This window comes from Aulonocara sp. 'chitande type north' Nkhata Bay, linkage group LG18 (genome assembly GCF_057382095.1).
Source record: "Aulonocara sp. 'chitande type north' Nkhata Bay isolate Kocher_YH1m ecotype deep benthic linkage group LG18, A_spYH_male_GT1.1, whole genome shotgun sequence".
NCBI lineage: Eukaryota > Metazoa > Chordata > Actinopteri > Cichliformes > Cichlidae > Aulonocara > Aulonocara sp. 'chitande type north' Nkhata Bay.
In genome coordinates this window covers 19,423,819-19,567,997 of record NC_141361.1, presented here as the reverse complement: position 1 = coordinate 19,567,997, position 144,179 = coordinate 19,423,819, and the positions used below count along the sequence as shown (strand labels likewise).

The window sequence follows — 144,179 nt, the reverse complement described above, 5'->3', positions numbered from 1 at the left end:
AGTGTCCTGAAATACAATGGGTTCACTACAAACAAACTCCTGTAATTACTAAAGGGAAATCAGAGAGCTCAGAGCTCTTTGTGCTTGTCCCCAGAGATACAGCCTGCCCACTTTGCCATTTCAAAAATGCTTCTTTGGCCCTCAGGGACGCCATCACACCATCTCTTTGTCATAAGGGCATATTACATATGTGTAAAAAGAGCTAATTAAAAGTAAAATGAAACCACATTTTCAGCATACTTCGGTTGATTTTAAAAGCGGAAGCCCAGACCGAGATCGAAATATTAATGCATTATAGAGCAGCGTGCTATTCTGAGATTAAGGTGGCCCTGTGGGAAATGAGCTTTTCACTAATGACTAGTACTTATAGTCAGACATGAATACAGCTGTCATTGTAATTAGCAGCAGGAGGTCTGTTTTTAGCTATTTTGGGGATAGAAACGATGGGAAACAGTAGGATTTTGTGGCTTTTATTCAGTAAAATGTTCAACTTATTTAGAAAACTGACAGCCTTCATCACCAAATCATAAAATCTAGATTAGAGCTCCATAAAAGGATCATGAGAAGTTAAGCCCTGGTATAAATGGAGGTTGACTTTGTCCTTCGTTTGTAGTTATACATTTTTAAGGCTTACTCATTACATCAGATGATGCTTATTACAGCTGAAAATGAACCATAAGCATGGCCTCTAGTAAATCATTGATCACAAGAATTTAGATTTGATGTCTTTTTTAAAGGAAACGAGAAGGAAATGTTAAAGAGAGCAATATTTTTTATCACGTGGCTCTTTATAAATCTGGGCTACTTTAATTCACAATGATTCTTTTTCATATTTGTTCGTATAAGGTTTTGTCACTTGTCTTAAGGTCTCTATATAAAAAAGGGTAATTCAACCACCTCCTCTTTATTTGTCAAAGAAAAACAGCATGAATATTGTTTTTATTACTCGATATGTTGACTGTGAGTCACATGTCATTATTCCAGATCACAGGGCGAGACACAAGCAAAAAGAGATGTGGGGTTTTTTTTTTTCTGTTATGTAACCTATAAAGAAAATGTCAATACAGGCCGAGTCATGAATGTGTCTCCAGGCTCCAGCCTTAAGGCAAAATGCTACCCTGTTTCACCTTTATATCCAACAGTTAATTAAGATGTTCACAGGCCTCTATTTACAGTAAAGGGTAATGAGGAGGAGAACGAACTACTGCTGATATCTCCCTAGATGGCGTAAACTCTACCATGAAACACTGACACACAGTGCAAAGCGAGAATTAATCTCATCTCACACACACACACACACACACACACACACACACACACACACACACACACACACACACATAGCTCTCCGACAAACAAAGATGCAGTGCCTGCATTTCGCGAACCCAAGAGCTCAGAAGAACACAGCAGCAAACAAATGAAACTGTTGTTTACAAAAAATGTAATTCTTTGTGCTTTTCATTAACTCAGAGTAAACTCTCAGACGCACGAGTGTTCATAAATATTTGGATGAATGAAATTAAATTCACGAATGTCCGATTCAGTTGTTTGCTTCTTCCGTCTGCAAAATAAAGGAGAACAACAACAGCGCGGGCAAACTTTTGCCAAGGAGGGAGGGATTGGAAATTGTACTTCTTGAAATGGTCTCCCCATCTCTTGAGGCAAAAGGCAATTTCATGCTCCAGCACAACTCAGAGAGACATTGGGACTAAAGGTGACCTCAAGGTTAATAGTGCAAATGTAATAAATTGGAAATCTTGCAGTACAATAACAACTTCTGACTTAACGGGTAAAATGATGTCTGTTTGTTAAGAAAATCGTGACTGTCAAGTCGCCAGAAAAGAATTATCCATAAAAATGAGGTAATAAGCTTAAAGGAAGCAATGGTAGGTTATTTCTTTTTGTCCAGAGGCGTATAGGACACAGCCAGAGGACTATACCTCTATTTCCTGCAGAAAACAAGCAACACATTTCCTAACAACTCTGTCTTTGTGCAGACAGAATGTGAGATTCCAGCCAATCTGAAACCTTCTGTGAGTTTTCGCTATTTGGTGGAAGCATGGCTGATGCTACATAGCTAGATGGATATGAGTCTTCTTAGGCTGAAAAAAAGAGAAACCAGTAACACAAATGTTGTTTAGGGGACAAAATTGTCTGAGAGCTCTGCACTTCATGTTGTGATTGTTTTCACAAATGAAAACAGAATGACACAAACACTTTGTGTTTTCGCCATAAATGAACCAGGATTCTTTTGCTTGTTAGGTGATTGCATAAACCACTACAGTTTGGAGGTACTGGGTGCTGTCGTCTCTAACAGGCACAAAGTCCAAATAGCCATCTTCTAATCTAATAGAGAAAGGCTGAAGTAGAGCATTTTGGTTTTTGTATGAGAAGCAATTTCACGTCATGGCTACAAGCAGACAAACAGTGAACTAATAAAAAGCATTGTGATGATGTACCTGTCATTAAATCTAAAAAGCACAGAACAAAGCCAAACACAATCCAGCAGGACTGAGCAGAAAAGCCATTCCAACAATGTTTCATAAACTGAGCCTTCTTATTATTTTTTCCCATATAGTACCACCTATCCAGGACTGGTTCTTGCTACTGCAGTGCCTTAGGAAACATTTGAACTCAACCTTGGATTAGCTGGTGTGTAACAAATGATTTAACTGCAAAAAGTGTGTGAGTGTGACAGGTCATCTGACTAATGTGTAAAAAATAAATAAATACAGACTGTGTTTTAATTCTATCCGCATTGAGAATATTTAATGATTATTAATAACTCTCTCTGCTGAAACCCTCCTGATGATTCTGCAGCTGTAAGTAACCCCATGAAGCTGCGATTATTGGATGAACTTTAAGGAAAGACTCCAATAAACAGCTGTAAGCAGCAAGCATCGCCTTCAGATTCCCCTGGGTTACATTAAATATTCGTCAAACTTATTAATAACCTGTTAAGACAGTTCTGGCTGTGCACCCGTCTGTGTGTCTAGATCACTGCAGCCTGACAGTAATATTTTGTTCAACTTTTAGATCCTAGTTCCCCGCTACAGCCTCTCTTTTGTAAAACCAACAATCCGACTTCTACAGGCAATCTGAGGAGTCGCCTGCACCCACACTGCAATTTATCACATGTGGCTTCAATTTATAATGCTGCAGGGAACATCTGTATGCGTAGCTTCCTTTTAGATCAGCTGTTTACTGTGACCGGTGTCTTTAACAGTGCTTGGGGCACATTAGTGGCATATTTTTAAGGTTGAACTATAAATTTTACAAAATATTTCTTGCTCTCCTTTGCGTCCCTTGTGCTGTTGAGGCTCCAGGCAGCTGCCTCGTTGAGCTGGCCCTCAACTTATCCATCAAAATCCACAGTGAGAAATTTCTAAATGCTAAAGGCTTGTGTGTGTGTTTGTGTGTTGGGAGGGGGATTAGGGTCATGGTTGGGCCAAACACCCTCTTCATGAACCTCTCAAAAATGGGTCAGACGCTTATGTTTTGTCACTTTCTATAACCCCAACACTGCTGTGGTGCTGTTTGCAGTTTCAGCACCACGGTCAGCACCATGCAACCCATCAGCGGCTCTCTGCAGACAGATATGAAACATATGGAGCAGAAAGTGTTGATTTTTAAGTCAAATCATCATCACGGTCACCTGAAGCACGTCGAGCTTTAATGCTACCATTGCTAGTAGTGGAAGAGATGAATGTTTTTTAAAAAACACTGCAACACAAGCAGAAGCAACATAATAATGGAAGACTGCGGCTGCCACAGAATATAAACCAAGCTTTTGAAAGTTTCTTCAACATCTTTTAAAAGTGAAAGCTTCAGGGAGGCCTGTTGGGGTCTGAATGAGAGTGTTTGAAGAATTACTGTCCAAAATGTGCATAATTGTGGCTTTATGCATGCAAACAACAAAGAAAAAACTCATTTCTTACGTCCTCATCCTCCCGCAGGCATTTTTTGCGGTACTGGACGTGAGGTCTCCCATCGAGGAGTTGCTGAGGGGTCTTCGCTGCGTTTTCCTCGTCTGCAACCTGTCCACCAAGAAGGTGGCTGGCCTCAGGTGGGTGCGGAAAGGAATTGGTGGTATTGATCTTTCCGGTGAATCTCTGGTACAGCGAAGCCATAATACTGGTCCGGTTCAGATAAAAAAAAAAAAAACAACAAAAGCAACTTACAGCATGTCAGAGTCACAAGCAGGTCTCGTCTGATTGTGTGGCTTGGACAGTCTGTTTGGTTTATTTGCGCTTCGAAGAGAACCGATGGCAGGCAGCCAGCTTTCACCTCCGGGATGGAGCAAAAAAAAAAAAAAAAAAGGACGAGGTGAAGACACTTGGCTAGTAAATAAGCATCTGTGGATAGTGTGGATGACTCACGGCGTTGGAGTGTTAGACCAATATAAAGCCGGATCATTCGCAGCCGTGTCCTTTTAGCTTTGCCCAGGCGCACGGCAGACTGGTGGGCTGTAGGTGTCAATAGTTGCTCTCTTCTGTATTCACGACACGTTGTCTCCCCTCTTCAGTTTCCTGATGCCTCCTTTCAGAGAGATGGCAGGCGGATGCGCTGAGTTTCCATCAGATATTCGATCATCCAGATGACTCCGAGTGATTGTCCACCTCCCCCCGTCCAAAAACAAACAAAAACAAACGAGCAACAGATACTGATTCGACTCTTCCGGCTATGTGTATACCGGACTGACCTCACATATGAAAAGTGTGAAGGACGCAGAGAGCCCGACGGTACTCACCGCAGACGCGCTCTGCATGTGAAGTGACCATCGCTGTGAGAGCAGCTTTACTGTAGCACTACTGTCACTGCACTTCTTTGTGCACTGCTTTGCGCGCAGAAATGCGCCAGCGATGCACAGATTCGCTTGTATAGACTTCGATGTGAAAGCGCAGAATAAGAAGCCTCTCTTATTTATGATTTCATGAGCGAGGTTGTAAAATTGCCTCTCATGTGACTGCGTATGGTCCCAGGACGGAGCTCTAGTGCCTCTCTGTGGCGCGCTGGATTAGGACAGGCTGACCAAACGCCTCTTAAGATGTGTACTCCACATGTGACACAACAAAGAGGGAAGTTCTTTCTTTAAAGATAGAAAACAGAAAATACTTTGAAGCACAGCATATATTTGAGTCACACAACTGGATAAAATAAAAGGAATATATATTTAAAATGTGTACAAACGTGGTTAAACGTATCCTTTGCAGCTTCTTAGAGCCTGATGAAAACCTTTCTTGAAAGCCCCTCTACATGCAGTGCCACAAACCATAAAAACGCCCCTTCCCTACTTCAGCCCAATATTTTCATTCAGTTCACAACCACAAGTGTTATTCAGCTCATAACACTGCAGGTGATTTCATGCTTGAAATACTCACAGAGGCCACAGCAATGCAGCTCTGGTAAATGCAGAATATTGGCTTATATGCAACGGAGGGAGGGAAAGGCTCTTGGGTCAAAGTGTTCAAATCTCTGCCATTCCTGTCAAGAATGCCACAGGCCAACACGCCATGGCCTCTCACTCAAACTATCACCCAACTGGTGCTGAGCTGTATTTCTGGGAAATAGGTCATCTTCAGAGGGGTACAACTTCAAAGCAGCACTAAAGCGCAGCTCCAAACAGCTCTGCACACACTCTGCTGAATACCGCCGTTTTGCATCTCTCATTAAGTGAAATCAAGGTGAACTGACTAGAGTAGTAGAAATGAAAAAGGTCTATCTTGAACTCTGAATAAAGAGTGAGTTTCAATTAAATTTCTTTTATAAATGGTGAGTTATCTCGAGTCCTGAAAGAAATGCTGAAGGCTCATTGATTCGTGGCTTGAATTATGAATACAACCCGATTAATAGTAAATCTATCTGGAATACAGAATTTTCATTTCAAATGTTTGGCCATTTACAAAACAAAACAAAATAAGGATAGTGGACGTTACTCCCCATTCTCCCCTTCCTCGTGAGTTTGACTCATTTTTTCCTTTGACTCCAAGTATGATTCAAAAAGTAATGAACTTTGTTTGATGCTTTGTCTACCTCGTAATTGGAGTTTCAGCAGAAACTTGTGCTTTGGACTGAACATCTCTGGGCTTCCAGCAATCTCTCGCCTTCCACAGTGGCTTGCCTCGGTCCTTGTCATTTGTTTCCCTAGTTCATAAATGCCTTTTCCTGGGTCTGCGCACCCCTTGGGAAATAGGCCTGAGTCACTTGACATCAATCCCAGCCTCTCTGATAGATGTCTTCCAATCTCCCTCACCTTGTTGGGGAGCTATTGTGAACTGCCTCACTGCTTTAAAGCTCCCCTCAGGACAGTGCCGGGGAGCCCGGGCTCAGCTTGACTCCCCTATCGCCTCCACACAGACACAGCAGATGACTGGAGCTACGCCTTTCCCTGCTCCCACAAACACCACTGCAGTCAAGCTCTGCATTACAGGTGGTAAAAATTTGAAGAAGCATATAATAACCAGGTATAATGACAATGATAGCTGCAGTAAAACCTCTGTGGGTAGCTAATGGTACTGTTGGAGACAGTGCAAGCTAAAGCTTACCTCCCTTGTGATATGGAACATCGTAATTATATTTCAAACACGTCACAGATGCATTTTATTTCAAATGATACGATGCACTTTGGTGCACTTTATGACGCTGTGAGTGATGGCTTTATGAAGCTCCGCTATGCAGTAAACTCCCTTCAGTGAGTTTATTTTTTAATTCCAGTGAGGGACTGACACACCAACTTTGCCAGAAATTTTACTAACTGAATGCACAGATGTTATTTTATTATATGAGGACCAGAGGGAAGTCATTATTTTTCTCCTCCTAGAATGAAATGAAACAACGCCAAAAACTGGTGATCATGTTCTCCGCAGAGAGGCGGAAAACTCTGAGGCAGCCTGGAGGTAAAAAAAAAATCCCACAATAGCATTAAACATTATTAGCAAGAAAGACTAGAGGGAAACCAAGAAATCTGAGAGAGAAAAAGGAAAGTAAATCTTTTTATAATTGCACACACACACAAAAAATCATTTTAATGTTTGCTCTTTTCTGTTTTAGATCTCCTGGCTTGGAAATTTTTAAGAATTAAGTGTTTTTGATCTTATTTTCTTAAAGTTTGACATCTTTAAAAATATGTACAACAAAGGTAAGCTGGATATTAAGCTGCACAGCAACACTATCACGCATACTGTTATTTCTATTACCATAAACAGGATACCATACAGTACATACTGTAGTGTGGTGCCTATATAAATTTAGTTAATCACTCACAATGGCAATATTAATGTATTTGTATGAAGTGAAATGCCACTGCAGCCCAACATCTTTCCATCAGCATTCCACACAGCACAACAAAATGACACAAATTAATTGGATGGAAGAGGAGACCGATCAATCAATCGATGTTTTGCGGGTGTGCAGTAATATCTAATTTCCTCTGAACATCACTCAGCTGAACAAGGAAATTGCTGAACCCCTTTACATGCATGTAAGAGAGAACAGATTCAGTTACAGCCCATCATAATCACATTTTTCCACCATTCTCCATTCGGCATTAGCTGGACACTAGTGATTTCTCTCGATGCTGTGCTGGGACAACCATGACAACAAGTTTCTTTATCACCCCGCTGCCGGTGTCGGATTACATGCCCCGTTTCACTGTGGCCTGGGCACATACATTTTATCTTGAAGCTCTTCTCGAGACAGTCCATTACCGAGCTGTAAATAGCTTGCTCTCACATCGATTAAAAATCATCACAAATACACTTGTGTACATCAAATTTGTCCAATTATCAGAAGCAGTCTTCAAGAAGGAATTGCACGCCGTAACTCATTAAAATGCCTCCAGATCAAATGTTTTCAGGCTGCAAGACACGTCTCCTCGGGGGAGCACAGAACAGAGGGAATAGATGTCGGTGAAGATACTGCATGAGGTGAAAGGGGCAGATTTGTGGCATCACTGTAACAACAACAGCAGGTCAGCCACAGTTTGGTGCGCACTTAGCAGCATTGTCAACAGTTAGGACAGAACATCCACACAGCAATATATCGTATAAAAGCATTAACTCACATCGTATATATAAACTCTGGCCTCAAACGTGCATGTTTTTATTAAAACACCTTAAACACATTTCCTTCACAGCATGGATTACCCCAGTCACGTGACTTCCAGAGGCAAAGCTTATCAAATGAATGAAGGAAAAGCAGATGCCTGTTCACTCACTTGCAATGTAATTCACAGATGAAAAAATAGTGGGAAAAGAAATCAGAGAGCTAATTAATCAAACGGACGTATTGGAACGATTATTATAATACACACACTGATGCTGCGATGCACTGCACATATTGGTATTTGTTTACACAGGGATCATGATTTTTGTAGCTTATTGTCATGCAAAGTGTGAAGTCTTACAGCATTTCTGTATTGTGATACCACAAGAGACAGACAGACAGATAGATCGATAGATCGATCGATAGATGGATAGATCGATCAGCCATTACTCACAGGGTAGAAACATCTTTCTCCATCAGTGTTTATCAAAATTGAATTGTGTGTCACTGAAAGCCAAAGTCTGTGAGACTGCAGAGTCTCACAGTCCTTATCATTGAATTACACCCTAAGACTACGTTACAACACTTGGCTCATTTCGGGCCATGTAACAATGGTCACTTCAATTACTCTTGGCTGCAAGTACTGCATTCATTACACTTCTGGTCCGCTGCACAGAAGATAGAAGCTGCTACAAATCACTGACACATATTTAGTCTCATATAGGTAACACTTTATGTGTGAATCATTTGATGACCTTCCTACTGTAAATTCACATAAATGGAAATATTGTCATTTCTAACCTGTTCTAAGCCCTTATTTGCCTGCATAAAATCCATTCTCTGAGTGAAACTAGTTGAGGATGTGTCCCATTGGAAGGGGAATATTATTTTTTATGGAGAGCTGACTCTCCCAGTGTATTACAAGTGAAGGGAAGCTATGCACTGAGCCCAAATTGAAATGGCAGCAGATAAGTCACTGAGGAAATGGAGTTTAATGCTGGCTGATGCTGTAGAATAGACTGTGGTTTGAGGGGGAGCAGCAGACTACAGCTGTGGATTGTGGCGGCGGCAGATGATGGGGAGAAGAAAGAGGAAGGAATCGAAGGGGGAGATAGGAAACAGAGAAACCAAACTAGAGCATGTCACTATAAATTTACTGTCAAATGTGTGTTTGGGTGCGGATAGAAAGATAGTGTGCACAGCAAAACGAGAGCTGAAAATGGATTATGACAAATGAATTGAAGGAGTTTATGGTATGAGACATGCAAGGCTTAATGCAAACTGCCCTGCACAAGTTATTGATTGGTATGACCCTTCTGGTCATTTATTATTCCACGTGGCACAAAATGTAAGTGTATTTGTGATCTGGAGTGCTGCACAAATCTAAACGCTGCTCTGCAGGAGAGAGTTTTAGAGCTACGGGCGTTCCTTTCTCTAACTTCCAGAAAGCTACAATTTACATAATTTTAATTGCTCAAGAACACCAAAGTCGCACAGCAACTTCTGCTCGTCATCAATCTCCCTTGTAGCCCATTTGCATGCAAACATGAGAGCAGTAAACTGTCAGCATTTAATCTAATGAGTTGACCTCAAAGTCAAGTCTGGAGGATTTTCACATAAGCAAAGATTAAGCAAAGAAAATGCAATGCAAAGCAGTCGTTTTAAAACATCTAATATGGCACTGCAATCATACTTTCATACCTAACTTTTCCTCATAGTGAGCAGCTGAACTGAAGTCATTATGTGGTAACATCACAAAGATTAACAATGAGGCGCAAGGTATTCTCCACAGCGTATGCAGCCAGCCATTCATTAGAAGTCGCCTCTTGAAAGAAAATTAAAAGTGGTAAGCATTTGTCCATCAAGATCCTGGCAGAGGGGAGATGAGGACCCGCCGCTCTCTTCCTGCCTGTCCAGTTGTTATCAAAAACAGCCAGCAGCCTGTTCTGTCAGTAGCAGGAGGCTCACCCACAAACACAGACATTCCCCCACAGCGTGTCATGCATGCTAAAAGGGCCTCTTACCCTTCTGGAAGGAGTGCTGGTGTCTATCTTCAGCTGGGTGGCTATGAGGACAGACATGGTGAGAAGTGCCACTTGCCTTCCCCTCTCGCTGTGCTCACACCTTTGTGCTGTGAAGTTGGGGCTGCTGGAGGTGTCTGAGAATTCCTCCCCCCCACCCCGCCAACCTCCTCCCCTTCCCCTCCCTTCCCCTACAGCTAAGAGAAAGGATGACCTGGGGGTCCGGGAGCCCAGCGAGAACGCCTCCCTCTCTACTCGCCGGGTGATTCAATCACAGACACTGGCATCGTTTCCAAAGAGGGGGGCGGAGGGGGGGGGGGGGGGCGGGAGAGGTGGTGGTACAGGCTCCTCCAAACGTTACTTATCTCTGCCGCCCTTACTCCCTCCCTCCCTGGCTCGCTCGCTGCCTCAACTCCTGCACACAAATATGCTTAAACTCTCTCGACAAGACCTTACTCAGCAAAGGTGGAGTTGAATAGTGTAAGTAAATCTCTCTCTCTCTCACACACACACACACACACACACACACACACACACACACACACACACACACACACACACACACACACACACACACACACACTCAGCATTGCAGCTGGGTTGTGATTAAGCACAAGTAATATTTATGCTTCCTGTCTTCTCTATCATAAAATACAACTCCGCCCACCTGCCCAAACACACATGCACACACACACACCCATCAAGCTACACTGACAGGACAGAATCCTGGCACAGGCAACACTACTGCAGATTTATTTATGTAGCATTTGTACCTCCCGTAATGAATCCCAGGGCTGAGACTGAGTAACCAGCTTATTTAACCGAACCGTAGCACTAAGCCACAAGACAGTAGCGACGAAATGGCTTTTATAAAACTAGAAGAGGTGATATTTCTAAGTGAAAAGCCAAACTGCCCTCTCCTTCTGCATCTAGCCCGGCTGAATATGACAAAAGCCAGAGGCAAGACGCCCTAAGAGGACCGTCACGGACAGCATGAATGGCAAAGTGTTCATAACTCATTCATTTAAAATGGCACACAGCAGGATCCAAGCGTAGTAAATCACAAGGCCACTTCTCACACCCAGGCTTGATATGGACTCAGGGTTTGAATTATATCCTTGTGTCGATGCTGTCCAGCATTTTGCTTGTGTGTGAACTCAGGATGCTGAAGTTGTGTGAACATCAAAATTGTAAACAGCGCAACGTCACTAAAGCGCTAACGCTGCCCTAACTTTTACACTTCACAGATGAAAGAACATGTTAACTAATTCGACGTTCGTGAGCAGAAGGTGACCTTGACAGTTTGTCAGTGGGCAAGTGACTAAAATAAAGTTTCATGGATGGTGGCATGTATTACACCCTGTGGTAAGCCCTGGTTTGAGGTTTCACGGTGGTTCATAAATACTTGCATTAAAAGTCAGCTACATTTCTTTTTGACCGTGACTCATGAGCCTGTTTGAAGCTTCCCCCGCAGCTGCAGCAGTTTATCTCTAATGGCCGCCGGGTTTCGGCTCATACTTTACATGTTTGATTTGCACACAGATAACAACTCCGCAGCAGCAGCTGATGAATTGCAGCGCTTATTTAAATGTAGGCAGCATAATCACTGCACGCAAGACGATCAACGTTTAAATTAAACCACAACAACAGAAAAGAAGAACAGCTGCACTTGTTTAGGCTTTTTTTCTTCTTCATGTTAACAGGACCCGCATTTAAGGCCACTCTACACTGAGGATAAAGATGAACTGTAGTTCACACGCGCCACAGGAGATGAGGTTTCATCAAAGAGAGTAATTGCTCTGGTGACTTTACCAAAGGATAATAAAGTCTTTCAAGTTCATAGAAGAAATGGCGGTTGTAGTTATAGCTGTTTCTGTTAACAAGCTCATTTTATGCCGTGACATTTCCCCAGGGTCCTTTAAACAAGCCCCTGATTGGTCATCTTCTGCGTTCATTTTTCTTACATTTACAGCTATGACATACACTCCTATGATTATCAATAATGCTGGCTCACAATAAGTCACTGTAATTGCAATTAGTATAAAAGGTCAACGTGGTTATTGCTGTAGAGCACAGAGGTGACGTAGTGTTTTATCACACCGACAGAGCATTAACCACGCACAGCTTGAAAACTTATAGCACTGCTTATATTTACTTACAGAGTCCGTCCATTTGTCAGCGTCTGCTGATTTCACAGAACATGAGCAACCATCAACATATTTTAAGAGCCGATGTCAAAACACAATCATTAATAACGTCTACAATTGATAGCACGCAATAATATTCAGGAGACATTAGTTTATTGCGTATAAATCGCAATGACAGTTTGCATTTCGGTGTTTTTAAATCACATATATCAGCATGGTGAAGGGACTTCTGTGATACACATATGGGCCTCCAGATTCAGTGAGAAAACAAGATTTAGCATTCAGCCCAGTGGAGATAATGAAATCATCAGTTTATGTTTTGGTTTGTGTGGAAGTGTCTGCTGCAATGGTGTATCCAGCTTCTTAATTGAATTTTTATACCATAATTTGTCTGGTAATACCGAAACAGCTCCACAGTTGTGGTCAGAAGGACATAACAGCTTGATGATGTCATCAGACACAGTTACAGAGGGGAGGACACATACAGAGGCAAATATGCATGCTCATACAAACCTTATCATACCTGAGTGTTTTAGCATTGCACACAGAATTTTCTGGTAATTGTTTGATTTATTTATTTTTTTTAATCTCTGCAGCAGTGTTGAAAATGTTTCTCCTTTCAACCCACGTACAGTTGTGGTCAGAAGTTTAGATATAGACATCATGGCCATGAATGTCATTGAAATTTGGTGCTTTTAACAAATTCTTTGGGCTGTTATTTTTACAGGATGGAAAGTTTCTACTTCTCAGCATAAAAAGGATTTTTTACAGCATTCATTGGACTGACCAATACTCTCCAAATAAGAGAGTTGTAGATTTCCACAAGTGAAGAAAGTATCCTGGAGCCATTTCTAGTTAACTCCAGATTACAAGATCAGGTCAAACAATTGTACATAAGTTGAAGTTATTTGGATGGTTAACAATGATCTGGAAGAAGATCCAATTCCCTCTCACTCAAATGAGAGGGAATTGGTTTGCAGTTTTATGATAAACAAAGGAACAACCAACAATGAAGCCTGCCATGAACTGGAAACTGCTGGAACATTAGTGTCACTGTCCACAATAAAAGAAGTTTCACCTGACCGTGGACTGAGAGGGTGCCGAAGCTGGAATTTCCAGTTGTCAACACAGACAAGCCAAATTCATCTGGAGAAAGGTTTTGTGGTCAGACAAGACAAAGATTAATCTATTTGGCTACAATGTGGCTGTCAAGCATGGTGGTGGTAGCATAATGCTCCGAGGCTGTATTGCTGCCAGTGGTGGTGCTGGTACACTGCACAAAGTGGAAGAAATAATGAAGGAGGACTACCTCAAATCTTTAACTTCACTTCAAGTCAACAGCTAGATGTTTGAAACTTGGACATGTTTGGGTGTTCCAACAGGACAATGATCCCAAACAAATATCAAAACTGGATTTAGAATGGGTAAAACAGGCGAACATTACATTTCCGGAACAGCCTTCCCTTCTTGTTTTTTAAAGTCATTGAAGATGTTTGCTGTTCAATCATTCCACCCTAAAAGAGGAACACTTCAAAGAAATCCTTAAAAGCCCCAATATTAAAAGGACATTCATGCCCATGATAGGATATGTAAACTTCTGACCACAACTGTACATGGACTGAAAGAAGTAATGTTTTCAACACAGCTGCAGAGATAGTATTTCACAACTACAGGATAAAATACGTGTCCTTCACTTCACAACTTGGTGTCTGATAACAGCATCAAGTGCAGTGCAGCTCTAATTTTGACCTTCAGCCAGACCACGGCACCTATCCCTGACACTCCTCCCTGTGGATTCTAAAGATTCATGCTGCTGTCCTTGGTATGCACTTCGTACACGCTTCAGTTTGAGTTCAGGCTACAACACCAGTGCAAAGATATGAATAGAGAAAACATCATTATTCGTCAGAATAGGAATGAATCTGGGAATATCTGTGTGTCACGCTATGATGTGTCTTTATCAGCAAGTGGCTTCACTACAGGCAGAGTACTATCAGGTCATCTGTCACAGGTGACAGGAACAGATGAACCCTGCGCCCCAGGGAGCAATGCAAGTGCAAGATTGTGTCCAGGATGAAGAGCTTTAGGTGCTCAAAGGTGGCCGGGAGCTGCAAAACCTGGACAGCTTTTATAAACATGGTTCTCATCTACAGCAAGCCTTCCCTGGGGAGCCTAATCGCAGCATAGCAGTTAGTGGTGAAAAATGACTGCTGCTGAATGGTGTCTGTTGCTTCTGGGCATCCCTGGTTGTTTCTGTCTCCGAATTTCATTTCATTGAACAATGTGCTATTGTTTGCAACAGCATTATCACTTTCAAAGCGGTCATTGGATAAAATAAACAGATGGTATCAAAATGTGCACAGAAAATGTGTGCGTGTGAGCGCATCAGGAAAATGAAAGTCATTTTATAATGGTTACTACTGGCTGCGGGCAGCAATACAAACATTTTAAGCAGGCGATTCAAAGTGCAATGGTTCAATGCAGAAATACTGAGGGCTCACTAGATGAATACAGAATGCTTTTGAAAGGCATTTCATCCTTATTCCTGCTGCATACAAATCATTTCAGTGAAAGTTTGTCTGTACAATTTTACTCCAGGGAACCTTAACATTCAGCTCAGGGTGCCAGTGTATCCTTGACACACACACACTTTCAAACAGCGCTGATACAAGCTCACTCAAAACTAACACGATCAAACAGATGAAAGGTACAATCGTGTTGCTTACTAACACACAAAACTACACTTGAGTGGTAACATGCTGTATGACCCCCGCAGACAAATTTATAATGCCGTCTTACAAACTCTTTTAAACTCTCTGCTAAACCTCAGAGGGAAACAACAGAAATTTTATCTGGGAAAGAGAAAGCAATGCCAGCTGACTGTCTGACTGCCTCTCTTAGTTAATGCAAATAAAGGAAGTCTAGACTCAGGGGAAAGCCACTGGCCTCAAAAACGTCAGTCAGCGAGCAGCACCAGAGGCAGACGGCACCACAGATGAGACAAGATACGGTGAGGCAAAAAAAGAAATATATTTTCTGCTCTGTGGTGTAAAGTAAAAAAAAAAAACCAATGATTCAACTGGGGGCATGTCTAAGCATAAATACATGATGCTGAGTAACCATTCCATCAGATGTAAATGATTCAAAAATGATGAATGAAAAGGTTTTCGCTCCAAATTTGCGACAGAGCAACGATATGTGCGACAAGATTAGAGTCCTAAAATAATTCAGGAAATTTAAATTAAGCAGGTTCGTGTGACAGCCTTGTTTCCACAATGCTCTGTGGGATTTGTGCATCCTCGTGGGGGAATGTTTCATTATGAAGCCAGTAATGGATGTGATCTCTACAAGTAACAAACATCAACAGCAGCTGAAGCAGCATTCAGACTGACAACAAACACTGCAGAAGCTTAATATAGTCATGAATATAAGTATAGAACTCCCTAATGTGGTGACACTTTGTGACCTTTTATTGGACACAAAATTAGAGAATCCTGGAGGAGAATGATGCATTTTGGTAATACCAACAAATCGAAGCCTTGTATGTGTGTGTGTGTGTGTGTGTGTGTGTGTGTGTGTGTGTGTGTGTGTGTGTGTGTGTGTGTGTCAGAGTCCATTTCAGACCAACAACTACAGCTTCTTTCTTATATAAACAGCAAAATCTCTTCTTAATATTTTACCTTAAACAAAATCATAGCCAACTGCACCTCAGTTATTTTGAATGTAATTCATTTTCAATAGGGATTTTGAAAGATAGCGTAACATTAGTCTTTTATATTTGAATTGTGTCATAGATACAGTATTGCACAAAAGGTTTGAGCCACCCCAATTCTCTTGATATTTTGCTACAATAATGGGAAGTAGGAGAAGCGATTTGTTGAAGCTTGTGTAAACATAAAGGAAAACACAGAATTTGAGGTTAAATCAGAGTTTATACTATTCTGAAAAACTTGAAAGTCAGTATTTCTTATGACCACTTTTATTGTTCAGCATAAACTCTCTTAGGCAAACTTTCCCTTCACTTCTTTAAGTAGTCTTTAGGAATAATTCCAAGCTCTTCTTTGTTCTGTTCTCTGTCAAGATGACACTGTTTCTACAATGCTGAGCTCCACTCTCTGGGGAGGCCAATCCATGACTTATAGAAAACCACACAATGGAACACTATCCAGTATGCTTTTACTACACTGGGTTTGGGGTCATTTTAATGTTGAAATATGAAGCTGCTACTAATTACATGCTGTCCATATGGTGTTGTGTGGTTGATCAAAATCTGATGATACTTTTACGCATTAATAATTCAATTAATTCTGACAAGATCGTCAACACCACCATGGCTCATTATGGTGCAAATACATCCCAAAGCCATGACAGAATCGCCACCTTGTTTCATGGCATGTCTCCTTCACTGATGATGATTTGACAGCTTTCAAATTTGGATTCATCACTTCTTCAGAGCTTTTACCATTGATTTTCAGCCCAGTTCTGGGGTAATCTGGCATACCTCAGCCTTTTCTCCCTGTTTTGCTTCCTTAAGAATGACTTCTTGACAGCCAACCTTCCACTGAGACCACCTCTGATGAGTTATGTTTTGGCATTTCCTATAGATTCAGCTAAAAACATGGGAACTGGGTTTGTTTTTGCAACAAGCTCCTAGTAACAAAGAGTCTAGAGATACAATTTAAAATTGGCTCCCAGAGTTAGGGTGGGTTTTCCGTGCTTGAATAATTTATATATCAGTGTTAAGTGACTTAAAAATCAAGCAAATGAAAAAAAGAGTTGTCTGAAAATGATCAGGTGCAAGGACTGAAAAAGGTTGAAAAAGCAGCCAGTGCCCAAATAAAAATGTTTAAAGACCTTCAGAAAAGCAGGCGCACTATTGCTCAAGACCACTTAAAAAAATGACAACAAAGGTCTCCTCGAGACAAGACTCCTCGGTAGCAAAATATTAAAAAATTAGGAGTAGATCAAGACTTTTTCACAGTAGTGTTTTAAAACCACAATAATCATGTAGAGTAACATTTCATATTGTTACAGTCCTCATGCTTCCTGATTGGATGGGAGTGTAAGGTTTAAATACAGTAGCAGAAGACCTTTGACTCTGACACTAACATAATTGCATTAGTTGAATGTTTTATTATATTTTTATTAGGTTCATAAATACCCTTAAAAAGCTAGTTAGTAATTAATACCATTATGAAATAAAAGGAGGAGGAGGAAAGGGAAAAGAAGATGAGAGCAAAAAGGGAAATGAGAATAAGAATGTAGATTCTGACAGTAAGTCACTGTTAATATGAGCTCTCTTATTCTCAGGCCAGAATCACACCAACCAAATCAGGTTTAATGAATTTTAGTGCAGACATGTCTGCATTTTCTCAAAATTATTCTGTCCTCAGAGAAGGGTAGGCGGCTTGGATTGCCAAGGCCGGACTTAATGATTTCCCTTTCTATGCAAATTGTCCACAGATTATGGTAGAATTTAATAGGTTGTGTCTGGGAATCCTTAATAAGTAAAATACTGGTCACAGAAGCTTCAAGGCTTTGGGGCTTTCACGGCACTGAGCTGTAAGCGGAGCTGTCAGCAGAAATATGAGAAATATGGAGTGTACAAAAGGTATAGCCTCTCTTCACAGTGGAGAAATTTGTTTAAGTAAAAGTGACTGGAGTCCAGCAAAGCCTGAGTAATGAGAGAAAAGTCTGTCAACATGCCAGCAGGCTGCTGAAGCTTGGCAGAGAAGCCTCATGTTGACTGAGTATGTGCTTCCAGCAGGTGGCAGACTAACTCCAGCGTGAACCAACGTGAGCACAAGGGAACGATATCAAGACTCGGTCTAATCTATGACTAAAAGATGAGTGAATCCACACAGAAACTGGGAAATAATCCAGATTTATTAGGATTAAATTACACACTATTGTATCAAAGAAAACATGCACAGCAATGCAGCACAAATGTGATTAAATTAATGACAGAGAGCCGATTAGGCAACGACACCACCAAGCTTTCCACAAACAACACACATGAACAATCCTTAATCTGAAACTTAAAAGAGCATTTTTAAACGAGTGTACTTTGCTTGTAGCACTGTGGGTAACATTCATCTATAAATAGTCTACTACAGCCTGTGATCTTTAAACCTTTTTGGGGATGACATGCCCCCTAGAGACAGACAAATTTGTCACAATTTAAATATTTCACAGCTCCTCTACAGAGAATCACAGGACAGGGAAACGCATTTTGTCCTCACTGAAACCACAATCAATGCACCCCGAGGTGTAATGCAAGTTAACTTTGGCTCCAATATGCGGCTGCTGCTCGGAAGTGATGTTAGGCAAGTGCTGTTGCTGGGGAATTACAGGACAGGACAAGTCAGAAGAGATGTATTTTTATTGTCTGTTGATTTCATGTGTTTCCTTGTTTGAACTCTGAGGGTGTAAGCCACTGAGCTATAAAGGAAGATGGAGTAAAAACATTTGAAATTAGAGTTGAATATAAAATCATAAACAGTCTTCTCATGGAGAAGCTGTGGATGGATTTGCAGACATTTTATCAGATTATTTGGCATCTTTAATCTTAACTTCTAAAGTGAGGCAACATTTTGTGAGCGTCTTTGGCTCCCTACAATCAGATGCACATTCTTTATGACACCTACTGTTTCCAGAACAATCCTCGTGAGCTGAGTGATTCTATACTTAAATAAACAGGTGGAAAACTACCGAAAGGGAATCAAGATACTGCACCCAGAAGACAGCTACACCTCTGCATCTCAACAACATGTAATAGGAACCCGATCGTCTTCTTTTACAGTTCGGTCCACAGGACTTAAAGAGGGGGAGGGGGTCACCTCTTTACGCATCGGTGGGCTTTAAAAAAAAGTGCTCAAACAATTCTGCACAATCTGGTAGATTTTAATAGTTAAGGAAAGTAATGTTACTTAAAATACGGAGATTTAAAATATAAGTTACCTTGTTTGCCTTGATGGAGCCTCTGCGATAGTTTCCTGCACCTGCAGATGAGTTCATGGTCCCATAAATAGAGATAGTCTGCAATACAAAATATTCACCTGAAGTCGCCTGAACAACCAACTTTCATCTCTCTCTCTCTCTCTCTCTCTCTCTCTCTCTCAGCTGGTAATCACGAGGATCTCCGCGCTTGTTGTCTAAAATCGTAGAGCCAAAGGTGCCCAATGTACCTTTTCGCCGATAAGTGCATGCGTCTCAGCTACAGCTGTTCCAACAATGTGCTCCAGATTAAGCGTCACCCACCTGTAGTAAGGCTATTTAAAAGTGTTGTCCAATGGTAAATCAAAGCTCTTTGTGCGCAGCCTCGCTTCGGAGATAGTGAATCCCCTCGGGGGTGTACAGTGTGCGCTTCTCTCCTGAACGACACAGATGAGTCGCAGAAAAGCAGGAAGTTTCTAAAGGATGACGATTCACAAAGGTTTCCAGTCAGTAAATGGAGTTTCTTTGATAGATTTGTACAGTTCCTGCAGAATAAACTGAGTTCGTTTATAATAGGTTGTGCATTTACAAACGGGGCGATCGTGGCTCAAGAGTTGGGAGTTCGGCTTGTAATCGGAAGGTTGCCGGTTCGAGCCCCGGCTCTGACAGTCTCGGTCGTTGTGTCCTTGGGCAAGACACTTCACCCGTTGCCTACTGGTGGTGGTCAGAGAGCCCGGTGGCGCCAGTGTCCGGCAGCCTCGCCTCTGTCAGTGCGCCCCAGGGTGGCTGTGGCTACAATGTAGCTTGCTATCACCAGTGTGTGAATGGGTGGATGACTGGATATGTAAAGCGCTTTGGGGTCCTTAGGGGCTAGAAAAGCGCTATACAAATACAGGCCATTTACCATTACAAAGATGTAAAGCAGACTGTTTATCGGCAAACTGCACATGCGGGTTTTTTGTTGGCCATCTTATCTACGCTTTTCTGAAAGTTACGCCCCACGTAAGCGAGCATTTCAAGGATGGGTCGTTTCTGAGAGCTAATTTCACAGCAGTATCTAGCTCATGACTACACTGGGAGCTTTAGACTTAGCTCTCACAACCTTTTTATGAGTTGCCGGGCGCGTCTGACGCGGTTATTAGTTGGACAAAGGTGCGTAATTTGACCTCCGCCGGTAAACTTCCGCATCGAGCTGCAATTAGAAGCTTTTAGCCGTCAGAGTTGATCAAAGGCGAAGCTGTGTCGCCCTCCAGCCACTCGGAGTTTAATTTTTTTTTTAAATTCAGCGGGCCTAATGAGGAGGGGGATGCAAAAGAGTTCATTACAGAAAGTAAAGTGTGAATTTAGTAAAACCACGGGGAGCTAAGTGGCGGCGCACTCTGCAAATACTAATGATGCTGGGCTGGGGAGTCTGCTGCAGCTAATTAGACGAACGTAGGACAGACCTTTCTTTTTGTGAGAAGAAAAATGTTGATATTTATTTAAATAATTGTGTTTAAATTCTGTAAAGGCACTGCTTTGTTGCACTAGTTTCTTCGGTAAACAGTTGGTAAGTAGCTGTAATATGAGTGGACAACCTTTACTGCAAATAACGGAGTTGTAGAAAAGTAACATGTTACACCTAAAGGTGCACAGTTTAGGTATGACAGTTCACAGGTGGGAAATTGCAAAATAGTTGCAAAGTTACTACTTGATATAACCTGCTATTTACAAAAAGTCAGAAGAATTTCATTTCACTTCAAATTTGACATAAAATATTTGTTTTGCAGGGTGACCTTTCCATTGTCTGACTCTCATTCAAGACATTTCCAGAAAAAATGTCCATATATTCCAGAAAAAAAATGTGTATAAAAAACACCCAGCACGCCCCTGCGGGCGGTTTATCCTTCAAGCTCGGGTCCTCTACCAGAGGCCTGGGAGCTTGAGGGTCCTGCGCAGTATCTTAGCTGTTCCCAGGACTGCGCTCTTCTGGACAGAGATCTCCGATGTTGTTCCCGGGATCTGCTGGAGCCACTCGCCTAGCTTGGGAGTCACCGCACCTAGTGCTCCGATTACCACGGGGACCACCATTACCTTCACCCTCCACATCCTCTCGAGCTCTTCTCTGAGCCCTTGGTATTTCTCCAGCTTCTCGTGTTCCTTCTTCCTGATATTGCTGTCATTCGGAACCGCTACATCGATCACTACGGCCGTCTTCTTCTGTTTGTCTACCACCACTATGTCCGGTTGGTTAGCCACCACCATTTTGTCCGTCTGTATCTGGAAGTCCCACAGGATCTTAGCTCGGTCATTCTCCACCACCCTTGGGGGCATCTCCCATTTTGACCTCGGGACTTCCAGGTTATACTCGGCACAGATGTTCCTGTACACTATGCCGGCCACTTGGTTATGGCGTTCCATGTATGCCTTGCCTGCTAGCATCTTGCACCCTGCTGTTATGTGCTGGATTGTCTCTGGGGCATCTTTACACAGCCTGCACCTGGGGTCTCGCCTGGTGTGATAGACCCCAGCCTCTATGGATCTTGTACTCAGAGCTTGTTCTTGTGCTGCCATGATTAGTGCCTCTGTGCTGTCTTTCAGTCCAGCTTTGTCCAGCCACTGGTAGGATTTCTGGATATCAGCCACCTCCTCTATCTGCCGGTGGTACATACCGTGCAGGGGCCTGTCCTTCCATGATGGTTCCTCGTTTCCCTCCTCTTTCTTGGGTTTCTGCTGCCTGAGGTATTCACTGAGCACTCGGTCAGTTGGGGCCATCTTCCCAATGTATTCTTGGATGTTCCTTGTCTCATCCTGGACTGTGGTGCTGACACTCACCAGTCCCCGGCCCCCTTCCTTCCGCTTAGCGTACAGCCTCAGGGTGCTGGACTTGGGGTGAAACCCTCCATGCATGGTAAGGAGCTTTCTTGTCTTTATGTCAGTGGCTTCTATCTCCTCCTTTGGCCAGCCTATTACCCCAGCAGGGTACCTGATCACGGGCAGGGCGTACGTGTTGATGGCCCGGATCTTGTTCTTACCATTCAGCTGACTCCTCAGGACTTGCCTGACCCTCTGCAGGTACTTGGTGGTTGCAGCCTTTCTAGCGGCCTCTTCATGGTTCCCATTTGCCTGCGGGATCCCCAGGTACTTGTAACTGTCCTCTATGTCTGCAATGTTGCCTTCTGGTAGTTCAATCCCCTCAGTTCTGACTACCTTCCCTCTCTTTGATACCATCCGACTACACTTCTCCAGTTCGAACGACATTCCAATGTCATTGCTGTATAGCCTGGTAGTGTGGATCAGTGAATCGATGTCTCGTTCACTCTTGGCATACAGCTTGATGTCATCCATGTACAGGAGGTGGCTGACAACTGCTCCGTTCCGTAGTCGGTATCCGTAGCCAGTCTTGTTAAGTATATATATATATATATATATATATATATATATATATATATATATATATATATATATATATATATATATATATATATATATATATATCTGCACCATGGACGGCAGCCAGGCAGCTCTGTGGTGGTGTTAATGGAAGAACAGGCAAGGGGGCTCTAAAGCCACAGGAGACCAATTACAGTTGTTATGCTGTTGTGGAAATGCTGAAGTGGAGTAGAGGTTTCAGACCAGGAGCTGAGTTACACTGAACCCAAATAAATTGGAAATCAGCGAGATGGAATCGAGTGGGTGGAGGCTGAAGCAAATCTGCATAACAAACATGCTTTATGGTGCTTCTTCCTTTTTTGTCTTTTTCTCCATTTTTATGACCCAGCTTTGTAGTTTTATCACCAGCTGACAGACAGGCTAAAGTTTGAATGAAACACTGCAAAGAGCTTCCAGAGGTCATTCTCCAAGCCTGTTATCACCGTAGTAATCTTCAGTTGTGGTAAATAGCCACACTTTTGGTCTAAGGTTTGCACAAAGTTAATCTATTGTGTATTAAGTTATGCATTTTGTACTGATCATTGATTCTCTGGACATAACAATGAGAGCTTTACTGTTTTATAGCTTATTCCTACAGTTTCAGTAAAAAAGTAGGAAACTGAGGGCCATAGCTGTGTAGATAATAATGATAATTATCAATGCATCTCCAGTGATGACTTAATTTATAATAGCTGTATTGTCCTCTGTTCCCCAGTGTATCATGTCAGTTGATTGTTTTTAGCAAGAAATCAGCTGACTATTACAAAGTATCACTGTTCCCGAGAGCCTGTCATCATGAAACCATTTCCTGTCAGATGGTATATGAGAGCAGTGTAAATCCCATGCTGCATTTTCAGATCTTGTTTCAGACCCTTTGGTCTATAAGCACTTTATTTAGATGAGGCTAAAAATGCTGCAGACATTTATCAAAACAGACATTAGGCAGGACAGGATAAAGGTCAGACAAAGGATCCTGATTTGGTTTTAATCTGCAGAAAAATAAACCAAATCAAAGAAATGAAAAGAAAAGAAAAGAAAATCTTTGAGGAGATTTTAACATTTCTACAGTTTTGATAAGGATAAGACAGAGCCACAGATATCTTCTAAGGTGAATTAATTTCCAAGTTGACTTTATGGGTTTTGCATATAGCTTACCTATTCTGTCCCATCTTCTGAAACTGCAATCTACACGGAGAATAAGTCATTGAATTCTGCCTGAAAATCCAATTTTTCTCCTAGCTGGCCTTCCCTGTTTCTTATTAGAATATCAACAAATTTCACCACATGAGCTCTGAGGCAAAAAATAAAAAATAAAATAATTCCCTGTTTTTTTTTTAACATCACTGATTTAATGGACCTGAGGGATCTCTGGGGTTGGTGGTGTACATGTGGGCAACACTGGCAGCATGTGGAGAGCCAAACCCTGGAGTGATAACAACCTGAAAGAACAGAGGAAGCAGTGCTATCAGCTTAAAAACCTCCTCCACTTAATTATGTGTGGGCTACTGAAGGTCTGACATGAATGCCATATGACCGAATACAGTTAGCAGCAATACTGCAGCGCTTAACTTGCCTTTTCACTGTACCACTTCTCCTGGAATTACTTAGCAGAGCTACCTGCAGGAACATTGGTCATACAGTGGTTATAAAATCCATTCTTGGTGGCTAACTTGGCGAGGGGCACTTTAGAGGTTGACTCACTTCCAAAATAATCCACTTGAACAGAGGAGTAGAACAACTACAATTGATCCATAAAGTACCTCTGTTAAAGTTTACAACCGTTCAAATTCAAATATGTTTTCGTTTCCAGTCTAGCTTTCCAAACTTTGCCATCTCCTTGTCTAAATCACCAGACTCTATTTTTCCTACTGAAGTTACAAATTTAAGAGAATGACAGAGAGTGATAAGTATATACATTCATGAAAAGACTATTTAAAGGAGCCTATTTGGGGCATGAAAGAGTATTTACAGCAAAAGGGTATTTTTATTAGGTACACCAATTCAACTGCTTGTAAGCCCAAATATCAAATCTGTGCTTCCAGTTGATAGAAAGGAAACAGTAACTCAAAAAACACTTATTACAACCAAGGTATGTAGAAGAGGATCTACAGTGGCTTGCAAAAGTATTCGGCCTCCTTGAACTTTTCCACATTTTGTCACATTACAGCCACAAACATGAATCAATTTTATTGGAATTTCACATGAAAGACCAATACAAAGTGGTGTACACGTGAGAAGTGGAACGAAAATCATACATGATTCCAAACATTTTTTTATAAATAAATAACTGCAAAATGGGGTGCGCGTAATTATTCAGCCCCCTGAGTCAATACTTTGTAGAACCACCTTTTGCTGCAATTACAGCTACCAGTCTTTTAGGGTATGTCTCTACCAGCTTTGCACGACTGAAATTCTTGCCCATTCTTCTTTGCAAAACAGCTCCAGCTCAGTCAGGTTAGATGGACAGCGTTTGTGAACAGCAGTTTTCAGATCAAATGCACACAGTTTCCAGGAATGTCCAAAAATGACTAAATCGACTAGTATTTTAATCAATAACCAAAATATTTCACAGACATAATGCATTCCCTCACCCTCCACGCTGGCTTAAAATATCACAGCTCGCTTTTGCACTGCACTTAACCTAAACCTAATTTTACATTTTATCCTTAAATAGTTCTCTGAAAGCTTTATAACACGCACACACAGACACACACACACCTTGCATCAGCTTTCAGGGCCAGGTCTCAGACTTCTCAACCACTTTATCTCAGGCTGTGGTCAAAAGACACATGTAAACTTCCTGTGGTATTGCCTTTCAGCAGTGAAGTTCTACATAGCTTCTGTTTACCAGTTCACCGACTTCCATTACAGAGCTCCTGTTTACCAGCCTCCTGATCTGCATATATTAATTAACTGACCCCCAAAAGGCAACACTCTTAGAATTTATATAAAAATCATGCACACAGACTGCTACTCCACATCCGTATATTGAAATTGAATTGTGCATCTTCATCTTTCTCTGGTGCCCGGGGGATAGCGAAACCTCCTCTCCTAAGCGCTTTGTTGCAGAAAAGATGAGAATATGTGTGTTTGGGGAGATACAAAATGGGGCTGTCTGTATTAAAATAAACACTTCTCTGTATTAGAGGCAGCCAGAATTAGAGAAGCATAAAAAGGCACCTCACACAAATAAATGTGGTTTATATCGTGGAAATCCTTCTGAGCAAGTGAAGATGCTCAACTGTATAACAATAGAATTGTTTGAGCCACTCAAATTTGCTTATGAGATTTTGTCATTGCTTTCATGCGTCAGTGCCCTGTACGGTACACATTCATCACCTAGAGTGTAGTATGACAATTTTACATCAGTGTTAGGAATTCCCAACCCAGAGTTAGCGCTTCATTGTGTTCAAGGGATAAATCATGCCATTAGTGGCTATGCTGTTTCACAACACCACAAGGTATATGCTGGCCCAGATTAATCATCAAAATGAGGCAACAGTTCAATAACCTCCACACAGTCGGTGTGCAAACTGTCATATTTTATTATGGAATTTGTCAACGCACGGATGAGAGGAGACACAAAATAAGCCAGCAAGAGATTTGATTTGAGCTGATTTGTGTGGGCTCACAACATTGTGTTTTGTAGCAAAGAACTAAGCAAACAACATTATGTGCACACACTCTGAGTAAGTGGCTGTCACGTAAGGTACACGTAGCATAGCTAAATCTCCCCCTTTTCTCATCTAAAGCTGCAATCCCAGCAATTTACTATAGCTGCAACTCTTTTAAATGCTCTCAATTACAGCCATCAAGAGGCCAAAGTGTCATCTACACTCCAAGCAGATCTGCACATAAAGGTAGCTGTGGTGCTGTTACGCCATCACATTATTCTGCAGACACCCACCTTCATGCATTACATGGGTAGCACATTATGTGTACTTTATGAAGCAATATTATAAAGAGAAAAGTGAACCAAATATCTCACATTGACAGAAATGCTCAGCGCACACAAAGGTCTACATATTCCAAGTCAGAAACAATTACTCATCATCATAGCCTTTTGTCTCCATGCGCTTTGTTGTTTTGACAAAGAGAGGGGGACCATTCATCACTGTGAATGGATGGACACGCCACAAATGTACACTGTAGCGTACTTCAGCGTGTTCAGCCATAGTCAGTGCAGCTGGATCTTTGGATTTGAGACAGTGGGGGTTTGTGGTTTATGATTTATGATTCTCTGGGAGAGGAAAACAAACCTGTCCTGCATGTGTAAATGTTTTAACTGTGGGAAAGAGCAGTTCTGTTCAGTTAGTTAGTGGAACACATAAGCAGCACCACTGCATTGCGTGAGCGCATCTCACATTTGGTGAACAAGTGTAAAAGGGATTTATAAACTCAGGGGTTATGAAAAGTTGAAAAAAGGAATAGAAAATATATTGCTGCTGCACAAATTTTAGACTTTTCCATCCAGTTATCATGTATATGAAATTTTAATGATTCAGAAACTGAGAGTGAATAAACTGGAGAGCAAGTAAGGCACACAGAGCAATGTGAACAGCATCCAAACTGAGGAAAAAAAACCTTTCCCATCGTGTATTTCAAGGTATCCTTTGGAAAAGTACTTTGTTTAATTGGATATATAAAGAGGGATGGGATGGTGATGTAGTGGATATCACTGTTGCTTCACTTTGCTGGTCATCTGAGGCCTGCCTGTAAGGTTACTTCAGCTCCCAGAGCTGGGAAATGAAGCAATTAATGCACAAGTGACAACAACACTTCAACAACATGTCCACTAGTGGCAATTTGAGGCTGGCTCCAAAAATAAGCATAGTTTTCCTCTCCAAAACAACTCTAGTGAATTTTACCTGGATTGGGGGTGTAGTCACTTTGATTGACAAGTGTCCTGACACAGCTTAGTTTATGCAGTTGGGATCTGCTAGGCCTGATCTCTAGTTTAGGTCACTGAATGGAACTTCTCAATCGTGTTAGTGCTTTTTGGGGCATTTTGAAGTATTATCTGACTAATATTATGATTCGTGACTATTTTAGTATTCCATCCACCAATTTCCTGACAGCTTATTCTTAGCTGTCATAGGGCGAGAGGCAGGGTAGACCTTGAGCAGGGCACCAGTCTGTCACAGAGCTAATACAGTTCTGTGGTCAGACAACCATTCATGCTCACATTCACAACTTTGGTCAATTTACAGCCATCAATTAACCCATGGATGTTAATTGGTGCGTGTGTGTTTTCGGACTGTAGGAGGAAGCCAGAGAACATGCAAACTCCACACAGCAAAGCTGAATCCAAACTCGGGACTTTCTGGGTGCTAGTGCTAACCAGAGCACCACTGTGCCATCCTGCTAATTAGCAGATATTTGTGTCTGTGCGTTACACTCATCTGGACCTAGCTTAACAACAAAGTTAGCTAACGTTAGCTAAATCAGTAATTTACCAACTCATCCAAATAAAGTCACTTAAATTTCAAGATATGTCGTAGCATCATGATCTAGGGCTATTTTGCTGCCAGTGGTACTGCTACATTGTACAAGGTGGGTGGAATAACAAAGAAAGAGCTCCAGATTCTTCAACTTCACCACAAATCACCGACTACATGTTTGAAACTTGGATACAACTGAGTGTTCTAACAGGACAATGATCCCAAACACAGATAAAAGAGGTTAAAACCGAATGGAGTGATTTTTTATTTCTGAACTTGTATGTATGCTTTTGACCCTCTGTGCCCCCCCGCCTCCCTCAAAGTTTTAAAAACCCTAAATTACATTCATGATAATTTGGGGCTTGTAAACATTTGACCATAATTGTACACCAACAGAGACAATTTTTCTAAATCATCTCCCTCTTATTGACATAAAAGTTTCAACGATCCTAGAGATCAGTTTTGGTATTCTTCTCAGCCACAGATTGTTTACAACTACCTACTATTTTCTGGGACTGTTTTTGGTCAGGGCACTCTTTTTGTCTAATGATTACAGAAGATCTGGACTGTTTTCTGACTGAGATTATATTTAACATTTTAAAGAGGTTATGATCTCCCAAACAAGGCTCTGTATGAATTTGTTGTTGCTTTGCCTTTTGGGTGAGATACAGGTTTGTTACCTGCCTCATCAAACTTTTACGTGATCCCTTGGTAGACAGCAAAGAGAATTCTGGCAATTCCCTAATGGACTTGGGTACCATGACTTATTTAGCAGCCTTACTTTCAGTTCAGCAGCTGAATTTGGGATAGTTTTCACCCATTTCATGTTGGTTCACTGCATCTTTCCTTGGACTGTCAAATACCATGTTCTAAAATACATGAAAACATAAAGCCATCCACCTTGGTCTTTGAAAGTAACCTTATTTAGATATCTTGTAGTCCTTTCCTAATCAGTTTATTCTATAGTTTCACTTACCTTTGAGGATTTACTTAGATATTAACTTTACACCAAACAACCAGACAGTAGTTACGTAATTTATATCTGGTTCCAAGCAAGAACAATAAGGCACTGTCTATTCCTTTTCATATAGATTTCTGAGTTTTGCTGACCTCAGCATCTTCTCCCTGACAGACTTTGTAGCTTTGGGAAACACAAACCACAAACACTGAAACAACACTGACATCCAAGTATATACTGACTTAGAACTGACTCGATAAATTATTGGACTCTAACTTTGTTTGGGGGGGTTTCAGCTAGATGAGAGTAACATGATGATAGATATTTCAATCCTTGAGTAACATGAATACTTCCTGCAAACCTCATTTCCTAAGAGTAGATACCACATTATTGAAAGATAGACTCTCTTCCCCAGCTGATAGATTTACAGATACATTTGCTGGTTTCAAGAAAACTGGTTTGTTTTGAAAGGGTGGCTTTGTTCCCCTGGGAAACAGGGACCCTTAAATCTGACTGTAAAGGAGAGGCAAAGTTAACAAGATGGAGATGGAAAACATAATCTAACACTCTAACAGTCATTCAACTGTCAACTTGTCAATGAAAGGTCGAGCTAATTAATGTGCTCTGTTCCACAGTCTAGGGGGCACAGCTGTAACCAGACATTTGGCAAGATTGCAGCAGTAATATGAATGAACAAATTTTCCTCATAATTTCCGTCTTATTTTGTGTTTTTTTGCCTCACAAACAGAAAAATGTGATAATTACTTTGACAAAGTCAGAGTTTGTGTGTGTCAGGGTTGAACCAAACAGTCTTTATTTACAACACCCAGTGAGCTATAGACAAATGTGAGGGGAATGGACAGGGATCAACAGGACAGGAAGGGAAAACACTCCACACCCTCTCGTAGATCCACACTCTGTTCATTCCGTGCACTCACTCGCTCCAGTCTCCGACTCGCTCCGCAGCTCAGCCAAACGCTCGTGCTCAGGTATCAGTATATAAGGGAGGCTCAAGGGATGGGTCCAGGAAATCTATTTACACAAAGACGAGAGATCATCTCTAATAGAAAGCCACTAGGAAAACACAAGAAATTGTTCAGCCTTGGCTACACTAACGTGCGTCGTACAACAGTCCAGCGACGAGAAGCACTGAGCCATCATCTTAAGAAGCAGCCAGGGAAAGCAGGATGATGTGATTACTCACAGGTGTGTGGGCCGAAGGCAGGAACCCGCAATGAGCTCCGCCCAGGAAGAGCGAACACAGGAGAGAGAAAGCGAGAGAGCAGAACCCAAAACGAAAACGCATGTAGCCTTTCTGGATCGGCCGGGCAGACACAGGGACCGTGACAGTGTACAGCCAAAATATTTCATTATCCTGGAAAATCTTCTGGTTCTTATTTATTAATTTAATGACTATAGGCCTAAATAATATATGTTGTATATATATGTATATATATTATTATTATTATTATTATTATTATTATTATTATTAATGGTGTTTACACTGTTAACCATTTTAGTTTATGTAAACATGCCAGGAGCTTCCACCAGAATCCTGCTTATTAATAAAGTCATCCTCAGGACTACGAATGTCATCCTGTGGAAAACTAAGCACACTTCATGATTCGACGGTTTGTCGAACCACCTTTAGCAGCAATAGCTTAAAGTAATTGTTTTCTGCTTGACTATCAGTGTCTCACAATGTTGTGGAGAAATTTTGGCCCATTCTTTACAACTCTGTTTCATTTCATTGAGGTGTGCAGGCAATAATTTATGCACAGGTCTTTTATGGCTCTTTTATTTATTTTTTAATGCTACCACAGCATTCAATCAGGTTGAGGTCTGTACTTTGAATGGGCCACTGAAACACCTGGGTTCTTTTCTTTTTCAGTCAGTCTCTGTTGTAGATTTGCTCCTGTGCTTGGAATCGTCCTATTGCATGAATCTATTCCGATCTAGCTTTAGGTGTCGGACACATGGCCTCATGTTTGATTTATATTTTATTGGTATGCAGAACAGTTTTTGGTCCACTCAATGGTTCCCAGGTTCCCAGGTCCTGTGGCTGCAAAACAAGCCTAAATCATCACGCTTCTACTACCATCCTGGATAGTGGGTATAAGGTGTTGGTCCTCATATGCTGTGCTGATCTCTACTTTGGTTTAATCTTTCCAATGGACATTGTTCAAGAAGTCTTGGGATTTCTTCACATGCGACGTTGCAAACACAAATTGTGCTGCAATTTTCTTTTTAGAGAGAAGAGCCTTACTGCTGCCAGCCCTTTAACATGCTAACTGAGGCCTGCAGAGTCTGAGATGTAGCGCTTGGGTTTTATTACAGTTTCTCTGAGCACTGTACAATCTGACCTTGGGGTGAATTTTCTGGGACACCCACTCTTGGGAAGACTGGCAACTGTCTTGAATGTTTTCCAGTTGTAAATAAACTTTCTCTCTGTAGAATGATGGACTTCAAATTGGAAATGGCCTTATAACCCTTCGCAGATTGATTGGCAGAAGCAATTGTTTTTTCTAAGATCACTGCTAAAATCTTTGCTGCTGTGTTAACAGACACCTGAATGCTTCAGAGCAGCAGACTGACAAAAGTCGCTCACACTTGCTGATGATCAGTTAAGTGCATTTCATTAGCAGCATCTAACTTCTACATGCCCTCTTAACTCCAATGGAAGCAGTAAGGCTCCACTTAATTCTTCACTTTCTGTTTCTCTTTAATATAAATGGACTGTCTCTGATTGCCATACATGGCTTTTGTCCATTCCTGACATGGAAGACATGGTGGTTTTTGCAAATCTCTTCTAATAAATACAGGATTTTGCACTGCAGTTGAATCATATTATTGCTGGTTTTATTTATCCAATATGAACAGTGTTACTGCCAACAAACAGTAATGCACGCTCTGCTGAGTTGTGATATTTTACTGGGCTCTTATAATCCAGTGCGAGAATTTACAGAATTATTTTGTTTCTTACTTTTAATGGAAACAAAATAAACTGTGCTTACCAAATCCTGAGGGGAAACCAAAGGTGATCTTTTAAAGGCTAAGAAACTGTGGTACAAGCTCTCAATGGAGATTTGGTTGACTACTAAAAGGGACAGCTTTTGCCTGGCTCTTTAAAGGGCATTTTTGCCCTGTGGTAGACTGGCAACTTGCCCAGGTCAGGGCTTTTACCCAGTGAGTGCTTATTTGGATCCTGAGCAGGCAGATGGATGGCCGCTGAGATCCTCCTGTTGGATTTCACATTCTCCCTGCAAAAATGCCAAACAGATGCATTTCTTCAGTTTTTGCTACACAACACAGTTGAATTTAATTATGTTAACTTTTCATTAAAATTCAAGAAGCATACACGATCATAATTACTCAATTAAGCACAGAAACTCAGGACAGTTTTTTTTTCTCTGCATCACCTTAATATCACAGTTATTAAACGTTCTTATATTATTTCTGAAACTGTGCTCAGTCTGTGACAGTAATGAGAAGAAACCTTTCCCAAACACCACCCACACTTCATCATCGGTCATTCTGGTGTAAACAAACTACATGACAGCTTGATTACACAAAATATGAGCAGCTACATTTCCTGTCCTGCATTCAGCAACACATCTGCAGCAAACCGTGACAGATTTCTCACTTCAGCACAGACTTATTACCAGGAATCATATTTCTGAGGAGAAATATGATATATATATATATATATATATATATATATATATATATATATATATATATATATATATATATATATATACATAGCACAGTGAAGGATGGATTGACAATGGAACAAGTGTGCTCTAATGCTACAGACTTGTTCCAAAAGCATTGACGAGCATTGCTGCAATGAATGCTCAATGAATCTGGACTCGTATTATTCTGGGAAATAGACATTAGACACAGACATATCCAGTTTCCTTTGATGTGTTTGAGTATTTATTAAAATGTCCCAGGTGGTTGTCACAATGGGGAAATACATTACAGAAAGGTTTGACTGACCTTGATGTTCCTCAAAACTTTAAATAAACTACAAAAAAGGGTCTGAAAATGATGAAGTTTGGTCCTAAAGTTTAATATTTAAACTAAATAAATAAATAAAATAAAATAAAAAACCAATAATAAGCGTGTGAAATATATGAGCAATTGTGATCTGTCAGTGCTTCAGCGGTGGAAATCATAGTCAAATACATAAAAGTACTATAATCTGTGTAAATGTAAAAAAAAAAAGAAAATTGAAGCTCCAAGCTCTTCCAAATCCAAGTGTTGAAATCCATCACTATGGATCTTTAGAGATGAGGTGCTTGGGGGAAGGTTCAGCTGGGAGGAGACCCTGGTTGTAGGCCAAGAACACACCGGAGAGATCATGGTGCTCGGTTGGCTAGGGAACACCTCCGAGTCACATCAGAAGAGCTGGAGGAGGTGGATGTCAAGAAGGATGTCTGGGCATTTCTACTTAAACTAATTCCCCCATGACCTCGACCTGGGTAAGTGGCAGAATATGGATAGATGAATGTGAGTCCATAACTATGGCCCGCTCCACCACAACCACCCACACATGCAGGGCCTTGGAGTAGGGGTATGTCACCAGGGTGCAGAGGAGGCTACCCCCCCCCCCCCCCCCCCCTCTGTCCCCTTCTGGCTGCCTCTGCCTCAATTTTATCCCACAACTTAGACATTCACATTACTCACACTCTCATTACACATACATATAGGATCTTGGGGGTGGGCACGATACACGGAGTCCAAAGTACCATCAGGGTGTACACCTCACCCCTGGCGTCGTTGCCCACCTCTCAATTTTAAATGCACGTAGACATTGAGGGCTAGCAGGAGGGACTATGTGCTTGCCTGCTGCTGTCTGGCAGGTAGCTCCATGGCTTCCTGGGTTTTAATTGCACCTTAGAACACACATGCATCAACACTACAATGAGCGGGTGGAGGGAGGTTTGGAGTCTTCTCTCACCCCCATTCTCTGCGGCCTGCTGGAGCGGGGGGGCTAGGAGGAGTTGGCCGTCTGACTGCGGTCTGGAGTGTGGGGCCTCCCTGCTGCTGCAGAGTCGGGGCGGTCTGCCTCCCCCCACCGCAGGGAAAAGGGTAACACCACCTGGGTCTGGGTGCAGTTCCCCCCTCCAGGGTCAAGGGTACCTAGACCCGGTTCGTAGAGTACGCTTGGGGAGTGTGATCGTGTGTACAGCGTCTCTTTATGTCTGTCTCCACGTTGGTTGAGTGTGGAGTAAGTGCATATGAGAGCATGAGGGTGGGAATGGATGTTTGTGTCTGTGTGTGCCTGTATGTCTGTGTCTATATGTCAGGTTGGGTATAAGACGCCACCTGTCTGGGGACATCTCAGGCCCTCCAAGGTTTGGAGGCCTATCTCCACCCACCACCACTTCCCCTGCCAGTGGCGGACTCCCTCAGGTGTCGGTGCGTTGGTGGTTCTTTGTGTCTGGGGGTGGGCGTCCGGGTACACACCGGCTCACTCCTTGGCGGCCGCTTATCGGGGCCTGGAGCCTGGGGTTCGCTCGGGCCACTTCGGAGGTGGGGTGCCCCCGGCCTCTCGGCCTGGGGCTCGGTCACTCAGGCACGGCTGGCTGCCGGCGGAGCTCACGGGCGCGTCACTGCAACTCCCCCTGGCTTCTGCTCCGCAGCTGCTGAGTGAGCCCTCATCTGGGACTCTCCTCAGCTCTTACTGGGACAGTGGCGCGGCTGCCCCTCTGTTGGTCTTCCTTGGTCTCTTGTGTTCTGGGGGCCTCTGGATGTCTGGAGTTTTGATCTCCTCCATACCTGCTTCATACCCTGGAGGACGGGGCTGTGGCCCCCCACACTCCCTAGCAGATCGTTACATGGAGAAACCTTTGGAATGCAAGCATGCTGATCCACACGGGTATTCACAGATGCGGACTACAGCTTTCTTGGCTGCTGCCTCAAAGCACATTGTGCGCTGTCTATCTTGCGTGCTGCACAATATCGTTTATTATTTAGTATCTACTGATATCTACTGCTAGCTAGTTTATTGTGATGGTGCTGTTTTTCTTATTATGTTGCTCTTTGTTGTTTGCTTTCTCTTCTGTTTTTTTTCTCCATACAGGTGACCCAGGTGTTTTGTTTTTTTGTTTGTTTGTTTTTTTCTTTCTTCCCCCCCTTCTCACCGTCTCTTCTCCCCTTTGGTTTTCTTTCTCTCCCTCTCTTTCTTTCATTCTTTCTCCCTGTCCTATCCCCCAGTCATGTCTGTCCCGTTTGTAGCAACTGAAAATAAAATAAATTCATAATTATAATAAAGGTCAATCAAATGGACCAATATGGCAAGGCCATGATGATCCACTTGGTAAAATAAATCCGCTTGGCATCTTTCTTGGCCTTAAGACAACAATTCTGATGGCTAAAGATCCAAACGGGACACAAAAAAAAAAAAAAGAAGGATGTGTGGGCATTTCTACTTAAACTAATTCCCCCATGACCTCGACCTGGGTAAGTGGCAGAATATGGATAGATGAATGTGAGTCCATAACTATGGCTGTCCAATCTGTGAAAGATGCCACCATTATAACTCTGACATATCAAAGCAATGTCATATCAGCCTACAAAGATAACTTCTTGATCATTTCCACTGGAGTTTTCTTTAAACACTTACAGGAAACATTTGTCCTTCTTATTGAAATTTTAACATGAAAGTGTATAGGCATATTAATCAAAATGTGAAAATGCTCCTTTAAGTGTTAGTGGTTGCAATAAAGCAACCCCTTCCAAAAATAAATAAATAAATATAAAACTGAGTTGAATTGGTATGACACCGTTGCTCCTGGGAATAATTTGTGATACTGTTTATTGTAATGTTTTTGATGACTAATACTACAATACTGAGCATAATGAGTAGACTTCAAAGACATATTTTATTGAATAACAGTGCCTGCAGTGGCTGAACACTCTCCACCCTCACCCTGCTCTACCCTGAGTGACTGATAGCTTTGCACTGTCGATGGGCTTGGTATCTCAGGGCTAAGACCACCTCAATCTTTTCTGTCACATTCACCTCACTACCCAATATGGCTGGAGGACATAGCATCAGTTCTGGTGTCTCACGGCTCACTACCTTTTCTCCCAGGATTATAAGGCAACTTGCAGCATAAATTCATCTCCTCTATATTGCTGCAGCATGCTTGAGAAATTCCATAAAGCATTATTCGAGTCAGATAACGGATTTATGGATACAAGAGGCCACCCTATGAACCACATGACCAAAAACTGTGATATATATAAAAGAGATAATGCAAAACAAAAGGTTTTTACAGGTGACACATTTTCATGATAAAAAGAATGACTATGCAACAACATTCTACCACAAACAACTATTTAAGAAGAGGAAAAATATAACACTTCTAATGATTTACGGTGAAGTGGATTAATGTCTGACTTTTGTTCTCCTTTCTTCAGAGTGCTCAGAGCAAAAGCAGAGAAGCATCTCACCTTCCTGCACCACCAGGATTATTGTACAGTGCTCTCTGTGTCTCTGGAGAGTTAGACTGGACCAGAGAATCCAGGATATTAGAAAACTCTTAGAGTGGATACTAGTATGAAGTGTAGAGCAGAGTGGGATTTGACCTTGGCTTTAATAGGGCCTCTTGGGTGTGCCTGTGAGGGAGCTCACTGCGCTTTGCTGATTTTTTTTTCTTTTACTATTATTAAAAAAAAAAAGTGGAGAGGGGCAAAGTCTCTCCGCAGCGGGACTTAGGGACAGTTTGAGCAGGGAAGAGAGAAGATGACAACCTGGAGATGCTGTAAAACAGAGTGAAACACAATTTTCTACCAGATAAATTGTTGTTTTTATTGCAGGTCAACTGTTTTCATGCTGTGACATCAATGAATGATTTCTGGAGCAAATCGGGACATTGTTTGTGGATCAGTGCTATTTCAGTTCATACTATTTTTTGTTTTTTTGCCTTTAAATAGACCTTCTCAAGTAGGTGCATTTTGGCTCACCGCTTCTGAAGTGCCTTTATGCACTGCAGTCTTTACTTGACATAAACAGTCTAAAAGGGTGACCCGTCAATTTGTTTAGTAGAACAAATTATAAAGCCGCCAGGAGCCCACAGCAAAGAGGATTACATCAAAAAGCCACCCATTTCATTAGTTATACCTGTTTGATTGTTCTTAACCCTTATCATATCAATATGGACCAATATCGCTGAGGAATATTACCAGCACCTTGGTGAATCTGTCCCATAAAGAACTAAGGCAAATCTGAAGACAAAAGCAGGTCCAACCTGGTACTAGTACCTACTGAAGGGTGCATATTTGTAAGTACTGTTTCACCATTTACATAGACACAAAAATGTGAAGTAATTTTATTTAAAAAAAAAACGTTTGTGCAGTTTTTAAGAGTTTGTGCAAATCTGTGCAAACACCAATAATTCCAAAATACTCTTAAAATGTTTTAAGGTCTGCAGCTCAACATTTGTACTTTCTTTTGGTTTTCTAGTGACCCTAACATGCGATAAATGAATACAATTATGTTGCTGTTAAACATGTTCAGTGGGTAGCTGGACACCAGAGGTTTACTGACTCTGAAAGAGGTCACTGTCATCTAAACTAAGGTGACTTATACAACTCATATAATAGGAATGAAAACCCATTATATTGACTTGTCTGTCCACGTGCGTTTCCTACTTTGTCCATGTGCATGTGATGCTTTAGCATTTCACCAGTCTGGTCAGACTGTTAATGGCTTTGTGTAAGTGGATGCTGGGTAGTCCACATTGAATTCACTGAGTTCCCGCTGCTCTTGTGTTTTTTTTGTTGCATAAAATCAGTGTCTGGCTGCAGAGCACTGACAGCAGAGACACATTTCTGCAGAAAGCAGTGAAGCAGAGAGCGGTGGGATCTTTGATGACACCGCTGTAAAGTGAAGGAAAGCGGAGAACAAATGAATTTTTATTTAATATGCAAACAGTTCAACACTATTTTATTAAATAAAAAGCTGTGATAGTTTAATCATATTTCCAATGCAGCTCGCTTCTTTGCTCTCTTCCCCTTGTCCTCATGTCCTGATCTTCTGCTTTATATTCCCCCATGAGACTTTTGCATAAGACTACTGAAAGCTTTTGCGAAAAGTTCCAAAACTTGAAACTTTAAAAGGATCAAATGACTTCTCTTCATCTTCTACTTGTGCACTTGTGTTACTGAAGTATGTCCCGTAAACTGGCTTTCCACTCCTACAAGAAGAAAAAGGCAAACTCTGTCTTGTCTGCGAAGACCTGCTAATTTGGTTTTGTCTGGCTCCTTGGATGCGAATATCTGAGTTTCAGATATCAGAGCACGCAGACTGATTTCATGGCACACCATCCCCCCCTTTAGCCCCTTCTTTCTTTCTCTATCCTTTCTCTCTCTCTTAGCTCTTTGGATATATTCCCCTATGATTATAAATAGATTCTAATTAGCTCCTCCAGCCATGGGCAATAGAATTGTTCATCAAGTAGGGACTGCACTCAGAAGACTTTATACATTAAAGCGTTTGCAAAAGTCAGAAGAATAGCAAATCCCCTCTGCCTCAATTTAATTTTTTTCTGCAAAGCAGGGATTAATTTTCCCATATTTTATCAGTTCGCATATAATTCACCGGTGCAATCAATTTCCCTCATGGTTCAAAAGGACTAAAAAAGGTCAACCTGACCTTATGATTGAAAGTCGTGCAAAATCAGAGAACGCAGATGTGGTGCGAGGCTGGTTTTTAGAGCTGTCTTGCCACCACTGACATGAAGGTTTAATATTTCAGTTCACGAAATGTCCCCTCATCAATCAGTGATGAATTAATAGATTCATTCTGACTTCTTTTGCAGTTTTTCAGTGTCTGAACCAAGCATCTAAGCACACTGAGTGCACTTTCTAATATCACTGAGACCTAAAACTTTTCTTTCGCACTTCTTTCCACTTTATTCAAAGCTTGTCAAGACCAAAGACTTGATGTCTGAGATATGTCTACAAGAAGAGATAGATTAATTCTTTCCCGCTCTCTCTCATATCTGCATTGCCAATTCTGTCTGTTTAATGTATCAAGTCAAACAAATTCTTTCTATAACTTCTTAAAAGTGGACTTCTTTGTTCTTTAATTAGACTGTAATGAAAGCCTTCTTTCTTGTAAGGTAGAAGTTCTTCCACACTGGGCTTCAGCACCAAGTTATCAGAGGAAATTATGATGCAAATTTGTCTGTGAAATATTTAAACATTTTATTTCTTTGAAATAAAAGATTAAAACAGATTCCCTATCCAGATCTAACTGAAGCATGTGTACTCTTTGTGGTTTTCGCCACTCACGCTGAGTCTAATTTTTTTCACTACATACTATGGTTTTGAAATGTGTTCTGCGTGCAGCTATAGGAAATTATTATCTAGCTGTGCAGTGAACTATTGTGGGTTTGATTCAACAATCGCCGTTCTTCTGCAGAGAAAGAGCTCAGCCAGCATTTGGTTTCATGTTTCTTCTCTCTTCTATTATATTAATATGATCCATCTGCTCACCTGGTAGCTGTCTGTCCTTTTACTCTGCAGCTGCCTCCTCCTCTACCTCAGGCAGCACTGGTGCTTTGTTTCTAAAAGACTCCTAAAAGAAATACACGGTAAAACTGAAAAGCAGGATGGTTGTTATCTGAAATACTGATATTATCAGCAGGTTTTTTTTTTTCTAGTTGCAGCAGCAAAAATAACGATCTGCTTCTTTTTAAACATTTTCGCAGATAATGTTGGCCTGTTTGTTTTTTAAATATATTGCTGAGTCTATGTCGATTATATTTCTCAGCAACGGTGTCTTTTAGATACATACGGGTTGCCCATAGTAGCTCATGACACATAACAGTTTGCATGCAATGGTCTGTAAATTGCACGTATAGCATGTAAATTGAAAACAGCAGCCGACATGAACAGGCAATTATTTTGCAGGAACAACATAAAAAAAATCCACTGCAACACTTTATACCCAAATGATGACTCGCAAGGCTAGCAATGTGATGGCTGAATAGCCTAAAAAAAGCCTATTCTATCTTGCAGTCACAGTATTCTCTTGAAAATTAGTTTTTAATGCTGATAGCCAAGGGGCACCAATTAAGCTCAACAACCAGAAAAGAGCTCCTTGAGCATTTATCCATTCGCCATGACATTATGCTTTGTTTTACTGATGAGACTTATTGTATTAAAGCACATTTATCTGCTAATAATTATATATACCTACACCATAAATGTACACTCGACATGAGGAAATGTGCATGAAGACAAACTGAGTTTGAACGGTTCACCTGGCCATCGGTTACCTGAAGAGAAGCAAAACTTTGTGAAGATGGCACACAAATGTTTGTCTTAGAGCACATCTAATTATCTCTTGTCATTAATATTGCTTTACATTAATGGACAGGATGCTTTTCATTAAACACCATAAAATAAATAGATAAACAATAGCAAAAAATTGAAGAAAATATAAAATATGTTGTATTGGTAGAGAAATAAAACAGACAGGGTGCATTTTTCATGTTGAATTATAGTAGGCAATTTGATCCTGTTACTATTTCCAGTGTTGTATGAAACAGTAGAGCCATGCTGCCCTCTGTCTGTAACATGCCAAAATACTTCTTTATCCCACACTAATGAGCTTTTTGGAACATTTCCACCATGTCTAAGCTTTGCAAATTAAATTACATGCTTGTTAAATCTTAAAGAATAGTTTATATATCTCATATGGTGGTAAAGCAGGATTCTTCACTGTGTAAGTGGCTAGTGTGTGTAGAGCAACAAATATTAAAGAGGTTTTTGTGTTTTATTTGACATGAAAGAGTTGAAAGGGTTTCTTGTTTATTACATCAGGGATTTTTTTTGACACGTGGCAGAAATAACCACAGGTGTAAATGAAAAAATCAGTGGTTTGGGGTGGGGGTGGGGGGTGGGGGGGGGGGGGGGTGCTGCTGGCACACTATTACATTGAAACATAGCCAGTGTTTGTCACACTACAAATGCATGTACTTTTAGTGGCATGATGAGTCAAGCTATATGCTGGCCAGAGGGATGATTTTTGACAAAAGCTGCGTGATCTCTTTAAATTGAAATTCACTTCCAGTATAAAACATGATGTTACTGTTATTATTGCTTTCATTGCATACTAAAACATACTAAATCAGTATTAAGTACAGAGTCGCTCTAGTAATTACAGTCTTGAGTCTCTGTGGATCAGTCAGTGCTGGGTTTGTAAACGTAGGAATTAGGCCAACAGGAGTATCAGTGATGCAATGCTAAACAGGAGCTTTGTGTTTTCAAGGTAATTAGGTCAATGGGTGGTTAACGGTGTGAACGTGCACCCACACAAAGGTCACATTTTAGAAAGCGATACCAATGAGTGTCGTGTCTCATCCTTACGTGCTGTCAGGAAATACTGCTGACCAGAAATTTGACTTCACAAAACCTGGTCCAATATACATCAAGTTAAGCTATCTCAGCAACACATGTCCAGTTCTGGAAAAAAAATTTTTTACAAATTCTTTGAACAGATGAAACTAAGATTATGTAGTACCCAGTAATTACGGAGAAGTAAAGGAAAAGTTCAAAGGATTTAAAGTGTAGCCTGTTTGTGTCTCATCTGTCAAACATGTTGGGGGAAATGTTAAGGCATAGGCATGTATGGCTGCTAGTGGAGCCAGGTCGCTAGTGTTTATTGATGATGGGACTGCAGGTTAAATTGTGAAGGATGAAATGTGAAATGTACAGGGCTATACTCACTGCTCAGACTCAGCCAAATGCTGGAAAAGAGCGGACAATGCTTCACAGTGCAAATAATAATAATCACTCAAAGAATGCTGCAAAAGAAACCCAAAAGTTTCTTGAGGCAAAGAAATATGATATTCTTCAATGGCCAAGTGAGTCACCTGATCTCAACCCAATAGAACAGCTTCTCAGTCACTTAAGACAAAACTAAAGTCAGAAAGACTCACAATTAACCCTTGTATGGTGTTCAGGTCTGTGAGACCCGTGTTCATTTTTCTTCAAAAGAAAAATCAAACAATTAATTATTTTTTCACGTGTAAATGTGTTGTGTCTTTCCACTCACTCCACTTGATTATAACTGATTTATTTATAACATTTTATATAAAAGAAAAACGAGAAGCACATTAATTCATAAATGTGATCTAACAAAGGTAAAGGGAAAAAATTAACCATGTTTGCTGTTCATATGTCTTGTAATTGGGATGAAGTAAACATCTGTTGAGTAATTTAACATAAAATTGTTTGATAGTGTTAATTTGGAAAGCCAAAACTCTAGCGGGTCCACCAGACCCATGAACACTGGCTGAGTAACAAAAATACGAACACCACACAAGGGTTAAACAGCAACTGAAAGCAGCTACAGGAAAGACCTTGCATCTCAAGAGAGGAAACACAACATTTGGGGATTTTCATGGGTTCTGGACCTCAGGCACTTATTGAATAATTTTTTTTCATACAGTTAAAACTATATTAGTTTGTCTAATTACATTTGAGCCTTTTGAAAATGAAGGACTACATATAAATACGGCTCTGATTCCTAACCAGTTAATGCAAAATGTTTGCTAAACCCTACGAATTAAAGCTGAAATCCTACACTTCCATCAGTCCATTTTCTTCCATTTATCCAATTCAGGGTCGGAGGGGGACTGGAGCCTGTCCCAGCTTCCACAGAGGCAGGGTACACCTGGTATAGGTTCTCATTCCCGGGGCGTTGTCACGTCCCGCGGCATTCCTGAGGAAAGCGAAAGGTGACCTTCCGTGTTCTTATGGTGCGCCCCGGGTTATGGATGATTTCCAGTGGAATGACGGTCCCGCGGTAATACACGTTCCAGCCATGTATTCCAGCCCTAAACCTAACCTTATCCTTAACCCTAACCATAACCTATTCATAACCCTATTCCTAACCTTAACCAGCACTGAAATGACGTAAAATAGTGTTTTCCAAAGCGATTTTAAGAAAATGAACGAACATGTGTAGATTGAGTCCAAACGGTTCTCATGTTCTCTCATTTTCCCGATCTCGTTATTTAGGAACGTGTTGGGTACCCGGAAGCATAAAATGTTGACGATTTGTCACCTAGCGTAAAATATTATGCTTAGGGAGTGAGAACCTGTTGATAGGTTGCGAATTTATCACAGCGCTTACACAAAGAGACAGACATCTATGAGCACTTTAGAATTACCAATTAACCTAATCCCCCTAACTGCGTGTTTTGGACTGTGGGAGGAAGCCAGATTACCTGGTGAGAACCCACAAAAACGCAGGGAGAATATTCAAACTCCACTCAGAAAGATGGAGATAAACCCTGAACTAACACCATCCCACCAGTCCTGAATAAATATATGTGTATAAGCAAAAACTCATCAGAAACCCATCATCTCTTTGTTTTACTTCCAAGGAACAAAACTTTTTTGTACATTTTCTTGAGGTCAGTCAATGTTTTCAATCACTTTCAGCCCAGAAGAATGTTATTGTTTGTTACAGCACTTAGTACCCACCTATGAATTGTTCATGTATAAAAAAAGGCATCTAACTCAAGGGATGAACTAATGTAAACTTTCCAAAGAGCCAGGTATAAATTGTATATTTCCAAACTTTGTTCCTAACAGCCTGACATAAAAACACATTTTTTGTTTATTATTTTTGTTGAATCTAAGCAAAATCCTCAAAGACCAGTTGCCAAAAGGTTGGAATGTGTCTGTATGGTGTGCAGTTTGTTCTTCAAAAAATTTGAGGAAACAGAACAAGTGGAGGACAGAAGAAGAAGTGGCAGACCTAAAAACAAACAAACAAACAAACTCTGCAGCAGATAAACAGTATCTGAAATCCATATTGTTAAGAAACAAGAACAAATCCAGCATAGACCTGACAAAGGACCTGAGAGATGCATCTAATCCTGCAGTTTATCCATCTACTATTCACTGAAGCCTCAGAAATTGAAGGGTAGTTGTTAATGAACAGGGAGAGAAAAATGAGGTATGCAAAATTACACAAGAACTAGACTTAAAATGACTGGCAACATGAGTGATTAAAGCAAATTTGACATTTCTGACTCAAATTGTCAACAAATATATATGGAGGAGATCAAGAGAGAGATAAAAACAGCAAGTGTGCAGGGGATCCTGTAAAAGTTGTTAGAATAATGAATAAGAGTGCCATCAGATTTTGATAGACTGTGCAGTACCATCTGGAAAGCATGTGACTGGCAACTGCTTCTTTTTTCCCCCCTGTCCTGCAGCCAAAGGTCCATCCTGCTCAATGGTCTCAACAGACAAAAACATTATTATAAATGAGTCAATGGTGCATTTAAAAATGAAGCATCACACCATTAAAACTAGCTTCTCCTTCAGAGTGATCATTTTAGTGCTTGGAAATAAAGACTGTACTTGAAGGCAGTGCTTCACAATGTCCATATATCCATATATTGACCACTACAAACCTATCATCTGTCTTAAATTCATGTGAAATCTACTCTCCCATTTGTATTTTCCCTATATTGTAGATGTTCAGGTTAGTCCCCCCGTTCTTGTTTATATTTGCTTGATGTATTGTTAGTATTATCAGGTTCCATGCTTTTAGGTTGCCTGTTTAGCTGTCTCTTGCATATGTGATAACACACACGTATTATAATACACAACTTCTATTGTGCTGTTAGACAAATTATTCTAGATTTCTGACTCTGTAGCCCAGAGCTCACTATTGAGAGTAAACAAACTAATGAGTGATTATGTAAAGGAGAAGCCCTGGAAAACAGCTTCTGTGCTGCTTTGCATTGTCTCTGTAATTCTACTTTAAGGACGAAAACCATTCTTACAAAGCACACTCCCTCATTTGGTCTGTTGATACCAGTGATGGTGGCTTGTCTAACATGCAAATACTCTCACTGATGATCAGTGGAGTTAAGAGTTAATTACTGCAAACACAATTGCACATATCTGCGTTATACACACCACAAAAGCCTCTACAGTCATTATATTTCTCTGATTTTCCGAGTGCTTGCTTTCATTTGCCACTTAACCATTTTTTTTTACTGCGCGATTTATGTGAACTATTTCGAAATGATTGCTGTCAATACTAATAATACTAATAATAATGAACACGTTAGATTAGCCAGCAGGGGGAGCTCTCAGTTTAGGAAGGAGGTGCCAAGGTTTACCATTTAAAGGAACAGGGCTGCGTTTATTTCCAGTTAATTTTCTGAGGGGCTTCACTCGAAGAAAGTCTCCTAAGTTGTAGTTAAGTGAGCCTTAAAATCGAAAGCAAAATCTAACCAGAGACACAACATTCTCTGCCTCTATTATATATTATGTACAGCCGCTGAAAGCCGACCCCTGGGGGCTTTTCCGAAAGTTAACCCCTGAATGTACGGTCGGTCGGTCGGTTTGTTGAGTACCTTTATCTAACACATAATGCAACGCTTAAATCTGTATACTGGGCGTGTGTGTGTTTAGGGGGGGTGTAAAGCAGGCGTAGAGACGCCGTCGTATGGGAGCAGCTGAGGTACATTCGTACCCAGCCTAAACCACGAGCTCCGTGGCGTATTAAAGTTAATCCATTTTTGTGTATTTTCCCCCGGCTACGAGGAAGCCTTCCGACTGTTGGATTCTGTATAGCTACAGCTGGCAAAGATTTGCATGAGCTCAAGCACCAATGGTTTTTACCAGCTCCAACTCCAACTGGGTAAAAATCCAGACTCCATCTTTTCGGGCCCGCGCTAGCCATTATTTTATTTACTAAATGCTTATATCCCTCCGCAGGGTCAGAGAGTATTTTGAAGAAATTGTAAAATGGTTTATCTGTCATTTCTCATCGCGTCTTCTCAACGGTCTTTTTAAACACGCTTCACACTCGCGAAACATCCCTTTCTTGGCGAGCCCCGTCGATTCTGAAAGATTTGTGCACCGTAGTTGTGCTGTTCAGGGGGAGGAGGAGGCGGATCTAGTTTTTGAGGAGCTTGGAGAGGGGGGCTGTGCTTCGGTGCCACTTATCATTAGATATGGCCACCGTTACAGAGCACCCCGAAGCGTCATCTTCAACTTAATTTTGTGCTATTTCATAGTCATTTTGCAGCTCGGTCAGCGCGGCAGGCGAGATGTTGTTTTTGGCGAGCTAATGTTTGTTTTTACATGTCTTTTGGAGGCGGTTGTTACTGCGTGGCAGGATGACTGTGAGTCTCTCCTAAACTGGCCGCTTGGTCCCGCAGCTTGTCGCAGCTGAAGAAAATAGAACCAGTTGCCAACCCCCAGCGGTCGGCATCCAGCTTTTTTTTCCCTATTGCTTTGCGGGTCGCTACACTTTCCCCCGAGGATTCCTACTTAATGTTTGGCCCACGGAGCGTTGACTTTAGCAGCCGCTTGGATTTCGAGGTGGTTATGTTTACACGTTAATGGTAAAATTATTGGCTGTAGACTTGGGTGGCTAACACCAACTAGCTATATAAGCCGAACTCGTGCGACGACAGCTGTCATTGGAGAAAGGAAAGTGATCCCCGCAGATGCGTGCGCCAATGAAGCGGTTTTCTGTTGGATTTACATCATCCGCTTCTCCATCAAATGGGCAAAGTTGGGAATAACATTGCAGCGCTGGAATATAATGATATGCGTTGTGCATTTTTGAGAACTGCGGTGTTGCTTCATTGGAGAGAGGCTAGCTAGCTCCATTAGCTTGCTAGCTAGCTGGGTGATAAGTGCGACGTTTCATCCCCCTTATTTTGGACATGAAGAGGATAACTCTCTATTCATAGGGCTGGAAGGTAAGCTATATTTGCCTCTTCGTCTTTTTACTTCAATGTAAGCTGAGTTTGTTGGGAATTTACCTTTTCACGTAAGGCTGAGCCAACCTTATCCTTCTCCAGTCTGATGTTGGGGGTTTGTCGCCGCCTTGGCTTTCATGACTCAGACTATTCAACGGAACGGCACATTCAATTGAACATTTCGTGGGTGCTATATAAGCAAATATTAACACATTTACTGCATTATTCAGTGAAAATACACGCAGCTAACGTTAGTTGGAAGCTAAAAGGGAAAAAAATCAGAACCTGGGTGGTTGTGTAACCTATCATTTTCACTTTTTGTGCATCATTGTAGTTCCCTAGAATAGTTCCGTTTCATTGAATAGACCGAGCCTTTGTGTGTGTGTTGGGCTCCCCTTTGCTTTGCACCCGGTTTGAAGCTGACTATAAGGAGGGGTAGTGTTTTTAAGGTTTCTCGACAAGTTTTCTATGAGCCATGGACATGTTTAACACTAGCACTGGGAAACAAAGGGGTGAAGCCTTTTTTAGTGTTTTGGCGTAGGCGTTAGTCGCATGTATGAGTTGGACAACTAACTGCAACCATAGGTAACCTGTTTGCTATAGGTGGCCCTCTCTTTTAAAGTTGTCTCTAAAGCCAGTCCTCCTTCGGTTGTTAACTACGATAAATGACTTCGTTTCTTTTTCCAATTTCTGTTAAATTTAGTCGACATCAACGTTACTTTTGTCTGTGGTCGACGAAGAAAAGGCGACAGAGTTGAGCACAACAAGCTAGCAGTCGTTAGCTGGATGCAGCTGCTTTGTGCCCAAGCTTCGGTCAACAAAAGCTAACGCTAGCATGTTTTTGGTTGCTCCCGTGGTGGTCGTGACTGCCTTGTAGTCACCGGATCTTAACCTCAGATGCCCCAAGTAAAGTTCTCCTCATCACCTTTGAGCGTTTGCTTGTTGTACAAAAATGCTCCTTATCCGACGACTTCTTATCATATCAGATCCTACAGTGTTTAAAGAGACAATGTCTTCAGTTTTGTTTGTTTTTTTGTTTGTTTGTTTTATCTCAGGGGTAACATTCCTAACTTGGCGTTTGTGCAGTTTTATAAAGGGTTTGTATTTCGTGTTCAGTTTTGGTGTTGGACGACTTCTTAAAGGCTGTTGAAGTCAATATAATTGATAGAAAGATGTTGAATTGCCACAGACAAGCAGCGAAAGGTGGTGTGTGTCAAAGTGAGACCTCTTCTGAGTCACTGAAAAAGCCTAACTAATAATTTAAGCCATTTTCTGACCACACTGTCTGCACATGAATAGGCATGGATGGCACTGAATTAAAAAAGGTTTAACATGGCACAATTTATTATAAACACACATATTAAATCTGGAACTGCATGTATCCTCATTTACATTATTATACAGATGAGCAGTACCTGTTACTGCACATAATGGGGATTGATAAGACACAATTTTATGTTTCACTGAGCAAAACACTGTGCTTCTGCAGTTTGGAATGAGTTTGCTTTTATAACTTAGTATGTGTCACAAATGTGCACATTTTCGGTCTGTGCGATGCTTATTTAAAAAAAAAAAAAAACAATGACCAAAAAGTGTTTGATGTTGATACTATCAGGTATGTGGTTTACCCTAGATATAAGCTGGGGTTTCAGTATACAGTTGAGTGCTTGAGCTCAGTCAAGTTTTGAGTGAGAAGAGCTAGGCTCATTTTAATGAATTATATAATCAACTGCTTCAAATCAGTCGCATCCTGCGGATGCACTCAAAATTGCGGCATCTTGGACTATAGCTGGAGATGATGGTCTTTGTTGTGCTCTGCTGCCTCGGTAAGCTCAGTGTAGTGGTACATGAATGAGCCAGTTCTTTTAAAAATAGTGCTGCAGTTTGCAGTCGTTTTCTGCAGTAGAAGGACAACTGTGGTTGTCACCTGCAGTCCAAGACAGTGGCGATGTCTTAGTAAGGACTTAAATAATATAAATAACCAGCTTTGTCATGAGCCAGCATGACAAGGAAAACTATGTTGCTGATTTGGGATTGTCTGCTTGTAAATCAGTGCAAGATTCGACATAACCTGTGGACGTGTAGTCAAAGGAATATTGGGCAAGTTTATTTCCCTGGTACAGGTTCAGTTACGGTGTTTCCACCAGTCACAGTTAATCCATTAACCTCCGAGACAAATTGGCTGAAGTGAATGCTCACTAACAAGTATTTCACTTTGTTTTCTTTCTTGCAGTCATTATTTCCACATTTAGAGGATCATTAATGAAAACATATGCAAAAGACAATACTGGTGGTGCTGGATTAAAAAAAAAAAAAAGACAGCTTTTCACTCACATTTGTGACTAAAGAAAGATGGATGTGGACTGTAAGGACTTAAGGTCACATGTATAAAAATATATATATATATATATATATATATATATATATATATATATATATATATATATATATATATATATATATATATATATATATATATATACACACACACACACACACACACACACACACACACACACACACACTTTATTTTTAACATTTAGCCCAAGAACCTTCAAAACTTTATCAAATGGTTGATAAAGCAGTGGAGATGACGAGCGGCATCGTCTCTGTGACATTCACACTGGGCAATAAAGACTCAATGCTGTGACCAAAGCAATCACGAAGGGGTGGAATGAGAATTTATTTATTTTTTCTTTCTAGAATTGACTACAATATCACTCGTTGCTGAACTTAAGCATCGAGCAGCTTTTGTTTTTTCTTCCTTAAATTTGGCACACATTTTGTGAAGTTGCGCTCTCTCTCTCTCTCTCTCTCTCCCCCCCCCCCCCCCCCCCCCCCCCCCCCCCCTCCGTCTCCCATGATTCTTCTTCGTAATCCAGTGGTGGTCCTTACTTGTAAAGTAGTATTGTGAGATCCCCATAACTGATACATCGCTATTGTTGTACATTAAGGTTTCCAGCAGTATACAAGGGATTTAAAATTGGCTTATTTTTGGTTTTCACAGTCTTATTAAAATATACAGGGGTTCAGTAAAATACTCATTTCCTGTAGTGTTGTAAATGAGAAATGTTACGGTTGACACTGCAATGATGTTGTCCTTGCATACATTAAAAAAATGAGTCACTATGTATTGTTGAACAGTTCTTAATGTGTGTGTGTGTGTGTGTGTGTGTGTGTGTGTGTGTGTGTGTGTGTGTGTGTGTGAGAAAAGGAAAAAAACAAAACAACAGTCACTTAACTTTGTCCTTGTCCACATTGGCAATGAAAGCCATCAGCCATCATTGTGTGAACTTGGTTAACACAACAAGGTATTGCAATGAAGTCAGTTTTTGACAGCGTTGTGCTCACAATTCACAGTCAAGCGAAATGTCTGCAAAAGAGATTTGAAGCCTTAATAAAAATGCTTCAAGTAGAAATTGCATACAAGCTATTATACATCCTGTATAGACTGCAGTATTACTTATACGGAAGGCAAGTCTGGTCTTTGTGCCCTAAATGGGCTGGGCAGGATGAGCATCTGGAAATGGCCACTGAGAAGGTCATAGCAGTGTAATATTATTTCAGATAAACAAAGATCTGTGCCTCTCGTACAACCATGTCACTTTCAGTAATGAGAAAAAGACTTGTTCTGCAACACTTACTGTAGCCAGATTAATGTGTTCATAATATTCATGTACACATGTAGACCAGATCTACACAAGCATCTACCACAGCAGTGCTTATGCTGACATGGAAATTTATGAATTTCCATTAAGTCTTAGTATGCTGCTCAACTGAGAAGATTTGTGTAGAAGATGTGTGTCCAGGCAAATGCTAGTAACTGGTGATGAATTTTTAAAAAAAGAAAAAAAAACTAAAGAGTGGAGGAAGATAATAAATGCAAATGTGTTCTTATGTTGCACTAGTATCATTGAATGGTTTGAAGTGGCAGTCTCAAGTATCTTCATTTGAGTGTCTTAATTCAGTCTGGCAGTCCATCGGCTATTGACAGGATGTGCAAAACATGGCCCTCTGGCCACTGGGCATCCTTGATAACATTTTAAGCAGCTCACAACCACAAGGAAAGGATGCACTACTAAAAATTTAATTCATCCAATTTTCACATTATAGTAGAGCAGCAAAAAACAAGACCAAGGGAGCACACCCCTTATATTTCATCTCTTTTGTTCTAGTTGACATAGTAGACTACAGCTAATATCAGAATGGAACAGCCACCTCACTCATGGTTAAGAAGCTACGAACAAGAGAGAGAAATTTACAAACACCAGGGATGCAACAATATTTGGATCAGATGGATCTAAGGTTGTAAAGTGTCCAGATTAATTGACTTCTTGACTAGTAAATGATTATTACACGTGCACAGGCATATAGTTCACTAGGCTTGTACTGTAAATATGCTCAGCTACTAAAACTGGGATATCTTTTTCGGTAATATGATTATGCTCAAGGTGCAAGGGATTGGTGGCATTACTTTTGATCCACAACAGTTTTTCTTTTTGGTTTGTTGTATTTACTAACACATAAAATGTGTCCAGACAATGGACATGGTGCTGTTATTTGGTACACACTGCTCAAGTTATCCATCTGCTCTGTATTTCAATTTTCCGTACTGCACACTGGACTGGAGTTAAGTGAGAACACACTAGGTAGTATGTTTTAAAGAGAACCGTGCATAATAACGAAGTATTAACAGAATTTAATAAAAAATTAAATGACAGACATGGTCAAGATTATATGGATTAGAGGTTCTAAATGTTGGTTTTGTTGAATTGCCCAGCCACATATCAGTGTGATCCTTAGATAAGTGATGATCTTTGCAGCTGATATTTTAATTTTTATTCTTGCTTATGTTCTGTGTTTACTCTCATGCTGCTGCTGCTGCAGTACATGAGTTGCTAGCAGTGTAGCTAATGTATCATAGGAGACACTTAAGAGCCGAAGGTGATCAGTTGGACCACTGCACCACCAGCAGCTTTTCTTTGTATATTTGGAATACTTTTTGGCCTAATTATCTATTGTACTCAAGCGAGTTGACGCATCTCATGAGTTCAGAACACGCCAGTGTTGGCTCCTCTCTTTTGCTGTATATTCAGTGTAATGGTTCTTACATGTATGGTAACACAATGTTTTATCATTAACTCCATTAATATTATTTCAGCACCACTTCACAGGCAACGTATTGGAAAGAAGAACTTAAAGTGCGAAAAAAGAAACTAGCGTGACTGTTAATGGCCATAGTGCACTGTAATGATTTTCACACTGAACTGAAGTGAAACTAATGCAAATAAATTTGGTGAATATTTTAAATGAATAAAGAGAAAATAAATTGGATGTTGGACCTGTCCTTTATTATTTTACCAATAAATACAAATGCAATAAAACTCTATTCTTGAATGTATTTTTTTCATATTTTGTTGCAGCATTTACTTTTGCTTGATGTTGGCTTACACATTAAAGGACTTCAACTTATAAATTTAGCACTTGTACTCTATATGGGCAGAAATCTGAAGTCAACCTGTCAGAAATTGAAAAAGTTATCTCAGTAGAGCAGGGCGATATGACCAAAAATATTTATCACGATATACGTTTGAAAATTTGCGATAACGATATAATTGACACTAGGCAAAATACTTTACAACTCCACAACTTTATTAGTGCAAAGAAACCCAAAAAACATCAATGTATTTTCACACTGGGGACCAGGAGGCATACAGTGCTGCCAGGGCCAACCTGAGAAGAGGCATCAAGACTGCCAAGCAGCAGCACAGGAGGCGTATCGAGGCCAGGTTTGAGAACAACACAAACCCAAGGCAGGTCTGGGAGGGCATCAGGGCTATCACGGACTACAAAAGAAGAACACCATCACCCTCAGCCGACAGTTCTACTCTGGCTGAGGATCTAAATCTCTTTTATGCCCGTTTTGATAGGGAGAACACCGACCCTGTCCTGTCCCCTCTCCCCTCAACCGATCCTGCTCCAGTCCTGAGCACTCATGAGCTGAGGCGTGTGTTCCGGAGCATTAACACCAGGAAGGCGGCCGGGCCAGATGGAGTGCTGGGCCGGGTGCTAAAAGACTGTGCTGCGGACCTGGCGGACGTCTTCACCTCTATATATAACACCTCGTTGTCCTGTTCACTGGTACCATCCTGTTTCAAAGCAGCAACCATCGTTCCCATCCCAAAACAGTCAAATGTCACATGTCTGAACGATTTCAGACCTGTGGCACTCACCCCCATTCCCGCCAAATGCCTGGAGAGACTGGTCATTAAACACATCAGAGCTGCTTTTCCACCATCCCTGGACTCGCACCAGTTTGCATACAGGGAGAACCGGTCAACCGAGGATGCGATCGCCACAGTGCTGCACACATTACTGAAGCACTTGGAACACAGGAACACCTATGCACGGCTCCTCTTTGTAGACTACAGCTCGGCTTTTAATACCATCCGGCCATACAAACTCCGTCCCAAACTCCACCAACTGGGACTTAACTCCTCTCTGTGCAACTGGATTGTGGACTTCCTCACTAACCGTAGACAGTGTGTCAGAGTGGGTAAGAACACCTCTTCCACCCTTGTGGTCAACACCGGTGCCCCTCAGGGGTGTGTTCTGAGCCCTCTGCTATACACTCTCTTCACCCATGACTGTATTTCCTCCTGCGCGTCCAATCTCATTGTTAAGTTTGCAGATGACACTACAGTGCTCGGACTTATATCCAACAATGATGAGACAAACTATAGGACAGAGGTGCAACAACTAGAGTCATGGTGCCACGACAATAACTTGGTCTTAAACACCAAAAAGACCAAGGAGATCATTGTAGATTTCCGGAAGAGGGGTCATAACAACCATCTGCCTCTCTTCATTGGCAGTGAGGCGGTGGAGAGGGTGAGCAGTTTTAAATTCTTGGTGGTAACTGTGACCGAGGACCTGTCCTGGGGCAACCATATCACCTCAGTTGCACGGAAGGCCCAACAGCGCCTCTACTACCTGAGGAGACTGCGGAGCGCACACATTCCCAGATCTCTGATGTTGAACTTCTACAACTGTGCCATCAGCAGCGTTCTGACGTATGGATTTCTAGTGTGGTTCCCCAGCTGCACCAAGGCCGATCAGCAAGCACCCCAGTGGGTGGTGAAAGAAGCTGGCAGAATTATTGGAACAAGTCTGCCAGAGATCAGTAATATCTTCCCCACTCGCTGTCTGAGGAGGGTGCACAGTATCCTGCGGGACCAACATCACCCTGCGCGCCACCTTTTCCATCTGCTGCCCTCAGGGAGAAGGTACAGGTCTATACAGGCCAGAACATCCAGACTGGCCAACAGCCTGTATCCACAGGCTGTGAGGCTCCTGAACTCTCTGCCCCCCTCTCACGGACAATAACCATATCCAACTTCTTAATAGCAATGAACTGGTCTGCATTGGTGCATCATATCTTTATTCTCTTCCCCCTCCTGCCCCCCCCCCCCCCCCTCTTTCTTAAATAGATAACTATCATATCTGATATCATATCTCACAGTACAATAATATTGAATGGGTTGCATTGTTGTATTTTGTCATGTTTCTCAGGTCTTTGTCTGAATTTCTACGAACATTATTGCTAAGGATTGTCTTATTGCATTGGAGTCACACTGGGTTAAATATGTACACTTGGGTTTTAAGGGGTATTTATTATTTTCTTCTTTTTTTGGGTTGTATGGAAGCCCCAAACGCAATTTCATTGTTCTTGACAATGACAATAAATAAATACTACTACTACTACTACTACTACTTAAACAAGCAGTTGCTTGTTTTTTTTGTTTTTTTTTTAATGTGCATTAAAGTTATATAAAAATGTAACAGTGCAAATGCAAATTCCATGCTGACAGTTTAACCAAAAGCATTTCCAGTGGAAATTGGCCAACATATCCTGAGCATAACCATGTATAATATCCACAAAACTTCAAAAGAGGTTATATACACACACACACACACACACACACACACACACACACACACACACACACACACACACTCTCTCTCTCTCTACGGTAATATTATGTTGAAGCACAGTACGTATCACTCCGCGAGGCTCTTGCCTACGGTAGCCGTAATGCTTTGACAATCCATCAAGTGGTGCGGGTTTATAGCTTAGCAAAGTCGTACTAAAACATTTAACAGATTTTCGAGCGCCGTGTACCACGTAAAATCGTTTCGAGGTCAGTAAACGCAAACAGAAACCATACATAAGGCACAGGGGATTATAAGGGGCACTGTCGATTTTCAGAAAAATCAAAGGATTGATTTTTAAGTGTGCCGTATTTAAAAAAACAAAAAAAAAAAAAAACAAAAAAAAAAACAAAACACAGCAATAACGACGGCCCGCTAGCATACCAAAAATAGTGATTTGTTGTGTATCTGACGGACGAAAGCCAAACCAGTGCCACACCACTGAAGTTGCAGCATTTTTACAAACCAATTCTGATTCATCTGTTTCATTCAACGTTCCGCTTTCGCCCTTCTCATTCTCCATCACCGCCATGCTTTTTTAAATAAATTAATACATTTTTCATGTGCCCTTATATAATATTCTGGCTCCTTAAAATGTCAGTCACTAAAAAACTAAGATATGCTGGGCTATTTTCTGATGGCTTAACCTCTGGAAACATCAGCCAGTGTCTTAGGGGTTCCAGTGTAGCGGGGGGGGGGGGGGGTGTCATAATTGATTTCCACCAGTGAGTATTTAATTGAGCACTGTCAGTACAATTTATTGTAGTAGTAGTAGTAGTAAACAGATCTGAACTAACATCACTCTGATGGATGCATCAGGGGACAACCTGAGGTGCAGTATCTTGTCCAAGGATTCTTCGATATGCAGACTGGAGTAACCGGGGAATCGAGCCACAAACCTGATTGGTAGACGACCTGACACAGCTTCTCCGAACTATAAAGTGGCATTTAAAACACTTGTCATAACACATTGGCCGAAGCTCTTTGGCCAATGCATTTTATTTGCTTTCCACATTGATATCACCACATGAAAGCAAAATGTGATTAGTCAGTATTGGAGTAGCTGTGGCTCAGGCCATAGAGCATTTTTTTGTACCGTGTTTTTCACACTATATTGCGCACTTAAAATCCTTTAATTTTCTCAAAAATCGACAGTGCGCCCTATAATCCGGTGCGCCTTATGTATGAATTCTGGTTGTGCTTACTGACCTCGAACCGATTTTATGTGGTACATGGCACTCAAAATCTGTCAAAAGGTTTTAGTACGACTTTGGTAAGCTACAAAGCCGCACTGCTTAATGGAGTAATCTGAGTCCAAAACTCCGTCCGCTTCAGGTTCCAAAGTCAAATGAACACTGCGGCATCACAGTGTTAAAAACAGTCTAAATTCGTTCATCTTTAATAAAATGATAAATGTTCTGACTGAGAGATTTCTGAAAAACTTAAAACATACAGCTCTGCTATCACGACAGAAAACTAAACCGCAGTGACTTTTCTTAGGGTTACTGAAGTTGGACGAGCTGGTATATAATGATGTGCAACGTGATCGCTAGGGACACAGCTATGTTAGCATAACATAAACGCAATGAAGCTGGAGAATGAATGCTAACTTTTTTCCACTCGATAAAAGTTAACGCAAGGGTTCGCGATGGTTAGGGACAAATGCAATTGCATGACAGGATGTTGTTAACGGACCAACCTTCAGTCAGGAGAACAACTGAGATGATCCATCCACAATACAAGATTTGTAATTAATATACTGCAAGAACATGGGAATAGAGCAGCTGTGAGAGAATTGAACATTAATGAATCAATGGTACGGAAGTGGAGGACGCAAGAAAAATGAGTTGAGTGAAGTTTGAGTTATCTGACTGTTTTGTTTCGCTTAAGGTGCACCAGATTATAAGGCGCATTATGTATGAAAACAGATCCGTTCATCGACAGTGCACCTTATAATCTGGTGCGGATTATGGTCCGAAAAATATGGTACAAATCAGAAGGTTAGTACTTCAGTCCCAGACTCCTCTAGTCCACATGTTGAGGACGATGGTATTGAATTGCCTCTGATGTAGCCAACAGAGTTTGTGTGTGCGTGTAGATGCAATGATTTGAGTAATACGCACACAGAGAAGAACAAAGAGGCGGAGCTGTTACTGAGATTTTGAGCTCAGGCTGAGTAAAAGATAACAAGTTTCTAGCGTCCAAATCAGCAGTGCTGTTCCTGTAATCGCCATTAAAGCCTTCACTGGGAAAAAGCTAGTAGGAGTGCTTCCTCAAAACACCTGATCAACAACCTCTGACTTGAAGAAAAGCAAACTTTGAAGCTGCTCCATCCATGGCTGTTTGTTTTAACCTAGTCTGACAGCATGTTAAAACTACACAGCTTGATGTCAGCTGTCCTATTTTACATGGAAGACATACGTGCAACAAACAGTGCTGAGTCTAATGGGGTGCATGGGGTTTACCAGGCCATAAGGCTTTTGTAACATTTTCAGATTTAACGTGAAATAAAATATTGTATTAATGAAATTGATTTAATATTTCAAAATGTGAAAATAAAAGCTTTTTTTTCACAAGCCAATAAAAATGTACATGGATCAGTGAAACTCGGAGCCACTGACCTGGGGGTTGTTAGGTTGTTATTAATATGACTTAATGACTACACCATCATAACGTTTGTTTGTTTTGTTTTTTTTTTAACAGATGTTGATTGAAGTTAAACTTCAAAACATTGCAATTACTAAAATGGAAACAAATGAGCAGTTCAAAACCTGTGGGTTTTTTTTCAATAATTATTATTGCTCATTAATAAGAAAAAAGTATTTTCCTAATTCTTTCTAATTAATCAATGAATTAATCAATAGATTACTCAATTACTAAAACAATCAAATGCTGCAGCTCTAGTATAAAGAGGTTAAAGCTATTGAACAAAGCTATATGAGTTTGTGTACAGGGGTGAATGTGGTTTGTATTTAAGAGTGCTGAGAGTAGAAAAGGCATCTATAACTTGGACTACTTTGATTACAGATGGAAATGCGAAACTTGATATCTAAATATTTCAGAGTCAGCCTGTTTTTTTGTTTTTTTTATAATTGCATGCCAATAGATCTTTTCTTTAATTTAGCAGCACTGAGCAGATATATATCTGCCACATTGTCCTGTATGTGCCAATGTGGAAACAATTTTTACAATTTTTTTTTTTTTTTTTTTATATATAATCAGGGCTGGCTACCTTTCATGTTTGAATTGATACAAGTACTTGGAATTTGGTACCCCTAACAAATGGTGCCTTTTTTAGTGCTTGTTTTAGAACAAATTCAAATTCTTCTCTTATAAAATAATTCCATAATTATTGGCTGAAACTTTTTTTTTTATTGATAAGATTGTACACTCTACACTGTTGCCAGCTGCCTCGGTTAGTTTTACGACAGTGTTCCTGTTACAATGTTTGCATATAATATTAAATGGTAATATTGGCCTACTGTTAGTTATGGTCAGAAATCAAGATTTTGGACATACTGTAATGTGTTTACTGTAAATAGCATGCTGATGAAAAATTTCAGTGCAGCCAGTGAAAGTGACAATCAATGCAAGAGGGGAAAAAGCCTGATTACCTGATTAAAAGAGATATTGACAGCTTAAACTTTGCCCATCATTCCAGGGTTCGTAGTTAGCTGCAGGTCCTTTGTTGAATTTGCTTTCCGGCTGTCAAATATAACACACTCTTCAGCTTTTAGATGTATTTTGTGTTTGACCAGGTATTTTCTCAGACTAGAAGTGTCGCCATAACCAGCTTTGCAGTGTGTGCTACAGATGTTGTGCAGTTGAGTTTTAAAAAGTGTAACCACGGCTGAGACTGCTTCTAACTCCCCACCGCCATTGTCCTGTCCGGTGTCGATTCTTCACATGTCACAGGACTGATGTCATGCACCCTCGCTCTCTTTCTTCTTTTAACCCAGTTATGCTCCGGTGCCAAAATTTACACTGATTTAGTGTGAATCAATACTCAGTAGAGCTGATAAAACTTGGTTGGTACCCTAACAAGTAGTAAGCTGAAAAATATTTTAGAGTGTATATATAAGAATGGTGTTGTCACAGAGTTGTTAGGCTGAATGGCTGTGACACCATTGTTTACAAACTCTCCAATGTCTATAGCATATATAGCAGGGTGTACATCATAGCTTTAGACTGAAGTGTTTGTTTTTTAATTATTTATATTTTAATTAAAAGTTGCTCACAAGTTTTTAAAGTACATTGCTTTAATACGTTATTGACTATTTGTTTTCTTTTTAAGTATAAACAAGTGTGTAGAAAACTGCAGAAAGACATATCTTTTGCTAAACGTCTCCACTATTTTAACCATAACGCATGAGAGGTGTTGACATTTTTGATCTGCCACTTCTAAATGCATCTTCCTGTGATCAGCTATATTAATCCTCCATGCATCTATTATTATTATTATTATTATTATTATTATTATTATTAAAAATAAAAACATTTAAATAAAACAGCTACTCTAGGACTTTTATTCTTTTAGATGCTGACAGTCAACCCAATATTTTTGTTCCAGCTGTACAGTTTTTCTTATGAACTGGTTTTAAAATTTACCAGAAACATCAGGTTTGCAGGAATCTGAGCATGGTTATAAATGGTCTAGCAAAGCTTAAATTCATTTATTTCTAGTCTTACTAGAATTGTAGTCCATTTACCACTACAATCCTGCCATCTCAAAATTACTTTGTATTGTTAAATACAAGTAAAGGGCAGTATTCCCATTGTTTACCATTGAGTGCTTTGTAGTGGCTTTTCCTTCAGTGTGTGGGTTGCAGAGAATAGAAAATGTGAACTGGCTGTATGTGGAGTGATTACAGATGGCTTTGAGTAAGAAGTAGAAATCCTACTGCACTGTACTTACAGTAGTCAAAAGCTAACAAACAATTTTTTGCTCAGCATTGAATTTTTTGATTTTCTCTAAACCCCTAGTTTGCTTCTACCAAAAAACTGTAATCTTGGTGTGTTTGAGATGTCTCTGGTCAGATAAGCCACCTCAAAAATGCTTAAAACCAATTATTTGAAATTATGTAATCAAAAGTCCTAACATGAATTCAGTTCATTTTTTAAAAATTGATTTGGACACAGTAAGGTACAGTGACAACACTAAAGCAGTGTTATTAAATGCTACTGAAGATTGAAAGACAACATCAGGCTTCTACGGCTAGATGGGTGTTATAGATTGGAGACATATCCTCACTGGTTGTGTCTTTTTAAGTTTTTTTTTAAAAGGTTTTAACTGTGTTAAAACAGATCTGCAAATATACAAGAAGTTTCTGGAAAATGAAAATGCCCAAGAGCATTCATCATTCATCATCATTCATTGTTTTTAAATGGAAGTTTGGGAACACCAACCAGAACTGAAGCACCTATCAGGTCTTTATATCAGGATGGGTAGACTGAAGCTGTGCCTTGTAGTTTTTTTAATGTAGTTTTGCATGGTATACATACCGGAAGGATACTGCAATACTCTGCTGTTTCTAAAAACACAAATTTATGACTAATACCAGTGTTTGAGAAATGACAGTGTTCCAAAGAAAGTTGTAATTTCTGCATTTTATGTGCAACAGCGGCGCAGTGTTTTCCTGAGCGCACTACTTCATTTCCCTGCAGGCATAGTGGGCGGGCTAATGCTGCAGCTATCACAAAACAAGACACACAGTTCCCAAAACAAGTTTCTTGCATACTGTTTACAGCTAGCCAACAAAGTGAATGCATAGGATACACTGAGTAGTAGATGGCAGTTGGGGTAAGCTCACAAACATCTCTGTGAAAGTTTTTTTTTTTTTGGGGGGGGTTCTTTAAAAATTGAGATGGACCAAAGAAGCCAGCTTTACATTCATCACCTTTTCCCCCCCTAAAGGATTCAAAAAGAAGAGGGAATATGATAACTATTGCATGTTGTACATGAGTCAAATAAAATTATTATAAGCTAAATCTTCACCATTAAAGTTTGGCGAGCTTATTGGCTAAGGTCAGTGGCAACTGTTTGGTTTCTCTTTTGGCTAAATGGTGAATGAAGCAACCATGTATACAAATCGGGTGTTCGCAGGTATTCAGGTCAAAACAAAAGTTGTAAATTATCAATTTGTGTTCAATACGTTCTGTTAATGGTTAGCATGTCAGTTTCTTTTACACTATTGTATGTTGTTAACTTTCCCGTGTGTGCTTTTTTTTTTTCTTCCCCTTTTTGCTCTTGCCTTTCTGTACTCTTCTATCCCCTCTATCCCCCACCAATCACAGCAGATCCCTGAGCCTGTTTTTTGGAGGTCTCTTCTTGTTAAAAGGAAGCTCTTCCTTCCCACTTGTTACCAAGCATGTGCACTGATTCATTGGGTGGGGGGGTTCCTCTAATATATTAGGGTCTTGGGTCTTCACCTTGCCATGTAGAGCACTTTGAGGCAGCTTTAGATGGGAGTTGGCGCTGTATATAAAAGTGAATTGTCAGACATGCTCTTGTTTATGAAAAAGAGAACAGAATCTAAAAATAGCAAATAATCTAGAGTTGCCTGTAAAAACAACAAAGTACGTGATTTCCTCTCTCATTTTCAGCCATAAATGAGTATACATACTTCTTTAATTAGTAGTTTACATATCAAAACAGTTACAAAACACAATAATGAAAACAAAAGCAAAGATGATGCATTTTCACAGAATTTGTAAAGAGGACAGGAATGGTGTTTATGTAGGAAAAAAACCCAAAAGAACTCAATTCTAAGTATTTGGTCTATGTTGAGATTGCAATTATTAAACACAATTTCTACCATTTAGTAATTTAACTGAAGGGGGGGTGGTGTCAAGATATTGAGGGTTTTTTGGGGGGATTTTTTAAGACAAAATTGTGATAACACTTGGGGGGTTAGTTGCACAGTCTTATTGGTAGAGACCTCCAAGTATAACAGAGCAGCCATTTTTCCACAGGAAGCCACTTACAGCACACTTATTCAAACTGCCCCAAAATAATCAAATGCTAGCAAATTAATTTGATAAAATCACAAAGAAGTAAAATGAAGTAAGCAGTTATCCACAAAGTATGTTGTCAAATAGATTAATTTCAATAGGTGCGTGTGAGCAGGAAACACTGAAATTAATGCTGTTTATAATAAGGCAAGACAGATTTTGCACTCACTATTTCAAACTTAAATTTCTCTAAAAGTACGAATGTGTTACCTACACATCATCAGCACACTTTTTTCCTTTATCAGTACCAGGAAAAAAGTGTGCTGATGATGCGGGCCAAATGTAATTAGGCTGGCCCACGGGCCAGAGTTTGACACCTATGAAATACAGGATCTCTGGAGAGACTTGAATATAACTATGTGCATCAAAACCTAGGTGTGCTGAGCATGTATCATTCCTAAGTAGACTTTGAGTTTAATATTGCTACCAGGGTCTGATTTTCAATAACATATCAGAGTAGTTGTATATGAAAAGATGAAATCAATTTAATTGTCTGAACAAAATGCAGAAAATTTCAAAGGCGACAAAAGCTTTCTGACTACGCTGTTTGAGTTTACAGATAAATCAAAAATTATTCAAAAAACATGGACTTCCATGTTTATCAGTTAAAAATAGCGTCTTAGACATGTACTAAATTAAAACCTGTTAATATAAATTCAGATTAGGTGCAAATCAGCATCCGTTTTGCTTTTTTCCAAACATTGCTTACCTCGTCTTTCTTAACGGTTTTTCAGAATGTCATCAGAGGATAAGACTGTGGAGCCCTCTGACCAGGGACCCTCACCGCCATCAAGCAGTGTAGGGGCCACGTCCACAGGAAGTCCTGCCCACGCAGACAAGCGACCACGTGGCAGGCCGCGCAAGGATGCTGCTGCCCTCCTACCCCAGGCACCACCCTTATCCACGTCTAAGAACAGAAAAAAGTAGGTTTTTACCTTTGACATTCAAATCAGTTTGTATTTTTAAAGCTCAGGGAATTACTTATTCTTGCTGAATTGGTTAGCATTGCTAGTGCAGTAACTTTATGTAATACTTTTTGTAAGCAGTGGTCTGGTGCCGGACCCCCTCTATAAAATGCTTAGGTTTAGACTTTAAATTAGTCTTGAAATTTTTCTTGACATTGGATTTGTAAGATGTGCGGAGCCAAAAGAAGAAGAAGTGTGAATCCCATATTCTTTTCAAACTTTATATATTTTAAATATCTGATATTACCTGCTTCACCATTTCCCCTTAGTGACAGCGCAGGTGAGGTTTTAGAGACATACCCATATGTCTCTCATATTGGATTTTCTTAATTATCGTCCTCTTAAATCCAGAATCTAATTTAAGATCCTTCTCGTCGCATTTAAGCTTTTAAATAATCAGGCCCCATCTTATCTCTAAGACCTCATAGTACCATATCACCCCATTAGACCACTTTGCTCTCAGACTGTGGGCTTACTTGTTGTACCCAGGATATTTTAAAGTAGATTGGGAGGCCTCTCTTCTGTGGAACCAGCTTCCAGTTTGGATTCTGGAGATAGATACCCTCTCTACTTTTTAAGATTACGTTTAAAACTGTTTGATCTTATAGATAAGGCTGGATCGTGTAACCCTGAACCCTCTTAGTTACGTTGCAATCGGTCTAGGCTGCTTCCTTTAATGCACTGAGCGCTTCTTCTTCATTCACTTTTTCCCCTCTCACTGTGTTTATACACCACTCTGTATTTAATCATTAGTTTTGTGGATTTTTTTAAATTTTTTTTTTATTTCTGTCTCTTTTCCATTAATGTGTTTTTTTTTGTGCTGTCTTCCTCCTCTTACCCTAACTGGTTGCATAGATAGCTGCCTGTCCCTAAGCCTGCTTTTTTTTTTTTTTTTTTTTTTTTAAAGTTTCATCCTGCTAAAAGGGTTTTTTTCCTTTCCACTGTCACCAAGCACTTTTTCTCATGCAGTCATCTGAATTTGTAATTTTGTCTGTGTTATTGTAAGGTCTTTACCTAACAAAATAAAACACCTTGATGCTTTATGTGATTCAGCACTATATAAATAAAATTGAATAGGGAATTACTTAATTCTTGCTGAATTGGTTATTCTTGCTGAATGCGATCACAGCAATGATTAAGGGTGTTGAACCTGGGCAACATTTAATATTTGGCCAAAAATAAGCCTTGGGAATTTGTTGCTGTTGCAATGGGCACAGTGGAGTAGATCTGCAATGTTCACCACAACCGAGAATTGATACGCGTAAATGATTACAAATACATGGTTTTCTTCTTAAACTATTCTTGTGATCAAAGTTTAGAAAATTAGGCTACAGTTCTGTAACCGACATTTGCAACACAGAGTGAAAAATAAATTTAACTTGCTGAATCGGACTCGTAGACTTTAGAAAGTCATGTATGGTATTTAAACCCCTTTACTTTTACATAACACTGTAAACTTGATAACAAAACCCCAGAAAACTATGCAAGATTTAATAAGATGGTTGTGGTGAGACTTACCGTTGCACTCCTGCCACCATGTACATCACTCTATGTGAAATTTTACAGTAAACCTAAGAAATCATAGTAACAGTGGTAACTTAAAATCTTTCACTGGTTATTATTTTTATTTTTATGTATTTATTATTCATGGTAAGTTAAGTACACAAAACCAGCTTTGGAAAAATGGGTGATCTTGCCTTTTATTATTGCTTCTCCTCCAAATTCTGTCAGGTGTCATGAGCTTAAATACCCCATTCTGTGTTACTGCTTATTAAATCCAGTGCTTACCTGGTAAGAGACGGCATTAAAACTTAATCCCATGTTATTAAACAAAAATATCAAGGTGGTGCATAGGAAGCATTGGGGAAAAAAGCCCTCAGTTTAAATCTGAAAATGGTCCTTATACTATATGTGGCATATTTAAAGTGGTCTGAACCTACTTTTGGCTGCTCCTATTTGAATCCAAAGGGATTTGTGTTTCCTCCTGGAATTAAAGTGGGGGCCTTTTGCAGTGTACTCAATAGTACCGTGGTTGACCACTTCTTACTTAAAGTAGTCTGAAACTACAAAATATTTTATGGTCATTCTAGCATTGCATAAGTTACTACTTTAAGTCCTTTGTAGAAGTCCTTGGGGTTTTAGCAGCTTGATTTCATGTAATTCCACCACAGATGTTTAGGCTCCGTGCAAGGTGTCCTGCTTCTCTGTGACTTCCTTAGCAACATACAATGCAGCTTAGAGCTGTAAAATAATGCCCGCAAGGTTCTTAACTCTCTCCTCAGTCTGTCCTCTCATTCAATCTTAATACCCTGTTCCCAATGGATCGTTTAATCTCCAAGTATTCAGACAATACATTAATGCCACAGTAGAAGGATGACCAGGGACACACTTGAAATACTTAATGTTGTTTAACTGGTCACGAACTAACCATCAGCAGTTTTATTTATATCTTTGTAATGGCTAGGGTTTTGTTAAGAATCAAGAATAGAATTACAATTTGTATATATTTTAAAGTATGTCATTATTTTTGCAGAATAGGCTGCTGATTACACACTTATTTAGCTCTGCCACAATTATTTATCCCCTCTCAGATTTCATTTAATTAGATACAAACACCTCCTGAAAGCTAAATTGCAAGCTCATATTCCATAAAACACCCCCAACACAGTGATTACAGCTTTGTGAATTCAGACAATTTACTCCATCCCGATTTCTAATTACTGTTGGTCATAAAAGCCTACAGGCTAATGAGGAATGGCTGGTCCTCTAAACTGTACTGTAACTTGTAATCGAACCATGGTGAACACTTATAACGTCATTCTAGACCAATTAATTGTTCTCATAGGCTAATCAGCTTCATTCTGTGGTGTATGTTTTAATTTTAAAATTGTCATAGATAAGTGTGATTAAGGGTATTGATTTGTGACAAAGGTGGATGCTCTATAAATCGCTGTTGTAGACCTGATTGGTTAGAATTTACTAGATTTGCTTATGCTCCATCTGCTAGTCCATCTCTTCCAGAGCAACATGATCCTTGTCAGGTTTTCCAGGCAGCACTGTGCTAGCTGGGACTACTTACCAGAGCATTATTTTCACCTTTTCTTTTTTTTTTTTTCTTTTCCCTGTCTCTCTTGCTCGCTCTCCCTGTGGTAGGACTGTGGGGGGAAGTTGTGCAGGGTATGGGACCCGAACACTAGTCTTTTGCATTTGTCAGTGACATAACTGGCTGTCTGAATGCTGCAATTTGATCTCATTAGTTCTGAATAATATAATATACAGCTTGATGCTGTGTGGTGGTCTGTGCAAAGACGTCACTGCCAACACCTGTTTTCAGGTTGTGATCATAGGCTTATAACTGCTCATATATCAATTTGGGCTTGGTTTCTGCTATTAGATACTAGAAATACTTGAAAGATAAAAATTGTATTTAATGAAAATTTTACTAGATAGTAGTAGTAGTAGTAGCAGCAGTTGGCCATGTACTAAGCATACTACATGTAGGACTGCAACGATTAGTCGACTAGTCACGATTACGTCGACTATCAAAATCGCCGACGACTAATTTAATAGTCGATGCGTCGTTTGAAGCTTTGTAAGATCCCAAAAGACGCAGGAATAAGTAGTAGGATTTAAGAGTGTAATAGCGGACTGAAACAAAAGATGGCAGCACTGCATGTACAAGGATGCCAGCTGCCGTTAAATCCCGAAGAAGAAGAAGCAGTGTCCGGTATCGCAGCCGTGTCCAAATTCAGGAACCGCATCCTCCTGTGCCCGCATTTGTAGGCCGATTACGTTACAGCGACACGACGAAGACTGTCCAAATTCGAAGACTCCGACAAATGTGCCCTTCATTTCCCCAGATTTAAAGGATGGGTCGGGTGTGTACTTCGTGGCCCAACCTATCACAGAATTCATAGCGCGGCCCAACTCAGTTTCCAACAATAGCGGCAGCTAGTTAGTTTTAATATTACTCTTATTATACTTTCTGGGTCACAAAATAAACATTACACATAATTTCAGGCGAGCATGTAGCTGTGTAAACTTCAAATATCTGCTCAGTTTATCAAGACACCACATATTTTCAAAAGCGCTCCAACGTTTTCGGAAACATCTGTTACTCACCAGCTCGATAGCGAGCCGAGGTTCAAGGCTCACTAGAGCAGGTGAGAACACCGGACTCCCGGCAAATCGTTTTCAAACCCACTGCCGTCTTTCGCTACTCAGGTTAAACATGACATATAAGTCACTTAGATAACTTAAAAATGTTATCGTTTGGCTTTTTTCAGTATTTTATTTGTTCCTGAGTAAATCGGTTTGGCTGAGATTAAAGTTATAGTTTTTACACAGCTGAATAAACGTCAAGCAGACAACTGATTATCAGAAGTGTGAGATGCTCGAGAATATGCTCCGGTGTCCTGTTATATTTTAGATAGCAAGGAGCAGACGGCTGAGTTTATTAAACTCCACCGAAACAATCTGCTAATTTCATTAAAATTTAATAAACTATCATCTTGTCTTTATTTTTAGTTAGCACATAAGCTGTACGTTTTACGTCCAATGGATGCATGATCTGATTAGTCGACTAATCGCAAAAAATAATCTGTGACTAGTCGACTATTAAAATAGTCGTTTGTGGCAGCCCTAACTACATGGTCATCTCATAAATGGTTTGATGCTCTTTTATACCTTTATACATCTTTAGCTGGTTATTGGTATGGACATGAGTTTTTTTTTACATGTTCTTACCATATTGACCAGGTTTGAATAATATACATTCACTGGACAATTTGTTAGGTACGCCTACCCAGTGCTGGGTAAGAGCCCATTTTAGCTTTAGAATATTTGGTCCATATTGACACAATAGCAGCACACAGTTGCTGTAGATTCTTTGTCTGCATATTTCTTATAGAGATATCCTGTTCTACATGAGACCAAAGGTGCACTTTTGGATTGCGATCTGGTAACTATAGAGGCCACTTGAGTACTGTGAACTCATTGTAACGTTCAAGAAACCCAATTGAGATGATTTTGAAACGTTCCTTGTTGTTCTGTTGAAAGTAGCCATGCAAAAATGGATACAATGTGGTTATAAGGGACAGACATGGTCAACAATAGAACTCAGACAGGCTGTGGTGTTTAAATGATGCTCAGTTTGATACTAAGAGGACCAAAGAGGGACAAGAAAATATCTTTCTCGTCATTAAAACCAGTCTGAACTGTTACAAGGCAGGATGGATCCATGCTTTCATGTTGTTTATACCAAATTGTGGTTCTATCATCCAAATGTTGGAGCAGAAATTGAGACTCATTAGACCAGGCAACCTTTTTTCCCAATCTTCGTGAGCCTGTGCGAACTGCTGTCAGCTGGAAATAGTCTGGCCATTCTCATTTGACCAATGGCATCAACAAGACAATGCATTTTGACCAGGACAATTCCAGTAGATCAACAGTTTCTGGTATACACAATCTAGGGCTGTTCTAATAATACCAGCATAATTTTTTAGGTGTTTTTTTTTTTTTAAAGTGTCATATCATGATATCATTACTATAGCAGCATCCTACACTTATATTCCGTATTGCACACAATAATGAGGCACACTCAGACATGTCCGACAGGCAGACAGCCAGGTGTCCGGCTCTGATGACGATTTGGTAACAGCTGAGGTCATTGAAAAAAACCCAACAAAGCACAGTACCTTAAAATTATTTGTGCGAAAGCCGGAAACGACAAACTTGTTTCACTACTTGAGCCAAAAAACACAGAGTACGACCAGGCTATCAGCTGGTGATGTATGACCGAAATGTAAACAAATGACTCACCCAAGCATCGTTGGAGCACTCGCTAGATATACTTCTTACAACAGGAAGAGCAAACGGTGGCTGGTAATCACTGATGCAGTTACATATTGTTTAGCCAAGTAAATGACAGCAATTCAAATGGTGGAAAGGGAGGAAGGAGGAAGACATTTTTCATTTTTTATTATGTGGCAATACTGTGCAGGCTGCTGATGAACGACAAGTTACCTCAACTTAGATATTATTAAACTAAAGTGTAGAGCAGTCATATTATACTTAATATTTCCAGTGAAAATGCTACCTAGGCTAATTTTGTGCTTACATTTGAGTTGTGCTGTGTCACTACTATTGTACTATAGTGCTGCTGCTGGCAGCTTGTTTTAATAGATCCACACTTTAAATTCGATAGTCTGTTATCGTTGACAGCAAGTCATTGGTAAAGAAGAACTGAAAATGCCCTTTAGGTTATTTGTACTAGTAAGTGCTGCTACCTGCAAGCTACAGTCCCCACTATAACACTCTTCAGTAATTTCTTTTTTTTCTCAGTATCCACTGAGATTAATTAAATTTTTATGCTCATCTTATTCTTAAAATAAAAGTTGTTTCTTATAAGAGAACCAGATACTATTTTGCTGTAAGTCCACTGTGCATCCAGTGAAAAAATTAACACAGTACCCTCTGATTTATTTATTTATTTATTTATTTTAAAGGGGGGGAAAAAGTGTTGAAAAAATAGTGAATTATGAAAACAAATCAGAAAATGAGCTGTTCTGCTTGTGGCAGAGTTCCACTCATGTTTCATGTTGGGACATTATCTTATTTTCTCCTGTAAGCCAATTTGTTGCTTCTAGTCTTCCAAAAGCAATAAATGAGTAACTACAGACTGCTGTCTTTTGATCTTGCAAGACCAGAAGAGTCTCGTCATTAAAATATCAACATAAATCAAAAATCATCCAAGCTGTGCAAGCCACTCATCAATCCATCTGCTATACTGGGATCCAGGCTTTGACAATCTACTGTAATGCCATCATGCAGACCCTTTCCAGACAGTTGAAGCAGTAAGGCCAGTAAAGCAACATCTCCTTCCACTCCCTGGTGGCATCCAGTCGCTGATACCCTCATTTGTAACTTTTTCCATAAAGACTAGCTGACTGCGGCTTTTGCTATTGCTATGTACTTAGCTACTGTTTGATTTTTAAAGATAACAAAATTAAAAACTGAAAAGTAAATTTGTTCAGAATAGCATTAAAAAATTAAATTGATATAGAATAGTTACTGAGAGAGGCCATCCACCATTCCTGATTATATCTACACCGACTTCCATATGATCCTGAACTACAGTAGTTGGTTCATACTAGGCCATGTAATAGGCTATAACAGAGTTCTGTTAAAATGCAGTTGTTTGTTTCTACATCAAGTTATTTATGTTTGACTCAAGCTCACAGGTAATTGTTTTTAGCCAAGGTTTGCTAGAGACTTCTTCTGTCATTCCCCATGGAAGTCATTTAGAAGGAGGGGTTGATTTGGCATCTAGCCATTTGTGATTTTTCTCTCCAGTGACACAAAATTACCCACCCCCACCCCCAATCTCCTCCCTCACTTCCCACCCGCTGGATCCTCCTGAGTACCCCGGACACATACTGCTCTCCTTTGGGCTGTGTTTGTTCTCCCCACTTAGCCTGCTAGCACTCGGTGTTGCTATTTAATTTGTATCCATGACAATTATCCCCTCCACATGCTGCTTCCAAGATTAGGTTAACTGAGCTTGCGTTGAAGGGATGCTGACACTGGCAGATATTTACATACTCTGTGTGTACAAGCAAGGTATGAGTTGGTGTGTCTGAGCGTATGAGTTGGCACACAACGCCTGTTTGTAAATGTACACGTGGTTGTCTGTTTGCTGACATGGCACATACAGTGAAATATAAGAAAGGTGGAACTTTCTTTGTTAGAAAAGTGTGTTGATACTAAGGACTTCTTTAAAAGCTAACATTACACATATTATGATCGTTCACAGACAATCACCTTAAAGGGCTAGAGGTGAGAATTTTAGTTACAGTTAAACTGAGTAATTCAAAACCTGGTCCAGCGTGGTTGTAGGGGAGATGGTTAGGTGTACAGATCTGAGAGGCTATATTGATAAATAAATGCATTTCTTGGATGTCTGTTTTATTAAACAGCCCTCTTCAGATCTTGCCAAAGCACGTTGGTTGGGTTAAGACTCTTTTTTTTTGCTGTTGTTAAAAAAATCATACATTTTATTTTTCAACTATTCTGTTGTGTATTTATCTGTATGCTCTAGGTCAATGTCTGTTTCACTATCCAGCTGCTCCCCAAGCTTCAGGTTATTGTCTGCTACAATCATATAATGTAATTTCTTTCTTTTTTGATTGCCTCAACCCTTCCAGGATGTCAGTCCCCGAGGTTGCAGAGCAGTCTCAAACTTTCCATGTTTCACAGTGACCTTTTTAAAATTTGAGATGTGTATTTTATTTATTTTTTAAATTTCTGCCGTTTCATTAATTTATTTCCTGTAGAGTTTTCTGCTGGTGTTTTACTTATTCTCTTGACCTCATGTTCAACTGCTTCAGCATTATTGGACTCGGTGTGATTGGGGTATCTTTGCAGAACACCCTCTTCTCAAAAATTATCGCTAATCCTAAACTAGTTGTACACAATTTAAGAACATGCTGGCCTTAAAGGTACAGTAAGTTGGTTTTTTGTTTGTTTGTTTTTTTTAATTTGATCTTTTTTCTTTTCTTTGTTTAGATTTAATAGAAAAAATTGTGAGCATCAACTTGTGGAAGCCACCATGTTACTTGACTACCTTGAATACAGTGGCCAAGATGGTCATTATCCTTCTGTCTAATTGGGTTTTATGTATGTGGATAGAGACCAGCCCACTTACAAGTTAGTTTTAATTTAAAGATCACAAATAGCTCTTTCAAACTCTATATGACTATTTAACATTTGTACATGAATGCTTTCGTCATGTCTTTCTCATTATGTCTTTCTCTTCCTTAACTACTGCTATGTCTTCTCCCTCATCTCTACCTCATCCTCTTCCTCCTCACCTCAAGCCTCATCTCCTGAACTGAAGTCAGGGCTCTAACACAAGAAAAGGTGCATGCATATGAACATTTATTCCAGATATTGTTGCAGTTAGTTATTGTGAGTAGCAAACTGAACAACAAACTAGCTAAACGACAACAGCTGGTTGTTGCATTTTGCAGCACTGACCATGAATGGTTGCTTAGTATGACTGTCATACCATAGTGTATGACTAATTCATGCAGAAATCCAGGTAATTCCAAAGCTTTACAAACTCTTTCTTTGAGTTCCCCTAGAGCTGGGCGATAGAACGATAACGATATGTATCGCGATATAACTTCTACTCGATAGAGAAATTAAGCTATCGCGATAGACCTCGCCGCTCTTGTCCTCAAAGAAAAAAAAAAAAAGGTCAGCCAATCCAAATTAAGTAGCGCAGAGCCGAACCAATCACAGCCGCAGCGTCACGTCGCGTGGCTTGTTACGTACAGCACAAGTGCCAAGCCGCACGTGTGTTTGTTTGGGAAGCAGCCAGCGGGTAATGGAGGAAATGAGTGTGCCGACTAGAAAAATCAACCGAGCGTGACCGAAGAGAAAACAGATGATGGTTCCAATGCCGGAGAGATTGTCAAACGGAAGAGCCATAGAAGTTCCGTAGTGTGAAGGTATTTCGGCTATTTCAAGTCTGACAAAAAATAGAGTAGCGTGCACTGTAAATTGTGCCGAAAGCAAGTCTGGAAATACAATAAACTGGAGCATGCGTCACACTGTGCGCCACGTTATTGTTTCGGTGAAATGAATTTCTACAATACTGTTACTGTTAATTCTACTCTCTGCAGTGTTTAAATGCTTACATATACACACAGTTACTGTCCCTCCACACATACGACTCGGTTCTGCTTCTATGCCCCAGCTTTGTTTACTTTTTCCCACCGAGGCTTCTAGACTTCTGATTGGCCAACATTTCTGCACGGTTAGGAATCTAGCGCCACCTGCTGCTTTGGCATGTTCATAGCAGCGTTTTCCTTCATTTCTCCCTTTATGTGTGGACGGGATTATTTTTTAAAACGAAAACGGAAAATTTCAGTTTTCAGAAATACCCGTGTACGTGTGGACGTAGCCTCAGTCTCTGACTGGAAGCGCTAATTCGTCATTCGGCTTTTGTCAGACTAAAGTAACTGTTAAAACTGTTTGAAAAGCTCAGCTATACAACAAGGAGAGATTGAGAATTTCCTTTTAGTTCTCAGTTTATTTGATATTGACAAAAGTTAGTCAGTTTTGTCTGTTCTTCTGTAAAACAAACTAAGATTTATTTTTAGAATTAATATTTTGTTTCTAAGTGGAATTGACAATTTAGTCTGTTTCGTTTGTTCTATTTTGAAACTTAAACGCTTTAGCGGCTGCCTTTTGTGTAGTTTGCAATATTTGCCTTTATTTATCTGAAAAAGTCTCATGTTCCTTAAGTACATCTACCCTGTTGAACTTATTATGGGAAATAAATATTTAAATAAAAACAAGCTGCTGATTATTTCACATTTTACTTGTGAGCAACGGCACATTTAAATCTTACAAATATAGTTATTTGGCTTATATCGTGATAGATATCGTTATCGCCTGAAATGAAAAAAACATATCGTGATATGAAAAAATCTCATATCGCCCAGCTCTAAGTTCCCCCAAACCAGTAAGTGTAGATTAGTTTTTCTTTAACCAAATTCATCTTATGACAGCCAGCAACCATTCACTAACCAGTTTGGGGTAATGCGGATTTCTTCCCTACTAACTGGTGGTTTCCAGGGGGTTACCAGCTAGTCTCTATACTGGTGTGACTGAGGGCCATTTATACTTGCTGTTGTTGCGCTCCTCTTGCTGAAAGTGATCTCACAATGGCTGGTGTGAGACACTTTTTGGTGTCGTTTCAGTTTGCTGTGCACCTCATGTGTCTTTTCTAACCTTGTGTTGGTCATGCAGCTGGTTTGAAGACACAGCTTATGCAGAGTTGAATGTTGCAATAGTGTGAAAAGATGAAACTTTCAGGAGGACAAATTGATTTCTTTGCTTCCTCTACATGTTTTGTCTCCTACTATATGAGGAGGTTTTGTCTGAGTGGCAGCACCTATCGTTCAGCAAGTCTGGCATGACATCAGAAACAGTAAAACGGTGGCTGTGATGACGTCACTGTGATGCTACCATTGTGGTTACCATAAATAGGCCAATAGCGCCATCATCACTGAATCGCCCATTTATTTTCATTGCCTCTATGTTTTACCAGAGTTTCTCCTTGCAGCTGTAACACGAATATGTATGAAACACCCCACCAGTACCACCCTTTTGCCTTACCCATGACTTCAATGCCTCCATTAAAAATCAGTGAAAGCCATGACGATATTTAATTAATTCATGACTAAACCACCACTCCCCCGTCTCGAGGTGAAGTTGTGTAGTTTTAATGTCTTATTTCTTTTCATTTCCTCTGTTTCTTTGTTTGTTTGTTTTTCTTACTCCAGGGGTCGCACCAGAGGGAGAGTTGTTGTGGATGAGGAGGACAGCATGGATGGGACTGAGATAACAGAGTCCATAGACCCTCAGGACACAGGTGAGACTTTGTTTTTGATCTTTTATATACACATTGGTTTTACTGAGAGTGATATATGACTTGAACCTGCACCCCAAGTAGCCTTATGCAGTGCTTTGAAGGGTATGTTAGTAAAGGTAGATGAGTCTCCTTCTCCTGGAGAAGGATGGATGAGAGCTTTTTCTTAGCGCCCAGTGCCTTTTTTTCAGGGCTATAATTGAATGGGTTTAGCTTGAGCTGTGAAGCTGTAGTGGGTGTGTATTTTTTCTTCTCCCCTTACTGCTTCCATCTCTCCTCTTGCTCTGAGATTGGCATTGAGGTGCAGAGGGAAAGAGCCCAAGGCTAATGCCCTCTAAAAGCTTTTTAAAATCCCATCAGTCTCTCCAGACCCATTTATGTGCCTTTTTTATGTGTGTACATCACATCATGTGACCATGCCTCCCATTCTGATACATTTCAGTGCCGCCCTGTTGCTGAGCTGAAGATAGTTGGAAATGTGACGCTGTCAATGACTTGCCGTTCTTCTGGTATCATTTACCTTAGAACAAACAAAGGCAATATTTCAGAGTTTAAAACCCTTCAACATTTTTTTTTGTAAATGATGTTATGAAATAACCAAGCATTCACTTTGCCTTTTCAGTCTACCGCCAGATGCACTTAAAACTCAGTGGTTTCTTCAGTGGCTCTCTGCCTCTGGGCTTTTGGCAAAATGAAATTTGTGACTCTGTGCAGTCTTGTCCTTAAAGTGATATGTGCTGAGGTCAAGCACAGTATATTATAGCCTTTTAAATGCATTGTTTATTTTGTCTGTCTCTAAATTGTTATACTTAGAGGTCACATAGCTCACATTTTCAATATACATTACCATTAAAACAGTGTGATTGCATCTAGGGAATGTGTAGAGAAATTAACGACTGATAAAGTGATAAGCCATGGCGTTATCAGTTTTGATTATGGTACTTTAGAGATTATAATGCTTCTTCTTTTTCTTTTTTTCATTCCAATCCCCCAAAAGCGACCCCTCTCTCTCAGATAGTGTGGTAGAGGCATGGAAAGCCGCAGTACTGAGCAGAACATACTTAGCAGAACATCCTTGCTCTTGGTGACAATGGCTGCGATTTAATTTAAATTTGCTTTAAATTTCCCCCAATTCAATGCTGCCAGGGCTGGTTTCCGCAAGTTTGTGTTTTGAATGCCCAGGTGGAAATGTGTAGTCTGTCAGTATAGTTTTTGAATGCAAAGTTTGCTCCTAATTTTACTCACCCTTTGGTGTATTATGTATACTAGCATCCTATGCCTACATAGTTGTGTTAAAGTAATTGATCCATTAGCATTGGTAAGAGTAGTACTGTCACCTATCAGTTTTTGTAATCTGATCTTACTTAACAGTAGGTCTGCACAGTTGATGAAATTTTAATCTTGGTCACAATTTTATTTTTCCAACAATTAAATGAACATGATTGATTGAATCTGAAAATGCTTGCTTCGCAAAACAAACATAAAGAAAAAGCAGCAAACGTGCCACTAAATCAGCGCCTAACTATATGCCTCCACTCTGGACAAGTGAATAAACATCTTACATATCTGCAAATATTATTATTTAATTGACAGGAATGTAACACAATGTAAATGTGAAACTCATACCCTGCTTTAAGTGCTGCTGCAGTTTATTTAAAAAATATATATATTTATTTATTTATTTTTTCTTTAGTTAATTTAGTTGAATAAAGAGGACCAATTTTAGTTTGATGCAAAGATTTGTACATTGGTACATTAGCAGAAATGTAGGACGACATGGATGTTAAAGCATTGTTATGTTTACGTGTGGCAACATTATTATGTCAGTAATTGTGATAATTATCGTGCCCATAATTGTGGAGCCCTGCTAAACAGGATAACACAACCTTTTTTTTTTTAATTTAACAAATATAATGAGCTATTATCTAAAAAATGAGGCGGGAAAAGCAACAATCAGTTTAATCAGTTGATGTCTTGTAAAAAATAATTGTAAAACATCCATTGCGTATGCATTCAGTTATCAGTAGGTAAGTAGTAGTAAGCCTAATATGAATTTTGCCCTTTTTTAATTCCTTTGGATGACACAATCATTGTGGCATTAGCCTAATTACATGCCAATGAAATATTAATAACATTTTACATGGCCCAAAGTCTCAGTGAGAGGTACTGCTGGGAGTTGTTTTGTATGATTAGCAGAGTGAATTGAGGGTTTCGTCAATTAAATTAAAATTAAAAGCAGTCGTGATATGTCAGATATGAGTCCAGGATTGAACTTTTTTTATTCCCCCAAAATATTAATTCTAGCTACTTGAGATATTTTGACAGCCATGCCATCTCTTTTATTCCCTGCCTCTATTGTTATCACTATTCTGTACAAGACCTTGATGTTCCCACTGAGTTTATTGTAATCAGTGCTTGAGCATATGGTCCCCATATTTTACCATCCATCTTGCTAAAAAAGGCTGTGTTTCTGACCTGGAGGAAAAAGACTAGAATATAACCAACCTGTCCTGTAACAGCCTGTGTCTGTCAGGGGCTGTATGCTAAACATGCAGTCATAATTGGCAGTGAATTGAGGAGCATTTACCAGCACAGAGGCAGATGCATTGGAACAATTCAGTGCTTAGCTGTTTCTCTACTCCCTAACAGATCTTTTCTCTTTTTTCCTTCCGTGTCTTTTTCATTTTTACCATCAGAAACACAAATCCAGCCGGTGGAGACTGTGGAAGTGACCAGTGAGGTGCCAGAGGAGGACAGGCCCTCTTCCCCTCTGGCCCAGAGCCCTCTAGCCGAGAATTCAGCAGGACCATCTGTCCCAACAAGTAGAGAAGTCAAAAGCAGGTTAAAAAAACTTTTCACTTCCCCAGAATCGCTGTTTTTGAGAAATAAAGAACCGTGCATGCATGTGTGTGAGAGACTCTGTGTGTATCTTTTTACTTTTTAAATTGTTTTTATGAATGAATAAGCACAGGTCTAGCACATACTAGATACATACATGGATGGATTAGGTGGGAGTCATCAGCAGGTAGAGGCAGCCCTTTTCCTCCCAGGTGTCACTTTGTTAGAGGTTGCAATCAGTCTTCTGGCCTGTCTGTTCTATCGATGTTGGTGATGGAAAGCAGATCAGGAGCCTCTCCTGGGATCTTATTAACAGTACCATCTCAGCACTTAATGTGATAAATATTTGCTGCTTGCTTTATTACTCAACTTTCCAGCTCTTGGCCACTGTTCTGCTGCTTTTCTGTTTACCACTTTGTCTCCAAGATGGCTTTCTCACTTAAAATGTTGATTGTTAGCACATCCAAATATCTGTTGTATAACCGGACTTGTCTGTCTTTCTTTCTTTCTTTCTTTCTTTCTTTCTTTCTTTCTTTCTTTCTTTCTTTCTTTCTTTCTTTCTTTCTTTCTTTCTTTCTTTCTTTCTAAATTACAAGGTCTGTGTTACTTAAATACATTATAATTTTTACAAGTTGTCTGCTTATAGCAGTATGTGTTTGGGAGACTGTGTGTGTGTGTCTATGTGTGGTGATAGTCTGTCTGCTTTGCTTTGTGAGGTTTTATGTATATTGCAGCACAGACAGTCCCAGTGCCACAAGAAGGAGGCCTTAATTCATGGTGACATGTATGGCACTGTATTAAGTCACAGTAGGTATATATAATTAAACACCCTCTACCACCCATTTTCTTTCTTTTAGTGAGCGTCTCTGTGCCTTCTGTTACTGCGGTGGTCGTAGCCTTCTGGGTCAGGGGGAACTACAAGTATTCACCGTCACGTCTCAGCTTGAAGCACTCTTCAGCCACAAAGCTGATGGGAGCTCAACAGGCGATGGCAGCGATGGTGATAAAACTGCTCAGCCAAAAATGGCCGAAGAGACCACCTCAGGACAGAAGGAGAAGAAGTAAGTAGGCCTGGCTGACACTGTTGTCACAAATAGTTTGGCTGCCATCGTTGGTTAGGAATAAGACACAATCTGTAATGCTTCCTTGTCATGAGTTAATGAGCTGCAAGAAATGAAAATTTGCTAACAGCTTACTTCATTGTTCTTTTTTGTCCTTGGCTTCTATACACTGATGTTACTGTGAAATCTTGTGAAAGCTGTTAGTCTGATCAAAAAGATTTTTCTTTTAGTTGACTTGAATTTTGTTATCCTGGTAATATGAAGCAGTAGTGGTGGTTAATATGGTCACACCTAACATACACACCCAACTGTCAGTATTCCCCAGGCCATGAGATGCCAGATCAGGCAAAGGTTACACAAGAGCCTTGTGTTTGTATGCACACAAATGCAAATCATACAAATAAAAGACCCTTCCTGCGCTCAATTGGACAACTGCCTGATTTGTTTTGGTCCTTTGAAACCAGTTGGTTGTCTCTCTGGGTTCACAGTACTGTAATGGCCAGTGACAGCATTATGGGTTTGGCAACAGGCCTAGCCAACCAGTAGCTGGTGTCCTGTTTGTGTGATTGGTCATTGAGCCCTTAGCTGTGAGAGAGAATAGATATATCATAATATATCATTTAAGACTAAAAATTAAGAAGAAAAAAAGAGATTAGGAGAGAAGACCATTTCATAATTGCTAATAAAAGTGTAAGGAATAGGTTCCCATCATGTTCCCAGAAACCCCCATCTTGATTTTGGCTGTTAGTTGTTTCCTGGAAATCCTTTTAAATGTTAATGCTCCCTCTCCACGTATTCTACATCCTATGCTGCTCAATAGTTGAAGCCAGGGAGTTGGAGAAATGCATCCCTTTCAACAGATTTTATGAGACAGAACAGCCAGCCTCTTGTGCACACGCTAAAAAAGATGGCCCTCCTTCCCGTCCTCCTCCTCTTCATCCACCTCCCTCCCCCACAGCTTTTTACTTGGACAGACATTTTTCCCCCAGCTCATTCTCTGTCTTCATTTCTTTGCTTTTGTAAAAACGGCACATCATTCTCTACCTTTATGTCTCTGTCCTCAATTTATTCTCAAGTTGATTCAGGCTGTCCTTCTCTTGCATAGTGCATTTTTAAGCTGTTCTCTACGTTAAAAAAAAATCTGTGCTGAGATGACTTTTTTTTTAAAAACCTTTTTCTTTGTTCCAGTGGGTCTGAAGGCTGCGAGGATGAGCCAGACCCAGCCAGTCGATTTTGGAACGAGCTTTCTCATGTCGGCCTTCCAGAAGATCTCAACGTCCAGTCTCTCTTCGAGTCAGGTGTGGCTAATGGACTCAGCCTATTTCTACATCCCATTTTAACAGTAATTATTTGTACTTGGAGAGTTAACAAGTGTACATGCTTTATATGCTAATACTGAATTTGTCTCTGATTCAGTTATTTGTTTGTCACATCCGTCTTTAAATTGTAGGGCAATGCTGGGCACATCAGAGTTGTGCCTTGTGGTCCGACGGTGTTTGTGAGGGCGAGGGACAATCTCTGCTTAATGTGGACAGAGCCATTGACTCAGGGAGCACAAAGGTGAGTCAAGGGAGAACATCCGTGGACTAATGGGTGTTAACACCATCTTAATGTGTTGGGGCAGCAGGGGAGGGACTGATTCAGTGAAACACAACAAAGCTGATGGATCAGACTGGCTGGTAAAGGTCGGCCTGGCAGCATGGCTCTCTCAGCTGTGAAATGGAAAAGGTCACACCACTCAACAGGGCTGAGCTCTCATGGCAGCTTGGCTCCTAGCGGCAGAAGTGGTACTACTTAAAGAGCTCTGATTCTTTTTTCACTGCCCATCGTGTGTGCTACCCATTAGTAGTGCTGCCACTTGATCTCCAAGTGGTTACTAGTACACACTCATGGAACTCAGAGAAATGGAATTGGGGTGAGGTTTTCTAGCCTGATCATCAGGTAGCTGAAATGGCACTTTGAACAGGCAGGGCTCTAGAGTGCGACCAATTTGGTCGCAAATGCGACCAAATTTTTCAGTGGTGCGACTAAAAATAAATATTTGGTCGCACAGGTGCGACCAACTGTTCCGGTAACAAAAAAAAAATCTCTGTAACTCTCCGTGTGGTCAACAACAGACACACATTATGCACCTATCGTGGACTAAACCAATCAGAGATAGTCAGGGGCGGGACCTCTCTGATTGGCCGTGGTCCAGTTGAAAGTGCAGGTGGAGGAGAGAGGTGAGTAGCTTGAATAAAGCGATATCAATTCATTAACGGATTCCACACAAAGACCTAAACACGGAGCGGACCCAACACATCAGAATCAGCTTCGTCTTTCTCGGCTTTCTCACCCGACGGCCTGAACACGGACACGCTGTCGGAGCTTAGCGATTCTTCGGGTCCGCGCTGTGTTTACGTCTTTTTGCGCTGATTCTGAGCTGCAGGTTTTGCCTCTCTCCAACCAAAATTCACTGAGCCTGCAGCAAAAGAAGCAGCAAACTGCGCTTCACATTTGATCAATGTCGTCATGAATTCCCTCTGACTTTTGCTGTTTTGCTTCCACCACGATAAAAATCACACTTCCTGCACAGCTCTCTCTCTCTCTCTGTACTTGAGGAACAGTTTCCCGTCTCAAATCTGTTTTCTGCATTATTCATTCGCTTATTACCCACCAGTCTAGCGTTGTTTACAGCGCTTTTTCTTTTTTTCACTTAAATGACCTCGGACAAGAAAGCCTAATTTCTGCTGTTCAATACTGAAGAAATTTAAATTTCTTAAAATTATGCAAAATTGCAGAATATTTTTAAAGTTATCTGCTATAAAAAGCCAGACCAGGAAAATCTCCTTCATGTTTTCCTGTGTTTTATTCTCAGATACTTTCACACAAAGGCATGTGCTGTGATTTTCACAATTCTGATGAAGTCTCATGTGTATCAGTACTGATAAATGATCAGAATTATAATATTTCTGACTGTCTGAGGCTGTCTGAAATTCATAGCCAGTGCTCTGACACGGTGCCATCAATATTTGAATGCTGAAAAAGCACAGTGTATCCAGGAAACACATTATATGCTGCGATAAATGCACTGCCCAAGTGTCCCCTCTCCCCACGGCCTTTCAGCAGCAGACAGCAGCAAACAGGTCGTCAGAGGAGGCCAAGATGATGATTAAGTTTTTAACATTTTCTACAATATTGACAAAGCACTTTAAGCACAAGTTTGTTAGTTAATAATTTAGAAATTAATATTGTCTGTATGGACTTCCCCCCCCCCAAAGAAAGTGCACATGTAAAACTGCGGTGTTAAGCGATGCGGTTGAAAAATTTGAGTGCGCCTAACTTTTGTGCCGGTACGCCTAAATTTTTAAAGTTAGGCGTACCGGTGCGCCCATGTCAAAAAGTTAGTCTAGAGCCCTGACAGGTGTCTTAATCCAAATAAACCGTTTCCCAAAAATATACTAAGATAAAATAGTCCAGAAAGAAGAAGTGCTACACATCAGATCTTGGCTGATTTGACAGGTATTCTTTGATGTGGCAGGTTAAAGTACAAAACAAAAAAAACATAGGAGCGAACACCTTTCTGTGATGTGATGTGATTTTTTTTAACGTGAAATCAGGCATTTATAGACCATTTAAACATTACGTTTGTTAGTGTTTAAGAAATGTGTTTTAGTTGGAGAAAAGGGAGATTTTAGACATATTTTAAGATCGCTCTTTTTCTCCGCAGCACTGTGCATACTGTAAGCGCCTTGGAGCATCCATTAAGTGCTGTGCTGAAGGATGTGCTCAACTCTATCATTACCCCTGTGCGGGGGCAGCTGGGACTTTTCAGGATATCAGAAGTCTCTCACTCTTATGCCCAGAACACATTGAATTGGCCACTCACAAATGTAAGTTCAGAAAAATTTGATGTGTCAACTCCATAGGAAAATAACATAATGTATATTTAACAAAACTAAGACTAAATTGCATTGTATAAACTTTTCTTGCCTTCTCTTTTCATTCAACTGTCCACAGTTGTAGATGATATAAATTGCGTACTATGTGATAGCCCAGGGGATCTACTGGACCAGCTCTTTTGCACCAGTTGTGGTCTGCATTACCATGGGATATGCCTGGACATGGCTGTGACCCCTCTAAGGAGGGCAGGTTGGCAGTGCCCTGAGTGCAAAATCTGCCAGACGTGCAAGTGAGTCACTTCCCCTCTCCTCTAAATAACGGTTTTCCCTACTTTGTTTTTTTCCTTTTTGTTTACTTTTTTCCTTTCTTAATTTCTGTAAAGCTACCAGGCTTCATGCTTACTGCTTGTTTGTTTACCTCTGTGGTTTGTGAGGAGCTGACTGGACGTTGTACCCTGAAGCTCAGTCTTATAACCTCTGACCTTATTTAAACAGCACAAGAGCTCTGTTTGCAACCAGGCCTGTTTGCCTGGGGTAACCACTGTCTATTGAGTATTAAATATTGCATTACCATCCTGTAGCTGCATATTTATATTTTTCAAAATATCTTGAGCTTTGCGATGCAGTTTTAGATAGTGTAATTGATTAGTTTAAAGATCTTTTTACTTCAGCCAATTCATTGGCATTATGGACAGCGCAGCAACTTCTCACACCTTTGCACAGCTACATGCTTAAGGCTACTGTAAATCAGCTTGACAAATGTTTCAGCATACTAGCATTTCTTTACTAACATTAAGTAATGAAAAAAATGACATCATCAGCATATAGCTATAGCTTAAACTCAGCACTGGGTATAATAGTACAACTAGCAAAACTAGTAATCAAATGTCACTTCATTTGCTAGTGTGAACAAAAGTGGTGAGAGAGATGACTTTGTTTTATTTAAAGCTATTAATAAATTGGGTATGAAGCGGTCTTTCCTGTTAGCTATTTTTTTCTTTCTATTTTTTTTCTTACCTTCATCCTCCTGAACAAGGGGCTTGCGTGAAGTTTCATAATTATTTGTATAGCAATCTAACATGGAAATCTTCCTTTCATTCACACATCAGTTCTAATTTTGGCTATAATCGGCTAATATTAGCCATTTGCTATTTGTATCAACATTTGTAATGGCCCATGAAGAGCTATATTGCATATTTTTTGACCAGATGGCTCTCTGCAAATTCAGTGTTGCCGATACTCACTCAGAAACCCGCAAACACAGCACTAGGCTGATTAAAGCAAAGGTGGGTACAATATAAATGAATAAATAAATAACTACACATAAAAAATATTAGGGAAATCTGTCTACCACTGATATCATGCAGAGGACTCTTACTCCTAAAAATATTTCCAATGTTGTTAAACCTTTGATTAAGTTAATATCCTTAGACGGTGCCACCTGCTGGATTACGTTAACATTAGCTGTCTAAATACTGACAGTGTTAAGGTTTTTTGTTAGGAAGATATGATTACTTCTTTTCCTTCTTCTTTTTCTTGTCATTCTAACTCAGATTTCACAATAACTGAATATTACCATGTAAACAGTTTAGCACTTGTAATGTTCAGAGATCCACTGATCATTTGGCCAGTGACCGGAAATAATCTGTTTCTGATCAACCATGACTGGTGGCAATGGGATTTTGAATCACTTTCTGTTTTGATCTTATTAGCCTGCTACAGTCTGATGGGTCAGTGCAATTCTCTATGAATGGCTTTGTTTTTTTGTTTTTTAAACATAATTTCAACGTCAATGTAATATCCTTACAATTTATGGAAATTGGAAAGTGACCCGGACTTGAAAAGTTACTGCATTTGATTTATACTTGGATAGGAGCAAAGAACTTGTAAGCTTTTCAGAGAATTCAACTGTAGATGCAGTAGGACAGTTGAGGTCGGGTCTTGCAGGTCTTAGCAGAAGAAATGGATTACAGAAGGAAGCATAGAGCTATATCATTACAAATGACATTGTCTCATTGTATTAGACAAAAATAAATAAATAAATAAATCTCAACCCTAAAACCTTTTTACTGTCTCTTTGTAGGAATCCAGGAGAGGACACTAAAATGCTGGTGTGTGACATGTGTGACAAAGGGTACCATACCTTCTGTCTGCAACCTGTTATAGACTCTCTTCCCACCAACGGATGGAGATGTCAGGTAGGAAACAACTAATGGGTAATGTTGAAATTAAAAAAAAAAAAAAAAAAATTTAACCGAAAACAAAGAAAAAAAAACAGGCTTGCAAGTAAAAGTATTTGCACTAGATTAAAGTGTTTCAAATAACTGCATTGATTCATCTGGTGCAATCACAAAATTGAACAATACAATTAAATGGAAAAGAAATTAAGTTAGTTGGACCTTGCATATGACACCCACGAGAATGTAGCTTTTTGATGGTTTCAATTTGTGCTTTCTGTGGTTACGAATGACTCAGACCAGCTGATCATTTAAAGACTTCAGTTCAGCCTCAGCGCTGGAAGATAACACTATGTTTGTGTGAATGCTCATGCACAAATGGTTTGCTTGCCACTCAGCTGGCTGGTTAGCACACCGCCTAATATGTTTTTTTGCAGCACCAGTTTGAGTAGGGCACATCAGTAGAGACAGCGGGTGATGCAAGGTCTTTACTCTTGGTTCTCTATTTGACTCAGCACAGGGGCATTTCACCCCCCCCCACACACACACACAGCCTTGGCACTTGCTTCTCTGGAACACTTGCCTACATCCTATGTCCCCGCTCATGTGGTAGTTTTGTTCTGAGCATTGTCGTCTCACTCAAGTAGAAATCAATGAAAAATGAGTCATTGTTCCAGTTTCGGTGTTCTGTGAAGTTCCTGTGATGTGGCTTTAAGTATGAACACTAGAATTGTTGACTGCGTACCATAGGAAAAAGGTTTACCCGAGCTCAGAGGCTAGTTAGCCGAGTAAGCCGCTAATTTAAAGTAAGTGCATACAGTCTTGTTAAAGGCAAGTTTTAATGACTATGTCTTGTGGAAAAGAAGTGCTCACAATATAAAATCTCATTTTCAATCTTTTTTTTGTTGTTGTTGTTTCAGAAAATAGACAGAATACAAAAAATTCTACTATACCCCCACCCCCATCCCACAGCAACTCAAACTACATTAATACCCCAACCTCTTAAACCCAAAGGGACATTTCTGAGGTTCCTGCTCGAAAATGACATCCTCAAAATTAATAGAGTATTTCTCTGCAATTACAAACTCTGTGTTAACAATCTTGCTATCAAAGTAAAGCTAACACACACACACACACATATATATATATATATATATATATATATATATATATATATATATATATATATATATAATAGAGATATAGAGATATAGAGATATAGAGATAGAGATATAGATATAGAGATATAGATAGATATATATATCTTTTTTTTTTTTTTTTTAAATTATTCAATAAGCAAATGTAGCCCCAGCAGAGGGGTTCTTTCAGAGAGTAAAAATTTGAATGTTAATATGTCAGCAAAAATTCAATGTGCTGGTGTGTTGCATGTCAGTGGATAAAGTCAGTAGTGGTGTAATGATTATCTAGGAATACAATAATATTAATAATAGTCCTTCTTCATTTCCTGTTTTAAATGAACAGTGACACTCAAGTGACGTACTAGGGGAATCGAAACCAAGTGAGCTTTTTTTTAATCCCAAGACAACTCTGCTTACTGGTTCATATTGTTGGTGTGGAAACTCCCTTAAAAACACTGGCTGCTATTTATTTGCTCAAGTTAAACTGTGTTTCTGTCACTCACAAAGCTGTGCTCAACAAGCCATTCCACTGACTCTTGACGAGGACTGCAGCTTTAATCATAAGTTTCAAGTAATTTCTCCCCCTCATTCAAACTAAGCGCTACAGGGGTTACTCAGCGTGCAAGCTTGGTTGATTGGCGAACAGTAAAGGCAATGCTTGCGTTATCCTGTTTAAAGAAATATACACATTTTCCTGTTATTTTGGGCCATATGATAAATAGAAATGTCTATGCTTGAGTAAATTAAACCATTTACCAAAACTGTGTTGCCAAAAATGTCTTCTCTGCAGGAAAGGGTGTGTGTATGTGTGTGCAGGGGGAAAAGAAAGCTGGAAAATATAAAAGGTTGATTACATCTGATAATTGTCTGTTTAAAAAGAATCAGCCAGAAACGCTGCTCAGATGTCCTCCATGTTTTGATTATTGTAATCCAACTTGGATTCCAGCTCTTGGCCATTTGTAGCACTACTTGGCAGTATCCTGCAGTTTTGCGGCTGTAACCTGAATATTTTGGTGCCAAGATTTTAAAGTTTTGTGCTCTTAATCAAAAATAATAATAAAAAAATATAAATGCTTACTGATGAAATAATTCAAATGTGGATTATTAATAAAAGTGCCTTTTGAAAAGTTGTCCAAAGTATTTTCCTCGTCAGAAAATTGCCCAGTTTATCATTTTCATCAAACACTATTTTTGTTTATGTTTTTTCACAGTTCCCTGGTCTATCTTTAGATTTTACATTGTACAAATCTTTATATACTCACACTGAGATTTTTATATGTTTACACTGAACTCTGGGTATGTACAGATTTCATAAGATAAGATAAGATAACCTTTATTAGTCCCACACGTGGGAAATTTGTTTGTTTGTTTCATGCTTGGTTCCCACTCCATGGTTGAAATGTCTAATCAGTGTAGCAGAAGCACTGAATTCATACTACACTTATTTATTCATGTTCATTTTCTCCTCAGAACTGCAGAGTTTGCCTCCAATGTGGAACGCGAACCAGCGGCCAGTGGCACCACACCAGCCTGCTGTGTGAGAACTGTGTCCAAAATCAGGACCCTGCTCTGTGTTGTCCTATGTGTGCCTGCATTTTGGACCCTGAGCACCATAAAGACGTAGTATTCTGCCACACTTGTAAAAGGTAAGGGACTTGTGTTTAACTGTAATACCACACATGCAGTGCTCCTTTTTAATCCTTATTTACTATGGTGTACACTGCTGTTTAATGGTAACATGGTGAAACACTTGGATAGCATACTGATAGTTCAAATTTTAGGATTGCCCCATTAGACACTCTCTTAAATTCCTTTGCACTCCTTTCAGATGGCTACACCTGGAGTGTGAGCGTCAGAACTCAGGCCAAGCAGAAATCCACCCCAGAGAGGACTATGTTTGTTCCAACTGCAGGTCTCCTGCTGCAGAGCAGGCGCTACATCCAGAGGATATGGACACCGGCCCAGAGCTCAGCCCTCAGCCAGCCTCCATGCACACAAACTCTGAGACTGGCGTACAGCTGGCTCAAAAGCACACAGACCTAGAACTTGGCAATCAGCTGCCTCCTGAAATGCACAAAGACCCAAAACCGGAATTACTTGCTGTTCCATTGCACTCAGATCCAGAGCATCTACAGGCTACTGTCCAGGAGGAGAAGCTGGCCACATCAGACACGAAGCCTGGTAGGTCTTTGTTCCAGATTAGATTATACACAGATTACACTAAGATCCTTTCACCTTGTCTTTTGATATCTTGAAATCTTTTATTTTCATCTGTGCTCAAATTTATCCCTCATAAGAATCTAAGCTGTTTCTCACCTTGTTAATCATATCTTGTTATTGCAAGGACAAGGAAAGTTATTCTTTTGATTATATGAAATAGCAAACACTGAGGTTATATGATTAAGTATGAAAGACCATTTTTGTCTTTGTAGTTAAGGATTCATTGACTCAGCCTCTATCCACGCAGAAGCAGTTGAAAGTCTCGGCTATGAAACATCAATTTGTGCTGTAACATCAGTACTGATAAAGTTTTGAAAGTCACAGTTGTTGCAGATTAAAGTACTGAAGAGTTGTTTGGGCAAACACTAAAGAGAAGCACTCCCTCTTTTATTTGGAGGCCTTTATGAGGACTCCCAAATAAACAGATGGTGTCCTACCAGCAACAGATTAAAGCAACTCTATAGCCTTTGTAATTCTGTGTTTTGAAAATGTAAAGTACTTTGTTTCCCCATACTGTCTCTGGGGAAGATTATATGTAAGGTCTGTCACTATTAATGAAGAACTGATCATCTGCTTTACTTCAAGGAGCACCTATTTTTTTTCCAAATATTGCTAGCATGCATCAAAATTTAACATAAAACATTTCTACTTGAGACGGGCACCAAGTTGACAGATTTTGCTTGAGCTTTAAATAAACTTTGCAGGTAACAGCCTAACTTATCAACTTGGCAAAATTTGCTAGTGATTCTTCACTGGGGGGAAAAAACGTAGCCCATTTACCTTGTGGTTTTCAGAAGCAGGTTATGATGTAATGATGCACAGCAAGCTGTCTCAGCCATGCTGGATTCAAAATATGGCCGTTGATTTAAGTTCCAAATATGAATGTTACATAGAAACCACTTAGAACATAGAAAGAAGTGCTTGTGTGTATGGGTGTGAAAGGGTGAATGAGGCAAGTTGTGCAAAGCGCTTTGAGTGCTCAGAGTAGAAAAGCATTATATATGAACTGTTCCATTTACCATTTGTGTTGTAGCTGTACCTCCGTAAGAACTTTCTGTGTTCTAACTGTAACTCTGTAAGAAGAAAATTTTCAACTGATTACATATTGTTTTCAAGTCAACACATTGGCGCCATGGTTAGCACTGTTACCTCACAACAAGCAGGTCCTGGTTTCAAGTCCACCGTCTTTGGAGTCTGGATTTTCTCTCCGTGTCTGCGTGGGTTCTCTACGGTTACTCTGGCTTCCTCCCACAGTCCAGAAGATGCAGTTATTGGGGTTAAGTTATATGGTGATCCTAAATTCCCCATATGTGTGAATGTGTGTGTGAATGGTTGTCTCCCTATGACTGGTGATGTGTCCAGGGTGTACTCTGTCTCTTTCCTGTGGCAACTGGGACTGGTTCCAGCCCCTACACAACCAAGGATTAGATAAGTGGAATGGATGTTTTCAAGGCATAACCATCAAAGAGTTTTAGTACTGAACTTGAATTCAAACTTCTACTCAAGATTTGATGTGCACACCAGTTTTCTACGGATATCCCGAAGCTGAAGCATCATTCATGTAATAATAAAATTGAACTGCATCTGACTGTTCTTCCTGGTAGTTCCATTGTTTGTATTGCATTATGGTGCAAGCTTTATTGCCACTTTAAGTTGCACAGTGTTGGAATGCTTGCATGAAGCTCAGAGCTGCATCTCAATTCTGGTGCCTGTGAGATTTGCCAGCACTGGAGTGCAATATCAGTGAAATATATGGTTAGCTGGGGTTGCCAGTGGCAGCTCTGCTGCCCACTCTTGTCTAAGCAGCAGACTCCACTGATGAGAGAATGGATTGCAGTAGCATGATGGTGATATCGCTGATCCCCTGACTGCTAACCTGCCTTTGAGCTATATTGGCTCATTCATTCATTATTACTCACACAGCTTGGCCGCACTGCTCACCATATAAATGTTCTCTCATTTTACTTTTCCTGTAGCTATTCACTGTTTCATTACTAGGGATGGGTATTGATAAGATTTTAACGATTCCGATTCCATTTTCGATTCTGTTTAACGATTCGATTCCTTATCGATTCTCTTATCGATTCTCTTATCGATTCTTTTTTTTTAAAAAGGAGAACACTAAAGTCGATTAGCTTAGAACTTTGTTTTATATCTTCTCTTTGAACAAGATAGAAATTTAGGAGTAACATGGCCTTACAAACCCAACAGTGAGATCTTAAGAGATCCACAGCCTACGGCTCTTCAATGGGGTGTCACAGGGTCCCCAGGAAAAAAAATGTATATGTAAAATAATAAAATTAATATTCTCCTGTAGCAATAACAAAGTTTAACATAAATTATTCTGTAGCAATTACACAAGAATATCCAGTAATGTCCTGCCTACAATTAAACACATTCACTTACCAAAGTGAAATCGGGGGCATCTGCTGTGGCAAATGGGTGCAAGCCTTTGACCACAAACTTAGACACTGCTGGGTGACATTCGTCTATCCTGGCCTGAAAGGAGACGCTACCGGTAGACTGCAGCGAGAACTGCCAGCATCTGAGCCAGCCAGACTCTGTCTCTCTCATCATGGTTATCTAAATGCAACGCACAGTAATAGCAGGTTTTGTAATAAGGTAAATCGCGCTAACATAATATGCAATGCTAATTGATTAGTTACCTGCAGTATTAACGGGAGAGGACGTGGAAACGCTACCGCTGCTGCTGGGTTGAGCTTCGCTAGTCCGGAGCGGATCAAAAACACGACATTCGTTGAAAGCAATCGCGTGTTTTTTGAGCAAATGCTTTTGCATATTCGTAGTGTTTCCTCCCTTTGATGAAATCTCTACTTTGCAAGTATTGCACGTTGCCCTGTTGTCATCCTTTCTCATAAAGTGTAACCAAACTTTTGAGCGTTTGCGCCGCTCAGGCGCCGTGTTTCCTACTGGGTAAAAGACGCTACTCAACGTGATGACGTCATTCGGGGCGACTGGAATCGATAAGGGAATCGTTTTTAAAAGTGGCAAACGATTCCAAGGAATTGAAACAGTGGGAACCGGTTCTCAACAAGAACCGGTTTTCGATACCCATCCCTATTCATTACTGGATTTACCTGGTGAGGCAGTGAGTTACTGGTTGTGGTTTTTAAAGACATGTGGAGTGAACTTGTTATATTGTGCATACATTTTTAATTGTTAACTTTTTAAAGTTAACAGTAAACACAAAACAGTATTATTCCTACCCTTCTCTTAACATGTCATACCCCTTTTACTTAAAATATAGTGTTTGGGGTTAAAGGCTCTGAACTGAACAGTTATAATTTTTCACTAGGTATTAATAGGACACTTTAAAAAAAGAACTAATCTGTACTTAATTTATGCTCTTTTTTTCCCCACTTTTTCCTTTTTTTAAAAAACATGTGATGATGACTATGCTGCCAGCTGCCCACTCGTGTAATGCAATTAAAGTCATTAACTGGAGCTGTTCATCACCTGCCAGGATTCACCACCCCTCAGGGTTTAACAACAGGCTTACAGTGACTTAACTGACAGATGCTGTTAGATCCATTCTGTGAATGCAGGCGAGGCCTGACTTTAGGCCTTCACTGCATTAATCAGAGCTGCATGTTTATCTAAACCATCACCTTATTCACTGTAGGAGATATAGGAAGTAAGGTGTTAATATGAATGTGAATGCGTGTTCAGCTTGGTCAATAGCTGATGGCTGGAGATGGTTGGAGGCCCATCTCTCTAATTGACTCTCTGGCATCAGCACCGGATGAGCACCTGCAAGCTGCACAGTCATGAGCCCAGAGCACACAGACCCTGGGATGTTGGTTGTCATGGTTACTCCCTTCCCTGGCAGAGATGCGTAGCAGGTGCATGTGTGTGTCAGGATCAGTATGACATGGGAACTTGTGGATTGAAATGGTGGGCGCCTCCTTAAGACTAGGCTATCTGTACTGTCAGAGGGTGTCTGGCAGAATACTGGCTCGATGTTTGGATTCCTGATAGCCAGCAATGACTAGTTCTATTCATACCAGACTAGTCAAACGCATTGCTGTCTCTGCTATAAAACCAAATAGAAAGGGGGGTACACATTACAAAACCAAAGTGATGAGAGAAAACAGGAGAGACTATATTAATACCAAAATGAAGTCTGTGATACAAGCTTACCTCATGTGGTTTTTTGCACTGCGACCACTTGTTACCCAAAATCAGCTCTTCTCACACACTTCTCACGGTGCTTTCACGAGTGAAAGAAAGTGATATTGGTGTCATTGTCTCAGGAAACTACATCATTGTTTAGTTCTGCTTGTTTTTACCAGCTGATTTGAGATGAGTGTTTTTAGAATTAATGGAAACATAATTTTTAGAGAACTGTCTTCTTGCTGGGTTTCCAAATCCATCTGTGCTTATGGGCTGCTTTCTTTATTCTTTAACCACTTTGAAGATATTGTGAACAAAGTTAGAGTCTTATTCTTGCTTTTAATGAAGTGATGTATATTTTATACCTAATCTTGTTAATATTGAATCTGTCTTTTAGACATCTCTGTGGGAGCAGACATAGTAGAGAGGCAGGTTACTGAACCTTCTGTCAAAATTCCAGCAGAAATTAAATCAGGTTTGTACAGGCCACTTATTTATTTACCACTTTACTCATATTGATTTGTATCTAATAGTTTTTATAAAGTTTTGGTTAACTACAATGCTTATGGTTTATTATCAAAGATAAAATAATGTGTCAATTTTTTTTAAGATGTACATTTTCTACCAAATCTAAATCTTTGTCATTAATAACCTAATTCCTTCTTCAGAAACAAAACCAGCAGTAAGAGCCCAGCTTGCATCTACAGAGAGTCATGCGTCTTCAGTGACTCTGAGCCAGGAGTCTATTCCAGCGCAACACTCTACGGAGGGACTACAGACACAGGACACCACAATACAAATCAAACCAGCAAATACTGAGGCCTGCCCTGAAAAGGGCATGGTCAACCCCAGCACAAAGGATTTTAAGGCCATCATCTCAACCACCAAAGAACCAGGTACTGCATCAGTACCCTTCACGGACCAACCGATGGTAGTCGCACTACCCCAGCCTTCAAATATGGATGTAGTCAGGGGTTCTTTCCTGGAAACTAATCCAAAAGAACTCAACAGTGATAGGAGAGAGGGTATTTTTCACAGAAACCTGGCAGAGACTGTTAAGCCCTCCACTTCTACATCAGAAGAGATGGACACTACACCGGAAAAGCCAAGTATGCCATTTCCCAGTTTGTCTTTAGAGGAGAAACCCCTTAAAACAACTGTGGAAAGGCTAGCTGAAATGGTTTCTTCACCTTCCAACTCCTCCCCTCTGGCTCGAGGGACATCTCCCAGAGAACTAACTCAGACCCAGATTCTAACATCAATGAGTGACCACAGCAGTGTAATGCCCACCACCACTCTCATAGCATTCACCCCCAAAATTGGGATGGGAAAGCCAGCCATCACCAAGAGGAAGTTTTCTCCTGGGAGACCACGAGTGAAACAGGTAGGAACCTGAACATCATGTCACAGCGACTGTTGATTTTTCTGTCCCCGTCTGTCTGATTCTGTGATGTTCCCTGTCCCACTAATAAACCAGATCAGTGTAGGTGAACAACTGGTGCTTCTATCTTGTGCACTCCTAAATCTATGTGGGTTGGTGTCCTGTGGGTTTATGAAATTAGATTATGTTGGGTTGAAAGAGTTGAAGAAACTTGTGGGGTTGAGTATATGTTTTTCAATGAAATTTTAGGACAACACAGTGAATGGTGCTCTATCCACTCTTTGCACTCTCTTTACATGAATGTGCACCACAAGATTAGTCACAGTGTTTATGTAAATCTGAGTTGAGTGTGTTTTATTTTCTGTAGGAGATGCAATTTTAGCGCTAAATCACATTTTCCTGATGGCCCTCGCTATCTTCCACCTTTGGCATAGCAATCAGTCTCCCTGTTCATCCAATGTCCATGTTACAAACATCAGTCCTGTTGAGGATGAGCATTCATCAAATCACATATTGCAGTGATCATTGCCATTATCACATCCTATTTATATCATTATTACACCATCAGTGACAGTGAGTGACTTGTGGCTATATAAAAAAAAAAAATTTAATCTTATAATATTAGTGTTTAGAGTTTATAATGTAAACTGAAAGCTGACTGTCAGCAAAATAAATTACACTCATGACTGTAATACACTGTGAATGATGCCAGTGAGGACAGACTAACTCAGTTGGCACCGTTTCTTTCTACATATATCCCATTTCTAAAATCAACATATGAATCCAACTAATTTGTTACACAAGGCCAGGAGAAATCTCTTCCCAAAAAACTTGAATGCTGCTTTTCTATTTAGCATGTTTTTATCTGATACACTCGTCTACTGAGTTACTGACGCAGTGCCCCTGTTTTGTCAACATGCCAAACATACTCGGTTGTCATGGCAAGAGGTAACAGGGCCTCCTTTCCTGCTTTATGGTGCCTTGATACTCCTGGCAAATTCTGCTGCTTGAAAAGCAACTAACACAGTGATGCTCTCCAAAGATACTTCTTAAGTTCATGTGCATGAAAGGGTTCGCTTTAACAGAGAATGCAACCTAATAACTCATCCTCTTTCTAGTCTGGCATATCAGATGCTCTCTTGTACCTCTGCACAGTTTGGGTGTGTATTGAGTGATTCCCAAATGGCTACAGTAGGAGCTCACTACATTTCTCTAACATCTTTCTTTGTATGTTTTGTTTCTTTGCTGGCTTGGTTTTTAAGTTGCTGCATTTTTTTTCTTTTATTTTTGTCGCCCTCCTCCCTCCCTCTCTCCCTCTCTCACTTTCTCACCCACCCCTCCTTACCTTAGGGTGCATGGAGTCCCCATAGCAGTGTGAGCTCACCCTTGTCCTGGTCACCAGACCAGCCAGAGGGTTGGGACGTCCTAAAGACCAGGCAGTCCTCTGGCAGTCCCGGCTGGAGCATCAGAGTGGTAAATACCATGGCTCACCAGAGACGGCAGGGCAGCAGCTGCCCTCTGTTAGCCCTCTGTTTGCCAAAGTGACGCGCACTCCCTGAGTGTTCCTGAATGTCACTAATGTGTACTGAAGCCAACAACAACAATTACTGTAATCTTAAAGTGAGAGGGGTAGTCGCATACCAATGACTAAGCTAATGACGTTTTTAGGGTGAAAGTGAAATATTACTCTGTACAAACAAGATAATTTTGTGCTTTTACAGATTGGAGTTGCGTAATCAAGGGTATGGTATAGTGCTAAAAAGGATTTTATTTTTATTTATTTATGTAATTATTTTTTAACATGCCGCTATTCTGGTGTCAAGCCGAAATTCATGATGTGCAGTTCAAAAATCTCAAGCAGCCTCTTCATTTCTTTATATTTTGCCAGACTTTATTGTTTTTTGTTTTTTTTTAAGTGATCATGAACAATTTTTCATCAGCCTTTGTGATCTTCTTTTAAAGTTTTCTTTGGACATTCGCTGTTTTTTCACTTATTTTCAGTCTAGTGCTTGTACCTGACCATTTCCATATGTTTTTGTTTATTAAGCCACTTAACACTGACCTATGAATCATTCAGGTTTTTTAAAAAGGGACTGGTTCACGGGATGAACCAGTGTTGTTTGCCCACAGCAGATAATTTAGCTAAGAATAAATTTAAATTGTATCTTGAGTGTTAAATTGTATTTGTCAAAGATGACAGTTTTTCAGGCATATTTATGCACCAACAAAATTATTCATAAAGAGCTTTTAGCTAAAATCCTGGCATATCTCACATTGTATGCAGTGTGCCCTTAAAAACACATTTGAGGAAACTGGTTTGTGGCGAACAAAAGAAAAGTGACAAGGGTAAGGAAGTTTCTACAGTACATGAACAGTATGTGAAAGCCATATCCTTAAGACATTGGAGGGGGAGGGGGGGGGGGGGGGGGAGAATCAGCAAACACCTGGCACAGTACCTGAAGAGATGCATCTCGTCCTTCAGTTGATCGATATGTTGTTCACTCAAGTCTCATCAGAAATGATCTCAGTCAAAGGATGGCTGTCAAACCATTCATAAGGAAGGGAAACTGGGAGAAGAGGTGGAGATAGTCCATGTTACATAAGAACTGACTGAACTGAAAGTCCTGTAACAGTCTGTAAGTGTAGTCTGTAAAGCTACAATAGGTCTGATGGGGTGATTAAAACCAAATTTTTTAATTTTTGGTTCAGATCATTGTCAGTATGATTGGAGGAGGTCAGGAGAGTCATTTTTTAGATGGCTATGGACACTCACTGTTTTACCAGTAAGTGTCCATAGTCATCTAAAAAACATGCAGACTCTGTTATGGCCATTTTCCTTGTTAAATGTAAAGAAACGGGAGTGGCTGAAGACTTTTGCACAGTACTGTAGCTCTCAGCACTGTATCCCCAATGATGTTTTTTTGATACTGCGAGAAGCGCTGTGTAGTACAGGGACCCATATTATCTTAGCTGAACATGTCAATTAATAACACACAGGATAAACAATGTGGCACACAACATTTTGTAAAACTTAAAATGTAATACAAATAACTTAAGGTTATGTATATAACCCCGGTTCTCTGAGTAGCATGAGTGAGTGTCTCACTATGGGAACGCCTCCTGCGTGACCTCATCAGAAGCTCAAATACCATTACGCCAGCCCTTACAGGCTGGCTAGGTGATGCCCATGTCAGGAGGGGCCAGTGCCTCCCTATATAATAGGCTGACATAGCGTCAGATGTCATTCAAAACAAGCCCACCTCTTCCTCGCTTCCATAGCAAGGAGGGCGGTCTGGTGAGACACTCACTCATGCTACTCAGAGAACCGGGGTTATATACATAACCTTAAGTTCTCTTTCATAGCATTCATTTCGTGTCTCACTATGGGAGAAATACTGACTCCCGGATTGCCAGACATGCCTGTTAAGAAGACAACTGTCCCCAACAGCACTTCACAGGGGAGAGGCCCCCACCCGGGAAGAACCTGCACTGAGGACTGAATGTGCTAGGTTAGGTGCTGTCACATCTAACCTGTAAAACCTAGCAAATGTATGAGGCGAGGTCCAGCATGCGGCTGCACACACCTCCTGAATAGAAACTCCCCCAAAGAGAGCCCATGAGGTTGCCAGACCTCTAGTGGAATGCGCACGTAAGCCAGCAGGGGGCTGAAGGCCCCCGCTAGTATAGGCCAAGGCAATTGCTCCCACTATCCAATGGGAGAGGCGCTGTTTAGACACAGGCTTTCCCATATGTGGTTTAGCCCAGGACACGAACAGCTGGTCACTTTGTCTGACACTCTGGGTTCGGTCCATGTAAATGCGCAGGGCACGGACTGGACACAAGGTATGCAGCCGCTGTTGGTCCTCTGAGGAGAAAGGCGGTGGGCAAAAGGCCGGCAGTTCTATAGGGGAACATGCGCCGACAACCTTCGGGACAAAGGCAGGGTTGAGCCGCATACAGACCCTCGTATTATCCGAGGAGAACTGAATGCATGACTGATGCACTGAGAGAGCGTGGATCTCTCCCACACGTTTAGCAGAAGCTAAAGCAATTAAAAGAGCCGTCTTCAAGGACAGAAATTTCAACTCAACCTGTTCCAGGGGTTCAAATGGGCAACAGGAGAGCGCAGCCAATACTGTGGGAAGGTCCCACGATGGAGCCAACGGCCTAGACGTAGGCAATTTACGGCGTGCACCCTTCATGAAACGGCATATTAAGGGATGCTGGCCAACAGTCTTTCCCTCAAAACCAATATGGCAGGCTGAAATTGCTGCCAAATACACCTTGATGGTGGAGAAGGCTTTACCCTTATCAATCAGGGCCTGAAGAAATGACAGAATCACAGCCACCGAGCACTGAAAAGAGATGGCCTGTGATTCTAAGCACCAGCTTTCAAACACACGCCACTTGTGCTCATATAGCGTCCGAGTAGACGATGCTCTAGAACACTGAATAGTGTCGATAAGACTATGAGGGAGCCCCACCGTGTTCAGGTTAAACCACTCACGGCCCAAGCCCATAGAGCTAGCCTCTCTGGGTGGGGGTGGAATATCTCCCCCTGTGCCTGAGACAGGAGGTCTCTGCGTAGTGGTAACGGCCAAGGAGGGCCGCACAGCTGCTGAAAAATCTCCGCCAGCCAGTGTTTCCCTGGCCAGTGCGGGGCTATCAGGATCATATAGTGACTTCTCTCCCTCACTCTGGCCAGAGTTGGAGAAATGAGGGCAACTGGGGGAAAAGCATAGAGGAGGGTTCTCGGCCACTCGTGAGCTAGAGCATCCACCCCGAGTGGAGCTCTCTGATCGTGCAGCGAGTAAAACAGGGGACACTGAGCATTCTCCCTGGATGCATAAACGTCCACGGTCGCCTGACCGAATCGCAGCCAGATCTGCTTCACCACCTCCGGGTGAAGCTTCCAGTCCCCATACAGCGGGTTGCCCCTGGAGAGAAGATCTGCTCCAAAGTTCAAGATCCCCGGCACGTGAGTTGCTCTCAGTGACAGCAGGTGGGCACTGCTCCAGACTATCAGTCTGTGTGCCAGCGTGTGTAACTTGGGGGACCCCAGACCCCCCTGTCCGTTGATGTAGGCCACAACGGTGGAATTGTCCGACCTCACTAAAACATGATGACCTCTCAGCCAAGGGAGAAAGTGTTTTAGCGACAGGTGAACCGCCAGCAGTTCCAGACAGTTTATGTGGGCGGAGCGCATGTGAGGGCCCCATTCCCCATTCACTGTTCTGCCCTCGTGCGTGGCCCCCCAGCCGGAAAGAGAGGCATCTGTGGAAATCACCTTCCTGGCTGAAACTGCCCCCATGGCAACGCCCTGAGACAAGAAACCTGGCCTCTTCCACTCGCGGAGAGCGAGTGAACAGTCTGCAGAGACTCTCACGCGACGGTGGCCGTCTCGGTGAGGGTCCAGTCCCCGCGAGCCCACCCAGCGCTGAAAGCCTCTCATGTGCAGGCGTCCCAGTGTTATCGCCACTAGAGAAGAAGCCATCAGACCGAGCAGCCTCTGGCACTGTTTGAGGGTCACTGTGCTGCCTCTGCGAAACAGTGCAAGGGATGACTGTATGGCCGCTGTTCTCTCCGGGGACAGAAAAGCCCTCACCCGAAGGGAGTCTAGGCTGAGCCCTATGAAAGTAATGCATTGAGTTGGCGTCAATGTGCTCTTTTCCACGTTTATCTGGAAACCCAAACTCTCCAGATGGTGTATGAGAGCATTTGTGTGACAAGTCGCTCCCTGGCGGGTTGGGGCTGCCACCAGCCAATCGTCGATGTACGTGGCCACCCGAATGCCCTTTTTCCTGAGCGGGGCCACTGCTGCCTCGGTGCATTTCACAAACACCCTTGGGCTCAGTGAGAGACCAAAAGGCAGGACTACAAACTCGTATGCCATCCCCTGGAAAGCAAATCTCAGATACTTTCGGTGTGGGGGATATATGGGGATGTGGAAATAAGCATCCCTCAGGTCGATTGATGTGAACCAGTCGCCCGCTCGTACAAACCGTAGCAGCGAGGCGTGCGTCAACATCCTGAACTTGTATGTCCTCAAATGCCGGTTCAGGGCACGGAGATCCAGAATGGCTCTCATCCCCCTCCCCCTTTTCTTTGGCACAAGGAAATACCTTGAATAAAATCCGCTGTGCATTTCCTCGGGAGGGACAACTCTTATAGCTCCTTTGTCTCTCAAGGTGGAAATTTCCTCCAGGAGAAAACTGGCAGACTCGCCCGGAGCACGAGAGTAAACAATTTCTTTGAATTGTGGTGGAGCGACACTGAATTGCAGCCTGTAGCCCTTTTTCAATGTCCTCAGCACCCATGCTGACTGAGTGCAGGTGGCCCAGCTCTTCATGTGGAGAGACAGAGCGCTCACTGGCCACTCCACCGAATATGGCGTTTTGGCGCCCCCTTGTGGTCGCAGCGCGAAACACACGCCATTTCGGCGTCCCGTCACCTCTGTCACAGGCGAGCGAGGTGACGGGACGCCATTTCGGCGTCCCGTCACCTCTGTCACAGGCGAGCGAGGTGACGGGCTCATCTGCATCATCACAGCCGTGGAAACGCGAGTCTCCACGGGCTGCGTTATGGCAGACGGTGCTCCGTTTTTCAGCATGTTTGATTTTCTCATGTGTTTTGCAACACTCGACAGCGCCCTCGGCAAATTGCCTGGATGCGCGTGTCGGGGCTTTTTTAATACAGAATGCATGAGAGAAGTGCTCGTGTGGAACATGTCCCGTTGAACTTGCTCTGGAACGGAGCTGGGAGGCGGCAGGGCGGCCCATGAAGGGGGGAAACTGGGTTCGCTCCCGCCTAGAGGAGAGGCTGTCAGGCCGGCCGCTTCTTCCTCCTCACGATCGCGGCAGCGGGGGGAGGAGGAGGGGCCGCTTGAGGTCTGGCCTGGGGAGACTGCTTCCGAGTCCATGGATTCTTAGTGGCCCCGGCAGCCTGGGGGGCTGCCTGCGTCTTAGGCACTTTGGGAATCCTGAAAGCGGGGACCGGGCGAGACGCTGCCTGCGCGAATGACTGGCGCGGCGCTGCTGGGGTGGCGTGCTGGGCCCTCCTCGGCAGGCAGAGTTTCAGAGCCTCATCATCTCTCTTTTTCTCCTCACATCTCTTCTGCATGGATGTAACAGCCGCACCGAAGAGACCGTGAGGGACGACAGGGGTGTCGAGGAGTCCCTCTTTTTCCTTAGTCGTCAGGTTGGTGAGCCCGAGCCAGCGTGCTCGCTCCTGAAGAACCATGAGGCCCATGGCTCTCCCAGTAGCCTGTATGGCTACCTTGTGGAGGCGGAGGACGTGGTCAGTTATAACGCAGATTTCATCCCACACTGTGGTATCTGTGTTAGCTGTCATGTCCTCTTCTAGCTCAGCTTGGTAAGCCATTAGCATAGAAGAGGCGTTGTGGGCTCTTACTGACAGAGCCGCTGCCTTGTAGCACTTATCTGTAAGGCTAGACAGGAAGCGGTCTGTTTTGGAGGGGAGAGATGGGCCGATGAGGACAGAGACGTCTTCGGGTGAAGATGGCTCGCCACCAACGGCTCCACTTGTGGCATCCGGCGGAGGCCGATAGACTCCATCCCCTCACAATCCAGCAGGGAGCTCCCCTTGATGGGGTGTTTCTCGCTGTAAGGTTTTGCTTTCCACGTCACCGCTATCTCATCGAGTAGCTCAGGAAAAACAGGCAACACATGCTTCCCCGTCTTTTTCGCCTTCGGCAATTTCTTACCGTCAAAACGAGACTTTACAACCTCTGTTTGTATGGCGGGCCACGGGATGTTGAGCCTAGCGGCTGCGCGCTTGCACATGTCCTGCATGTCGAGATCCAGGGGAGACGGCGGTGTCGGTTTTTCAACCTCGCCGGTAGCCGAGGGCTTTGCAGCCCAGCTGATGCTAGCCAAGGAGGTGGAATCGTCCTCCTCGTTAGCATCTCCTCCCCAGGTGACTTCAGCATCGCGGAAAAACACACGATCTCCGTGTGCCTCCAGCGACGGGAAAGCGGTCGCGATGGGCTGAGGGTCTGCCTCTGCCCAGCTCGGCCCTGGCGTTGCGGCCAAATCATCGGGCATCTCATTTTCTCCTTGCGCCGCAGCAGCCTCACACAGCAAAGGGTCGCCGCCCGACAGGTTAGCCCGGCGAGCTAGCCTGCGGCGGAGTAGTTTGCGTGGGACAGCCGCGCAGTGGATACAGTCGTGTGCAGGTGTCAGGGCAGCCTGAGCGTGAGATAAGCCCAGGCATGCCGCACACACGGGGTGTGTATCCCAGGCAGAAATCTTCTTGCCGCAAGGACAAGGTTTTGCAACTTCGTTGGCCGTCGTAGCCGTGGTTAGCTAGAGGGTTGCGCACGTTAGCGAGACTGACACTGAGTGCGGAGAATATTGCTATTCCTCGCTAGCATGGGGTGAAAAGTGTTGCTACTTTTCTACAGGTATTGCTACCTAATGTGTAAAACCGCTAGCGTCGAAGGGTATTGCTACCTGATGGTGAAGCTAGGGGTACCTTTATTAGCAAAGTGTTGCTACTTCGCTTTCGGAAAGTATTGCTACTTCCCTGGGTGAAAGTATTGCTACTTGGCACCCGCACTAGCCACAGAACAGTATTGCTACTGCTTGTATGCTAGTGGACAACTGAAAGCTGGGAACAAAGCGCCCGGCGACCGAGTTGTTCACTCGAATCTGTGGACAGTTTAGCTTTAGCACCCAATAGCACAGTTGTCTACAGGCTTCTGTGAGAAGCGAGAAGAGGTTTTTGAATGACATCTGACGCTATGTCAGCCTATTATATAGGGAGGCACTGGCCCCTCCTGACATGGGCGTCACCTAGCCAGCCTGTAAGGGCTGGCGTAATGGTATTTGAGCTTCTGATGAGGTCACGCAGGAGGCGTTCCCATAGTGAGACACGAAACGAATGCTATGAAAGAGAACTCAACATTTTCTAAATGCTGGTACTGTTAGCAGACTATAATGCTATTTTGCTGGTTAATTTTGGAAGGGCTCAATTGCTGCAGTGAATTTAAGAACAGAAAATACATTTTACGATGAGAATACAGAAAAGGCCAACTAGAGGTGCACCGCAAGAATTTAAGGTCACAAAAGGAGCTGTGTCTACTGGTTTGTTTTCTCTGGTTACATTGCTTCTGTATTTCTTCTATAGTTTGCTTTCTGTGTTCTGAACCTTGTTCAGGTAGATACTCGCAACACAGCAAAAAGCCGTTAAGCAGGTGAAAGTGAAGGTAATGCATTACTCAAGGTTTTTTGTTTGCCAGCAGCGGCATAATCCTGAGTGAAGGAGGAAAAAACAAAAAAACAAATGCAGATGGATTCAAAGCTGAAGACAAACAACATTTGAAATGGATATGCATTTGCAGAATAAAGACAGTGGCTAAAACAGTTTAGAGTAATAACAACAATGCGTAACTGTTAAATCCTCTTATTTATGCTATTGTAATACAAATAGGTTGTATTTTTTGTTATTTTCAGTGTATTGTACCACTAAAGCTATTAATGACACATGTTTAATGTAACTGGAAAACTGGACATTCTTGTTGTAATTAATAGATCATGGGAGTACAGTCTTTGTAGCAATATGCGGTATTTAACAGGGCTCCACTTATGCCCCAGAGATAATTATAGTTTGATGGTTAGGGTTAGACATAAATGTCAGAATCAGAAATGCAGTAGGAGCGGACCTTTGCAGAATACAGGTGTGGAAAGTGTGTGTGTGTGTGTGTGTGTGTGTGTGTGTGTGTGTGTGTGTGTGTGTGTGTGTGTGTGTGTGTGTGTGTGTGTGTAAAAAAAAAATGTTATAGGGCATTGGGCCCCATAACATAGCAAGGTTTGACACATTTAGCATGTTCTTTTTGTTTTAGTTTTTTTAATTATGTGACTGGAGGTATTATTTTACCGTTTTTGGAAAATCTACCTACATTTGGTTCTTGGTGTTAATTTCAGACCTTAAACAGAGCAATCTAGCAAGTGTTTGTTTTTGGTTTTTCCTCTAAAAAATACTTGATGAACCCATCTGTTTATCAACATCAATCCAAAAGCTAACTTCAAACCATCAGGGCAACATACTGTAGGGCACAGTGCTTGGCAAAGAAGAAAAACCAGCCGCAGGGAGGAGTTTCAAAAGCTCCCACGTAGAGATTTTACCCAGTTGGGTCAGTAACGTATTTTACATTTATTCGCCAGTTTATTTAGGTGTTTTTTTCCACCCTCCAGAGCCATCGGCTGTCTTACTTACTTACTTACTTGTAGACAAACCTCTCGCTCTCATGTTGGTGTTTAGTTTCTGTTAACCAATTTCCACTGGCTCAATGACCAAGCTACTATTGTGGAGGACCTTGTATTGTAGCTTCTTCCCAAGGAAGCTGCTACAGCTAATAGTGAAGGTCCTGTCTTGGCAATCCGGTGTAAGCTAAAGGGTGCTGCTATGCTGAGCTCACCAATGCTAGAGAGCAGAATAAGAGCTACCAATTGCACTGAGGATACATGTGCATTTATTGGCTAGGTGGTTAGACTTTCATTTTGCCATCTTTGTAAAGAATACCAAAGAAAACCTCGCAGGCTATCAATAAAAACAAGTCTCTTATGTTATGCCTAATGGCACTTTTATGCTCACCGCTTGCTCCCTTGACGTCACATCCGCCGACGCTTGCGGCCATTTTGGTGTCACTTTGGCTGGTTGTGCACCTCTCGATTTTTGTAACCTAAAGCATTCTGTTGCTGCCACCATGGCTGGGTTACAGGCACAAGTGTACAATTGTATCAGTTTTTATCGCCATTTTAATCATATCAGTACGGAGGTTCACAGATTATACAAAGAGAGAAAGGGCAACAGTTTGAACGGTAAAGACTTGGTGGAAAACAACTTCAGCTATAGCCACAAAGCTAAAGCTAGTCAAGATGGATTCTTTTGTGATTGTGATCATGGTCTCATGAGAATCCAGGTGCATTGCACCTGCCTTGTTGCACAGTAGCTGTAAGTGTTACATTTAACCAAACGGCTGTGGGCAGGGCATTGAGACCACAAAGCGGTCACTACAGATACATCAAAGTTACATGAGAGCCAAAGTAACACATTTTTAGATCAAGATAATAAAATAAAATGGTAAAAAATAATAACTATATAGACAGTCTGGGAGAGAGGAGGAACGAAAAGCTGAATATTAGCTCAGATAATTGGCTGATCCTTGCATTGAGTGTTCCATTTCCTCTTTGTCCACAATGCACTAATGTGTTCTCTGTGTTGTACTTAAACCCATTCATGTAGCTGTATTTATTAAAGTACATTTTTCCTCTCAGATTTAGACTCTGTGAGAAGTCTAAGCCAGTTTGTTGCCATGGTGACAGCCATTACTCTTAGCAATACTGGGTAAGGGTTAATTTGTACTCTATGGTAGGGGGTGTAACTCAGGTTAAATACCATCATACAGTGCGCCTATTAGGAGGAATATTGAATAGGCGAGACCTGAGTTTGGGATCAGGGCCAACTGTGGGATTTTAAGGGCAGGGACTGAGAAGTTCAGTTAAACATAAGTCAGTCATTCGTGATTAGCTAGAGACCTGCTGTCAGAAAGGTGCAAAAGGCAGAGTGGAACACTGTATTGCTGTAACAGCAGTTCAGAGGCCTCTTTCACTTTCTCCCATGCTGGTTGTCTGGCAAAAATTGAAGTGTACCTCTGAAATAACAGTCATTTCCATGAATTATCAGAATGTCAAGAACCAGGTTGATTTTTTTTCCCATCATATCAAACACTGACGTGATGATCAAATGTTACATATTTCTGAAATGTAGTTTTGACCCTTAAAACAAGCTGACAGTTCTTTTAAAAAACACATTAAAGCCAAGTATTACTAACAGACTGCAATAGGTAAATTACTCATCGTGCGGGCTGTACTTTCAGTAGTAGCTTGCATCCATATAAACAAAGAAAATCATTACCTCTCTGGGCAGTAAAAAAAAAAAGATTCAAATAATAGAGGACAAAAGAAACCTTTAAATCTCTGGCTACTGATCAATTGCGTATGCAAGCATAAAACCAACTTTGGCACTTTTGTCTGCCTGCTTTAGTTTGTAAAATGTGATGTAGTCATTATCAGAGCTTATATTTTTGGTCTCTTTATCTACAGGGGCGAGGCTCAGGCTTTCCCGGGAGGAGGCGGCCAAGAGGGGCTGGTCTGTCAGGTAGAGCAGGACGTGGCAGGGCCAGAGGGAAAAATGGAGTGAGTCCCAGCATCAACCCTGGGGTATGTGCTGTTTCCGTTTGAGATATTGCACTACATTAAAATTGGTGTTAGTTTTCCCTTCAGCTATAGACCCTAATGAAATATTCCAAGCAGCGTTATCTTTGTTTGTCACACTTTGTTTATTTTGTGGGGGGTTTTTCTCCTTATATGCAGGTCACCACAATAGAAAACCCATACCCAGTCAAGGAGGAAGAGGAGAATGCAATGCATAACACAGTGGTCATATTTTCCAGCAATGATAGTTTTACACTAAAACAGGTGTGTTTTTTCTCTATGTTTACACATAAGTGTTCAGACATGGTTCATTTTGAATTTCAGACCTTCAACGTGCAAAAATTCATGGGTTGCAATTCAGTCTGTGCTTAAAAAGATTTCTCCCACTGGAGATCATTAATTCCTGTGGAGATACTGCCTGCAGGAAACACAGTCAATTATATAACACAGGATCACACTGAAATTTGATTATTTCTTACTTTCTCTACCCCAAATCATATCTGTGTGCTGTTTTTCTCTGTAAAATATGAGTGATTGCTGACAGTCTCTGCAAAATATTAATCAAGACTTTGAAGTAAGCAGAAACTAGGGTTTGTATTGTAGTACATTAATTTTTAGAGAATTTTAAGAAGACCACTGCTTATCAGCGCAGTTATTTACGCTTAATGCAATCAGTACTGTCATTCGTGCTTGCAGTCCTCTGACAAAAGAGAGAGGTGTGGAAAAATAAATATGATTAAGTGTGAAGGACAAGCTTAGAAAATGGTAAATGGCCTGGTATTTATATAGCGCTTTTCTACTTTACACTCAAAGCACTTTATACAACATTTCTCATTCACCCATTCACACAAGCACTTTTTTCTACATTTAAGTGCATTCTAGCTAACATTCACACTCATTCATAGCCCAGTGAACACATTGCAGAGCAACTTGGGGTCCAGTATCTTACCCAAGGATATTTGACATGCAGACTGGAGCAGCCAGGGATCAACCCGCCCACCTTCCAATTAGCAGATGACTTTTTCTACCTTCTGAACCACCCCACCCCAAAATGGCTGCAGTAGGCAGTTTTCTTTCTTTTTTTAAATTGAGTTTCATTTCACTTTAGAAAAGTATGTTATTGCATATGTATATTGTCACATCTTTGTTCTGCACTTCAGTAGCTAAGCTAAAGGAATGACAACTGCACAAACAATAACAAGAACAGCCCAAATTATGGGTTGTTCCACATATTTTGACGCTGCCCCCTGGTGACAGTAGACAGCTACAACATGTAGCTCTGCAAGGACCAGCACATCAACATGCCAGTCTCTTACAAAAGCGTTTTTTTAAAAATATAAATACCTTTGTATGTGACAAGCAGACTTGACAAAAAGTTTGACAATAGGCAGGAATTCCTATTCTGCAAAAAATGAAATTAAGCAGCTGCGGATTTTATTTGATTTCATTTGTTTTGTTTTAAGCGGTAGTGTGTTAGGGGTTTTTCTAAACCTTGCTTTGGGAAGTTGGGAAAGTCAGTGTCTTTCTTCCTTTTCAGGACATGTGCGTGGTGTGTGGGAGTTTTGGTCTTGGTGCAGAGGGCCGTCTTCTGGCCTGTGCTCAGTGTGGCCAGTGCTACCATCCATTCTGTGTCGGCATTAAGGTATAGTATGTCGCTATTGAGTTTGTACATTAGAAATGGCATTTGGCAAACTGAACTACATGAAACTGTCCCCTTGTCATTTCCCCGTAGATCACCAAGGTGGTGCTAAGCAAAGGCTGGCGCTGTCTGGAGTGTACCGTATGTGAGGCCTGTGGTCAGGCCACAGATCCTGGCCGCTTGCTGCTATGTGACGACTGTGACATTAGCTACCACACATACTGCCTGGACCCTCCACTGCAAAATGTTCCCAAGGACAGCTGGAAGTGCAAATGGTGAGTAGCTTTATGATCATTACACCAAAATTTGCTTCAGACAGGCAGTAATTTAAATTAAAACTAAACTTTAATGTGGTAATTACTAGAGATGGACCGATCCGATATTACGTATCGGTATCGGTCCGATACTGACCTAAATTACTGGATCGGATATCGGAGAAAAATAAAAAATGTAATCCGATCCATTAAATATCACAAAAGCAGCTCACAAAACTTGCGACACACCGTAACTCGCCTCAGAACGTTAGCACGTCGGAGCAGTATGCATCACGTGATAGAGCGGCTGTGGCATGCGGGACCTGTCGGTGGTCTGGATAGCATTTGGAGCTTTGCTACCAACCCGGCATTTCATCTCCGACAAAGTTATCCTGAGAGAAGTAAAGCAAGTGTGTAAGTCCATCTCTGAATGTTTGTAAAGCATTCCTGCGTTAAGCTTAACAAGTGACTGCCTCTTCTTGCTGCTACTTCAATCATGAAACTGCTTAATGATCAGCTGATCGGCTTTTCTGTTGCGAGTCCGTGTCTCTAGTTTGCTTTTGGCCCACTTTGCACCAGAAAGAGGAAACCAGCGGATAAACAACAGCAGCACGTTTAAGCTTGATAAGCTGTTGTTAGAATTTATTTAATATTACTTTCTACTCGAGGATCTTTTCCTACGTAGCTGACGGCTGGTAACTGTGCAGGGGCGGATCTAGCAAAGTTTAGCCAGGGGGGCCGATAGGGCATTAACAGGGAAGAGGGGGCACAAAGACATACTTTTCTTTCTTATTCTCATTTAAAATGTCTAGCTTTTAATAAATAATTATCTGACACCCAAAGTTTTAATTTGATGTAAAATGAATAGAAGTCAATTACTGTATATAGTAACTATTAAGTCTAATATACCCTAGTAAGCTATTTGTAAAGTAAAGTGTGCGTGTTAGTCCCCATAGGGAAATAGTTCCTCTGCATTTAACCCATTCACCCAGTGAAGCAGTGGGCAGCCACCAGTGCAGCGCCCGGGGAGCAGTGTGTAGGGACGGTACCTTGCTCAGGGGTACCTCAGGGTAGCCGTTCAGTGGAGTCGAACCCCCGACCTTCCAATCATGGGGCCACCACTCTACCTACTGAGCTATCCCTGCCCTAGTACTTTTTCCTTTGGGAAGGTACCATCTGTGCAGTCTGCAATTTTGTTGAAGAAAGATGTTGAATCTATTTAATATTTCTTGAAAAATAATTGATTTCTGTGCATTTTTTTTCATACTGCATCAAATTAAGGTTGATTACGTCGATTAAGCATCATGAGGTGGAACGTGAGGGGTGGTTCCCTATTTTTTATTTATTTATTTTTGTTGTTGCTGGGAGTTGGAACCCTATTAGTTAGGTTGCTTAATATTTACGCTAAGTACTCTTTAAAATACCAGAATAGGGAGGATGGTGTAGGTTTAAGTTTATTAGATTGATCAGTATTGCTGAACTATGAAATATTTTTTTTTGCATACAGGTATAACAGAATAGCTTTAGTGTAGTTGTTGTTTTAAACTTGAGTATGAACTTATACAAAATGCAGCAAGACATTTAAAAAAAAAAAAACAGTTTTGTTGATTAAAAAACACTATATCGGATTCATATCGGTATCGGCAGATATCCAAATTTATGATATCGGTATCGGACATAAAAAAGTGGTATCGTGCCATCTCTAGTAATTACTGAAAATGACTGAACATGTTTATTGTTACAAGCAGCGCAGGCAATTTACCATGTTTTACCTTTTCCTGTTTGCCTTGTAATGCTTACTTGCTTACGTCTGTTTAAAAATGGTGTACGTTATCAGATACACAAAGAAACAACAAGTGTTTATGGACTGCGATGGAAACAAAGAAAATATTTTCATATTAGCATCATGAAGACAGTGTAGGGAGGAGAAGGGATTTTGCAGCACAGATACAACTGTGTTATCCCTTTTCAAGTAACCTGGGTTAAATGACCTCTGTCCTTCCTGTCTCCTGCAGGTGTGTGTCCTGTACGCAGTGCGGTGCCACCACCCCAGGCCTAAGGTGTGAGTGGCAGAATAATTATACCCTGTGTGCTCCCTGTGCCAGCCTTTCAACATGCCCAATTTGCTTGGTGGACTACAGCGAAGGCACAATCATCGTGCAGTGCCGCCAGTGTGACAGGTGTGTAGTTTTTCTACGAACCTATCAGCTCTAGAGGATCATTCTCTACCAATTTTCCTAAAATAACTGGTTCTTATCAAGACGTTTTTTTTTTGTGTACGCAGATGGTTTCATGCGTCATGTCAAAGTCTCCACTCAGAGGAAGACATAGAAAAAGCTGCAGACAGCAGCTTTGACTGTACAATGTGCCGAACTTTCAAGACCACTAAAGGTGGGAGCACCATAACTTTGCTAAACATATTTTGTTGTTTCAACAAAAAGAGGAAATCAACGCACCCTAATTGTGACATTTGTTTGTTTTAATGGCGGCTATGTTGTGTTCCTACAGTTGTGACCAAGATCAGAGACACCACTGAGCCACTACCAGTAACACAGATTGTCACAAAGGCTAAAGAAATTGGTAAGGTCACAAAAGAACAACAGAAAACAAATGATCAATTTGGGTTCTTTTGTTTGTTTGTTTGTTTTCGTGCACAACCTCAGTTTATTGACTACACACAAACATTTTTTGGTCGTTTCAGATCTGTCAAGGACCTACACCCAGGATGGTGTTTGTTTGACAGAGTCAGGACTTTGCCAACTCCAGAGCTTATCTGCTACAGCGTCACGGCGGAGGAAGCCCAAACCAAAACTTAAGTTGAAGATCATTAACCAGAACAGCGTGGCAGTGCTTCAGGCTCCAGTCGACCCCCTCTCAGAGCTCTCTCGTGATGAAGACATGGAGGACAACAGAGGTACATGTCTTCACAGAAGCGTCTTTATTTTCAGATGATTATCCAAGGTTTTAACCCTGTTATCACATTTTCTGTATTTATCTACTTACATATGTACTTACATATGTAAATATGTAGCAGCCGGCTGGTGTTTTGTATATTTTTGGTTGTGTAGGATAAAAGAAAAAAAATATTAGCAGTAATTCCTAGAAAAGCCAAAGGTATCATTTTAACCCCAGTGTAAAATTACAATCGCTGCATGCCATGTTGCCTAGCAACATGACATATTGTATTTTGATGTGAAGGCTGCTATAACATGAGCCGAGAGCTAGCTAGATGTGATTAATGAGTAAAGGTATAGGGAACTGTAGATGGATAAAAGATGAATATTCAAAGCAGGGTGTGACTGGACGCCAAACTAAAATTTAGCCAAAAAGCATAGATTTCCCCTGAGTTAATAGTAAAAGAATTAGCGTGATATTTACTTACATGTATTGAAATTCTCCCTCTTACTCAGAGTTAATAAAATGTTTTAGGAATGAGATTACAAAAAGAGAAGGTGGGGCCTCACTGGAAATTGCCGTCCTGATTAATGGGACTGGTGAACTTAATTTCAATCTGGCTAATATTCTGCCACTAAGTGGAGTTCACAAAGAATTTACCCTGGCATTGTTCTGAGGGGCCTGGCTGGGATGTTTTCTGCTGCAAGGCTGTCACTCACCATCACTGGGTGCTCTGTCTCTCTCTCACAGAGGCGGAGCTCCTAGATTGTGAGGCAAAGTCTGACTCAAGCCTGGAGCGAGAGCCAGCAGAAGATGACTCCAAGGGGGCTGACGGCGGCAAGAAGAGGAAGAGGAAACCGTACCGGCCGGGTAGGGCACCTGATTGAAGGAGACAGCTCCTCTGAAGCGTAAAATGGTGCAGTACATGGCCGACGCTGTAGCGAAGCACTGCCATCTCACGGCCTCTCTGCCGAAAGCTGAATACAATGGACAGTCTATATTTAAAATATTGAAAATTAAGTAACCTTTATAACTGCAAATAAAATGTTTATATGTATTATAAATATATTTCTTATAACTTCTTAAAAGGTATCGGTGGGTTCATGGTCCGTCAAAGAAGCCGTCCAGGCCAAGGTCCGGGCAAGGCTAAACGATCCCTCTGCAGAAAAGATTCTTCTGGCTCTGTGTCGGAGAATCTCATTGGAAAAGATGAAGGTTTGTGCACCAGAATTGTATGTGAATCTGTCTTTCAAAATAAGAGATAACTGTAGAACTAGAAGAGAGTGGCTATACTTTTTCTGTTTATTACAGGCTGGCCAGAGGCACTGCCGGAAACTCCTGTTGATGAGACGCCCCCCGGACCGGAAGTTCCAGAAAAAATAAAGAAACGATATCGAAAGAAGAAGACAAAACTGGAGGAGGCATTTCCAACCTACCTGCAGGTCTGCCGTCCGTGATAGCGTCCATCACTGTTTGCTTGTATATACAGAATTTGAATATATTGTTACATTTCTATATCACGCTAACCTTGTGGAGTATATCTATCATGGAGGAATTTATTTTATAGATTTACTTCTTGATTCTATTTTTTGTTCTTTTTTTAATTTTGGAAATGGATATTAAGTTTTTTTATATATATATATATATATATATATATTAGGGGTGCAGCGATACACAAAATTCACGGTTAGGTTCGGTTCGATACTTTGGTGTCACGGTTCGATATTTTTTCGATACAAAAAAAATGTTCATGCCTTTTTAATTTGTCATTTATTAAAATTATAAATATATATTTTAACTCAAAAGTACAGTTTTTAAATTTAACCCTAACCCTTGTGCGTGTTTTTTATTTTGACAGCGAATGCGCACCTGCGGACCACTTATGTGCAGCCCTGGTTATTTAGCTCGTCATATTGCAGCCACAGAAATTCTTTTGTCCATGAAACCATAAAGCTGCACTTTCTTTTTGCCTTATAGTCTGATTTGTCATAACTTTTCCGTTTTGTGGTAAGCTTTTCTTTGGCTGTCACTTCTTCACCCTGACCTGTCTTATTTGGCTCAGCAGAACTGAAATATATATCTGTCTGTGAAGGTTCTCAGTCATCCAGGTCATCGTAGTCAAATATAAATCCTGCTGCTTTTACACACCGACTCACATAAGCTCAGCGATTCTCTGCGCGATCAACCTCTCACATGTTTAAGCTTGCTGCGGGAGATTTCACTTGTCATGTTTGCATAGTAAGCTAACGATTAATAAGACGATGTCAGAGGAATTTGTGCACAAATTATCATCACTCACAGATCAGTGCTGTCGCTCTCTATACACAGTTCGCACGATTGCAAAGTGGAAGCAAAAAACAAGCGCAAATTCAAACGCGATTTCAATATGTCACATATTGACAGTGGCTCACCGATGCCAATGACATAATTACCCAGCTACATTTCCGAAAGAATGCAAAAGCATTGACATATATTTTTCCTTCCTACGATAGGCCGACGGGCAGGGCAGAGATAGATTTTGGTAGCCCAACTGGAAAAATCGCTAGCCCCGGGACGTCGGGCTAGCGATTTTGCGAGCCCTGTATCTGATTGAAGAATCACTCATCTTTGGAAAAGAGAGTTTATTACAGAGAAATGGCTCTTTCCAAAATAAAAGCTATACTATACGCTTCTTCTGGGCTATATTCTCAGCAGCATATTAAACATATCAGATCCCCATAAGGAGAATCATGTGCTAACGGCTGTCTAAATGACTCGGGTAAAGTTTGAAGCGTGTGCTTGTTGTTTTTGTCTGCTTCCACTTTTCTTTGCACTAGGATGATGTCGGCGTAAATGTGCAGTCATATTCGTTGTGTTCCCACTAGTGCTTTCAGGTTAATCTCGTTGAAATGACCTTAACGCCACAACACGGCAAATCTCCATTAACGAGCTACCCCTGATCGCCCCGTGCATGGGGCTAGACGGCCAACACGTTAACAAGCTAACTGCGCTAACACACTAGTTCCCACCCATGTAATTGAGCATTGCGTGGCACATCCAACATACTGTTTTACTTTAGTCCATGACGCGCTTACCTTCAGGGTCATACATCACATGAAAACCAAAATAATTCCAAACGCCAGATCTGAATGAGGGTGGGGGAGGTTCAATTTGCCATGTTGCAAGGAGAGCTTAACTTCTGTCTCACTAGCTTGCCCTGCACTCTTCCTTCTGACGATGCTGTCTGTGTTGAGCGCTCAGTGGATCTGCGCTCGACAGTGCAGCCTAGGCGGAGTAGTCGAACGCAGATTCACTGAGCGCTCAACACAGACAGCATCTCAGAAGGAAAGTTGATAAAAATAAATTACAAATTTTGTATTGTTCGATACATATGCGTACCGAACCGAAAGCACTGTATCGAACGGTTCAATATCGATACGAATATCGTTGCACCCCTATAAAAAAAAAAATAATAATAATATATATATATATATATATATTATTGTGCAAACGTTCCTCTCCTGTGCAGATTGTCTGATCACATCATGAAATGGCTGTTAAATGTGTTTTATCTCACCCTTGGGAAGGTTGGGATTTCAAGTGCATCCAAGTACAATGCCTTGAAACCAGTTGCAGAACTATTGTGCTTAGTGCTCCTTCTGTGAGCCTTTTTTATTATTTTTATTTAAAGGGGAAAAGCCCAAAGATACTCATATTAGAGGATAGATGTTTTTGATCATACCCTTTAATTGGCCCCTATTTTAGTTGTGAATTGACACACAATAGCTTAACATGGATGTAACTCCAAGGCTCTGTGTCCCCAGTTAGTATCCGTCTGTCACCTTGTGTTGGCTAAAACATGGATATGTGATGCATTAAGCCACCGGCAGCTGTCAGTGCTGCTCTTTATCCCACCGTGGTACAGGGGTGACGGGGGATATTGAGTCTAACCTAAAGGTCTAACACAGTGAAGCTTATTTCATTAGTTATTAAGACAGCACCAGGTTGGGCTTTTAGTTTCTCAGTGCAGCAGGACAGCAGATGACTTATGGGTGTAAGTGGTTGGGGGAGGTTGGCCCGATAAGGTGAGGCCAAGAGTAACCTCGCTGTTAGTTTCTAAGCTTTTCTGTTTCACTTAAGTTCACATGGGGTTTAAATGGATGCGGATGGTTTTCTAAGAATGATGTCAAGAAAAATTAGGTGACACTGGCTGGTGTCCTGTGTTTTCATGTTCAGGAGGCTTTCTTTGGAAAGGACCTGCTAGACAAAAGCAAGCAGAGCAGGCAACAGGGGGTCGAATCAGGATTACTAGAAGACGGACAAAGCCAAGTGGAGAGGAAGCATCCCACTAGCAGTTTTCTGGATCCCTCATCAGACCCTCTGCTTAGCGCATCAACAACATCCATTCCTCCCAGACCAGCAGCAGCACGTATGTATATACATTACTTTGGTTCTCCGCAGCAAGAGATGTAATATTCACTGATTCAAAGCATCGTACTGCACTGAATATTTGATATGACCAAAGACAGAGCATGCTCTGAACTTGGCCAGTGCTTTTAAAGAAACAATGCAGGTGTTTGGCAAAGGGTAAAACAGCATATAGTCCATGTTGCATGAAGTTTTAATGAATTTTGTCTCCCTTGTACTTACTTGTCCCCAATGAGAGTATTAACCGCTTCATGCAGAACTGAATGGGTTTGAAACATGTTTACTGAACACATGTTCAAATTGCATATTCCCCATTCATACATGACCAAAATGTTGGAGGTTAATCTCTGATAATTAGCATTCAGACCCTCGACTGCTGCTCCAACTAAAGCTAAACTAATTAAAGAATACTTAAATTCCAAAAGCGAAGTAAATACAGCGAACTTTCAGTTTCTGTTCTCTTTGCAAGCTCGCTCTGTCTTGCTACACTCACTGTGTGTGTCTTGCTCTCTTGATCTTTCTCTAAATTTTTCAAAAAATTTTAAATGCCCTTTATACTGACCTCAAGGATGGCACAGCCAGAAACAGAAGTGTAATATCCTGAATAATAGCAATGTGTTGTCAGGACTGAGTCCAGATAGAAAAGGTTTTTAGCAAAAAACTGCCATAAAATTAAAGATTAGAAGCTTGCCAGTATTCTAACAGTAGTTTAATTTATTATTTAAAGCGCAGTGCAGATAGTTTGTAACTTGCGCCATAGCTTTACATTGTTAGCCGCTCCCTGCACTCCAGTCAAATAGATGTGTCCAAGACTGATGACTGTAGCAGAAGTAGACTTAGATTGTGTTTGAAATCAAACAATCCCACCATTTCACTGACAGGTGAACAGGGATGTGGTATGATTGCTGATTCAATTTTCAGTCTTGTTCCAGCCTATTTAAATACCCAAACTTGATACACTCTGTCCACATATCTGGACATTTGGTAGCTTCTTATGTTGGCACGAATCGAACAAAACACGCGTCTATGAAGTTCTTCACAATTAGTAATTACCTGGCTCTTAGAGAGAAATATTTGATTTTTATTACAAAATTACTGTTTGATTTGACAAATTTGTCATAAACTAGGGTTAGTTTGCTTAATAGGCTGTCATTGTGTTTAAAGGCATCGTGATGACTTGGGAAGTGACAGTAATGAATACTGGATTCCCGAGAGGGTTGCAGATTTTTTTTGCCATTCAGAATCTGGTGTGCCTCATTTAAAAGAAAGAAACTCAGCAGTTTTAACAGTTCAGTAAAATAAAACACTGGAACCTTGACAACTGTGACTTTAAAAAATGGTGATTTATTTATTTATTACACTTTTACTTCAACTTTTTAAGGAAGAAAATAGAAAATTATTAGAAGAGACTATATTACGAGACAAAAAGCTAGAAGTCGAATGACTCACATCAGTCAAGGCCTTCACTGACGAAATCCATGAGACAGAAAACCTTACAGTTCATATAATTAAACTTATTCTTTAGTATACATTCTTTGGAAAGATACATCTGATATGGTACATTTGGAGTTTTTTTTATTTTATTTGTGACATTTTTTAATGTTTATTTTTAACAGCAAATTCTACATGAGGCATCCAAACAGATGGTTCCAACTCTCATTCATGTCCGTTCATCATCATCAATTATGATTTGTGACAGTTTGGTTTTCTTCCTTTTTTTGTTCTTTTGTTCCTTTTTCCCCCCGCATCTACAGAGACGTCTGAGGAACCATTAGTTGATCTATCTGATGTTCTGAACACTGATGCAGACATCTTGGGAATGCTCGGAAAGCCAAGCAATGACTCTGGTGCGTTATGTATCTCACAGGCAGTCACAGTGGCAAGATTTTATTAATAGTCACCTAGCCGTGGGTATATAAAATAGTTTCACTCCTCAATTAGAAATTTCCCCAAATAGAAACAATCTTTTGCTTTCACTACGTTAATAATTTTTTAATATCACAATATTTTTTTGTTTGTTCACCTTTTTTGTTTTCTTTTTTGTTTGCATCATCTAAAGTGTGTTGTGCTTATGCTGTCTTCACTATTTTTTTTTCCACCCACTCATTTGATCTGGTTTTGGGTTCTTGTAGGTCTTGATTTTTGCCCCTTCCAGGTTGACAGCTCACCTCCTCCTTTTGGTAAGGGTGCTCTGGCCTACTAATCCCTTGCTTTAGTGCATTCTCCCCCTTTTACAGTGTCTCCGTGTCTCTATTTAAGTGTGCATGTATAAAAGCTGTTTTAACACTCATTAACTTCTTAGTGCTTACCTAACACCGTGCACGGTATTCACTCAAGCGCCTATGGTGTGTGGGTCTTTGTTTGTGAACCTCCTATACCCTAACGCAAGTTCTTATCTGCCTAATCGAAAATGTCTCCAAGATAGCAGAGAAACAAATTGGCAAGGACATCCTAGTATTCAAGAAATGAGCAGTTTAGAACAAGAGGCCTTGGCAAATGTCCTTCTAATTCCTGAAGACGGTGAAATCCTCAGTTCTCATTCCTGTGGCTTTATGGCAAAAAGCATCTGCAGTTCATGTCCTTCATTCTTTGGAAGAAGAAAAAGAAATACTTTATTTATCTGAAATATTCTAAGGGCTTATATAATTTCGTTTTTGTACTGCTGTTGCCAACCAATGTTTGCAACCATCCTTGTATTGGTATTTAGTTTTGTGTTGAAGAAATTATTTAAATACTTTAAAGTGTCAGACATTAGTTGGAGAGGAGTGTGTTATGTTGGTAGTCGTGCTTTGATAAATTCTTATGTAATTCAAATTGAAAGAAATGTTTCAAAAGAAGCTCCATGGCTTTCTTTTAAAAAGAAAGGTCTTAAATGGAAGGCTAATGTAGGGGTTAGAACAGCATTTTCCTTCAGACTTTGTGTACCTTTAATCAGATTTAGTCTGACCTGTCTGAACTTTCACATATCCTAAAACATTCCTTTAAAACAATACAGGAACCCCAAGGAGCTGTAATTGTATAGTCTTTGGTCTTGGTTGTGTTCCACAGGCTGTTATGACACTTCAGTTCTATATTTCTGATCTCGTTCTTGCTCAGTATTTTGTTGGTTGCTGTGTATGTGTGCACATGTGTCTGTGTTATGATTTGTTTTTGCATTGACTGTGTGTTTCCACAGCTGGTCTGGACATTGGGCCCCTGGCAGACAGTTCCCCAGTGGCGCCCCAGTCTCAGGCAGGCCGGAGAACACCTCGAACCCTCTCAGAGGAACCCCTGGACGGCATTCTCAGCCCAGAGCTGGACAAAATGGTTACTGATGGTCAGTGTGGGAGACCAGGCGCCATGTTTAGCCACAGTTCTAACACAGGAACTTCCCACAGGGATTAAGAACCATTGTTGGTTGTTGCTTTTGGTTTTAGTTCATTGTGATTTAATTTAACAACACGCAAGAAATTCTGTGATACAGGCAGCGATGACGAAGTCCAGGCATTGTTAGGGATTTAGGAAAACAAGACATCCTGTGTGAACTTGAAATGAAGCGCTCCAATGGGAGCATTTTGTTCTTGATTTTGGGTCGCACAGTTTCCAACAAAAGTGAAGTAAAACAGCTGAAACGTTGTTGTAACCGTCAGCTAACTATTTATCCAATATTTATCGGGCATTTTAGTACATTGGGAATGTAGAGAACAGTGGATCAAAGTTAGTTCTGTGGAAAGTTTCTGTGCATTAAGCCCATCTTCTTCTTCTGGCTTTTAGTAGAAATTTGTTTTGCAACTTTAAGGCCCTTTGCTTTGGAACTTCAAAATGAATAATAATCTGTTTTTGTTGATTCTTTGTTTTTCAGAGTCAATTCTCAGCAAACTTTACAAAATTCCAGGTTTGTAATTTTTATCTTTCTTGTGAAAACTTAAGTTTGGTCCAGTTATTTCCCACCCAGCATAACTGACCTCTAAACTCATGATGAAGTGTTGTAACCAATTTCACCAATATAATGTTATAAAGATTAGTGTAATGAATGTTCTGGTTCCTTTAAAAGCAGTAATGGGATGTTCTCTGACATTGTATGCTACTACATTTCATACACATGTACGCTTACACTGAGCTGTCAAACTTTTTCAGAGCTGGAAGGAAAGGATGTGGAGGATCTCTTCACAGCAGTCCTGAGCCCCAGCACGAGCCAACCACCACCACAGGTGCCTCACCCCCAGGGTCCAGGGCCCCTCCCTGCCACACCTGGCACTAGCATGCCTCACCCCAATGCAGGTACATCATTAGTCATTTTGCCCTGATCAAATAAAAATATTACAAAATGTTTTTAAAATCTCCATCTACTTCACCTCGCAAATCTTGTGTTCAGGGAATCCCATTTTTCCAAGAATGCCAATGATTAATGGTATGATGGGACCAAACCAACGCTTCCCTACAAATCATGGAGCAGGGCCCTGCATCCCAGAAAATTTCTCTCCCCTCAACCGTATGCCTTTCACTGACAATCCGAGGTAAAGTCATGCTTCCCTTTCAACTGTTAATGCATTTTTTTTCTTTACTCAGCAAAATCAGCAAAGTATAACTTTGGAGCTTCTGTTCTTTGTGTTACAGGGAAAGAAAGTTTAATCAGATGCCTAGAGAGGCAGTTGGTCCATGGCCCACCCCTACCCATGGCCCTGGCCCTACACCCCCTGGTTCTTTGCCCGAGGGGGACACTGAAGCCATGTCAAATGCCCAAAGGAGTACACTCAAGTGGGAAAAGGAGGAGACACTTGGAGAACTAGCCACCGTTGCTCCTGTGCTATATACTAATATCAATTTCCCCAACCTTAAAGAAGAATACCCAGGTTGGTATATAGCTCTAAAGCTTGAAGGCATTTTCTCTCCTGTTTGTGTTTTTTATGGTCCAGTTTACATTGTCATTCCTGTTATTTCTGCTCATTTCTGGTTATTGTTTTTATACTGACTGCATTACGTCATACAGTACAAACCATACCTTGTATGCACTTTGAGAGCTGCTGACTTGACAACTTTCTCCATTATTCTTCCTAGACTGGTCTACAAGAGTGAAGCAAATTGCAAAACTTTGGAGGAAAGCTAGTTCACAAGACAGGGCCCCATATGTGGTAAGATCAATGATTCAATTATCCCATTTAGTTTCAATTAAATCAAAGACTGTACAATGCAGGACACCAAAGTAGCTGCACAGACTTACCTAGTATGCAAAAGGCACACTCGTGTATCTGGCCAGTTGCCTTTTGCCAAACCAGTTTGAAACGCAGTCATTCTCTGATGAACTAATTAACAGCGGAAGTCTTGCTCAGAATTAAAGCTCCCTATTGCCTCTGTAATTAAGTTTACTGGAAGCCATTTTACCTGGTAGAGGCCCCTTTTAAAGACCCAGTCTCTGCTTGGCGAGTTTAGTTTTGGGGTTAACACTTATCTGTAAAAGGCTGATGGGATGTTGTTGAGAGTGTTGAATATGCTAACTCGAGAATGGAGCAACGCAGGATTTTCAAGTTGATACATAGATGCATCTACTAAAAATTGAGTTTGAATCTCAGTGACCTCAACCTCACGGTCAAAGGTCAACTTTTCTGAAAATCATGTAGGCTTTTCACATTTATGCCATAGGTGCATCTGTTAGGAGGCTGAGAGGATAGCACAGGCGGCTGCCAGTATTTTTTATTTGCAATCTTGTTTTAAAACCGCTATTGTGATACATCATCTTGGTTATGAACTATTGAGATACCTAATTTAACAATAAGAAGTTGACCTTCATCCTGCTCCATGTACAATATGTAAAGGCTATGCAGCCAAAGGATTAAGCATGGCAATCCCATCCAAAACAAATGCCTGCATATCATAAAAATATTATTTTTACTGCTATGAAATAATTATAATTCAGTATTGCGTACTAATGTTTGTAATAGTGTAAGTAGACATTACAGAGAATTGGGGGCTACATGGATAACCTTTATTTTTTTCTATAAGCTTGTATTTATCAAATCTCTCTAATCTGTTTTTGTTTTGTTTTTCAATTGTGATTGATTTGCTGTTTAGCAAAAGGCAAGAGATAACCGAGCAGCCCTGCGCATCAACAAAGTCCAGATGTCGAATGAGACCGTGAAGAGGCACCATCCACAGCAACAGCCCCCTGAGGTGTTTGATCCCAACATACCACTAGACACAGATCTCCTGTTTAAAGACCCTTTGAAACCAAAAGAGTCAGAGCATGAACAAGAGTGGAAGTTTAGACAGGTAAGAGTGTATGCAATGAAGTCAGTCAGTCGAATGCAGCGGCAGGTCCACTTTATATTAAGACAGCTAAGAAGTGGTGGTTTAGTAAAACACCCCCTAAAGAACTACACTATCCTCCACATTAACCCTGATGACATTGGTGGCTAGTAGGTCCAGCTCTTTTTTGGCATGAGACTGATAATTTATGCACCCCTTTTGTCATCTAATGCAGCTTTTCACTCTGTCCTTCCAACAGCAAATGAGGCAGAAAAGCAAACAGCAAGCCAAAATTGAAGCCACTCAGAAACTGGAGCAAGTAAAGAATGAACAGCTTCAACAACAACAACAACAGCAACAGCAACAACAGCAAACTAGTCAGTCAGAGGGAGATGCCAACAACAGTGGTAACCAAAGCCCAGCCTCCCAGCCCAGTAATGGCAGCATGTCCCCTATGCAGCAGGTCAACCCAAAAGAGAGCTTTTCCAGGACGCTATCAGGGACACCCACTTCAGGTCCTTCAGAGGATGTGTTCTTGCGACCCCCTCCTCCCCCTCCCTCTGGGCCTTCCTCCCAACCTCAGTCTCCACAAGTTTTCTCACCAGGTTCCTCTGGTTCCAGACCATCATCTCCATGGGATCCATATGCCAAGATGGTTGGGACCCCAAGACCTCCAACTCTCGGACCAAATGCGTGTCGAAGAATGCCCATGGAATCTGGTAAATCACCCACCTCCTTGATGGAGCAGCAGGACAGAGGGAGGCCCTCTCCTGCTCATGAATCTTTTGGTTCTCCCACATCAATGACCAGTGATCCTTACGCCAAACCTCCTGACACCCCAAGACCCACTGGTGAAGTTGACCCTTTTCTGAAGCCCATGGGTCCCCCCAGAGGCAGTCAAGCTGCTCAAGGAAGGCCTCCAATGGGTTCTCCTGGCAGAGACCCATACTCAAGGCCAATGATAAGAAATGATGCCTATCAGCGCATGACCCAGAACAGGATGATATTGTCTGACCCTTATTCAAGACCTTTACTCACGCCGATACCTGGAAGCAATGAGTCTGGCTCTGTCCCTCTATTTAAAACACCTATGCCCCCTCCTCAGGCTCAGGATCACTTCAACCGACCAGGCCCACATCCTACTGACAGATTCTCCCAGAATCAGCAAACTGACCCCTATGCCCAGCCTCCACACACCCCAAGACCGTCAGCGAATGACAACTTTACCAGTCCTCCCAGGATGGGCCAGCATCACCCACAGGGGCACTCCTTTGCTCAGCCAGGACCAATTACTCAAATATCAAGAAATCCTTATGCACATGCACCTTCCACTCCAAGACCTGACCACTTCACATATGACCCTTTTGCCCAGCCTTCTGGTCCTAGCAAGCAAGCTGCTGACCCTTTCTCTCAGCCTGTAGCTAACCACCGATCCATCAATGAAGCAGGTGCTCAACCTCGACCGTTTTTTGAGCCCTATGCTCGACCACCTGGCACCCCACGTCCCCATGACAACTATGGTCAACCACCAAACACCCCCAGCCCATCCTCAGATCCCTACTCGCAGGCTCCAGCTACACCTCGTCCTAGTGGAATGAACCAGTTTTCTCATCAGTCTCACCCTGGACAGAGGATGTCCCCTTCGCACTCAATGGACCCTTATGCTCAGCCACCAGGTACTCCTCGGCCATCAGTGGGGGAAAGGTTTTCTAAGTCACCAGGCAGCATGAGGGGGTCAATGGAGCCATTTACCAGTACACCCGGGACACCAAGGCCAGGGAGTAGTGACATGTTTCCCCAGCCTGGAGTCCCAAGACCAATGCTGAATGATCCTTACAGCCATCCTCCAGGCACCCCGAGGCCTGGTCCTGATGGGCTTACCAGACAAGGGCCAAGACAAGGACCAATGGGAAGCCAGGATCCTTTCTCCCCAACCCAAGGTAGACTTCAAGAGCCCTTCCCTCACCCAGACTTACAAACACCAAAACACCCCAGTGTTTCAGACGATGGATTTATTCAGTCACCCTCAAGAAGACCGAGTCAGACACCTGTCCATGATCCATTTGAACAAGCACCCATGACCCCTCGTCCACAGTCAGAAAAAATGGAAATGAAAGATCAGTCAGTTGTGGGTAACAATGGAGCTGGCCTTCAGGACCCGGTCCAACTGTCCAACAATCCACAAATTCCTGTTTCAGCAGCAGAGGCTCAAACTGTTGCTCTTGCTGAGTGCGATGAAAGACTCAGACAGGTACGTGAACACTGTTTGTGTTGTATTCTGAATCTTATAGTTTTAAATATTAATGTTAACTGTCTAATAATATTATTAATAGCCAGTACCAAATTGGTAAGAACAACAAGAAAACTACACATATCACTACATTTACAATATTCAGAAATTGTGTGAGTATCAGACAGATACTTCAAATTTTATTCTACAATCCTGTAGTTTAAAACATTTTATGATGCTGTGTAAAATGTAAAAGGAAAAACAAAATTAAAAACCAAATCAAGTAAAAATACTATAAAGACAAAGTATCACATTTTGAAACTAAAATGTAATCTTTTTTAAAAAAGTGTGTAATGCACATTTCAGTCTCTTCTTAAACCCCTCCCTATCTATACTTCTAAGTATTATGGGATTCTTCTTGTATACCAATCATGTTACAGATTAAGTTTCCTGTGAGATGTTTCCATGTATTTTTAAAGAATTATGAGATTATTTTTATAACTACATTGTTGCTTCTCTTAAATTCATGAGTAGATTGGGGCAGGGTCAATGATTTCTTTGAACATTTTCAGTTTAAAAAAAATACAAATGAAATCATTTACATATCATACATAGCATGTGTTTGTTTATACTTTACAGTGTCCTCTTGAAAATAGAGGACTATTTATAAACTTTATCTTCAACACAACTGTTCCAGACAAAATATGGACATACAGAAAACTAAAAGAAATCTCAAATAAAATAATGTTGTGCAGCAGCTATCTAAAAAAAAAACAAAAAAACCCCAAAAAACCCCAAATCAATTCTTTGAAAAGCTAAAAATGATTTTAAAAATTTAAATCTTTCAAACTTACAGCGACAACGAATTAGAGAACTGATCATCAAACAGCAGCAACAGAGGAGTGCCACCCGACAGGAGAGGGGCCCTCAGGAGCCTGCTGGCACTATAACCCCAGGAACGCCACGGCCATGGCCCCAAGAGGGTCCTGCTCAACCAGGGGAAATATTCACCCGGCCTCCTCCGCCTTATCCTGGACAAGGACCTATTAGAGGGCCGATGAGGTTTCCTGGACATTTTCCAGGGGATCAGCGTGTAGCCTTTCCTAATGAAGGTCAAATGCCCCGCGGCCCACATCCTGGAGATTTGAGACATCAGGGACCAAGGTTTGTTTTGTTATTCTTTTAATTACTTTTTGTGTTTCCAAATTTAAGTCTTCCCTTTATGTCTTTATAAGTTTTTTTTTCTTATCCCTCCCCCACAGGTTTGCTTTTCCACCTGGAGCTCTAGGACCTCATCGGTCTCAAGACTTCTTTCCAAGGGGGCAACACCCAATGCAAGATGTCCCTCCTCAAATGAGACGGTCTATGTCTGCTGAAATGGCGAAAAACATGGGAGCAAACCCTATGGGGATGCCCCAGCACTTCCCTCCTCGTGGTATGGCAATGCAGCAGCACAACATAATGGGGCAGCCTTTTATTGAACTGCGGCACAGAGCAGCAGAAAACAGACCACGCATGCCATTCCCTCCTGCCAACATGCAAGGAAGCAATTTGGATCCCAACTTCCAGAACCAAAGGCCTGCAGGTTTTCCAGGAGCACCCGATTCTAGGTTCCCCTTAAATCAGGGCCCCAGAATGATGGACCCTATGGCTAACCAAATTGGCCATTTACACCTCTCTGCCAGTATGGACAATCTTCATCAGCAAACCCAGATTCCAGGAAGCACACTCAAACAGTCTCCTCTGATGAGGTCCATGAGCCAGCCTGCCTCAAATGAGACTCCAAATATGTCAGCTTCCATGATCCTGTCTGCACCCCCTGCTGGACAGAGTGAGACTGTCTCGGTGACGAGCAGAGAAACTGTGGAGGAGAAACTAGATACAGAAGAATCTGCAGTCAAAGATCTAGAGGACGTGGAGGTAAAAGATCTAGTAGATGCTGACTTGGAAAACTTAAATCTGGATCCTGAAGATGGCAAAGACCTTGATTTAGAGACCAATGACCTACACCTTGATGACTTCCTGACATCTGGGAAATTTGACATCATTGCTTACACAGACCCTGATCTAGATGATATCAAGAAAGACATGTTTAGTGAGGAGCTGGATCTCAGTGATCCTATGGATGACAATACTGATGCCACAGATATCAACAAAAGCGCAAGCACCGTAACCGAGGCTTCTTCCAGTTCAGCATCTGTACTGGCAAAGTCAGAGACTATGGGTGAGCAGTCTGCAGTTGAAGTCAAGCTGGAGGTCCCTTTAAATAAGGACTCAGCTGCTCTGGCTCCTGGGCAAGAAATTAAAGCTGAGGTCAAAGATTGTCAACAACCACCTGATGTAGTAGACCAGCAAACTGCTGGAAATACCTTAATCTCCGATAAGAAAGGAGTGCTTTCTGACTCCACCCCAGTCCTGTCTAGTTTACTCATTAAGCAGCAGCCTGAAGAGCAATCATTAAACCCAATTGTTGAGTCTGTCAATCAAGGAGGTGACCTCATAGCCCAGCAGAACCAAGTCGCTGATGCTCAACATACCTCTGGACTTACAATGAGTCAAACAATACCTGACACAGTCACTGCAGGAGAGGTTCCCCTGAGTGGCTTTGGGCCAGACCATCAGGTTGGACTAACATCTGGAGTGGACCAGAGCGGTCTCACCCAGGCCCAGCAGGCAGTGTTAAACCAGGCAATGGGCCAGAATTCCCAACAACATCGGCCACTTCTGCTTGAGGAGCAACCACTCCTATTGCAGGACCTCCTGGACCAGGAGAGGCAGGAGCAACAGCAGCAGAGGCAGATGCAAGCAATGATACGACAGCGCTCAAGCAGCGACTTCTTCCCCAACATTGGTAAATGAATTTATAGCACCGCTTAGGTGTCACTTTAAGTTAAGTGCTATTTTGGTTTTTTTGGTTTTTTTTAAATCATTATTTTATTTGTTTTGTTGTGTTTTGTTGTTGTTTTTTTCTTCGTGTTTTTTGCAGTGTTTATTTCTGACAGTCATTATTTTAATCTGCAGATTTTGATGCCATCACTGACCCCATCATGAAAGCCAAGATGGTTGCTCTTAAAGGCATCAACAAAGTCATGGTTCAGAACAACATGGGAATGCCTCCCATGGTCATGAACAGGTAAGAATTCCACAAGAATGCATTTTCTATAGTGAGTAGAAAATAAGATGGTTATATGGGGAGTATACATAATTGATTGGAATGACTTCTGTGTGTCACAGATTTCCACCTGGTCCAGCACCACCTTGTCCTGAAAGTGCACCACTTCCTCCACAAGTTGTTGGACAGGTAACATGAATGGGTTTTTTTCTTGGTTTTGGGGGGTTGGGGTGGGGCTAAACTTTATAATGCTCTTATCTGTTATAACCTTCTTTTTAATATATATTTTTTTTATCTCAGGATGGAAAATTGACACAAGTAACAAGACCAAGTCCGCCAAATTTCGGACCTGGATTTGTCAGTAAGTTTTCCAGAATCCCTGCGGCCTCACTGTTTTGGGTTTTATAGTCTTTTCAGGCTAGAAATATTAAGATGTTTGTTTTTTTATGTTTTCAAGATTGCTAAGAAAAGAGCTTTTTTTACCACCTTCTTTCAGACAATGCTCAGAGGGCTCAGTATGAAGAGTGGCTCCAGGAGACTCAGCAACTACTTCAAATGCAGCAGAAGTTTCTGGAAGAGAAGATCGGCGCTCACAGGAAGTCGAAGAAAGCCCTGTCTGCCAAGCAGAGAACAGCTAAGAAGGCAGGGAGAGAGTTCCCTGAGGAGGATGCTGAGCAGCTCAAACATGTCACAGAGCAGCAGGGTGTAGTGCAAAAACAACTGGAGCAGGTAAATGCTTGGCCTGTCAAGCTCTAGTACTGAATTCTCTCAAACCCCCACTTCTCACAGAGACTGGCATGAGCACTGTCCTTTCTTTTATCCTGTGACCGAAGTTTGAATACTAAAAGTATTTCCTGCATCCAAACTGTTTGTCCAAATATTAGAGCAAAACACAGGGTAAAGCTTTAATAAGATCTGAGTAAGGTTGGAAAAACTTGAAGTGTTCAATGTTCTGAAAGAGAAACACCCACACATGTGTGATCTAAGAGAAACACAGTTGTTGCCTTTTTTTTTTTTTTTTGATGTTCACTACCTTCACTTAATTTTTGAAGAATATGATGTTTTCTATTGCAAGGTATAATCTCTAACTGTATATTACATTTTAGCAGGCATAATTAGAGTGAAATATTAGTTGCCTTTACTCAAACTCTCTATGGGTATAGGACACAAACCACAGGCATTTGCTTTTTCTTCACCAAAACATACAGTCTTATGTCTTCACTGCAGCCCTCTTTGACTCTAAAAGTGCACTTTGCTGAGTTAAAATTTGAACATTGTTAAAAGTTATTTTGTGAATTTATAGAAAGTAACTTTATTTTTTTACTTTGTCTCAGATCCGCAAGCAGCAGAAGGAGCATGCTGAACTGATTGAGGAGTACAGAGTAAAACAGCAGCAAAACAATATGACACCTATGATGCCTGCAATGCACCCGTTGCCAGGCCCCACTGGCATGGTGCCCAGTGGCCCACCAATGGTTCAGCCTCCTATAAATCCCATGATGCAGATGCCACTTCATCCCAGCCAGCCAAATGTACCTCCACGTATGCCCAACGCACCACCTGGCTGGCATCCCGGTACTTCTATGCCCATGGGAGGACCAGGAATGCCACATATAATGCCTCCCCAGGTACCTATGGGAAATTCAGCCCAACCGCTTCAGATGCCAATGGGTAATGTACCGCAGCACTCTCAAATGCCTTTGGAGCCCCAAGCACCACCTGCTCCTCCAGGTGCCATAAAACCCATGCAGGCAGGTGGTGTGAAGTTTGATGACAACAACCCATTCAGTGAAGGCTTCCAGGAGCGCGAGCGGAGGGAACGGCTCCGGGAGCAGCAGGAGAGACAGCGGGTGCAGCTCATGCAGGAAGTCGAACGTCAAAGAGCACTTAAACACCGCATGGAAATGGAGCAGCAAGGGATGATGGGATCAGATGGGAACATGGCACCACTCTCTCAAATGCCATTTTTTAATGCAGAGCTGCCACAAGACTTCATGCAGCCACAAAGGCCTCCTCTGCAACATCAACAACAACTTGGACCAATTTTTCCTCAGCAGCAGGGTATGCAGCCTGGTATGGGCTCAGTGGCTGGAACATTTATACAGGGTGAGAGGAGAGCCATGGTGGGCAATGGCTTGATGCCACCAGAGATGGGGCCTGATAATGTTGCTCTGCAAGGACCAAACTTTCCTCACGGTCAGCCCAGGCCTCGTCAGTTCAGTGGACCAGGAATGCTTCCAATGCCAGGTGAGGGTCCACCATTTGGGGGTGACTCGTCAACACCTTTACCATCCAACTTTCCAGGCTCAGGTCAGTCTCTGATTCAGCTTTATTCCAACATCATCCCAGATGAGAAGGGGAAAAAGAAGAGGAACCGCAAAAAGAAGAAAGATGATGATGCAGATTCAGTCAAGACACCTTCCACTCCCCACTCAGACCTTACAGCCCCTCTCACACCATGTGTCTCAGACACTTCCTCTACTCCAACCAGAAATCCCCATCTCTTTGGAGATCAGGACCTGTCCAGGTCCCCTTTACTGGGATCTTCCACCCCCAGTCACTCAGAGCTTGAGCGGCAACTTTCTGGTGGGCAATCTGGACAATCTGCTCTGTCATCAGAAGCAGCGAGGGCCCAGGCACAAGCTCAGGAACATGACAGAATCCTCAGCAACATAAAGCTGGAGCAGACTGATGCTAGTGAGTGTCACGGACCAAAAGAAGGTTCCATTGGCCCAGAAATGAGCTCTGTGAAAGAAGAGGGTAACAAAGGGAGCGTGTCTCCGTTCCCTGCTGGGCAGAGTCCAAACAAAGGAGAAGCTGGTAATGAACTATTGAAGCACCTTCTGAAGAACAAGAGTACACCTCCACCTGGATTGTCTCAGCAGAGATCAGAGGAAAGCCTGCGGTCAGAGGAGGAGGAAACCACTGACTGCAAAACCTTACTGAGGCAAAGCTCCATGGACAGCAATGGGGTCAGTTTTTGTGTTAATCATATAGTTACAGAATGCCGAGGGGGTGATCAGCATAGTGAGTCATTTGCAGGCTGAGTGATTCAGAGTGATTCAGATGGGAGGGTCATCATAGCTAAATTAGAATGAATCATAGCTCTCAGAATATGAATGAGTCATAGTTATGTGTTTGAAAACATCTAACTTGAAGTCATTATGCTGCTCAAGTAAATTTTTTTTTGCTCATGTTTTGTTTGTTTTTGTTTTTTTCTGTCTCACCTCCAGGCATACTCAGATGGCACCCATGACTTTCCTGGACCTCTGCTCCCCGAGCAGAAGAAGAAAGGGAGAAACAAGAGAGCACCAAAAGCAGGAGAAAAACCTGTTTCTCGCTACAAGAAGAGGAAAAAGGAAGGAGATGAAAGGCAACTGATGCACACTGGACCAGACTCTGTAATGACCCAAATCAAACAGGTAAGTTGGTTTATTTATATATATATATATATATATATATATATATATTGTTCTGTTGTTGTACCTGCTCCTCTTCCAATTGATGGGTGCTGTGTGTTGTTAGCTTGAAAGGTTGTAGTCTGAAGGCAGAATGTGAGATTCATTTGAACTTAAAATACTTGAGGACATTTCAGTGATTGTGGTCGGGATGGTTTGTGCAAGAATATATCTGGTCTGACTTCTCTGCTAACCTTCCACCGGTCTGCTTGTCTCTGCTAACACAGCAGCTCTCTCTGCTGCCTCTCATGGAGCCTCTGATTGGGGTCAACTTTGCCCATTTTGCTCCCTACGGCAGTGGCCAGCTCAATGGAGAGAACCTTTTGTCTGGTACTTTTGGCAGCGCCTCACTAGATGGAGTTTCTGATTATTATTCCCAGCTGGCCTACAAGGTGAGATCTTACTGCTTCACTAAGGGGATACCAGATAAACAAAGGGTGGGTGTGTGTTAAGTGTGTCTGTGGCACTGTGGCACTGTGTGCCTGACATTGCATTGCACTTGGCTTCTACAGCAGAGTAATTTGAGCAATCCACCGACCCCGCCGGCATCTCTTCCTCCCACTCCACCACCTGTGAACCGACAGAAAATGATCAACGGTTTTGCCACAACCGAAGAGCTGGCCAGCAAAGCCGCTGCTATGGGTAAGCACTCATAAAGGTCCAAGATGGGCTGACCGATTGTGTTTCCATAATCTTAAAATGGGAGCAGAAAATGGAAGGAGGCATTCATACATATTAACGTTGTTTTCCTGTTGCAGTCTCCAAGGGCCTGGTCCCAAAGCCGCTGCATGTTCCATTTAGGAGTGAGGAAGATCTGTTAGCTCGGGCCATCGCTCAGGGACCCAAAACTGTGGATGTTCCAGCTTCTCTTCCCACACCACCTCACAACAACCAGGAAGAGCTCAGGTAACGGATAAAAAATAGTACTTCATGATTTATTTGGGCTGCAGTGTTTTAACAGAGTTGCTCATTTATTTATTTATTTTCCTTGTTGTAGTAATCGAGGACAGGAGCCTTGCAAGGAGAGGGACACACCTGACAGCTTTGTTCCATCTTCATCTCCCGAGAGCGTGGTTGGCATGGAGATCAGCCGTTACCCAGACTTGTCTCTGGTAAAGGAAGAGCCGCCATCCCCTTGCCTGTCTCCTGTCCTCCCCATGCTTCCTGCACCTGATGGGAAAGGTAAACGCATATATCTGTTTTATTTAGTTATTTATTTTATGCAGTATATACACAAAGCTCCACTAAAAAGTAAATTCGTGGTTTTCACATTAGTGTATCCTCGAGGGTCCATTTGATGTAAATGTGATCATCTTTCCAGATCTGCAGGGGTCAGCATTCTCAGCATAAAGGCCAAAATTTAGCAATGTGATGACTTTATACAAACACACCAGCTTTGCAACTTCCACAAATTAGATGTTGCACACACTTAACTATGGTGCTCCTTTTCTGGCTTTCCATTATGTTTTTAGTGTGCATGTGCAGAATGTATATGCATAAGAATCCTTTACAGTTTGCATAAAAGTATGTGGAAGATGGCTGTGTATGCCTTTGTATGATCACATTTGAACAGTGCAGCAGTTTTTGAGAGTGGTTTGCTTTTTCAATTCATTAGGGACCCAGATCAAACTGCAGGATGTCAAGACTGAGCCTTCTTCGATGTTCTTTGGCTCCCCCTTTGGCTCCATGTCTAATGATTCCAAACAAGGGATGGTTTCTGTTGCTATCACTCTGAGACCAGCTGCAGCTGAGGTAACAATACTTAACATTTACATTATAATCTGGTGCGCCTTATGTATGAATTCTGAAAACTCTAAATTCTTTCATCAATTTCATCAACAGTAATTTGTGACAGCAGTTTATTTCTAAATAAACTGCTGTCACTTCCAACATAAATGAAGACAGAAAACTAAACAGCAGTGACGTTTGTAGGGTTACTGAAATTGGGATAGCTGGTATGTAATCATGTGCTACGTGATCGCTAGCGACACAGCTATGTTAGCATAACATAAACAGTGAAGCTGGAGGGTGAATGCTAATGCTTGTTTTGCTTAATGCGCCTTATAATCCGGTGTGCCTTATGTATGAAAACAGACCCGTTCATTGACAGTGCGCCTTATGGTCAGAAAAATACAGTAATTCTTTTCCCAGTTCTCTCATTCTATATCATATCAGACATGTGCATAATCTGGCCACACAGTAAGAGAAAGATAATTATTGCAAGGGTTTGTTTTAAGGAGGATGCTTGTTTTTATTAGTCAGAGTCTAATTCTGAGAAATTACAGAGTTCTTAAAATAATAGCTTAATTTTTCTACACACATTATTTTAGGATTATTCAAGTTCTGTTAATTCTTGCACGTGCAAGATATTTAAAGCTGCATATTAACTTAGCTATCCTAGTTTATTGGCAGATTTCATTTTACATGAGAAAGTAAACTACTTTTAAATCAGCTGATATTGGCATTTTAGTTCCTAAGAGATTCACTTCTTAATATTAAATCAGAGGAGTAATACAGAAGTCAACATTTAACAGCTTTAAGTGCCTTTTTACTTGGAGCACTTGGGTGACTATGGTGGACGAATTTAGAGGACAACTTGCATTGCTCTAAATTTCTATTTATTTGTTTTATTTATTTTTCAGAACATTACCGGTGTGGTGGCAGCCATTTCAGACCTCTTGTGTGTGAAGATCCCCAGCAGTTATGAGGTCAGCAGCACCCCAGACAGGGGGCCCCTATCTATGGTCAGCGGTCAAAGGGTGGGCCCACATGGCATGGAGCCACGGCCTCCCATGCTTTTCAATGGACAAGGAGACAGTGGAGGACTGCATGGACGGCCGGGACAAATGATCAGAACCAGTGGACCACAGGGAATGATGCAGCAGCAGGCACATCATTTCCGTTTCCATCCCAACAGCCCAGGTAGGGAATAAAACTAAATTAAACAAGAGCATCTCTGATTCCACCCGGTGCAGTAATACAGCCTGTAATTGAAATGTCATGTTTGATTTAAGCTAAATATAATCACTCCCCGTGAAAAAGCACAATTCAGCAATACTCTTTTGATACCTAATCACTTCCCTTTAAACATCCATAGGAGCGCTTTTGTTTTTTAACAGTTTTTTGAGTGTACCATTATTTATCTGAGGCTGAAGGTAGCCTACAGTCCAATTCTATAAAGGCTGTTTTATTTTGTTTGCTAAAGTTTGTTTAGTCCAATTAAAGATTCAATCATCTGTAGGTTACTGTCAGAGATGTTAAAAATTGATCTAATTTTGCATCACTTTTCTGTTACATCAGGCAATGCTGGAGCTCGAGGACCTGATCACAAGATCCCTGGCAGCTCTGGATGTAAACCCCAGTGGTGCTGCCACTGTAAGGTGGTGGTTCTGGGAAATGGAGTGCAGAAAGCCATCAAAGACCTCCCTGTTCACATGAAGGTACCAGATGCATTGGCTGCACAGTCATGTATATATTAACTGTGCACACCACCTGTCAAATAAAAGCTAAAAGTTGAAATTATAACCTTTACAGGAAGCCTGAATGGACTGAGGATGTAGTGCTTCTCCATTCCTTACTCAGAGATCAAGGCCACAGATAATAAATTGCTTCTGATCGTCAGCAGCTCTCATGAACAAAAAGGCTCTGATATCTAACGCCGTTGACTAAAGTACACCATATTTTAATATAGTGCCATGTGACAGTTTTGCCCCTGAGCAAAATTTCTATCACAAGTAAAAGATGAGCTGATTTCCAAAAAGCATTAAGTCAAAGATGACACATGGCTTTAATATTTTAACAAAGATTACTTTTCTATATTTAGTAATTTATTTATTTTTTTTAATTAGACACTCTGCAGGTCAGCATCTGTGGTACCACAGTTTATCACCTTGTGAAACAGAGTCTAAGAGTCTTCAGATTCAAACTTGTTCTTGTTCTGTCTTTACAGCTTGAACCTCTTAAGGTAGTAATTCATTGTGAATAATGAGTCCTGCAGTAGATGCTTCCTTCGGTTGATCTTTTTTTTTTTTTTTTTAAATAACGTTCGATGTATACGTGCAGACTTTGCTGTTCTTTAAGTAAATCTGCTCCTTCCTGCAAATTATTCTGCATGCCGCTGTCAATAAAAGCCAAAAGCATGACTCATTAGTCTGTGAACTTAGCAGTTAGTTAAAGCTTTCATTTATGCATCACATAACCTTTTATAATGATGACTGTGTCCATGCCAAAGCCCCGATGAGCTAGTTAAAATGTGAATTTTTGGTAAAGTTATCCGAGAACTCAAGCTTTAGCTCCTTTCCTTTTTACGGCTGTGAAATTGTACAAAATGCAAATTTGCACTAATGTTGCTTGATATGTTGAAATTATGTTTTTGTTTTAACTTTATGCATTTTGGAGATGACTATAGCTTTGATTTGTGTAATGAGTCCCACTGTCAGAAATTTGGATCATTTCAATGTCATGTATACATATAATATTGAGATTATTATATGAGCTGTGATTGGTTGGCTTACCAGATTTTTACGTTGGAGAAATGAAGTATTAAAACTCCTTTCACCCTGAAGGGCCACACTTATCAATATATTCATATGCACGGCACTGGAATAACACTGAACATGTGCTCTGATTATGTAAATCTTTCCTAATGGAGTTAAATAGATTTCAGATCAGTTAGTAGGTTAAACAGCAGTATTTAGGTTATTTAAATATTGCATAATTTATTTTTCAACATCGCTTTGCCTTGAGTGGCTTCCATTAGTCAGATGTTGACTTACACCTCATTCCTAATTCAGCTTCTTCAAACTTGGACTGATTTTCTTCTCGTTAGGAATCTGAAAGCCGTTTTAAATCTGAAGACGACTTGGTCTTCTGCAGCCACAACTGCTTCCTTCTCTACTGTTCATCACCACCACTGCAGTCCAGATCAACCACAGAATCTAAGGTTTGTACCACTGTAACCCATGCACATCTCCTAGAAATCTGAGTCTTAAAAAAGCATTTGACTTTTATGTTTGGCACTTTTTTTTCCCTTGTCATCTTCCCAGGAGTCTGTGTCCCTCCTCCCAGCCTCTGAGCAAACAGAGAGCCTTTCTAAAACTCAGCACCAGTACAGTAACAACATGTCCTCCCTGGATGTCCATTGTCTGGCCCAGCTTCAGCCAAAGCAGTCACCCCCCTCTACACCTCCCATCCCATTCCCTTCAGCAGGTGAGACACCCAAGACTGACGCAAAATCCGATGCCCTCAAAGTGACAGTGAAGCTGAAGTCCAGGCCAAGGTCCCACGACGGCTGGCATCAGGGAAAGAGACAGAAAGGACTCCGATGGAGGAAATGGACTGTCCAGGTGGTGGTGCCAAGAGGGAATTCGCAGCTCCCGGATGAGGATAAGATTGATGAGCTCCTGAAGAAGCTTGGAGCCTCCCTGCGCCCTCCAGTGTCACTCAAGGACCAGAGACGCTGCTGTTTCTGCCATCAGTTTGGAGATGGAATGACTGATGGTCCTGCCAGGCTGCTCAATCTAGATCTCGATGTGTGGGTTCATCTCAACTGTGCCCTTTGGTCGACTGAGGTGTACGAGACTCAAGCTGGCGCCCTCATCAACGTGGAGCTTGCGCTGCGGCGTGGTCAAACTATACGATGCGCCTACTGTCAGCAGACCGGAGCCACCAGCGGCTGCCACCGCCTGCGCTGCACCAATGTCTACCATTTCACCTGTGCCCTGCATGCTCAGTGCACCTTCTTCAAGGATAAGACCATGCTCTGCCATGCCCACAGGCCCCGGGGAACAGCGGGACATGCTCTGGAGCACGAGCTGCGATGCTTTGCCGTGTTCCGGCGTGTTTATGTCCAGAGAGACGAAGTGCGTCAAATTGCCACGGCTGTGCAGCAGCCCGAGTTAGGTTACACCTTTCGGGTAGGCAGTCTGGTGTTGCATGCGATCGGCCAGCTCACACCGCTACAGATGGCGTCCTTCCATTCCTCAACAGCCATCTTTCCAGTTGGCTATGAAGCTTGCCGCATTTACTGGAGCATGCGCCATGGCAATCGCCGCTGTCGCTACATCTGTTCAGTTGAAGAGAGAGACGGGATACCAGAGTTTACCATCAGAGTCATCGAACAAGGCTACCAAGACATGGTCCTGACTGACACCTCTGCTAAAGGTTTGCCCTCAGGAAAAAAAAATACTAGTGTGTGTTTTTGTGGCTAATGAAACAGTTTTAACCAGCTTCTGTTCTTGTCTCTGCTCTTGTCATTAGGAGTGTGGGATAAGGTGCTAGGCCCAGTTGCTGAGAAGAGAGCTGAGTCAGGCACTCTGAAGCTCTTTCCTGTTTACCTGAAAGGAGAGGATCTGTTTGGGCTCACAGTTCCTGCAGTTGCCAAGATCACAGAATCGGTTTGTACCTACTTTGGAGGATTTCATCAGCTGCAAGAATTTAAAAACATCAACAAATCTCTAAATGATGCTTTTCATCTGGTTTCAGCTCCCAGGAGTGGAAGCTTGTGACAGGTACTCGTTCCGTTACGGACGCAACCCTCTCGTGGAGTTGCCTCTCATGTTCAATCCAGCTGGTTGTGCCCGCGCTCAGCCAAGAACAAGCTCTCCCTACACCTCACTGGTGATAAGGTAACTTTGTTTGAAGTTGACATTAAATTAGCTTCCTGGGAACGTTCTGTCTCCAAGTAAATAAGTCAGAGTTAATAAAATGTTCTCCTTCTCCACCTCCCTCCTAAAAATAAAGGCCTCAGCCACAGGCTGTATCCAGCAGCAGTGCCAGGTCTAACCAGAATGTTGCCCAAGGAGAAGGTGGCGCCCCCCATAATAAGCCTCCGGTGGTGCACCCCAGGTCCTCCCAGTACCGCTGGATGAAGAGTGAGTGGCGAGCCAACGTCTATCTGGGCCGCTCCCGCATCCAGGTGAGTCGACCAGATTTAAATTCTTTTTAAACTGTCAGAGTGAGACTGATGCTTTTGTTTTCCATTTCCTGTTGACTAAATGAAAAACTGCTTATTTGACATATACACAGGGCCTGGGGCTGTTTGCTGCTAGAGACATTGAAAAACAGACAATGGTGATTGAGTACAATGGAACCATCCTCCGAAATGAGGTCGCCATCAGGAAGGAGAAAATCTATAGGTCTAAGGTAAATATATGTGCTGCAACATTGTGTTTCTTTAAAATGATCTTTTCCAAAAGCTAAGAGCATTTCTTCTCTTCCTTGTAGAACCGGGCAGTGTTCATGTTCCGCATCGACAGCGAACATGTTGTTGATGCCACACTTAATGGAGGGATCGCAAGGTACTCTGAGCTTCCACAAACTGTTTGAGCATTTTCATAAATGTATTTATGACAGTGTAGCATTTCTTTCATGCTCACTTACTGCAACAAATGTCATTCAGTGTAGCACACCGATGAGCCACAACATTAAAACCCCTTGCGGGTGAAGTGAGTAACCCTGATGATCTCAGTGCACTGGTATCTGTCAAGGGGGTGGTTACAAGAGGCTGCAAGTGAAGAGTGAGCTCTTGAAGTTAAAACAGGGAAAAATGAGCAAGCCTGTTGATCTAAGCGACTTTGACAAGAGCCACATTGTTATGACTAGATGACTGGGTCAGGGCACCTCCAGGACAGCATGTCCGGTGGGGTGTTACCTGTTTCCAGTGGTTAGCACAAGTGATGAGGGCTTAAAGCACATTGATGTGTGGGAGTAAAGGGTGGTTCTGTGATCCCACAGAAGAGCACCTCCAGCACAATTTACTGAAAACTGGTTATGGTAGAAAGTTGTCAGAATGCACAGTGCTGCACAGGGTTTTCATACTGACCACTATCCACTGCCAAAGGAGGAAAGGGTGTTAACTCAGCTTCCAAGTCCCTGAAATCTCAAGTCTGTTTGAGCATCTGTGGGATTTTTGAGGAAGGAAAAAGAAGTAGTTAGATTTATGGATGGCCAGCCTTACTTCTTACAGGACTTAACTGATGAGCTGCTAAGATGGAACAAAGGTTTTGTGGAGTGCACGCCTCAACGTCTTAAAAGTAGCCTCTCCATATCTGTCTTACCGATATAATCTTCCAGTAAAGTGGCACAGACGAGACTCTGCTTCTGTGTGTGGGAGGCTTGTCTGCAAACTGGTACATATTGCAAATGAGCATCAGGGGTTTTTTTTCGTTGCTGCTGTAGACGTTGGCCTTTTTTGGATTTTGTTATCAAAGTGATGGCAGTTCAGTTGCATTGTCAAAAGGGCCCAAACACACATGAAACCAGAACTAGAGACCATGTTGGAACAGGTTCATGCCCTTCTTCATAGTTTGTGAAAGATGAACACTCAGTAGTCAGTACTACTTTGTTATGAGTTCTCACTGACAAAATCTATCCACAGATATGAAAACCCCGGTAAACATACTCTAAACTGCCTTTGCGTCTCATTTTGCCATGCTGACCAAACACAGACTCACAAGTTGGAAACAAAGCTAGTTTCTTTTGAATGTCATAATTGTTTTGTTTTTTTAAATGTTGGCATTTTCATCTTATCACCGTCTGCCGCTGCGTGTCTGAATCAGCTCACAGAGGCAGCAAATGAGCCTTTAGTTACAAATAGAATCTGCAATCATTTAAATGTGGTCGGCTATGTTACAGTAATGCTCTGAACGCTGTTTCACGCGTGACTCGTGCTTCTTTTTCAGATATATCAATCATTCTTGTGCCCCTAACTGTGTTGCTGAGGTGGTAACATTTGAGAGGGGTTACAAAATCATCATCAGCTGCATTCGCAGAATTGAAAAAGGAGAGGAGGTTGGTACACACACACACACACACACACACACACACACACACACACACACATATATATATATATATATATATATATATATATATATATATATATATATATATATATATATAAATAAATAAATAAATAAATAAATATATATATAAATAAATAAAATTTTCTGTAATTAGAATTTATCCCTGTTCGTTTGCATGCATATGTGGGTGTAAACGGTGCAGTTGTGATATAGCCATGGGTGTTTCTCCCGTGTTTGTTTTCTGCAGCTGTGTTTCAACTACCAGTTTGACAGCTTTGAGGGCCAGCACAAGATTGCTTGCCACTGTGGAGCTCCTGAATGCAGGAAGTGGATTAACTGAGCAAAATGGAAACGACGAACCCAAACGCATTCCTTGCCATAGCGTGTGGAGGATGCTGTGATCTCTGCACAGAATAAATAAGAGACTTCACACTAAAGTCATTTTACGAATGAGCAGAAGGCCTGAGCCCTTGGAGAAATAAATGAATCGGTGTTGGTTCGTCAACAACGTGGAATTAAAAATAGGCGGAGGAAGGGAAATATAACACAGTAGCAGGAAATGACTCGTGCCATATGTGAGGGGCTCTGTCGACGCCTCCGTCTGTATGTATCCGTGTGTTTGTTTGGTGTACATGGGGGTGCGGAATCCACCAGCGAATGAGAAAGCACTGTGTGGGGTGCGGCCTTATTGCTTACTAAGGGCAGGCCCTTTTGTTCATACTGTTAATGTATACCGTTTGACTAAATGTAGACATCACTGAATGAGGAATGTACAGCAATGAATACCGCGAAGGGAATATTAACTTGCACTAAAAATAAAAAAAAATAAACAAAAAAAACCCCATACACACACCCACACACACACACACAAGCTTTTAAATACTTGATTCCATGAGTCAGTTTTATCATAGGTCTCTGTCATGTGATTTGTGTGGAATTCGAGAGGTTTTGTATTTATTACTGAGTGAATGAATTTTATTCTCAAAATGAGATCGAGTTAAAAGAAGGCTAGATTGCTATTGTTTTTGAAGATTGAAGAAGACATGCTGTTACTTTTGTATAAATGTACATAAAAAAAACCAACAAAAAAACTATAGGAATAACCGACCAAATACTACCTTAACCTTCTCGATGTTTGGGTGTTTTTAAAAATTGTTTTTGTTCTGTTTGTCATTGAAATTTATTTAAGATGGACGTTATTTCAGTTTGAGAGTATATATTATGATTATTCTGTACAGAATTTGTAATATAACCACAATAATTCACAAAGTATTTTTGTTGTATTAAAAGTACGGTATTGTAGCGTAGTGTTTTGTGACTTACACTTACTTTGACCACTCTCAAAAAAAAAAGAAATATTTTTGTTGACTAATGTAACAAGTAATCGGTTACAGAATCAAAAAAAAGACTCTTCAGATAGTAAAAGATCATTGTGATCTGTTTGCTGTTAATCAGGTTTGATTTTAAAGAACTGTGAATTAGGTTTTAAAACCCAAAAAAAACTGCTTTTTAACTTTTTATCACAAATGGAAACAGCAACATGTGTTAACCTGTTTTTTTGTTGTTGTTGTTTTTTAAACTTTACTTTTAACACAAATAAGGTGCGAACGTCTAATAATGTTGTTACTTAGACGAACCACTGCGCGACAGAAAGAATTCTATGGAGAACTGTAGGTTGTTCTGCCTTTTGTTTTTGTTTCGTTTTTTTGGAAAGAGATGGCATCCTGCTTATAATCAGAAATATTTCTTATACTGACACTTCACAAGTCACATGCTAGAAGCAGAGGAGTTTTTGCGTGCACAATTTCAAGTTGACTGTAAAATTTTGGAGACAGTCTTAGAACTTGTAATGTATATGGCATGTATTTTTTTAACTTTCCGAAGACTCAATTGTATATATTTTTCTCAATGAATGGTTGTAACAAAATTGTTTCTTGGATATTTTTTCTTCTCTTGTACGATACATCATCCTGCCAGTGTGTTTGTGCTACATTTTCTTGGTCGTGTAAAGTAGTCATTTCTTTTCTTTTTGTTTTTATTTTGTTCCTTTTCTTTTTCGTTTCTTTTTTTTGTTTCTTTCTCTTTTTTTGAATTGCCTTTTGAAGTGTACAGAGTATGAGGTTTGGAGTTTGTGGAATTGAATTTAGAAACATTTACAAAAATAAACTATTTTACATGTTAGCAATTTGTTTGTGTTTTCAATGATTGCACTTTCTTTTCTTTTAATTAAAGCTGGGAAAAGGAATTTGTTGCATGTTGCTAGCACTGAGTTGGATCCCATAAAGGTCCTGGAAACATTCCTCAGACTTTTCTCCATATTGGCATGATGCCAGCACCACATCCAAAAGGTGCTTCTTCTTTTTTTTCTTGAGATCTGGTGACTGAAGGTGATTTTCATGGTTGAAAAACCAATTTGAGATTATTTAAATTTTGTGATGTGGAGCATTATCCTGCTGAAAGTAGATTTCAGAAGATGGCTACACTGTTGTCATAAAGGGACATGATCTGCAAACAATACTCGTGGAGGCTGTGATGTTTAAATGATATGAGGTACTAAGGGACCTCAGGTGTGCCCATTAGAATAGATGCAGGGATGGAGTGCTGTGACTGTAGCTCAGGAGGTTGTTTGTTTGATACCTGTTTTGAGCCATTCTACATGCCAAATATACCTGGGCAAGATGCTTTCCCCCAAGTTGCTCTATGATGCATCCATTGGAGTGTAAATGTTAGCCAGAAAGCAGTTAAGCCTAGAAAAAGTGCTCGTAAGAAAGAGTGTGAACTGGTGAATGAGGCATGTTGCTTTCAGTGTTGAGGTAGAGTAGAAATGAGCTGTATAAGAACCAGTTCATTTACTATGCTTCATGCTTAGGCCACATTTGGACCCTACCATCCAAACGTAGCAAAAATTAAGACTCCTCAGACAAATTTTTTTATATCTTGTATTGTCAAATTTTGGTGAGCCTGTGAGAACTTTATCCCAGTTTCCTGCTCAACTCTAACAGGACCCAGTGTGGTCTTCTGCTGCTGTAGCCCATCTGCTACAAGTTTGGGGGTGTTGTGCATTAAGAGATGCTTTTCTGCTTAGTCGTAACAAATTGTTTCTTGAGTTACTGTAGATTTCTTACCAACTAAAAGCAGTCTAATTATTTTCCTGTGATGTCAACAATACATTTTTGCTCAGCGAACTGCAGTTCTGCAGGAAAATCCCAGTGGATCAGCAGTAACCATGCCATGCTCACAATTAAATCGCCCTCCCTCCCCATTCTGATGCTCAGTTTGAAGAAAGTGGTCAGAGTGGATGTGTGTTCTCTGTTTAGTTCAACCAAAGCTTCAAACATACTAGCAAATAGGCAAATAATGAGTCATAAGCTATGCTGACTTCTAGATATGTTTCCATTCATCAGCTGTAGAGACTTTCATAAAAATCTTTTATTATGATCACAGACTGTTTATGACTTTATGACTGTTTATGGACATGTGATCAAGGAAGCCAAAGAGTTGTTCTTCTCAGATTGTTCAGAGTCCACATTAAATGATCCACTATGTCAAAACGACTGAATAACCAAACATTTATAAAAGAGGTATTTTTCCTTCTTGGGTCTTCAGTCATCTTGTAGCGATCCCACTTTCTCTCAGAGCCCGGAACCCCCTCATTATGCTAGCATGCAATCTCGATGGCACTAAAACACGTGTTAACGTTCAACCAAATTTAGTTAATTGTGTGTGCTGTGCTTGCACATTTACTGGGTATCACTCCTGTGGACCTGACTGTTGGTAAAAAAAAAAAACCCAAAAAAACCCTGCTACATCTTTAAACCACTCATACTCCATGAGAAACATGTTATATAAACTTTGAGCTTGAACAAATAAAAGCTGAGTTTAATTATAGCTAAAAGCATAATTATGTGTTTCGTTTTGTGTTTAAATAACATCTTGACACATAGAAGACATAGTGCTAGGTGGCATCTTGGCATGATGGTACGAGTAAGCGGGCAAAACACACACTCTGTTGTGCTGTGCACTCTGCATTTGATTGGTACTTGGAGGGCTCGGTGCTCATGTTCTTAAACTACCCATGTGGATGGACACTAAATAGTACCAATACACCTCATGCAACATTTGGTATAGAAAGATGCTTCACTGTAAGCACGTGGAAATTAAAGACTGCTGTTTACACAGTATGTGTTTTTTTTTTTTTTACAAAGAAGCCAAGAAGTATATAAGCTTTTAAAAGTTTATCAAACAGAAAACTAAATAAATTCAAGTCAGCATAAGCAACGGACAGTGCACAAGAGAGGTGGAGGCAGGGTGGAGTGTGTGGAGACGAGTGTCAGGGTGATTTGTGACAGAAGAATAGCAGCGTGAAAGAGGTTTACAAAAAATGGTAGTGAGACCTGCTATTGTATAAGTTTTGGAGACAATGAAAATAACAAAACGACGGGCGGTTGAGCTGAAGATGCTGAGATTTTCATTGGGAGTGAGCAGGATGGTCAAAGTAAGGAATTGCTTCAAGAAAACGACCACTCAGGTTGGATGGTTTGGAGATAAAGTTAGAGAAGCAAGGCTGGGATGCTTTGGATGTGTGCAGAGGAGGGGCAGTGGATGTACTGACAAAGGATGCTGAATATGGATCTGCCAGGCAGGAGGAAAAAAGGAAGCCTGCAGAGAAAACTCCTGGATGTATAGTGAAGCTGGGCATACAGAGGAGCATGGTAGGGACAGGGTGAGGTGGAGTCAGGTGTGGCAATGAAGATGATAAGATAACTCTTTGTTATTGCACAGTCATACATAGTACAATAGTACAATGAGATTGGAAAACTGTCCTACGTCGGCACTACATATAACACAACACGACACGATATGACACATCACAACGCAACACAAACAACACAACACAGTATATTAACTTAGTAATAAAAAAAGAACAATAAGTGTGTGTGTATTGCACACTGTTATTATTGCACATTAATTATTATTGCACCTTGTTATAAATATAAATATTATTATTATTATTGTTTTAAACATTGTTACCTCCCCCCCCCCCAAAAAAAGTCCAGGTAGGTAGCCAGTCAGGTCAGCTATTTGCATTGATCAGGGCTATTGCCCTGTTGTAAAAGCTGTCCTTGAGTCTGTTTGTCTGGGACCTCAGTAGCTTGAACCTCCTGCCAGATGGCAGCAGCTTAAGCACCCGGTGTCCTGGGAGTGTTCCATCCTGTAGGATGCTGTGTGCCCTCTTGAGACAGCGAGTGCTGTACAGGTCCTTCAGGGAGGGAAGAGAATGTCCAATGATTTTTTGGGCCATATTAATGGCCCTCTGGAGTGCCTTTCTGTGTGCTGTGGTGCAGCTGGAGAACCACACACCGATGCAATATGTCAGCACACTTTCAATGGAACAGCGGTAGAAGACGGTCAGCAGCTCCTTCTTCAGGACCATTTTTCTGAGGATTCTCAGAAAGTGGAGACGCTGTTGGGCCTTCTTTAAAACCGCAGCGGTGTTAGAGCTCCATTGGAGGTCTGTGTCTATGTGCACACCCAGAAACTTGAAACTGGAGACCCTTTCCACACACTCCCTATTGATGCTGACAGGCTGCAGCTCGGACTTCCTCCTTCTGAAGTCAACTACCAGTTCTTTTGTCTTGTTGGTATTGAGGTCCAGGTTGTTATCGACACACCAATCTGACAGCCTCTGAACTTCAGCTCTGTATGCCATCTCATCTCCCCCTGAGATGAGCCCCACCACGGTGGTATCATCTGCAAACTTGATGACTGTGTTGTCTGGGTGGGTACTAACACAGTCATGTGTGTACAGAGTGTACAGTAGGGGACTCAGGGATCAGTGACTGAGCAACTGCTGCAAATCACTAAAATGATCCTAACTTATAAATAACCTCAATGCAGTGCATTTACACTTAGAACTTGTCAGTGTAAAAAACCCCAAAACCCTGTAACAACACA

At 41.3% G+C, this 144,179-nt stretch overlaps 2 protein-coding genes and 1 pseudogene across 11 annotated transcripts in view; 1 reads left to right on the top strand and 2 right to left on the bottom strand.

The window, feature by feature from the left end:
• The window catches only part of LOC147308396 (A-type potassium channel modulatory protein DPP6-like), a 97,238-nt gene extending 77,854 nt beyond the window's left edge, over positions 1–19,384 (bottom strand). Inside the window, exons 1-2 of one of the 3 annotated variants that reach the window (XM_086271986.1) lie at positions 4,380–4,923; positions 3,939–4,134 (exon numbers count right to left, since the gene is read on the bottom strand). In XM_086271986.1, the coding sequence (XP_086128112.1) occupies positions 3,939–4,130 (192 nt within the window). In that variant the 5' untranslated portion in view covers positions 4,131–4,134; positions 4,380–4,923. Of the gene's footprint in view, positions 1–3,938; positions 4,135–4,379; positions 4,924–10,067; positions 10,167–19,171 lie in introns of those variants that run through there. The other 2 variants (XM_086271988.1, XM_086271989.1) reach the window with 2 other exon arrangements.
• A 26,588-nt stretch (positions 19,385–45,972) lies between these two features.
• Positions 45,973–139,580, top strand: kmt2cb (lysine (K)-specific methyltransferase 2Cb). 8 transcript variants are annotated; one of them, XM_086272721.1, is made up of 61 exons: positions 45,973–46,728; positions 62,466–62,654; positions 74,051–74,139; positions 76,833–76,977; positions 77,832–78,035; positions 79,224–79,333; positions 79,486–79,595; positions 81,745–81,907; positions 82,035–82,206; positions 84,000–84,114; positions 86,703–86,878; positions 87,061–87,413; positions 91,984–92,061; positions 92,255–92,970; positions 94,318–94,440; positions 105,093–105,209; positions 105,363–105,467; positions 106,741–106,845; positions 106,936–107,117; positions 109,112–109,276; positions 109,381–109,487; positions 109,605–109,676; positions 109,798–110,010; positions 110,742–110,861; positions 111,081–111,206; positions 111,303–111,433; positions 114,207–114,399; positions 116,153–116,245; positions 116,531–116,578; positions 117,574–117,714; positions 118,240–118,272; positions 118,515–118,658; positions 118,753–118,894; positions 118,995–119,230; positions 119,436–119,509; positions 120,447–120,545; positions 120,880–122,871; positions 123,707–124,014; positions 124,113–125,701; positions 125,872–125,983; positions 126,085–126,151; positions 126,263–126,323; positions 126,459–126,691; positions 127,297–128,934; positions 129,196–129,384; positions 129,648–129,812; positions 129,933–130,062; positions 130,179–130,326; positions 130,418–130,602; positions 131,036–131,172; positions 132,063–132,342; positions 132,721–132,860; positions 134,249–134,362; positions 134,466–135,582; positions 135,679–135,815; positions 135,904–136,046; positions 136,162–136,336; positions 136,447–136,563; positions 136,645–136,718; positions 138,102–138,210; positions 138,472–139,580. In XM_086272721.1, exons 2-61 carry the CDS (start codon positions 62,467–62,469, stop codon positions 138,562–138,564), a joined length of 14,841 nt encoding a protein of 4,946 aa, XP_086128847.1. In that variant the 5' UTR covers positions 45,973–46,728; position 62,466; the 3' UTR covers positions 138,565–139,580. The 8 variants fall into 8 exon arrangements, with proteins under 8 accessions (XP_086128847.1, XP_086128843.1, XP_086128842.1 ...); XM_086272717.1 differs by having other exon boundaries at positions 120,447–120,644; positions 129,651–129,812; XM_086272716.1 differs by having other exon boundaries at positions 120,447–120,644.
• Positions 99,687–100,517, bottom strand: LOC147308395 (uncharacterized; annotated as a pseudogene).
• Positions 139,581–144,179: the final 4,599 nt, after the last annotated feature.

Bases quoted from the DNA above. Each gene is read 5' to 3' on its own strand.
- kmt2cb (XM_086272716.1), top strand. From the start codon at position 62,467: ATGTCATCAGAGGATAAGACTGTGGAGCCCTCTGACCAGGGACCCTCA. The intron at 86,879-87,060 runs GTAAGGGACTTG...CACTCCTTTCAG, and splicing joins TTCTGCCACACTTGTAAAAG to ATGGCTACACCTGGAGTGTG. The intron at 126,692-127,296 runs GTAAATGCTTGG...ACTTTGTCTCAG, and splicing joins TGCAAAAACAACTGGAGCAG to ATCCGCAAGCAGCAGAAGGA.